The 104,823-nt window shown below is 43.7% G+C and overlaps 1 protein-coding gene across 3 annotated transcripts; it reads right to left on the bottom strand.

The window, feature by feature from the left end:
- Positions 1–8,325: 8,325 nt before the first annotated feature.
- WDTC1 (WD and tetratricopeptide repeats 1) lies at positions 8,326–68,458 on the bottom strand. Of its 3 annotated transcripts, none has more exons than XM_069479633.1 (16): positions 68,150–68,458; positions 50,365–50,512; positions 48,366–48,449; positions 29,548–29,594; positions 29,006–29,117; positions 25,082–25,269; positions 22,452–22,634; positions 21,491–21,585; positions 20,971–21,086; positions 19,824–19,899; positions 19,113–19,221; positions 18,163–18,336; positions 14,848–15,083; positions 13,113–13,287; positions 11,799–11,991; positions 8,326–10,602 (listed from the first exon to the last, which is right to left on the bottom strand). In XM_069479633.1, exons 2-16 carry the CDS (start codon positions 50,410–50,412, stop codon positions 10,405–10,407), a joined length of 2,034 nt encoding a protein of 677 aa, XP_069335734.1. In that variant the 5' UTR covers positions 50,413–50,512; positions 68,150–68,458; the 3' UTR covers positions 8,326–10,404. The 3 variants fall into 3 exon arrangements, with proteins under 3 accessions (XP_069335734.1, XP_069335735.1, XP_069335736.1); XM_069479634.1 differs by having other exon boundaries at positions 19,113–19,218; XM_069479635.1 differs by having other exon boundaries at positions 10,522–10,602; positions 11,799–11,933.
- Between the last annotated feature and the right edge of the window lie 36,365 nt (positions 68,459–104,823).

Below are 104,823 nucleotides of genomic sequence, written 5' to 3'. Positions count from 1 at the left end.
TGAACAAAGAACTCTGTAATTCAGTACGCTGAGGGCTCCTAAGAGGTGTGGTACAGTCGCTATTTATTGAGCAATTTTTAGGTGCCAAGCACTTGACTTGCATTGTTTTTAATCTCCATAAACTGATTAGACATGCAAGTTTAGGTATTTCCCTCCTTTTACAAGCGAGAAACTGAGGCTCAAGAGGTGAGCTGCGGGGCCACGATTCAAACACAGACAGGTCTTTATATGTCTCCCTTGCCGTTTTAATTCTGTGGCCTCTCACGGGGTAGTGGTAACATGAAGAACAGACTAAAATGTTGTGTGGCGTGCATGCGTAAGCAGGGAAGACTGGCCGGAAGATATTTGAGCTGTCTTGACGTTTGCCAGGTTGCACGGGGGTGCGGGTGGTCAGATCCCTTCATTGTACAAATGGGAAAACAGACTCAGAGAAGTTAATTGTTTGAGATCACACACAATCATACTTAATAGAGAGGCCAGACTCAAATCTTGGAGTCTTTTGGCTTTTTCAAGGATGCCAAGATAGACAAGGGAAAGGAAATCTGCCGGAGTGGGGGAGAGCCAAAAGTAAGGAAAAAAAAAGCAGCTTCTAAAAATCAGGCTTAAAAACAAAACAGAATAAAAATAAAACTCAGGCGAAAAGAAGGTATGGACAAATCCACTCAGGAAGGTGGGAGCTCCATCATTTTGGGAAGGTCTTCCATTGAATTACTGTCCCTCAAAGCTGATCTATGTTCCTCTGCAGGTACAAGAAAAGAAAAAAAAAAAATGCTGATCTATGGAAAGTCTGCTGTCCTGCTAAAAGCACCTAATATTTTAATGCATATTTTTGGTATATTTGTCTCTGCTATAGAACGCTAAGGCCCTTAACTGTAGCTAGTACAGTTCCTGGTGCACAGCAGATGCACACTAGATGTTTATTGATTTAGTGAGTGATTGAATGAATGGATGTTTTATAAAGACCTCACAGATACCACAGGTGAAAATAATTCTAACCCACTCAAAATTCTTTGGACACATTTGTACTTCTCCTGTGACTTTTGTGTAGTGTGTGATCCTTGAAGGGCAACAACCAGCATCCAGCACATGGTTTGGAATGCATTAGGTGTGTGGTACATAGCTGAGAATAAATTACTTCTTGATTCAATCACTGTAGTTAATCTAATCTCTTTTGGACAACAGGCTCCAAGGAAAGTCTGTGCCTGAGACATCCCTCTACCATGACAGTCTACCCATAATTCTAGCACAGGGATGGTAGCTGTCCTTTATAAATATTTATTGTATGTATGGAAGAATAAACAATCAATGTAAGTCTCTCAGGGCCTGCCACAAATTTGGTAGTACTAATACAAGTACCGCATTTAATCTGACAACCTTCAATGGCTTTCTGTTGTATTTAGTATAAAACACAAATGGCTTACAAGGCCCTGCATCATCTGGACCATGCCCCTTTCTTACTTGTTCACCCTACTACAGCCATCCTGGCCTTTTTTCCAGTTCCTCTCATGTGCTATGTCCTTTCATATTCCAGGGACTTGGCATACAGTGTTCCCTTCTGCCTGAAATATGCCCCATATTAAACTGGCTAACTTCTAGTCATCCCTCAAGTCTCAGATAAAGGTCATTTTCTCAGAGATCCTATCCCTGGCCTCCCAATCTAAATTAGAAAATCCCTGTTAATCTCCCTTGGAACATCATGTTCTTTTTCTTCATAGCACATTTGTACCTTTGTACAGTTTCCATTAGACTGGAAACTCCTTGAAGGCAGACTATATTTGTCTTGTTCACTTATGTAAACCCAATGCCAAGTATAGTGCCTCGCATTGACATTTGTTTAATCAATATTCATTAAATTGAATAAATGGTAAATACAGGCTTGGCATCACATGCTGGCTAAAGACAGTCTGAGGGCAGGAACCTAGCTTGTTACCTGCTACGTCTCAGTGTCCCAAACCTTTTTAAGTGGCTCAGTGCTCAGGAAGCTGGTGGGCACAGTGCTCAGGTGTAGGATCTGACCAGAGAGCCCTAGCTCCTTTCCTGTGGGCAGCATCATCCTAACTTTGGCCTAGGCAGCTGCAGAAACAAGAGCTTGAGAAGGGCCAGGTACCTGGAGGGGGAAGATAGTTCCTTCTCTGGGGCCTCTCCCCCAGGCTTGTCCCCCACCACAACCCCTGCTGTCATATCACCTTGGTTCTCTTGGCCAACATAAAAGCCTCCCTGGCCTGTGCCCTTTCCTCCTCTGCTACTGCTTCTCTTATCACCCACAGACAGATGGGAAATCTCCATCAAAGACCAACTCTTCCTTCCAGGCTCAGAGGATCACAGCAGGGTCCTGGAAGAACTCTTATGGTGAGCTTGGGACAGGATTGATAGGTTTCAGAGCTACCCCTCCCCCAACACACACTCTGACCTAAAATAGTCTTGATCATCTGGATCCACTTATGGGGCCGGCCAGGGGAGGGAAGGATGGCAGAGCTGGAACTTTCAAGCTGGGAAACCGTTGAGGGTAAGATGCTGCTTGTTTGAAGGGTGAGCTTGTGGCACTTCCTCTCTTAGGGGGAATTAGGGCACCCCCTCAACTGGCCTCAGGGCTCATGAACTTCTTCTCTCAGGCCATCTCACACCTGGCATCCAAGGCACCCCATGATTTGGTCCCAATCTTCCTTCCCAGCCTCATTTCTCCCAGTCTTCTTTGGGACTTGCTTGGAGTTAACCTCACTGGCCTGTTTGCCCTTCAGAGAACGAGTCCTGCACTTGCACTTCATACCTCATGTCTTTGCTCACAATGTTCCTTCATCAGGAATGCTCTTCCCCTCCTCTTTTAGGCTTTCAAGGTTTTAGGCAAATGCTACCTCTTTGCTCCCAGAGCACAAAGCCTGTGTTTCCACCTATTGAATATTTGTGTGTACTGTATTAGCATTAGGTGTTTACATGTCTGTTTCTCCCAAGAGACTTTGAACTCCTTGAGAAGGGGACTGACTGGATCTATTGGTCCCTGTATCCAGGGCACCTGGCAGATAGGATAGTGCTCAGGGAATGTCACTGGAGTCGTTTCTTGACCAGAGATGGTCTCCTTAAGGGATCTGGGGAAGAATCACTTTGATCAATAATCCAGGGAAACAGGATGAGCCAGGGGCTAGGCTGAAGGTTGGAGGAGCTGCTGGCCATGATGCAGTGTGTGTGGTATGTGGGAGGGTAGCGTCCTGCCTTTCACAGCCTTTCTGCTTAGCTCCATCATTACCCTCCTGTCCCCTGGAGGCAAGGCCTCTCTCCATTGTAACCCCAAACCTTTCCGTGGTGGGAAGGGGACCAAGGGGGCCAAAGAAATGCAAGAAACCAGTTGAGAACAGACTCTCTGGTCCTTTAGACACAAAACAACTTCCTTTTCCACTCCATTTTATAGATGGGCAAAGTTTCCCAAGGTTATAGAAAGCACAGCTAGGACCAGAACCTAAGTCTCCTACTTTAGAGTAGGAAGTAAAGTATGATGACAAAACGTGGGCTCAGGAGTCAGCCAGATATCCCAGTGTTTGAACCTTAGCTCTGTCAGTGGCTATCACACCTTAGGAAAGTAGCAGAATCTGTCAGGGCATCAGTTTCCTTATCTCTAAAATGGGAAACAATAATTCACATCTTGTAGGAGTTTTGAGGGGTTTGATAGGCTACATCTGAACAGTGCCTGGCCCAAATAAACATTTAATGTTGGCCGGGTGTGGTGGCTCACACCTGTAATCCTAGCACTCTGGGAGGCTGAGGCGGGAGGATCATTTGAGCTCAGGAGTTCAAGACCAGCCTGAGCAAGAGTGAGACTCCGTCTCTGCTAAAAATAGAAAGAAATTAGGCAAACAATTAAAAATAGAAAAAATTAGCTGGGCATGGTGGTGCATGCCTGTAGTCCCAGCTACCTGGGAGGCTGAGGCAGTAGGATCGCTTGAGCCCAGGAGTTTGAGGTTGCTGTGAGCTAGGCTGACGCCACGGCACTGTAGCCCAGGCAAGAGAGCCAGACTCTGTCTCAAAAAAGAAAAAAAAAAAAAAAAAAAAAAAAAAACCCCGCAAACAAACAAAAAAAATTTACTGTTATCTATTATAGTTAACACTATACATCACAATTGTAGGACTCTTAACCACTTAAAAAGCACTTTCATGTGCATAATTTCACACAACACAGCAAGGTAACCAGGTAGGCATGATCCCCATTTTACCCACGAGAGGAATGAACCCAGAGAGGTTCAGAAACTGCCTGGAGTCTAAGCACATCTTACAGTTGAGGTTCTGTACCCTGACTCCGGGCTGTCTCTGCTGGTGATCCCTTTTAGGGCCCGTTAAAGAGTGATGAAGGGAGAACAGCCTGAGAGTCTAAAAATCACTATAAAATAGGTATAAACTACGGCCTCATTAGGACCAGGACTAATTTTATATTAAAAAGAATTAGGTAGGAGCAGGAGGCAGAACCACCGAGTGGCACATGCCTCTCTCCTGCCCGCCAGATCCATTGGTATCCGCAGGCCCAACAAAGAGCTTGCCCAATGATGGCAGAATACGCTGGGGAGGACTCAAGTTTCACAGTGAAATCCAGTGTTCACGGACCAGGCACAATCCCCTACTTGCTATTCCCCAACTTCGAAATAACCTGCAGGCTCTAGGAGGGCAGGGACTATCTGTTGTGTGCATTTTCATTAAGCCAGTGCCCACCCCTGTGCCAGGTACACAGTAGGAATTCAAAAAGTATCATGACTCACTATAAGAAAGTGAGTTTTTAAGAACTGGACTAGGAATCAGGTAGCCAGTCCTGACTTTGCTTCTAATTCACTGGGGGTCCTTTGACAAGCCCATCCCTTTTCCTGCCTCTCTTTGAAACTCTTTGTTCCTATTTGTACAATGTGGAGATATGGCTAGATCAGTGATTCTCAGCTCTGGCTGCATATCAGAACGAATCTGAGATGCTTTAAAATAATGGGCGGCTGGACTGCCTCTCAGGTCAATTAAAACAGAATCTCTGAGATTTTAAAAGCATCCTGGGTGATTCTGATATGCAGCTAGGGCTGAGAAGATTTGAGCTGCTTGACTTCTCATCACCTTTTAAGTTCTGCAACCACATTTGGGCATGCTCCTAAGGACAAGGACAGGAGCAGGCCTCTGGAGCCACACCTGCCTACCACAAACACAACTTCACACATCTGCTTTACCATACGTTCACTGTGTAGGCCTATCTGAGCCCCAGGTTCTCTATCTGCAGGGCTGGTGAGAGCTTTGGTCACATACGTGGAAGCACTTTAAAAATGGAGCACCACTGATCTTTTTACTGTCTCTATAGTTTTTCCTTTTCCAGAAAGTCATATAGTTGGAATCATACAGTATGTAGCCCTTTTAGACTGGCTTCTTTCACTAAGCAATATACATTTAAGTTTCCTCCATATCTTTTTGTGCCTTGATAGCTCATTTCTTTTTATCATGAATAGTATTTCATTGTATGGCTGTATCACAGTTTATCCACTCACCTTTTGAAGGACATCTTGGTTGCTTTCAGTTTTTGGTAATGAATAAAGCTGCTGTAAACATTCAGTTTTTTGTGTGGACATACATTTTCAACTCCTTTAAGTAAATACCAAGGAGTGCAATTACTGCATCCTATGGTAAGAGTATGTTTAGCTTTGTAAGAAATTGCCAAACTGTCTTCCAAAGTGGCTGTACCATTTTGCATTCTCCCCAAGAATGAATGATAGAGTTCCTGTTGCTCCACATCCTCATCAGCATTTGGTGTGGTCAGTTTCCTTATTTTAGCCATCTAAATAGGTGTGTAATGGTATCTCATTGTTTTAATTTGAAATTCTCTAATGGTATAATGTTGAACATCTTTTCATATACTTGTTAGTCCCATAAATCATCTTTGGTGAGGTGCCTGTTCAGGTCTTTTGCCCATTTTTGGCTGTTTTCATATTGTTGAGTTTTAAGAGTTCTTGGTATATTTTAGACAAAAGTCCTTTATCTGATACGTTTTGCAAATATTTTCTCCCAGTCTTTGGCTTATTTCATTCTCTTCATAGTGTCTCACTGAGCAGACGTTTTTAATTTTAATGAAGTCCAACTTATTTTTCTTCTTTCTTGGATTGAGCTTTTGGTGTTGTATCTAAAAACTCCTTTCCAAACCCAGTGTAACCTCGATTTTCTCCTATTAGTTTCTATAGTTTCATGTTTTACATTTATTTAGGTCTCTTGGTCATTTTGTGTGAATGGTGTAAGGTCAGTGTTTAGATTCTTTTTTTTTTTTTTGCATGTGGATGTCCAGTTGGTCCAGCACTGTTTGTTGAAAAGACTATTCTTTCTCCATTGAATTGGCTTTGTTCCTTTGTCAAAGATCAGTTGACTATATTTGTGTGGGTCTATTTCTGGGTTCTCTATTTGTTCCATTGGTCTCTTTTCCCATTCATTTACCAATACCAGACTGATTATTGTAGCTTTATAAGTCTTGAAGTTGGTAGTGTTTATCCTCCAACTGTGTTCTTCAGTATTGTGTTGGTTATTCTGGGTCTTTTAGCTTTCCATATAAACTTTAGAATCAGTTTGCTAATACACACAAAACAACTTGCTGGGTTTATGACTAGGATTACATTGACTCTACAGATCAAGTTGGAAAGAACTGACATCTTAATAATATTGAGTTTTCCTATCCATGAACGTGGACTATCTCACCATTTATTTGATCTTCCTTGGTTTCTTTTTATCAGTTTTGTAGTTTTACTCAAATAGACCTTGTACGTTATTTTGTTAGATTTACTCCTAAGTACTTTTTCTGGGGCAGTGCTCAGAGCTGAATAGATGGAGCACAGGGTATTTTTAGAGCAATGAGACTGTTCAGTATGGCAGTGTAATGGTGGATACCTGACATTATGCATTTGTGAAAACCCATAGAACTGTGCAACACAGTGGGAACCCTAATGTAAACTCTGGACTTTAGTTAATCATAATGTATCAAAATTGGTTCATTAACTGAAATAAATATATCATACTAGTGCAAGATGTTAATAAGGAAAACTGAGCCAGAGAAAGAGGGGTATATGAGACTTGCTGCACTATCTGCTCAATTGTCTGTAAGCCTAAAACTGCTCTAAAAAATAAAGGCTATTTTTTTTTTTTTCAAAATGGAGTACCAACTCCAAATGAAAGCGAACTCCTGGCACAGTCTTCCAATGGCTCCTCCTTGCCTACCGGATCAAGCCTATGGTCTCTCAACACACACAGGAAGGCCTCTACAATTTGATTGCCCCTCCACTTCACCCTCTACAATCCAGCCAAAATGAATCACTCAGGGTCCATGAGGGAATCTGGGACTTTGCACTACCTTCCTTGGCCTGGAACATTATCTCTCCCTTGCCTGGTCTGGAAATGCCTTGAAGAAGCTTTTGCAGACTTCAATTTAGGAACAGAGAGGAATGATACCAGCCCATAACACCTGCTTTATAATACCACCTAGTGTGTTTCTGGCAGGACCTCTTTCAGTAGTGGAACTACTGTTCTCATAGCACTGAACCACAGTTACCAAACTGTGCATCAAGGCACCTTAGGGCACCATGGCAAATTCATAGGGGGCAAAGGAGGTAGGATACTTTAAATTTGAGATACTCAACATCCTTGGCTACTGAGAGAACTACAAGCTCAAGGTAGTTCACAGTTTCATTGTTAGACTGTGTGTGCTGCATTCTTTTTGATTATGTCATCTTTAAGAAGCCGGATTTTTAGTGGTCGCTGTGATAAAAAGCAAATGAAAAGTCACAGTGGAAAGGGAAATGAGGGTAGCAGCATCTACTTTGATTAGAAAGTTTAACAAATTGTACAGTGCCCAACAGTTCCCATTCATAACTGCAGTCAAGAATAAAATAAAAATATTATTTCTTCCAATTTAGGCATATTATTTTTTAAATGGTGACTAACTTGTTAGGACATAAATACTTGAGTGATTGGGCTTAACTACTTAATAAATTGAACTGTTAGGTACATCTTTTGGCTTAGGGGCTCCATGAAAAAAACGACTGAGACAACAATGGTGCTGTGAGCTGAGAAAGCTCAGGAACTCTGATCTAAGAGATCATCCAATCCAGGGCACAGCAAAAAACTGTAAATTGTGAAATCAATTTTGTGGGTTAAAACCAGTATTTCTTTCTCTAATAAAAGGTAAATAGTGCACACTGCATGTAGCAAGGGTAAGTATTATTGTGTAAAACTTTTGTTCATTTTATACATACAAGTAAGCATGTGAATCTTGGGTCACAATGTAAAATGTATGCATCTTATTTGGGTTCTGGTTTAAAAAGTTTGAAAAATTACCAAGACTCCAAGCCCCTTATTTTTAAAGAGGAGAAAACAGCCAGAGAGTAAAAGTTGATTATTGCAAATCACAGCCACCAGAGCTGGGCTCTGTAACTCAGCCCTACTGGGCTGGACGGCTTTTGCTCAAAGTGACCCCATAAGGCAGGCTTCATTCTGCTCGGCAGAAGTGTGGTTACTCAAAATCACAGAGCTACAGAGGTGAGGGACCAGGTACCCTCACTTTGGTCCAAGACCCATTTGTACCCCACAAATGCCACCAGCCACACCTAGAACAAAATGGTTTTAATCAATTGCGTCACCCTCACTCTCCTGGGAGCGGAGCAACAAAAAGGCTCGGCTCCTGCCCCCAGAGGACAGTAAGGCTTATGTGTCTCTCCACACTGCAGGGCCCAGGCTGGGCAGGCAGAGGGTGGGAGGCAGGAGGCAGGGAGGGAGAGTAGGAGGCAGGGAGGAAATGGCAGGTGGCTGGAACACAGGAAAGCAAAGGGGCCCCAGCTGGTCCTTGGGCCCCAGGGCCCAGCCCCAATACTCCTGCCCTCTCCTCCCTGGCTAGAGAAAGGTCATGGAGAAGAGACAGGGGAGCAAGTCCCAGCAGCAGGAGAAGCAGCAGCAGCTGTTTCCTTCACCAATAAATATACTTCATTACCAAGCTAGAAGAAGAGAGGGGTGGGAAGAGGGACTGGGGTGGGGAGATGGGGGAGAAGCTGCCACCTGTGTTGCTGGGATTAAAGCAATGAGATGGTGCCAGACCCCCCACCATTATCCTCACCCCCCTTGTCTTCTTAAAACTGTGAAAAAGCTTTTAACATGGCCCTCCTGTCTCCAGGGCTGTTCTGAAGCCTGACTGAGAGGAGGCACCTGGCAGAGACAGGGACTGAGGGAGGGAGGGAGAGGAGAAGGGAGGCTGCTTTTCCCCAGAGGCTGCAGCTGGAGGGCTGGAGCCAAGTAAGCACTGAGAAGAAGGGGGAGGAAGGATGAACCAACTACCTGGAGCAGCTCCTGAGCTAAGAGCCAGGCGGGGCAGAGGGAAGGGGAGGCTTGGTGAGTAGTGGGGTGACCGCTGCATCCAGTGTAAAGCTTGGAGCTGCTAAGGAGGGAGGGGGCTGAGTTTAGAGACTTTCCCATCTGAGTGGCTCAGGAGACCCACCCCCCCTCCCCTCAGAGCAGCAGGGGACAGAGAAAAGCCATCACTTCTTTGGTCTTTGTGGCGGCTCAGCATGTGGGGTGGGAAGGTGGGCAGAAAGGGCAGAGAAGGGCCCTTAGCAGGAAGCGCCACCTCAGCAGAGTAGGCCTGGCTGGGAGCTCTGGCAGAAAGGTCACAGTGAGGCTGAGGAGCGCCCAGGAGGAGAGTGGTCGTAGTGCGGAAGTGCTGGCAAGGGTGGGTGGGCTATGGTGCAGTGCCCCACCCTCTGCCAGGGCCCTCGGGAAAGGTAGAGCCCCCAGAGGTGCCCAGGGAGAGCAGGCACAGAGCCAGAGCCAGAGCCAGTGCCCAGGGGGCGAGGGTGCTCTACTATGGCCAGGGCAGGTGGCCTCGCCTTGCCCACCCCAGGGCTCCCATCCTTCCTTTTGCTTCCATTCTGACACTGTTGACTCCTTTTTCAGAACCTTCCCTGAAGACCACAGGGGAGCTAACTTTGCAGGCAAGGGAGCAAGAGTGGCAATAGGCCAAGGCTAGCCCTTACCAACTAGGAATCCCAGTCCCCTTCCTGCTGCCAGCTGAAGGGCAGGATAGTCCATGAAGACAGTTTTAGCCTTTGCCTCCCCACCTGAGGCAGAAGGGATACTGAAGCAGGCCAGAGACCTCCAGGGACATGGAAGCAGGAGGTGGGGGGCATACAGAGGGTGTCCCCTCCTGTTCTTTTGCTCAGGGCTGGGGACAATCAAGGGACAATCAGCCCAAGAGTCTGAAAGCCAGCAAGTTGTAGCAACTTCCACCCCCAATGCCAAACTAACAAACAAAACAGGGGAAATGAAAAGATGGGGGGTGGGGAAGACAACCCAAAACAGAACCCCCTGACCTCCTGCCCAGGGCAGAGGGTCCAGCTAGTAGCAGGGGCTGGAGACCAGGGCTAGGAGGGCCTAGCTGGGCCGGCACTGCACCTGGCCCTCGGAGCTGTCCTCATCGTCAGAGGCCCCGGCACCCCCACTGCTCAGGCCTGTGATCCGGTAGCCCATGTTGAGCAGCATCACCTCCAGCGGGTCTGCGTTCATGCGCCGCTGGTTGGCCTGCGAAGCGCCCTCCATGTCTTCCACTACTCGGCCTGTGAGGTCTTCACTCTGTGGTGGGGGAGGGGGCAATGCATGTGGGCTCAGGAAGGGACAGACACCAGGGTATATGCACTGGGGCAGGGGAGGGAAACACAGACTGAACTATCTCCATGAGGGGATGTACACACCAGGAGATGTATATGGGAGGAGGGGAACACACACCCTGGTATACATACTGGGGGGAATACACATATCAGGGGGTACAATGGGAAGGCTTACACCAGAATATATATGGGGGCATACACCACACTAGGATATACATGGGGGAAAGCACATACCAGGATACATTGGACACACATACCGGGATTGAGGGGGGAAGATAAAACTCCCCCACCTCACTCTGTTCCCTTGCCACTTCCACCAACCCTTCTAACTTTCTTTTTCCTTATCCCTCAACAGGGAATACTGCAGAACCCCCCGGAATCAGACACACCACTTGACTTTTGTTTTACCTGCTGGGAACGGGGAGGAGGTGGGGCAGAGGGACAGGGGAAGCATCAGGTAGGCTCGCCTGGCTACCCACACTGGGAGTGGAGGGGACCACACTGCCTAAGTGTCCCTGTGGGCTGGACACTTTACAGGCTTCACTTCTTTACTCTTCACAGCAACCTTTCAGGGTGGTGCTGTCATTCCCATTCCCCAAGTACAGATGACAAAACCTTGGGTCAGAGATGGTTAAGTCTCTTAGGCAGTGAGTGAAGGGACCAGATGCAAATTTAGCCTCAACAGATGCCAAAGCCTGCACAGTTCCCTTCTGATTGAGGACTGGCCTCTGCACAGCTTCAGGGGGTACACACCACAGTGGTATATGAGGGAAAGGGTACTTAGGGAGCCTTTGAGGCACCCTTCTTATGAGGTGGGTTGGAGTTGGTCTGGTTCCCTTTCTGCCCGCCTGCACTCCTGCCCTTGGTGTATGCATGTCTCATCTTCCTATATGTGTATCCCATCTTCATGGGCTGGCTCAAGGATATGTTCCTAGAAGGTAGGAGCCAACTCCTGTACCCAGAATTGCCACTGCATTTGGAGCTTCCAGAACCTGAGGGCTCACACCCTGACATAGCCTGGGGCCCTCAGGCAACAGCTTATTCATCCCAGCAGCTTCTAGCTTCTGTGTGGCTCATTTCTCTTCCCACTCCTTGCAGGTTCAGCCGGAGGCCTTGCATAGGGTCCCTGCCTGGCTTCGGCCATCTTGTCTGCACCCTCACCTCTGGTCGGGGGTTCCAGAGCCGAACAACAGGGTCGATGCCGCTGGTGGCCAGGAAGCAGTAGCTGGGATGTGGCTGCAGGCAGTTGACGATGGACTCGTCCCCTTGGAGCACGCGGACCAGGTTGGTGGTCTCCTTTTCCCAGATGAAGAAGGAGCCATCATCAGAGCCACTGACGATGTATTGAGCATTGCTGGCGGGGGGGCAAAGGGCAGGGAGGTCAGGTGGGGTACTGCCCTACAGCCTCAAGTAGAGGCTGTGTGGCCTAGGGCGAGGGAGCAGAGAAGTCTGGAGCCACTCAGCCCCCCATGCTCTGGGGTCTGCACTTGACTCAGGACTCCGTGCACATGGCAATCCTCTCCAGACTGCAGACCCTGTCACTATTCTCCTAAACCCAGGGTTAGCAACTGCCTGTGTCCCTCCAAGACAGTCTCCCACAAAGTACATTATCAACCTTCTTGGGGCCAGGATCAGATCTTACATCTTTTTTTTTTTTTTTTGAGACAACGTCTCACTCTGTTGCCAGGCCAGAGTGCTGTGGCGCCAGCCTAGCTCACAGCAACCTCAAACTCCTGGGCTCAAGCAATCCTCCTGCCTTGGCCTCCCAAGTAGCTGAGACTACAGGCATGCGTCACCATGCCCAGCTAATTTTTTCTATATACTTTTAGTTGTCCATATGATTTCTTTCTATTTTTAGTAGAGACGGGGTCTCGATCTTGCTCAGGCTGGTCTCGAACTCCCGAGCTCAATCCACCCACCTCAGCCTCCCAGAGTGCTAGGATTACAAGTGTGAGCCACCGCACCCGGCCTGAGATTCTTGATTTGTGTTCATGTGTCTTAGCTACCCAAAGAAAGTGCAAACATCTGCAAATGATATTTGAGACTCAAGCTTTGTCCTTCAGAACCCAGGGCACAGTTCTGAGCACATAATAGGTGAAAAGATTCCCAGCCTCTGAGGGCTCTTGCTTCATACTCCTAGAAGAGGGAGGCACCAAGCACCTAGATACAGAAACCAAGCCCAGGTACATGCAGAGGGGGAAGAAGTGGGGGATAAAGGAATAGTCCAGGCACTGTGCTGGATGCTTTCCTTGGATTATCTCATTAGTGCTTGCTATGGCCTCATGAGTGAGTATGGCTGGTTTCATTTCACAGATGAAGAAACTGAGGCTGACAGAGGTGAAGCCATCTGCCCAAGGGCACAGAGGCAGAGCTGGGATTTGAGACTTTTCTAAAAGAATTATGCCCCCAACACCCCCCGCCCCAACCTCCTGTTGCCAACTGGGCTGTGCCCTCCTCCTCTTCAGGGCCTCGGACCTGCCAAAGAAATTGGCTTCCTTGATATCCGTGGTGGTGTTGCAGTGGCCGCAGTAGCGGAACTGGTAGTCGTAGCTTCGCTCCCGTAGCACCATCTCATCCTCAGAGATGGAATCCTTGCGGCTCGTGCTGCGGAGGCGGACTGGGCCACTGCCACCAGCTCCTTTCTTCTCCTCTGGGGGCAAAGATCAAGGAAAGGTTAAGTGTCCTGTCCCTTTCTTCCCCACCGCCCCCAATCTCTTCCCTACTGATGGCCCTGTTTCAACCCAAAGTTTTGGCAATATAAGGCTACCTTCCTTCACCCCTACCCTGGAAAATTGGGAAACAGTTGTGAGAAAATGGTTGGATCCAGCCCCTGAAGATGTTCATGAGGAGACTGTTAATGCCAGCGGGGCCCTGGTTCAGGTTCCTGAACAAAGGCCTGGAAGCCTCAAGTATGCACAGACTCAAGCTCTGTTTTTGTGGCAGTGAGAGGCAGGAGAGGATGGCGTGAAGCACTAGCAAAAGAGAGCCCTGAACGGGTGACTTTTATAAATAGATTTATAGCTCTAAAGAAAGAAAGGACCAAGCCTTTACCCTCTGGAGACAAGTTATTATGGATCCCAACTGAGGCACTGATCAGTTAAATGACAGCTAAAATCACACCAGTTTTCTGAGTTCCTTAAAAGTGCCTCATTCCTGCCTGCTTTAGGGCCTTTGAGTGTGCTGGTCCCCATGTCAGCATCTCTGCACCTCCCACAGCTATACTATGTATCTAGTTAACTCTTCCTCCGCATCTTTCAGATCTTAAACGTCTCTTTCTGAAGAACCTCAGGCTGCCTCCAAGTCCCTGTACCCTATACACCTATATCATTCAGTCCCCAAGGCACTCATCATACTCTTTGTTTCTGCTTCACTGCTTGGTTCCTTCACTAGGCTGTAAACTCCATGAACACAGAAATCCTATCTGACTTGTTCAGAGTTTATTCCCAGGACCTAGCACAGTGCCTAGCACATGGCAGGTGTCTGATAATTATTCACTAAACAAATGAATTAATCACATGGTTAATAAATCGCAAAGGAAAGAGGTGAGGATCCGTGTCTGCCTCCAGTGAGCTCACCTTTCACGTTTATAGCCCTCACTGCAATGACCCAGTTCACTCTCCAACACTACCGAGGTGAGCTGGGCAGGGTTTTACGTGTTCTTTGTTCAGGCAAGGCAGTAGGTAGAGGCTCTGCTTTGTCCAAGGCCACACAGTTAGTACACAGTAGAGCTCAGAGTGGAACCCCAAGCCCCACACTCCATGCCCGAAGCATTTCTACTGCCCTGTGCTGTTGTCTCTGCTGCACTTGTACAAACAGAACAAAGGCAACAACTGGCTACTGCCTCTCTCTCAGGTGCCCAAGTGGAGCTGTTAAGTCTCCGTCTGTGAGCAGGTGAGACTGTCCAGCAGGAGCCCACATGGCCTGACTGGGCTCAGCTTACTCCTATTCTGAGCACCAAGCATAATACCAGGTGCTTTAAACATGCTATTGCTAATCGTCAACAGAAACTCTCAATGGGAGGAGCTAGCATGCCCCCTTTTCAGATGAGGAAACTGAGTCTCAGAGAGACCAGTGACTGCCCCAGGGTTGCATGGTTGCTGAATCATCTGAATCCAGGCCTCTCCAATCCCAGAACCATGACCTCTCCAGGACATCATGCAGCAGCTCAAACAGTAAGAGTGACAGCAACCCCTCCTCAGTGTCCACTCACCACCGTCATTTTTGGAGAAGAGGGCAGCTGTGATGTCACGGCCCAATGCATCACAAGCGCTGCTGTGGGCCTGCTCCGGGAACTTCCCTTTGAAGTCGTCCAGGCACTCCAGGGCCTCAGCCACATACTTGAGCTCAAAGAGGCAGCGGGCCAAGCGAAAGTGTGCCTTCAGGTGGCATGGGTTTAGGGAGATGGCCTTGAGGCAGTCCCTCAGGGCATCGTAGTGGTCACCATCCCTGGGAAGGCAGGGGAGTGTGGCTTGGAGGTGGGGCCACATGGCAAGCAAGGGGTCCCCACTCAGTCTCCTCTGCCTCCTGTGGCCACCCCAGCCCACCTTTGACAGATCTCATAGTGAGGGGACTTGGGGATGAAGACAATCCTGGCTCAGTCCAGGCTGCCCTCTCAGGAGACAGAGTATGTTAAGGAACAAATCAGGAACCCTAAGGTCTTGGGGGTGACAAAAAATGGTGTCAGGCTGCCCTCTGCCGGGCACAGCGTGCAACTGCACAGCCACTCACCCCAGGAACCCGCAGCTCTGCAGCAGAAGGCCTGGCATCTTGCCCACCTCAGGCTCCCCAAGCCCTCCTTCTCTCTTCCTCTATCCACCTCCTCAAATCCCCCCGGCTGGCCTTCAAAGCCATGTCCAAGGCAGGGGGCCCTCAAGGACAGTTCTGTGGTCTGGGGAAGCCAGAAGTGCCAGGCTGGGGATGCAGGGTCTGACCAGCAGGCAGTAAGCCCTCAGCCAGACCCCCCTCTGTGCTGGCTGACTGATCCACAGCAGCTGTGGCCTCTACCTCCTGGGGCTGGAGGATGGGGCCTGACAGTCTGGCACTGTCAGCTCTCTGGAAGCTGATGGCAAGGGGGGCTGTGCACGCGAGAGCTCCAAATTGTCCCCACTCACTTCTCCAACCTCCTAAAGCAAGGATGAAGGGAAGTGGAAGTGCTTTGGGGATAATGGGGGGAGTATGTGGGAAAAATCAAAGGAGAAGCCCCTCCTTCTCCCACCCTGTGCCAGAATATAGGAGACACGCTTCCCTAGCACCTGTAGGCCTGTCTCTCTGCTTCTTATCTAGAGAGCCAGATGGGTCCCAGGAGCCACTTCTCCTTCGGAAGCTTTTTTTCTTTTCCCTGCTGGGCTCAGGTGGGACTAGGACCCTAGCAGCACTCCCTGAAGATGAGGGCCCCTCCACCAAGGGCATAGTTCACAACACTCCTGTGTGGCCAAAGCAGGCCTGACATGGGAAAGTCCCTCCTGACCCTCCTCTCCTACAGCATTCAGGGAGCACCCAGCCCTTGGAGCAGCCATGCTCAGAAACCAGCAGTTCAGCTGGTGTGGGGGCAGGAAGGAGACAGAGCTGCTTTGATGGTGTGGCCTGCGTCAGAACGAGTGGCTGTGACAAAGGAGCAGGCGCTGTTTGGAAACCTAATTACTGCCTGCAAGGTGCCCCTCCGAGCTCCTGGGGAGAGCCAGACCAGAGACCAGCCAGGAGCCAGAGGGTGACAGCTCCCACTGCATTCAGGAGCAGATGGCAGCCCTGGGGAGACTGGCCTGGGACAGAATGTGACATTCTAGGGGTCACTGGCAGGCATGTGGGGATGAGGGGGAGAGAGCAGGCTGGCCCCAGGGCTCACCCCTCCTAGACTCACTGCCAGATCAATCTCCCTGAAAGAACAGCCCTCGGCACATCCCTCTCCTGCTCAGAACTCTCCAGTAGATGCCCATCATGCACTGAATTAAGGCCAGCGCCACCACTCTGCATTCCAAGCCCTCCCCAGGCCGGCCCCAGGCTACCTCACAGACTCATCTCCTGCCAGTCCCTTCCTGAACCCTCTGCTCCAGCCAAATGGATTTGCTGTTCTGCAAACAAGCTCTTCAGTCAGTCCCCCGCCCCCACGCCTTTGTTCACACCATTTCATCTCCCTGGAATGTCCTTCCCCCTCGGCCCCTCCTCTCCTTCATCTCCTGTCTAAGCCTGCCCACACTTAAAGCCCATTCAGATACGACGTCTTTCTGGTGCTGCCCTGATCCCCAGCTAAAGTGACCCAACTTTTCTTGATGCCCATAGCACTTTGCCTGACCATTCACAAGACTCACTGCTTCTTACCTCTTTAATGCTGAATTATGTCCATGACTTTACCCCCTGTCCTGAGGCTGTGTGCTCTGGAGCATGAGAACTCAGGCTGACAGAACTTTATGTCCCTAGTACCTAGCACATAGTAGGAGCTCAGAGAACATACTGAAGGCACACATTGATTGGGAAATCACCAACCTCTCTTAGCAAGAATGCAGGAGGGAAGCTGAGCTCTCAGCCTAGATCCTGGATGAAGACCACTGCGTTCTACCCAACTGTTGGGACAAAGAGGCGAAACACCTCAGGATGGCCCCCAAACAGTCATTGCCTGGGTGTTGCTGCCACCTGAGCCCTTGGCAAACTCCTAATGCCTCAGCTAAGGCCATGGGGGTAGATCCTCCCCAGCCCCCACCTACTATCCTGCTGACTTGGGTGGGTTTCTTAAGCTTCCCTCTCTGGCCTGCCTGGCTGCAGCCAGACGATGGCACACCAGCTGGCCTGTCTGTCTGGGCAGAGCCGACGGATGCCAGACGGAGCAGAAATGGCTGTGGGCCCAGCTCTATCCATCTCCCGTCCTGGCCCTGGCTGGGGGATGGGGGTCTGGCTGTCTGCTTGCCTGCTGGTGCTGCAGGCGGAAGGGCTGGGGGCCCTGATGGTCTCCAAAGATGAAGGATATGGACCTTCACTCCAGCCACCATGCCCCAGCATGACCCACAGCCAGCTTCAGATATCTGGGATCTTGTTTGTATTTTGTCCCGAAGGGTCTAACAGAATAGAAAGCAAGCCCCAGGGATAAGGAGCTGCAGACATTTTAGACAGATACCAATTGAATTCACCAAACCCCTCATTTCCACCTAGCAGGATTCCACTGCTCCTTCAAAGTCCAATTCAATGCCCGATTTTCCAACAGTTGGGATTAACCATTCTCTCAACTCCTACTTCCCCAGTGGCCACAGCACTTTATAACAAAGTACCATGTAGGAACTATTTGTGAACATGTGCCACTTAACTGTGGGCTTCCTCTGTGCTTGAGACTTCCTGATTAACGGGTCAGGTGCCTGCCCACCATTAGCCTGGAGGTGAGGAGGAAAGGCCTTGGCCAAGAAGCCCTAAGAGACAGCAGGATGTCACTGCCACCTTCCCTGGATGCCTCAGCAACTCGGCTCCATCAGGCCCACTGCCTTTTGGTCCAGTCGCCTCATCCCTCGTCCTGACCCAGGTCCCCTCTGCAGTGCCCACTCACCACTTGCGCTTCATGTAGGCCGCGGCTCGGTTTCCATAAAGCATGGCATTGTGAGGGGCCCTCTGCACGGCCTTGCTGTAAAGCTGAATGGCCTGGGTCCACTGCTGGCAAGCAAAAGCCTCATTGGCTTGCTGTTTCACACGCTCCAGGTATGGGGGCAGCTCTACTTGGGGACTGCAGGGGAAATAGAGCCAAGTCAGACCAGTAAAAGAAGGTCAGAGCAGCCCCTCAGGAAGTCTGTAGCCTAGCCTGAGGCCCACTCAGGTTTTCTGGCCCGTGGGATCTGCACTGCCATCTAGAAGAGGGGACCACTCCTACCCCTGCCTGGGCTATTACCTATTACTGTGATAGAGAATAGGAACAATTCCAAATACTCTGAGCCAGTGAAAAAGAAGAGGGGCAGAAATGAAGCTGCTTAGACAAGTTTAAGGCAATTCTTAAACTCCTGGGCATGACAGTAGCTGACACCACCTGCCTCCAAGCTGAGCTGAACCTTATGAACTCTTGCGTCCCTCCTATAGAGAATTCTGTTTCTCTCAAGGGCTAGAGAATTTGAGTACCTCTGTATCCAAAGCCCAGCACAGGGCCTGGCAGAGAAGAGGGGCAAGAATATGTTACAGGATTGGGGTTCATATAATGGGAAGGCCCATCTGTGTGGAACCCCTTTTTGGAGAGAGCTCAGTGCTAAGAGGCAGGTAGCTCCTGGGTCCCAGCTGCAGCTACCCAGGTACCAAGAGACCAAAGCTTCAGTGTGAGCATGACTGGTGTCCTACTAGGTAAGAGTGGCATTGGGACCACTAGCCACACTCCAAGAAGACTCTGTCCCCACCCTCTGTGATGCATGCCTGGGTACAGATCAGGAGGAAGATTTATAGGACATGTTCTTCCCTCCAGTCAGTCCATAAGATGTAATTGGGACTTGGAGGGCAGGACAAGTCAGCTGGTCTCACCTGATATGTCCCCTACTCTCCGGCAGCCGGAAGCCATTGCTATGAAGGTGCAGGCCATTGGATACACCATTGGACACACCATTGGTGGACATCTTGCCGTTCTGGACTTCTGGCAGGGGATGGGGAGAAAGTGACAAAAAAAAATCAGGAAGAGATCCTCATTTCTTCTTGGCAGCCCTCCAGCTTCCACCACAGGGGGTTCCTTTGTGGGACTATTCTCCCAGGTAAGATCCATCCCCAGAAAGCAAGTTCTCACAGACCAGCCGGCAATGGCATAAAGAAAAGCCTGCGCGCCCTCTGCTGGCTGGCAAGGGACACAGCTTCAACTTGGCGTTACCCTTACCCATAGGTAGGGATGGGAATGACGGGTGAGGAGGTGCCTACATCAACTGTAGGCCCCAGGAAGAAGTCAGTGAGAAGACTGAGCCAGGATGAGAAGGGGAAGGGAACTATTTCAGGTCCTCAAGAGCCAACCCATGGAAAGAACCTGTCTTTTCAGAGGGAAGTGAAAAGGGCTGTGCTGCAAAACTCAAAGAGCTCTGACCTGGTGTCTTCCTTCTTACTGTATAGATGGGGTTATTTCAGAGATCTGCTCTTTTTTGGGGAATCACAGCCATAGTCCAGAGTAACGGGCAGGCTTCTCAGCAGGGACAGTGTACACTCGAGCTCGCCCACACTGCCTCAGCAGAGATACCCTAAGGGAGAACTTACCCCCTGACGAGTGGCATTTTCTAGGCAAGAGGAAGGTGTACGGCCGCTGCTTGTAAGTCAAGTCAAACAAATAGACCTAGAGTTGAGGGGTCAAGAAAAGAGATGGAGGCTTTAAGGTAAGGATGTGGTTGGACTAGTAGCAAGGCCTTAGTGGCTTTTCAAGAACCAGGTTTTTGAACATAGTGAGTGTTGAGTATGGAACCATCGAGCTAGTCCAGGAGGTGTTTCCAGCAAATCTCAGTAGGAAAATCTTCCTAGCTCTGGCACTTGGGGGTGGCTATTTGATTTACCCAAAGCCCTGTTTGAACAAATGTCATTAATTAGAATCACATTACGTTGGAAAGGTCCTCAGACGTCACAAAGCCAAATGTCTCATTTTACATTTACCCTAGCACTACCCCTGTGTTTTCATGATTCTTGGGACAGGTACAGGAATGTCTGGCCTGCACTCCTCTATTCTCCATCCCATTTCTTTTGTATATATTCCCATCTTGCTTTGTAATGTCATCAACTGTTTTATTTGCCACATCTTCTGCCAGCCTGGGGATGGATGGTATTTCATATTTGTCTCTCTCATGTTTATGATGATAATGCTAGTTCCAGAGTAAGTGCTCAGTGTTTGTAGAATAAAGGAATTGCAAGACTTACTAAATATCCTAAGAGCACACAAACAGAAGGTTTAGCAACCTGCCATTATTAAAGAACACTTCCCAAAGCCGGCCCGGAACCACAGCCTGGCTACATGCTCTGAGCCCCAGGGATTTCCTTCTAGGAAAATAGCAGATGAGGAAACCAAGTCTCGGAAAAATGAAGAGATTTGCTCAAAGTCATAGTTCACAGCTAGTCAATGGTGGGCCAGCATTTGAAGACAGGTCTATCAATTCCAAAATATATATTCTTAACCAGAATACCATATTATCATATATCTACCTAGTTCATTAAAGAAAAAAAGAAAGAGAAAAGACTAGGCGGGGACATCTGAGAATTCCAACGATGCCATGTTTCCTTCACATTTAACTGTAACATCATTTAAAATGAGGCTGTTGCTTCTTGTCTGCCTCATGGCAGTGGATGTTAGGTATGCAGCTCTGGCTGCTGGATATGGGACAGTGGTGGGCAGAGCCACCTTATGCAGCAGTATACATACCTGTTCCCCTCCCATGTTGACTAGCAGCTCTGTGCCATTGGGGCTGAAGGTCACATAAGTGGCAACCAGAACTCTCAGACGGTTGTTGTAGTCGGGAAGCTTCACTGGCAGGTGACCTGCAGGGAATAGCCTAGTCATCCTAGAGTGAGGCTCCTAGTCCCCCTCGAAGGTGCAAGAGATTGTGAAATTTGCCATATTGAAAATGATAGCAATCAATTTCATCATAAAAGCAGCTTCAAATGTTGAGCCCTTACTATATGCATTGGACCAATGCTTTATATACTTTATCTCAGTTACTCATTATAACCCCATTTTACAGAAAAAAAACTATCAAGGTTAAGTATTACAATTTGCTGAAGGTCACACAATTGGCTAATGGCAGAGTCAGGATTAAAACCTAGGTCTGTCTGACTCTAAAACCCTTGCTCTTGACCACTATGCCATGCTGCCTCCCTGCAACGCCCCAATAAGAGTCAGCATCCAGCCAAGAGTTTGGAGCCAGAGCTGTGCTGAGCCTTACCTGCTACGTAATACTGGGCTGCACCATCTGGAAGGGGTTTCTGCCGGTCACAGAAGGTGTGCACGCCTGCTGAAGGGCTCTGCTTCATGCTCTTTCTGGTGGGAAGGAAAATCATATGGGTTAAAATCCTAGTACTACCCCTGGCTAGACCAGACCACACTCACTAGAGGAAAACCTAAGTTTGTATCCCTGAGAGATACAGGAGGTACCTTTCTTCCTTACCTAAGCAACCCCAAGGTCTACCAACTAGACAGCTGTAGATCCATACATTACAGTGCTTTACAAGTAGGTCCTGAAACTGTCTGGGTCCTCATGACCACCCTACCATCCCCATTTTACAGATGAGCATGCTAAGGCTCAAGGCCCACTCCAAGCCATGTAGTGTATGAGGGTCAGCAGTGGTTGCCCAGGCCCATGAATGAAAGCAAAGCAGGACAGATATTCCTTCACCTGTCCCAAGAGTCATAGAAGGCCCTGGCTGGAGGAGCTACTCAGGTCTGGGGTTGCTATGGAAGTTCTTGAGTATATTCTACTTTTATGGTTTAAAAAAATAAATAAAACAAAATTACATGTACAAAAAACTTACATGAACAAGATTATAACTCTGTACAAATAATAATAGTAAAAGAACTAGCAAGAAATATTATATATAGTGATTTCTTTCAGGTGATGGGATTACAAGTAATTTATTATAATTTTCATAGTTTCTAAAACAAGTGTGGATTAATTTTTTAAAGACTAGTCAAGTGCAGTGGTGAGAAGGGGGAAAAGAGTAGAATGAGGAGTTTGATATGTAACTAACTGTGAACCATCGAGATAACTCACTACACCTTCAGACCAACCAAAATGTTTTTAAGTCACAAAATTAAAGAAAACCCACCTCATAATGAAGAGGGCATGGCCATGAGAGAGGGTAGCAGGTTCCCAAGGACTTGCCCACAAGAGGCTAAACTCTTCCTACCTGTGGTTATGGATCATGCGAATGTCGTAGAGTCTCACGAAGGGCCCACTGGCCCCGACTGCCAGACAGTTGTTGTCCTGGGGGTTGACAGTGAGGCACTTGGCCTCTACCAGCTGGCCACAGTACTCTGTCAGGTCAATCAGCACCTCCGAGTGTTTGCTGTTCTCTCGAAGGTCATACTGGCTGTGAGAGAGGACAGAGTTAGAGGGTCAGAGTCCTTATGTGGACCGCAGGGGACAAGCCAAGTCCTTGTTATGCATTGGGAGGGGCTTTGGACCTGTTTGTAAATAATAAGAAGGTCAAAAACCACTCCCAATTCTTGAGTGCCCACTGTGTGCCAGGCAGCTGCAGCAGGCTCTCACACATTCTGTTTTATACTAATAGAACCCCAAAGGTAGATACTACTGTACATATTTTATATGTGTCAGTATTATTGCTACTATCATACTACTGATCACTAACACTTAGAACATGCTTTATGTCCAGTATTGTCCCTAAGTGGTTTACATGTATTATTTAATTAATCCTAACACTATCCCTAGGTATCATTAGAACACTGAAGTTCAATGAAGTTAAATAACCTGCCTGGGATGATACTGCTAGTAAGTACAGAGCTGGGATAGCTTCCTGACTGCATTTTAATGGCTCTGCTTTGCTTCTTCCTAATCTGGCCTCTTTAAGGAAACAAAGGCAGTATGGAGGTAATAGAAAAGAGAATCTGGAGATCATCCAAGAGCTACCTAAAATACCACAGGCCAAGGCAAGCCCAAAAGTCCCAACTATGCAGCAAAGGTAATGCCAAAAAGTCTACCCAGGAGCAGCAAACTCCCACCATTTCAGACTGGGAACTTTCTGCAGCCAATACCCAGGTACCAGAGAATGGATAGGGACATCATTCATGTGCTCATCCACCTCTTGCCTGGACATCTGTAATAATCTCTTTGCTGTTCACCCTGTCCTTCTAAGACGTGCTCACTAGATTGCTCTTCCTCAAACAAGCAGAATGTGTGTTTTATATCAGTCTCCTGCTCAAAAAATTGCAAAGATTCCTCAATACTTTTAGCATGAGTTTACTTTAAGTTTATTTTTACCAAATTCCTCAGCCTGATTTTCAAGACCTGATTTCACATCTCTCTCCAACCTTATTCCCCAGTTTTCTAAATGTGGGTCAATGATAACTACAGAATTCCTTACCCTGCACATGCATGTTTGTCCCTGCCTTCACAGACTCTGCTCAACCTGGGGAATCTACTCTGCTTTTCCTTGCCCATCCAAATCCTGTCTATTCTGGAAGGCCTAGCTTATGTTCACCTTCTTCTAGGACACCTTCCCTGACTCTGCCTATGCCTAAGTGCTTAGGATCCTACCCAATGCACTACACACTCAGCTTCTACCAGCTGGCTCTGGCACAGTCTGGTCAGCGAAGGTCAGCAAGTATTAATACAACACAGAGTTGGACCTGACACTGACCAAGTGCTTTCTGTCTTCTAAATACTATGCTAAGGTTTTACATATGCTATCTCAATTTTAATGCTCAGACCAATAAGGAAGATGCTATGACTATTACCATTTTACAGATGAGGAAACTGAGGTTAAGGAGTGAAGTGGCTAGCCCCAGACAAACACTGAGTAAGAGAGCTAGGATTTGACCCCAGGTCTGTCTGACTTCAGTGCCTTGCTCTTAACTACTGTGTTATAGTTTATACGTGACTTAGATACTTCTCCTTTGTAACAGGGAAGGGGGCACAAAGTCCGATAGGAACTCCAGAGACAGACTAAAGCACGTTGGGGAGATAAGGAAGAAGTTCCAAGGTCACATCTGAAGAAAGGAGTTGAAGAAAGACAATGATATTATTTTAGGATGAAGGGAAGTAGGGGCAAATGGGCAAATGTGTAACAATACAGGGCATTGGAAAAGGGGACAGACAGTTCACTTTACCATTTCTGGCTGGCTTCCCCCACTCCCAGGCATATGCTCAATGACCAACTATTCAGGAGAAATGTAACAAGTGCCTCTATGTGCCAGACACTGTGCTGTGCTCTAGGGACACAACCAAGAACAAGGCAGAGAGAGGCTCTAGGAGAGTTTACTATTTACTGAGGATACAGACAAAAAAGTAAACCCACAACTAAAAATAAAATAAAGGAAATACAGATGGTGATTAGAGTTATAGAGGATATAATTAGGGTCCTGAAACAAAGAATGTCTATTTACTTTAGATAGGATGGTCAGAGAAGCTCCTGAAGAGGTGACTCAAGCTGATCTCCTTGGGGTAAGAAAGAGTCAGACATGGAAAGAGCTGGGGACAGAGAATCCAGGTAGAGGAAACAGCAAGTATGAATTCCCAGGGGCAGCACAGCATTGGAGGGGGTGAGAGAAGGTCAGAGGGCCTAGAGGGAGGGCAGGGGAGGACAAAGAGGGAGGGAGGAGGGTGAAGGTGGGGTAAGCAAATGTTCCCAGCAGAGTCTATACACATACAACCTCCCTGGCAGACAAATGGGCTGGACCTCTGCATAAGGGAAGGAGCCAGGCCTGTGGAAGGAAGCACTGTGGGCAGAGGGGATGTGGGAGCCACCGTGCAGCGGGAGCAACAGAGGCACTGGCCCCACTCGATGCCCCAGACCCTTACCGGATAAGCCCATCCTCAGCAGCACTCCAGAACGTGTTGGGCCACATGGGCGCTGTGGCGATGCGTTTCACCCGGTTGGTGTGGTCTCCAAACATGTGGATAGTCTCCTTTACTGTTAGGTCGTGGACATGCACCTTGGAGTCAGCTGCGCCCGTGATCAAGATGCGGTCCCCAGCATGAGGCAGGAACTGCTCAGGGGAGAGTGAAGAAGGGATTGGCGGGTGGTAGGGGTAGAGTTGCCCAGGGAAGAGAGGCTAGCCTTGATGTCAGCACACCTTTCCCTCTCCACATCAGATAAGAAAGTGAGCTAATCCAAGACAATCCACTAAAAAACTCTGGACATTGCGTAGCAGCCTATAGGCCTAAAGGTCAAAATCAAGACACATGCCTTTATTTTGCCAGAGTAGTCCTGACCTATGCCAAGTAAGACTACCTGAGGGACCCTTTTCCTTTGATTCTTCCCCAAGTAAGAGCTGAGTGGATGATAATCATAGCTGTTACCACTTACTAAGCATTTACCATGTGCTAGACACCAGGGCAGCTACTTTATCTTATTGATACTTAAAATAACCCCATTGAAAATTGAGATTCTTTCAAAAGGAGCAAACCAAACCAAACCAAACAAAAAAACTGCGGTTCAGCACTAACATGCAGCAGACTGTGTTCAAATCCAAGTCTATCTGACTCCCACATGCCATACCGCCTCACAATGACTATTTAATAAACTAGGGACTAAGTAATAAATTAGTCCTAAAGTGAAAAGGACTTTCAATGTTTTAAGGGAGTGGGCATTTTAAGTTGGTTCAACTGTTTCTGAAGAACAACTTGGCAAAAGGCAACAAAGATAAAAACTATTTCTATCCTTTTTTTTTTCTTTGAGACAGGGTCTTGCTCTGTCACCCAGGCTAGAGTATAGTGTCATGATTATAGTTCACGCAACTTCAAACTCCTGGGCTCAAGCAATCCTCCTGCCTCAACATTCCAAGTAGCTGGGACTATAGGCATGTGCCATTACTCTCAGCTAATTTTTCTATTTTGTTGTAGAGACAGGTCTTGCTATGTTGCTCAGGCTGGTCTTGAACTCCTGGCCTCAAGTGATCCTCCTGCCTCAGCCTCCCAAAGTGCTAGGATCATAGGCATGCACTACCACAGCCAGCCTATTTCTATCTTTTGACTCAAAACTCCCACTTTTATGAAATAATCCAAAAAGAAAAAAGGACCTGGTCAGAAGTGCGCAAAGCAGCACACCTTATAATAGCAAATATTGGAAAGAGCTCAAATGTTAGACCTTGGGGAAGGGCTGAGGATCAAGAGGATACATCTCTATGTAGTTACTATAAAAAATGAGAACCCCACCATCCCAAGTCGAGAACAAAATACTCCAGATAACATTTGGTAAGAATAAAATAGCTGTAACCATAGCTTCAAATAATGAAAAAAGAAAGTATATAGTTCTAGCAACTAACTCTGAGGATGAAAAATATTTGGGGTTGGTGTTGTGTTCTTCTCTTCTTTCTTGAGTTCAAAAGATTGAAATCTCTCCTTTTTTTTAATTGAAAAGTTCCTCCCAACCCACAACAAGGTGGAGTGGTGGCGTTGGGGGAAGGGCATTATTCTGCATTTTCACAGCTAGAAGTCCCACTTGACTTTATGTGTTCATGCAAGAGCAACAATTTACTCTTCACATAGGCCTTCTCTAAGGGCTCATTAGGACAAGGGCTAGTGGAAATAGAATTTAATCATTTAGGGACCACCATTATTAGTCTTTAATCCCATCTGGAGACAGCATATGCTCCACAGCAGATATAAACAGGTGAGCCCTTGGTGATGGGCTTATGGCTGCAGCCACTCTTGTCACACACTGTAGTCGCCACCAGGGGGAGAGCATGGGTTGAATATATCTATATTGTTTTGAATACCCAAAGAGAAGAATCCGCTGTTTTTTGTTTTACCAGAAGAGGTGGCTCAGAGTCTGTGTATATGTGCCTTGCCCAAGGTCTTACCCATTAAGGAGTGTGAAGATCACTGTCAAATTCTGGTTTCAGGACTCAACGTCTTGTGTGCTATGATGCCAAACTGATGGCTTAGGTCCCCTTCCCCAGGTCTGACTGTACTGGATCTAACACTACAGTGGCAGAAAGCAGTTTCCGTGGGTCATATAAGAGGTGAATCATCATTGTTCTGTCTCTAAAATCATAGAAATTCATCTAGGATTGGTCCCTAGAACAAACAGGAGATGAGAATCACAGCTTGGGAAAGAGGAATAGTTTAGGGAAATAAAGTACATTTTGAGCTCTCATATCTACCTTCTTATTCAGGTACCTTGTAATTCTCTTGGTATTAATCAGGACAACATTTCTTGGATTAGCGAGGCTTTCCAAAGGACAACCTCACTGTCACGTACACTCATTTTAGAATCTCAGAGCTGGAAAGGTCCTTCCTTACAGGTCATTTCCTCCAATCTGAAACCTAGGAGATAAAGTACCTAGTGCGTGGACTACCTCAGGATAGGACATTTACTATATCTTCCGAGGACCTAATCTACCTTTCTCAAATAGCTCTAAGTATGAGACAATTCTTTCCTTAGGCCCATATTTGATTCTGTAGACTTATGGTTAGTAGTCCTAGGTCTGTTCTGAGACCAAAAGGAACATGTCTCAGCCAGGTACAGTGGCTCATTCCTGTAATCCCAGCACTTTGGAGGCCGAGGTGGGAAGATTGCTTGAGCTCAGGAGTTAGAGACTAGCCTGTACAACATAGCAAGATTCTGTCTCAAACATTTTTTTAATTAGTTGGCTACGGTGGTGTGCACCTGTAGTCCCAGTTATTTGGGAGGCTGAGGTGGGAGGATCGCTTGAGCCCAGGCATTTGTGCGAGCTATGATCATACCACTGCACTCTAGCCTGGGTGACAGAGCAAGATCCTATCTTTAAAAAGAAAGGAGGCCAGGCGTGGTGGCTCACGCCTATAATTCTAGCACTCTGGGAGGCCGAGGCGGGCGGATCCTTTGAACTCAGGAGTTTGAGACCAGCCTGAGCAAGAGTGAGACCCCCATCTCTACTAAAAATAGAAAGAAATTAGCTGAACAACTAAAAAAAATATATAGAGAAAAAATTAGCCGGGCATGGTGGCGCATGCCTATAGTCCCAGCTACTAGGGAGGCTGAAGCAGTAGGACTGCTTGAGCCCAGGAGTTTGAGGTTGCTGTGAGCTAGGCTGATGCCACGGCACTCTAGCCCAGGCAACAGAGTGAGACTCTGTCTCAAAAAAAAAAGAAAGAAAGAAAGAAAGAACGAACGAACACATCTCATGTTATTTCCACATAACAGGGTTTCAAAGGCCTGAAGATACTTGTAAGTCTCCCTCTCCTCAGCTTAACCCCCTTCCACCAACAAATCAAAAGGTTCATTTCCTATGAAAAGGTAGAACAGCTAAAAGCACCAGGCACAGGCTTTATTTTTAACAATTATCTCACTGAACTGTCATATCAACCTGTGGATCACTACTTCGTTTTTAAAAAATTAAATGATTTATTTATTTCTTTGTTCATGAATCTGGGAGATTTTCCTTAGCTGCTTCCTTTTTACAGATAAGTAAACAGGCTCAGAGAGGTCAGGCAATTTGCCTAGTTCACACAACTTCCAAGAGGTAAGTAAAGGAGTCAGACTTAGGTCTGCCTGCTCTCTAAGTTCATGTTCAGAACCATACCCACTCACATAAATACAAATTCATTTAGAATTGGTCTTTCGGCTCTAAGAGAGGAAGAAGAGCATGGAAAAGACATGGGGTTTTAGGAATCACCATCAGATGCTAGATTACAAGGGTGCCTGTGATCCCAGCAGTTACATGGGACATACAAAAGCCAACACGACCATGCCCATAGCCCATTCACCTCTTTCACTTGCTCTGGGCTTATCCTGCTCACCTTGACAGAGAAGATATTTGCAGTGTGTCCCGTGTGCATGGAGAGCAGCTTCTTGTGGTGCAGCGGGTCCCACACAATTGTGTGCTGGTCGTCAGAACCAGAGGCCAGCAAGCTGCAAGCAGAGCAACGGATTCTGACCTTTCCTCAAGTTCCCAGGTTCCCTTCCCTCATTCCATGTTTCCAGTTTATAAGGAGTTAGGCCACACAGAATTTGAAGAACAGTGGATGTCACATAATTTAAGGTTATCTTATAAACATTAGTTGATTCTCTTCTGTTTTGTTTGGAGGATTTCCCATTATTCCTTGAACACACTGGCTTATTAAAAAAAAAACAACAGGGTTTGGATGGTCATCCAACATTCTATATATCTGGGATTAATTGCTTAACTGTGTATTAATAATTACAGGCTGAACTTAAGAACAGCAGAGAGTAGTGGTCTTTTTTTTACTTGGGTCCACTCTTTTCCTTATATCCACTAAGGAAGGAACCTCCTCTCTCAGCCTCCTCACTCCCTTCTCCAGGTGCTGTGGCTCATACTTACTCTCCTTTCTCATTCCACTCCAGACAGTTGACACATCCTGAGTGACCCTGGGGGAGCAAATTGAAAGGGACAAGAAGAGAGCTGGTTAGAGGTTCTCCTGGGAAACTCAACACAGAGTAGTAGAACTGAAAAGGTAGGCCAGCCTTTCCATTTTCAGTATTTTCCAGGTACTTGTAGCCAGAATTGACTTATACTGATTAGCATCTTACAAGATATAAAGCCCTTTCATATTCATGATCTCACTTGATACTGGGCACCTCTAAACCATAAAGGGTAGGTTTCACTGATCCCATTTTGCAGAAAAGTAAACCGAAGTTCAGACAGTAGAAGCAGTAGAAGTGGGCTGGGTGCGGTGGCTCATGCCTATAAGCCCAGTACTTTGGGAGGCTGAGGCAGGAGGATCACTTGACCCCAAGAGTTTGAAGTTGCAGTGAGCTATGATCACACCCTGCATTCTAGCCTGGGTGACAGAGCAAGACCCTGTCTCCAAAAAAAGAAAAAAAAAAAGTAGTAGAAGTGAGATCTAAGCAAATTTCTGCTATTATCACTATAAGGGATATGGCAACAGTCCCTTCAAGGGACATCCCCTCCACCACAGAAAATTTGCCCAGAAAGCATCTGACCCAAGGGCAACCAATTAGTTAATTAACTAGAAGGCTAATCTTTCATTCATTCAGTTTATATTTATCAAGCACCTACTGCATTGCTAGGTATTGTTCAGATGCTGAGGGTACAGCAGTATACAAAACAAAGTCCCTGGGTCTTCTGGAGCTTGCTTCAAGTAGGTGGAGCCTGGGTTAGTAAGGTAAAGTGAGCCAAATTCTTGATTCTGGGGATTTGAATCTAGAAACATGAAGAGACTGAGGCAGTTAGTGGCAGAGCTGAAGTATAAAGCACGCATGGAGAGAAATAACAGCAAAGCTAGAGTTATGAGGACACAGGATCCATGAATAAGCAGAAGGTTTGAAGGAGCAGAAACAAGTCTTACATGATAGAAGGAGAGAATCAGTCACTACGCATTCCTACATACTGTTCTTTCTGTTCCTTCACCCTCTCTCACTCCTAACAGTGCCTTGATTTATATTTAATTATCTCCCTGCTCCAAATCAGACCATGTGTTTCAGGAAGCATAAGTCCACTGTCCTTGCCACAATGACAGGTTCAGGTTCAGGAACTTAGGCCTAAACCAAATAGGATGTGCCATGCACTTGGCCACAAGGATTGGCTCAGAAATGAGCCTGTAACCCCAATCAGATGCAAGGGGGAACAGTTGCTGGCAGATTCTGGAAAAGGAGTTTTCTCATTCTTAGGAGAGAGTCTATGGAAGAGAAGCCTTTCTTCCTCGGGAGCCTGGGTATACTGAAGTGCCACCTAGAATTGCTGTACTCATTTGCCATCATGAGGGAAGCCATCCTGAAATCAACACACAGAGGAGAACCCAGCTAAGGGAATCATAGAAAAATGGAGCCACAGTGACCAGAGTAACCAACTTGGACATCTACCCTACTCCTGCACTTCCAGTTAAGTGAGCCAATCATTTCATTATCAGTTAAGGCAATTTGAGTTGGGGTGTTTTTTGTGAGCCAAAGCATCCTAATCAATAAACTCCAACTAATTCTTCAGGTCTCAGGTGACAGGTACTTCCTTCAAGGTGCCTTCTCTCTCTTGTAGATTTGGGAGGGAGGCACGTCCTGCCTGCATGCCCCTACTGTCATGCTGCATCATGGCACTGTGTTGACTTGGTTGTTTGAAAGCAGGCTTTGTGGGTTATATTCATTGCATCCTAAAGGCCAGTTACAGCACCTGGCATATATCTGTTGCTTAAGTGAATAAATGCGTGGTGGCCCACGCCTGTAATCCTAGCACTCTGGGAGGCCGAGGCGTGAGGATCGCTCGAGGTCAGGAGTTCGAGACCAGCCTGAGCAAGAGCAAGACCCTGTCCTCTACTAAAAGTAGAAAGAAATTACCTGGACAACTAAAAATATATATAGAAAAAAATTAGTCGGGCATGGTGGCGCATGCTTGTAGTCCCAGCTACTCAGGAGGCTGAGGCAGAAGGATTGCTTAAGCCCAGGAGTTTGAGGTTGCTGTGAGCTAGGCTGGCGCCACAGCACTCTAGCCCAGGCAACAGAGTGAGACTCTGTCTCAAAAAAAAATAAATAAATAAAAATAAAAAAATTAAGTGAATAAATGAGTCCAGTAGGACCAGTGGGAAGAATTGAGAGATATGAACACATTTACTCTCCCAACTGTCTAGTCAGAAAATGCTTTAACTCTACCTTTTCCTTCCCTCTTTTTTATTTATTTTACTTTTATTTATTTATTTAAGAGACAGGGTTTTGCTCTGTCACCCAGGCTGGTGTGCAGTGGCACAATCACAGCTCACTGCAGCCTTGAACTCCTGGGCTCAAGTGATCCTCCTGCCTCAGCCTCCTAAGCAGCTGGAACTACAGGTGCATACCACCACACTGGCCTCCTTCCCTCTTTACCCCTTGTCCTGTACAGATTCTCATCTGGGGTGAAACTCATTTCTTCCCAGGTTCTCCACTTAAATACATTACTGACACACTCTGTGCAAACCTGCCTGATCACTTGCTAACCTAAGTTCTCTTGCCTTCCCATGGCACTTGGTTGAAACCTCACACATGTCGTTGGTCACTCTTTCTGGGTCAGAATCATTTTTGTCCTTAGTCCTCTCATTTTCCCACCAGGCTGTAAATGACTTGTGCCAGGGGGTCACACCTTCAGCTTCAAATCTTGCAGAATACCAAGGACCTTGAATGACTGCCACTTACTGAGGGCTTACAAAGAGCTAGGCTTAGAGTTAAGCTGAGCACTTGTGGTAGGCAGAATAATGGCCCCCTACAGATGTCTGTGTCCTAATCCTCTGAAACCTGTGAATATGTTATTTTAGGTGGCAAAAGGAACTTTGCAGATGTGATTAAGGTTAAGGACTTTGAAATGGGGAGATTATCCTAGATTATCCAGGTGGGCCCAATCTAATTACATGAATCCTTAAAATTGGAGAACCTTTCCCGGCTGCCAAGAACTGAAGAGATGGAGGTGTGAAAGGGACTGGACCTGCTGCTGCTGGCTTTGAAGATGGAGGAAGGGCGCCAGGAGCCAAGAAACGCAGCAGCCTCCAGAAGCTGGGAATAGCAACCAAATGGATTCTACTCTAAAGCCTCCAGAAGGAACGCGCACCTGACAACACCCTGATTTTAGCCTGGTGAGACCTTTACCAAACTTCTGATCTGCAGAACTGTAAGATAATAAATTTGTGTTGTGTGATAATTTGTTATGGCAGCAAAAGGAAACTAATATAGCACTTTTTGTCCATAAGGATCTTTAAGAGACAGGTATCATTACTCATTTCATGAATAAGAAAAACAATGCCCAGAGAGGTTAGGTAATCTGCCTAATGTGGCACACCTAATAGTGACAGGACGCAGGATTTTAACTCAAGAGCCCAGGCTCTCAAGTACTATCTGAGAAATGCATTCATGCTTTTGAATGTATTTGTCTTCAAATTAGGAACCCATCCAAAGTACAGAAGACAGGGTCCACAGTAGACAAATGATACTTATGATTCATTTTTACATGGTAAAAAATATTAATAGCTCAGAGGCAGGTAAGTTGGAGAAAGTATAGAAAGAAGGTTCAGGCAAGGTTCTAAAAAAAATACAAAGTAACCATGATAAAAATATTAATAAAGAGCTTAAAAAATTAGAACACACATTTGGGAACCTACTTTACAAGAAACAGAGTGTTTAAGAGGAGTTATTTTGGCTGTGATAAATAAGATTGGCTTGGTTTTAGGTAAACAATCTATAATGATCTTGAAGAATAGAATGAAACAAACTGAGTTTATGACATAAACAGTGGTTAAAAAAAAAGAAGAGGAGGAGAAAAAAACTTTTAAGGAATTGAGAGGTGCGGCTGTTTAGAGATGCAAACATTTCAACCTAGGGTGAGCCTTGCACACCAGGGAACTGGAGGAAACAGGAAGTATACAGGAAAAGAACCTGCCATAAAAGTACCAAATCTCACTTAAGTTCCAAATTACAATCTAACCCTCAGTTCCTACTTAACTTTATTAAATATTGATTATAATTACTATTCATTATAAGTCCTAGACTGTGCTAGGTAGCATGGTGTTCAGGAGAAGAGGAGGCAGGGAGAAGTATTTTATCACATTGCTAAGAATTGTAGGTACATAATGATGATAAAAGTCAATGGAGTTCTAATGGTTTTATTACTGCTTTAAAAGGCCTTATATAAACTATGCACTCCTTACAGGCTGTACTACTGTCCCCAACATGGTATGACATTGCCTAGGTAGAATACTAGATATTTATATACACGATCTCATTATCATTTCCATTTTACAGGTAAGCACCAAGTCTGGGAGATATTAAATAAATTACCCAAGGTCATACAAATTGTAAACACCAGAACCCCGATGAGAAATCAGGTCCATTTGACTACAAAGTATTTTTTTGGCTGTGCTGGACTACCTCAAATGCCATCCCACGTGTATTAAAAAGATAAGAGCAGGTGTGGTAGCTCGTGTCTATAATCCTAGCACTCTGGGAGGCTGAGGCAGGAGGATTGCTTGAGCCCAGGACGTTGAGGTTGCAGTGAGCTATGATAACACCACTGTACTTTAGGGAGCTATGATGGGCCCACTGTACTGGACTCAGGGAGACATGACTGAGTCAGACAGACATACTGCCTGTCCCCACGGAGCTGGTGAGGTTTTGTTTTCTCCCCCTCTTCTCCAAATCTATAACATTAGCTTTCCTCCATGTTGTTATGTCTCCTCATAAGAATCACTTCAAATGGCTATAGAATATTCATCCAAAGATTAAACCATATTTATTCACTTCTCCCTCAGTGTTATTACACTAAGGTGCTCTGATTTTGGTGCATTGATCTATTTTAAAAGTTCAATGGGAAAAGAACATTTACAGGTGACCAGGAAGCCCAGACTAGGCCCAATGCCATGGTGTTTTGCATTTGACTGAAATACATAAAATCTGTGTTGCAACCCATGCTGCACAGGAAGCTCTGATGAGCAGTGATCCTGTGGAAAAGTGTTTTAAAATGGGAAACTATCAATAAATACAATTTAGTACACAATAATCTACCAAAATGGGGGGTCCATGAGGGAAAAACAATAAGTGTCATTCCTGCTGGGGGAAAAAGATGGAACCTACTGCATTAAAGGAATAAGAAAAGCAAAGAACTAGGTACATCTATAAATCAGTATTTATCATGGTATAACCAAAAGGACCAGAGACCCCTCTGTCCAAATTTATATTTAATATTTTATAACAGGAAGCTGAGGATCTGAAGCTGGTTAGTGAGAGGCAGAATTGTAAAGTGAAAGAGCTGTCTGGGTTCAACTCTGGCTTGGCCTCGTCCTAGCTGCACAGGCAGTCAGCTAAGATTCCCAAAGCCACAGATTTTTCATAAGTAAATGGAGATGACAATAATATCAACTTGACAAGAAAGCACACTTTGGTAATGATGGCTTCTGTCCCTGGAACTAGTCCTCAGATACCCTCTCTCACCAACCTATGTGTATTCCTTCCAGAACTCCCTCTCAGAGACCCTTCCACAATAGCTGTGATGCTTACAAAGGGTACATACCTTGAACAAATGGATTCCTTCCTATTTACCTACTTTGTCAAAAGGGTTATTTCTATAGCTAGCTATTAAATTGCTACCCCAAGTCCTGACCAAATTATTCAGTACTCATTATGTATAAAGTACTGGGAGAAAAGAGAATAAAGAGCAGGATAAACATATACAGGTCTATGTTCATGGCAACATGAAACAAAGTTCTACCATAATAGTAAAAGGAGAGAGACACCAAACAAACCCAGAAGAAGACAGGAACATGAGGCTTTAGGAACAAGCTTAAAGGATCTTTGAGAACATTTTCTGACTTGGAGACAAGGTCTGTGATCCAGTTTGCATAGCTACATGTCAGTGCCCCCTCTTAACTTCTTAACTCCATCCAAGTGAGACTGATCATACGCACTTTTTTTTTTTTTTTTTTGAGACAGAGTCTTGCTCTGTTGCCGGGACTAGAGCGCTGTGGTGTCAGCCTAGCTTACAGCAACCTCAAACTCCAGCTCAAGTGGTCCTCCTGCCTCAGCCTCCCAAGTAGCTACAGGCACGTGCCACCATGCCCCACTATTTGTTTCTATTTTTAGTTGTCTGCCTAATTTCTTTCTATTTTTAGTAGAGACAGGGGTCTCACTCTTGCTCAGGCTGGCCTCAAACTCCTGACCTCAAGCGATCTTCCCACCTTGGCCTCCCAGAGTGCTAGGATTACAGGCGTGAGCCACCATGTCCAGCCCAGGGAAAGCCTCTCTGAGGAAGAGATACTTGAGGTGAAATTTGAATGCTGAAAAGGATTCAAATTTACATAAAAGGATTCAAAGTTACATAAAGATCTGACGGAAAAGCATTCCAGGCATAGGGAAGAACAAATACAAAGGTAGAACAGGCTTGATATGCTGAAAAAACAGAATGAAGGCCACTGTGGGTAGAGCATGGTGACGAAGGGGACTGAGAAAGATAAGCAAGATGGGCTAGAGAGATGAGCAGATTCTAAGGGTGTCTTAAAGGACATGGCAAGAAGCCTCATGAGGCCAGAAACTGTGTTGTTGATCTTATTCACTGCTATATTCTTTTCCTAGTGTCTAGAACATTCTTAGCATATAGTAGGCACACAATATTTGCTTGAACATATGAATGAATTAATGAGTAGCTTCTAGCTCTGCCCTCTGATTCTTCAAAGCATGAGTTTACTCCATCATCTAAAGTAGAGATGGGCAACCTTTCCTATAAAAGACCAGAAAGTAAACATTTTAGGCTTTGCAGATCATATGCTCTCTGTCACAGCTACTCAATTCTGCTGTTGAATAACTAAAGCAGACAGAGGCAATACATAAATGAATTGAGTGTGCTGTGTTCCAATAAAACTATTTATAAAAACAAGTGGCAGTCAGGTGTGGTGGCTCACACCTGTAATCCTAGCACTTTGGGAGGCTAAAGCAGGAGGATTGCTTGAAGCCGAGAGTTTGAGACCAGTCTGAGCAACACAGTGAGACCCCATCACTACAAAAAAATTTAAAAATGAGTCAGGTGTGGTGGCCTGTGCCTGTAGTCCTAGCTACTTGGGAGGCTGAGCCAGGAGGATCACTTGAGCCCAGGAGATGGAGGTTGCAGTAAGCTACGATGACACCACTGCACTCCAGCCCAGACAACAGAAGTAAAACACCATCTCAACAAAAACAAAAAAACAACAACCCACAAACCAAAACAAACAAAAAAACAGGTGGCAATATATTTGAACCTAAAACTCATGTAAATGCCAGGGACCCAGAACAGCCAAAACAATCTTGAAAAAGAACAAAGTTGGTAGCACTCTGGGAGGCCGAGGTGGGAGGATCGCTTGAGGTCAGGAGTTCGAGACCAGCCTGAGCAAGAGCGAGACCCTGTTTCTACTAAAAAATAGAAAGAAATTATCTGGCCAACTAAAAATATATACAGAAAAAATTAGCCTGGCATGGTGGCGCATGCCTGTAGTCCCAGCTACTAAGGAGGCTGAGGCAGGAGGATTGCTTGAGCCTAGGAGTTTGAGGTTGCTGTGAGCTAGGCTGATGCCACGGCACTCTGGCCGGGGCAACAGAGTGAGACTCTGTCTCAAACAAACAAACAAACAAACAAAAAAAACCTGACAAGTCTTTGTTAGAATCAGGTTATACTGTACCTATGGAATGGCTCTGGTACACCAATTCTATTCAAAAAGGAAATCTATTAATAGTTTGATATAACTTGTTTCCATGAATTTGTAATTTGAATTTATGCTCAAATTATACAAGAAACAAAATAGAAAAAGCAATCAGGCCAGATTGTGAAAGTGACATATAATATTTGCAACTTGTTTAAGAATAATATTAAGAAAACTAATAAGGTAAGAGAATAACCCACAAGACAAGAACTATTTACTAAGCCCTTTGTAAAGGCAGACATACATTTGAGGTGGAAAAAATATGAACTCTGGAGCCAGACAGGCCTGATATAAATCTTATCAATCTTATGTCTACCACTTATCTGACCTTAGAAACACTCAGTTTTACTCTTATGTGTAAAGTGAGATTCCTTTCCTCTCCCTTTCTCTCCTATGTGTCTTACACTGTGCCAAGAAATCCCACAAGTGAACGAACTAGGAGGGATCAAAGTGTGATCACAACTTCCAAGGTGAACTTGGAAGATCCCGGTTATATGACCAAAAATGAAAGCAAGTATCCCCCATCCAAAAAAAGTGAGAACCGCAGGGAATCCCAAAATATTTGGTGCCTGTCCAATTATGACAATAAAACTCACCAAGATGAGCTAGCACATGTAACTAAAAGAGGACATGGAATGCTCAGCAAGGATGTCCAAGGAAAATGGAAAAATGGTTTGGTCTTAAATACCAGAACAGCTTAAAATTAGTCCTAATTAACATTAAATTTAAATTCTCTAATCTCAACCTCCCTTCTGGCTCACTTACTTGGTTGCTGCCACTACAACAGTTCTTTGTACTTCTTTATGAACATTTTTAACTTCCTATTTTGAAACAATTTCAAACATATAAAAAAGTTGTAAGAATAGTACAAGAACACTCATATATATATATATATATATATATATGTTTCACTTAACTCTTAACATTGCTACATTTGCGTTCCATCCCTCTCCTCTTTTTCTTTACACCTACATACACGTGTACGCACATACACACACATGCCGAGTACTTTTTTCCCTGAACCATTTGAGAATAAGTTGCAGACTTCAGAACCCTTTATACCTAACTACTTCAGTGCATGTTTCTAAGAACACAGTCATTCTTTTATTTAACCAGAGCATGTTTATCAAAATCAGGAAATTTAACACTGATACAATACTATTATATAATATATAGTACATATTCAAATTTCACCAACTGTCCCAAAAATGTCCTTTTTATTTTCCTGATCCAGAATCCAATCCAGGAACACGTACTGCATTTAGCTGTCATTTTCTCTTTAGTCTCTTCTAATCTGGAACAATTCCACAGCTCTTCTTTGCTTTTTATGACATTGACATTTTTGAAGAATGTATCAACTGTTCTGAAGAAATGTCTCTCAGTTTGGATTTGTCTGATAATTTCCTCATGATTAGATCTAGGTAATGCATTTTGACAGAAACACTACCTCAGTGATTTTGTGTCTTTAGTGCAAAATATCAGGTGGCATATGATGTCTGTTTGTCTTAGTAAAGGTGACCAGGTTTTTCCACTATAATGTTACTATTTTTCCCTTTGTTATCTATGAGGAAGTACTTCACATTATACAAATAAAATAGACCTCAAACACATGGAATACATATTCAACTTCATTCATAAGAGAAATATAACTTAAAACTATAATGTTCACCTGTCAGAATGATAAAAAATTCAAAGGCATAACCACACAGTCTATTGGAGAGTTATGGAGAAATAGGCACTTTTATGCACTGCTAGTGGGAAGGCAAAATGGTGCAACTCCCATGGTGGGAAATTTGGCAATATCTGACAAAACCACATATACATTTATCCTCTGACCAGCATTCCCTCTTTTAGGTTTTTTACCCTGAAGACATATCTCCAGCAATACTAAAATAGATACATACAGGGTTATCTATTATGGTATTGCTGTAATTACAAACTATTAGAAATAACTCTAAGTGCCCATACATGGGAAATTCATTGACTAAATCTTGCTACATGTACATAATGGTGTACTACTACACAGCTGTACAAAATAAGGAAGGACTCTAAGAATTGATACAGGATGATTTCCAAGATATATTGGTAAGTGAAAAAAGTACAAGAGAGTATTTAGCTATCTAGCTAGCTACCTATATCATGCATCAAAGGTTCTTCATTCTCAAAAAGACCTCCAAATCCAGTCAACCAACCCTTCCACTCCCTCCTCGGATATGCCACCTTGTGTCTTTATTTCCTTCTCTATCCAGCTAATTTTTTTTTTTTTTTTTTTTGACAGAATCTCACTCTGTTGCCTGGGCTAGAGTGCCATAGTGTCAGCCTAGCTCACTGCAACCTCAAACTCCTGGGCTCAAGCGATCCTCCTGCCTCAGCCTCCCAAGTAGCTGGGACTACAGCCATGCGCCACCATGCCCGGCTAATTTTTTCTATATATATTTTTAGTTGTCCAGGTAATTTCTTTCTACTTTTAGTAGAGACAGGGTCTTGCTCTTGCTCAGGCTGGTCTCGAACTCCTGACCTCGAGTGATCCTCCAGCCTCAGCCTCCCGGAGTGCTAGGATTACAGGCGTGAGCCACCACACCCAGCCCCAGCTAAGAATTGATGCTTCATTACTAACAATCACTCTCTTGCAATATTCAACTGACAAAACCCCCACCCTGGATGATCTCCTTGCTTTCCTCTGTCTTCAACTTTCCCTTTCTCTACCAATTCTTTCCTCACCCCTCCAGCCTCATCTGTCATCCCTCTTCTACTTGTATTCTTTGACTAATTGTTTTCTTGAACTGAGTACTCTCTATATTCTCTTGCATCACTCACATGTTAGCCTAACATATTTACTGCTTTGTACATTACTTTTTTAATTTAAAATTGCCTTGGAAGCAGAGCTGTGTGGTCTCTCTGGCCCATTGTGTTGGACTCATCTGTGAAATTTCTAAGAATAGTGATAGACACATTGGGTTGGGGAGAGAATATTTGTTGAGCATTATGTTTGATATACGAGCGAAGGAAGGCTGGGCATAGTGGCTCATGTCTGTAATCTCAGTGCTTTGGGAGGCTGGGGCAGGAGGACTGCTTAAGCCCAGGAGTTTGAGACCAGTCTGAGCAACACAGTGAGACCCCATCTCTAAAAAAATAATAAAATAAAAAATAGCCAGGCATGGTGGTGTGTGCCTGTAGTCCCAGCTAGTCAGGGGGCTGAGGCAGGAGGACCGTTTGAGGCCAGGAGTTTGAGGTTGCAGTGAGCTATGATCATGCCACTGCATTCTAGCCTGGGCAACAGAGCAGGACTCTGTCTTGGAAGGGGAAGGGAAAGGGAGGGGAGGGAAGGGGAGAAAGGGAGAAGGGAAAAAGGGAAAAGGGAGAAAGGGAGGTAAGACAGGGAGGGAAGGAAAAGAAGGAGGGAAGAGAGGGAAGAAGGAAAGAATCCATAGTGACAAGATATGAGAGTGCCAAGAGCAATTTCCTAATATAAAAGACGGAGGAATGCAATGGGATCAATGTACTTCTTGATTCAGATCTTCCTTAGGAAGAAAGAACTAGGAACAAAATACTTAAAGACCTAAAGGTTGGTGGAAACTGGTCATAGCAAACCAGAAAACATCAACTTTTAGGAAAGAATTGTGAAAAAGAAAGACAATTAACTTAGAAAAGTAGATTTTTCAGAGTCTTGAGGGAACTGATAATATGAACACAGTAGAAAGAATATCTAAGAAATAAAGTAATCCAAGTTAACTTGGATGCTTTTTAAACAGCTCTGTGGGTACAAATTCTACAGTATACAGGAAGGGTAACAAATATCAGACTGGCTAAACTCTGAATTTTAAAGTGACATAAAATATAAACTATAAAGTCAAAAAGTAAAAATCAGGCCAGATTATTAAGCTGGAAACTAGAGAAATAGCATGGCTGAAGAGGAATAAGGTTAAGAAAGCTAACTCTAATACAGAAAATCAAAAAAGCCAACCCAAACCAACAGGTTTTTACTGAGCATCTACTATATGTTCAACACTAGGTCATAAGAGTTCTTTTTCAGTTTAGAAAAAACTAAAGAGTAGAAAATTAGGAAGTCCAGAAAAAATATTTTACCCACATCATAAAGAAGAAAACATCACAATTAATAACCACCAAAAGGCAGGAGCTTTTATTATTGATTTTTCCTCTCTTATCCCATCCTCATCCCCCATTAATCCCTTCTTCTTAATGCCAAAGATCAACTATTGTTAAGTAACACAAGGTCCATATGTGACAATGACAGGAAATAAAAAAAGGGGAGGAAATGACTGTAGAGTTTTAAACAGTGAGATGCCATCAAGTCAGCATTGCAGGACTGGCATCTTAGGAAACTTTTAAGAGCTTTCTATAAATGACAACAATAATAATAGCAGCTAATGGTTCAGTGTTATACACTGTGGACTTTCACAATACACGGGGCACTGTAGTAAGTACTTTACATAAATTAACTTATTTATTCCTCCCCAGAGGCCTAAGAGATATTATTTTACAGATGAGAAAATGGCCTTTAGAAGTTAAAGGACTTTTCCAAGTTCATATGGCTCATACTGGTGTTTTAATTACTATTTGGGAGTCACAAAGAGGTATCCCCTCCAACTCCAAATCAGGAAAGAGGGAAGTAAGATGGCCTTTTGAGAGTTAGATTGTAAAAATCAATACAGTTGAACTTTCCTTTCTCCTTGGCTGCCATGATAATATGTTCTTCCCACCTCTATGGCTATTCTTTCTATCTCCTGTGGATAGAGGAAGAAGAGAAATAGGTAATCTCTAAATGTTGAAATACCTTGGTTCTTGGTCCTAGGCCCTCTTCTTGTTCCTCCTTCTTTCTCCCTAGGTGCTATTATCCAGTCATCCCATTCCATGGCGCTACACACCAGTGGTTCTCAAATATTTTAGTCTCAGGACTCCTTTATGCTATTAAAAATTATTGAGAATCCCAAAGAGCTTTTGTTTATATGAGTTATATCTATAGATATTCATCATATTAGAAAATAAAACTGAAATATTCCATATTAATTCACTAAACATAATGATACATAACTATATTTTCCAAGATGAAAGAATTTTAGTGAGAAGAATGGATTTGTTCTACATTTCTGCAAACCTCTTTAATGCCTAGCTTGATAGAAGACCAGTGGGTTCTCATCTGTTTTTGTATTCAGCCCACTGTAATGTTATTTTTGGTTGGAATATATGAAAAAAATATAGCCTCACAAAGATAAATAGTTGGAACAAGGAGGAGCATTTTAATAGCCTGTTCAGATAATTGTGTATATCCTTCTTTGATACTACACCAAAACTGGACTAGTAATAGTTTTTTTTTTTTTTTTTTGAGACAGAGTCTTGCTCTGTTGCCCGGGCTAGAGTGCTGTGGCGTCAGCCTAGCTCACAGCAACCTCAAACTCCTGGACTCAAGCAATCCTCCTGCCTCAGCCTCCCGAGTAGCTGGGACTATAGGCATGCACCACCATGCCCAGCTAATTTTCTCTATATATTTTTAGTTGTCCAGTTAATTTGTTTCTATTTTTAGTAGAGATGGGGTCTCGCTCTTGCTCAGCCTGGTCTCAAACTCCTGACCTTGAGCAATCCTCCCGCCTCGGCTTACCAGAGTGCTAGGATTATAGGCGTGAGCCACCGCGCCCGGCCTCATATTTCTTTTTTTTTTTTTTTTTTTCTTTGCCAGGAAGAGTCAAATCCAAGTAATTTTGGATATGAGCTCCCACAAATATTAACATATTTCATCATTCTCTCTCTCTCTATCTATCTATATATATATATGTACATTTTTTTTTTTTTTTAAGAGACAGGGTCTCACTCTGTCACTCAGGCTAAAGTATAGTGGCACCATCACAGCTCACTACAGCCTTGAACTTCTGGGCTTAATCGATCCTCCTGCCTCAGCTTCCCAAGTAGCTGGGACTCCAGGCGCACGCCACTATGCCCAGCTAACTTTTTTAAAAATTTATTTGTAGAGATGAGGTCTTGTTGTGTTGCCCAATCTGGTCTTGAGCTCCTGGCCTCAAATAATCCTCCCATCTCAGTCTCCCAAAGTGCTGGGATTATAGGTGTGAGCTGCTGCACCTGGCCTTCATCATGTAATATTAACATCTGTTAATATTACTACAGATCTTATAAAAAAAATTTAAAGTACTGGGAAGCAGGCCGGGCGCGGTGGCTCACGCCTGTAATCCTAGCACTCTGGGAGGCCGAGGCGGGTGGATTGCTCAAGGTCAGGAGTTCGAGACCAGCCTGAGCGAGACCCCGTCTCTACTAAAAATAGAAAGACATTATATGGACAACTAAAAATCTATATAGAAAAAATTAGCCGGGCATAGTGGCGCATGCCTGTAGTCCCAGCTACTCGGGAGGCTGAGGCAGTAGGATCCCTTAAGCCCAGGAGTTTGAGGTTGCTGTGAGCTAGACTGACGCCACGGCACTCACTCTAGCCCGGGCAACAGAGTGAGACTCTGTCTCAACAAAAAAAAAAAAAAAAAAAAAAAAAAAAATAAAGTACTGGGAAGCTATCAACCTCATGGTGACAAATATCAGTTTTTATTCTTTTTTTTTCCGGCTTAAAAACTTAAATTTTATCCTTGGCAACAAATACTGTCAGTTGTTTTTCTTTAAGAGACAGCCCACTCCACTCATTTTCAAGAAAATGTCTGCCAAACCCAAGTTGGAATAACCATAGTTTTTGTCTGCTAATCATTAATTCAGATGGTGGTCCATGAAAAAAGTGGCTAGTTGAGCTTGTAGCTCAAACAACTGTATAACTACTTTTCCTCAAGACAATCATCATACTTCAGTATGCAGCAGCAATACTTCATGAGTACTTTCCAACCCATCCTTCAGAATACTAAAGAGATATAGACTTAAGGTTAGAATTTAATAAGATTAACAACTTTTATTGCTTAACATCCGGGGCATTTTACGTAAAACTGGCTTTTGTTGTTGTCACTGTAAGTGCATGGGGTGAATAAGTCAAAGACAGTTTGATGCTACTTGCCTTGATTCCTGCTAAGATGAAAATAGTTTTACTATTTTTTTTTTTGCAAATTTTTAAATAAATTAATTTTGGATTTTTTTTAAATAATGCCTTAGTATTACTATGAAAGTAGTTCTGACCTCACAAATTCCCCTGAAAAGGTTGTAATGCTACCCACGAGTCTGCAGACCATATTTTGAGAACTGTTTCTATAAATTATCTCTATGTCAATGACTCTCCAGACTCCTTGTCCATACCCGCTCTTGATCCCAAACTCCACTGGACTCTGTAACAATGACAGAAATGTTCTTCCTCCAATCAAAGTCCAAGCCCTCTGCTTGTACTCTGACTCCTATTTCCCCACCAGCCTTCCCCAGGACTTTCCTCCTTCACTTGTTCTGTCTGTCTCCTGTATTAACAATCTGTCCCTCTCTCATCAACACCCAAACTTGCTCCAATATGTCTTCCCATTCTTACAAATCCCTTCTTTGATCCCACAGATCTCTCCTCTGACTACTGTCCCATTTCTCTACTTCCTTTATGTTAAAAAGAAGTTTTCCAAAAGTTGTCTATACTTGCTGTTGCCACTTTCTCACCTCCCATTCATTCTTCAACCCCTTCAATCTAGCTTTTGTTATCACACTCCAATAAAACCACTCAGGTCAAGACCACTCTCATTATCCTGTCCTCATCTTCCTCAACCTCTCAGAAGCATTGCATACAACTGCCCATTCCTTCTTTCTTGAAATACTCTCATTACTTGGCCTCTACACTCCTCTCCTGGTTTTGTTTTTCTTTATACTTCACTGACTACTCTTTCTTGCTCTTTGTTATCTTGTTAGCTTGTGTTTAACCTCTGAAAGCTGGAGTGCCTCAAAGCTAAGTCCTGGACCCTATTCTCTAAGGCTTCATAGACATTTGAAGTCTCCAGATTTCTCCCTATAGTCCAGAGGTCTCCCCAAATTAGTACTGTCAACTGCCTACCTGGCATTACCACAAAACTATCCAACAGGGTTTCAAATTTAATGTATTCAACTCCTGATTCTCTCTCAAGCCTATTTTTTTCCTAGTCTTATTTCCATGTGCTCTAACTTCTCTAAGTCTCACAAGTGGTAGAGCTGTGATTTAAACCAGGATCTTTTTTTTTTTAACCTGTAAATCTGTGTGCATTCCTTCATACCATGACTGCTTCTATAGGTCCTGGCCAAGGTGGCCTTTAGGAAAGTGCAAATTCAAACAGTTCCCCTTAACATTATTTTGTACTTGAGTTTCAGACCATGGGAAATAATAAGAGGGAATCCAGTTTTGTGTTTAAAGAAGTTTCCAAACCGATTCTGGATGAAGTTATCAAACCAGGAAGAGATGGTAGAGACAATACTTAGGTTAGAAGAGGGCACAGCTGAAAGGAGAAGGCCAGGCAGCCAGCACTCACCATTTACCCAGCATCCACTAGAGGAGGATTTCTCAATCTTGGCATTATAGGTATTTGAGGCTGCATAATTCTTTGCTGTACATTCTTTGTTGTACTATGCAATGCAGGATGTTTAGCAGCATCCCTGGACTCTACCCACTATATACCAGTAGTAACCTTCTAGTTCTAACAACCAAAACTATCTTCAGACACTGTCAAATGTTCTCTTGGGGCTAAAATTCACTCTCCCCTAGCCCTTACTGCACTAGAGGGATGTACTTCAAGTTATGTCTCAAAGGAAAAAATATGCCCCAGCCCATATGGAAGAAACTAGAGAAAAGGATAAATAATGAAATATATCAAAAATTATGAGCCAGTGCCTGATACTGTAGTGCACACCTATAGTCCCAGCTAATTGGGAGGCTGATGTGGGAGGACTGCTTGACCCCAGGAGGATGTAGTGTGCTATGACTGCACCAATGATTAGTCATCACACTCTGTCTTGGGCAACATAGTTAGACTCCATCTCTCTCTCTCTCTCTCTTTTTTTTTTTTTTTTGAGATGATGGTCTCGCTCTGTCACTCAGGCTGGAGTACAGTGGCATGATCACAGCTCACTGAAGCCTCAAACTCCTGGGCTCAAGTGATCCCCCTGCCTCAGCCTCCCAAAGTGCTAGAATTATAGATGTGAACCACCATACCTGGCCTGAGACACCATCTCTGAAAAAAAAATTATGCTTTCAAAGAATTTTTAGAGATATGAATATGGGAAAATAATCATGATATAAAAGTATAAAAGCGTTTACCAAACTACCTAAATGATACTAGCCCAATTTTGGAAGAAAAAATTTACGTAAGCATGGAAAAAAACTGGAAGACTTAAGAATCATGACTGTTACTTATTGAACCAGTTTACTGTAAGCCAGGCACTGTATTAAGTGCTTCACACAAATCTACTCATTTAATCATCACAATGATTCTCATTGTTGCATATTACGTATCAGGAAACTAGCGGTAACTTGCACAAGGCTTGTATAGCTAGTAAGTGTAGAAAACAGGTCTAGAAACTAAATTTATCTAGCTCTAAAGCCCAGTCTATTAAGATTTGGCTTTATAGTACACAAAGTAGTATTCCAAATATTAACAATATTTATCTCTATGTGTTAGAATTAAAAGTGATTTTGTTTTCTTTCCTATATTTTTCTATCTACTCCATATTTTCTACCATGATATTACTTCTATAATCAGAAAAAAAAGTTAAGTGAAAGTTGTAATGACTACTTGCTAACATGGAGAAAAAGATCATATATGTTAACTTGAAAAAAGATACAAAATTCAATGTGAAGTATGATTACAACTATATAAAAATATGCAGAAAATAAAAGGAAGTAGATAAAATACTAACAGTAACTATGTTAGGGAGGTGGGATCAAGAAGTGATTTTTTCCCAATCTTTTCCATATTACTATTAATGTAGTTATATTCATAATGGATAAAAGTTTATAATTAAAAGAAAGCAGTAACAATAATCTGTAATCTTACCATTGCAAGTTAACACTACTAATATTCAATAAATTTATTTCTTTATTTTTTTTTAGAGACAGGGTCTCATTCTGTCACCCAGGCTGGAGCACAGTGGTGTGATCATAGCTCACTGTAAACTCAAACTCTCGGGCTCAGGCCATCCTCCCTTCTTAGCCTCCTAAGTAGCTAGGACTACAGGCACACACCACCACACCAGGCTAATTATTTTATTTTGTAGAGATGGGGTCTTGCTATGTTGCCCAGGTTGGACTCGAACTCTTGGCTTCAAGCAATCCTCCTGCCTCAGCCTTTCAGAGTGTTGGGATTACAGGTGTGAGCCACCATGGCTGGCCCAATAAATTTCTTTCTAGTCCTTTTCTTAGATCAACATGATCACTTATAAATACTAACCTGAAGGAACCAAAGAGAATTCTTACTCAACATTCAGATAACACTAAGTTAAGACAGCTAAAAACTGGATTCAAAACATCTTGTGGCAGGAAAGAGAATGGAACTAACATTATGAAGTGTCTCTATGCCAGACACAATTAAAAAGCTGAACTCCCGAACCAAAGGCCTGGTTCCTCCACAGACTGGACAGGGCAACCTTGGACAAGGGGCTTGGCCTTTCTAAATCTGTTGTTTTTAAATACCTGTTCCCAATATACATCCCCACAGCATTGCTTTCATGCTAAAATGTGAAAGTATATGGTGTGTGTGTGTGTATGTGTGTGCATGTATATATTATGTGCATGTGTATATGAAAATACTTTGTAAATTCTAAATTCCTATACACAAGTAAGAATCATTACTGCCCAAGCCAATAGTAAAAATAGTGTATGGAATTCAACAAACTTTCTCTAAGCACAAAGCAAATAATATATCCAAAAAATCATTCCTAAGTCACCATGTCAATCACTGACTTTGTCTCAGATTTAGCAGCCTATTAGGTAACCTTCAGGTATGACCTGCAGAGAAACACTTGTTTATGCCTTGAATAATGCCAAGAGGATTCTCTGCAGGCAGAGAATGGAGAGCAGGCCATCTGCATCTAGGGTGCACATTGGATCTCTTACCTGGAGCTCTGCTTCCAGGCCCAGCCGCCGGATAAAGGGGTCAGTGACATGGTAGCGCCGCTCAAAGCTCAGGGCACCCCGCTCCTGGGGGACAGAAACATATTCATGAATTCATTGATTCAATTCAATATGTTTTACTATGTGCCTATTATATACCCAGCCCTGTGCTGGGCACCATAGGAGGTAGAAAGGGCAACAAGGAATTGGCCTGCAGGAGTTTGCATTATTCTTGGGCAGGGATTGAAGAATAATAGAAGAGAATATACAATTAAACACTAAGTTGTACTATCGGATTTTTAAAAAGAAAAAAGGAAAAAAATTTTAAAAAGGAAAGAAGAAAAACTAGAAACAACAAATGGAGTATTTCTATATTTAGGTTGGAGAGGGTGGGCATGATCTTTAGGATACATATTGTACCCAAAGGAACAAAATAACCTGATTCTGTGCCCCTAGGAAATGGTCCAGGTCCTTGAGGGCCACCCATCTAATGAAATCACAAAAACATCCACAAATGGACAAAGTTAAAAGGATTCAGGGATGCATGGAAAAAATATACAAAACATACAGGCTAATGTACACCATAGCTCAGGTAGAGGCACACATTTCATCCTTCTGATTGGTAACTGTGGCTTATGTTCATGTCATTTAATTTAAAAAAATTTTTAGATTAGGCTGGGTGTAGTGGCTCATGCCTATAATCCCAGCACTTTGGGAGGCCAACGCAGGAAGATCACTTGAGCCCAGGAGTTCAAGGTTGCAGTGAGCTGTGATGACGCCACTGCACTCTAGCCTGGGTAACAGGGCCAGAGACCCTGTCTCAAAAAATTTTTTTTTAGCATTTAACCTTTTTTTTTTTTTTTTTTTTTTTTTGAGACAGAGTCTCACTCTGTTGCCCAGGCTAGAGTGAGTGCCATGGCTTCAGCCTAGCTCACAGCAACCTCAAACTCCTGGGCTCAAGCGATCCTCCTGCCTCAGCCTCCCGAGTAGCTGGGACTACAGGCATGCGCCACCATGCCCGGCTAATTTTTTGTATATATATATTTTAGTTGTCCATATAATTTCTTTCTATTTTTAGTAGAGACGGGGTCTCACTCTTGCTCAGGCTGGTCTCGAACTCCTGACCTCGAGCGATCCACCCGCCTCGGCCTCCCAGAGTGCTAGGATTACAGGCGTGAGCCACCGCGCCCGGCCAGCATTTAACCTTTTAAAGAACTTTCTCATGCTCATTCAAATTTCATTCTCAAGATCAGCCTGTAGGCAGACAGACATCATCATTATTTAACAACAGAAAACCGAGGCACAGGGAGGTAAAATGACTAAAGTCTTACAGGTAGTTAATCATGGCAGTGGTGAGATTAAGCTCCTGGCTCCAGTTTGGGATTACTTGAGCCAGAGCACATCACGTCTTGGTTGAATCTATTCCATTATCCTTCTGTGGCTCCTTTATTGAGGGTTTCCCTGACAAAGCCTGGGGTTACTACACTAACTGAACTTGACTTCCCAGTCATCCATTCATCTCACAGGTATTATAGAATGTCTTCTATATTCAAACTGCAGAGGACACAGGAGAGCCTCGAAAAAGAGAAAAAAGAATCTAAACTGGACTGAGATTAAGACTCTCCCAGGCTCTGTTATATATACAATTTAGCAGCTGGAGCAACATGAAGAAGCTATATTTACTCTTGTGTGCTGTGCCCTACCACATGGATGTGCGTGCATGTGCACAACACATAATGGCTTCCAATCTTTTACAAGCCTACATTAATCTCAGCATCCCAGGTATAAATGCTTAGACAGAAGAGTCTCCACAAGTTTCCTGTTCTTGGATAAAACAAGATAAGGAGGCCAGAAACCTTGATTTCAGTCCTGGGTCTGCCAATAACTAGCTATGTGACTTTAGGTGAGTCACCAACTCTAGACCTCAGTTTTTTCATCTGTAAAATGAATCTGTGGGGAAGAAAGGATCTCATGCTCTGGTTCAGAGGTCTGGGCTGCTTACCTTGATCTGCCTACGGATGAGGTCTCTAGTTATGTTGACTTTTGCCATCTTCTCTTAATGAGTTCAACAGAAGGAAGCTATAGAAGGATCTTCAGGACCCTTGAGCATTCCAGCCACGCCCAGGTCCACAAGACACACATTTAATTACCTGAGGGGAAAAAAATCATCAAATCTTGGGGGATGGAATAAGGTGGCTTCAGAGCTCTAATTCCATACCTAAAACAGCCCACCCAGGTACCCAGTGAACTGGCTATTGCCTGTGATTTATGGCATGTTGGGCTGGCTCTGCTCCATAGTGTTGAAGAACCTCTGGAATGGGTGAAGGGGGTGGGGAGGACAGTGACTCACAGCCACAGGAAGCATTAGAACAAACACTGAAGGAGTTATGTATACTTCACTAGAAAATAGTGGGGTTGGATATAAGTATGAAGGAAGATGGCAGCATATCCTGAAAGTTAGAACAAGGCACACAGGTAGAAAGACATCAAGTTTCACTTGTTCAATATGGATCTGTGGCAGCCTGTCTGAACTTTCAATTATGCTTCAAATCTCTGACCCTCAGCTTAGCTCTCCCTGAAGCCAAATCAGTATCACAGATAGAACCCTTGACCCTCTAACAGATTCATAGAATCAAAGAATGAAAAGGAAGTGTTATGATGATTGTGCCAAGATCCAACTTAATAAAGAAATCCCTCTTCAACATTCTCCTAGGTAGGCATTTAGTCTCACCAACTCTTAAAGCAAACTATTCCTGCGTTATATAACTCTGAAGGTTAGAAAGACCAATTAATCCTACTTCTGAGAATTTACCACAAAAAATTCAAAATATAAGAAATAGGCCGGGCGCGGTGGCTCACGCCTGTAATCCTAGCACTCTGGGAGGCCGAGGTGGGCGGATCGTTTGAGCTCAGGAGTTCGAGACCAGCCTGAGCAAGAGCGAGACCCCATCTCTACTAAAAATAGAAAGAAATTATATGGACAGCTAAACATATATATAGAAAAAATTAGCTGGGCATGGTGGTGCATGCCTGTAGTCCCAGCTACTCGGGAGGCTGAGACAGGAGGATCGCTTGAGCCCAGGAGTTTGAGGTTGCTGTGAGCTAGGCTGACGCCACGGCACTCACTCTAGCCTGGGCAACAGAGTGAGACTCTGTCTCAAAAAAAAAAAAAAAAGAAATAAAGTTCCGTACTCAAGTATATTCATCAGATTTTTAACAGCAAAAAAATTAAAACCACTAAGTTTCAATAATAGAGAAATGGCCAAATAATGTATAGCCATATATTATTGTGCAGATTAGAAATGCTAATTATGAAGGAAAAATGCTCATATCATATTATAATATTTATATAATAACATGCTGCTCTTTCATTAAACACTATTATCACAGCTATGTTTAAAAAAGGAAATACAGTGGGGAGGGAAGGAAACCAAGGGATGGATATCTTGTCATTTTTTTTCTTTGAATAAATGTCACTTTTTGAGGCAAAAAAAAAAAAAAAAGAAAGGAAATACAGGCTGGGCGCGGTGGCTAATGCCTATAATCCTAGCATTCTGGGAAGCCGAGGCTCCCGTGTCGGATTGCTTGAGCTCTGGAGTTCGAGACCAGTCTGAGCAACAGTGAGACCCTGTCTCTGCCAAAAAGAAAAAAAAATTTTTTTAAATTTAAAAAAATAAAAAGGAAATATAAAAAAATAATATTAAGTAGTATCTTTGGATAATACTATGATTTTTTCCTTCTACTTTTTGATATTTTCAAAAATTTTCTATAAAAGCACATTAACTTTATAACCAGATTTTTAAAAACACTAAATTTTTAAAGACAGTCTGTCCTCTGTTATTTCCACCTTTTGGCTCTGGTTCTACTTCTGGAGCCACACAGGAGAAGTCTAGTCTTTCTTCCCAGTGATGGCCCTTTGTGCTGCGGAGATGGCTCTCAGGATTCACCAGGCCTCCCTGCCAACCTCCCAGCTCTCAGGATATCCTGAGGCCATTTCTAGATCTCCCCACTAGCTGGACTCCTGAAGATTCCTAGCACACCCTCCAGAAATCATACCTTCTCCACCTTATCTGAGAGCAGACTTCTTTCTTTCCTTTGGCATTTAACCACAATAGGAAATGCTACATCTAAACATTATGTTATTGCAGATATTTTTTTCCCCTTTAGTGTAAGGGACACAGTAGGACAATTTAAAAACTTGCTGCTAGATTAAACGTTCCCATTCAGCCTGAGTTCTTTGGGGCTAATGTTTCCATGATCAATTTTGGGGATCATAAACACTTCAAAGGGCAAGAACCTTCCCTTACAACATGGAAGCCATTCAGCATTGCATAGTGACATTACCAGGCAGATATGGCAGTTGTGGGTACTATTTGGGGTCACAAACCCTGTGGGCACCAAGAACACCATGAATATCAGCTGAAAACTATAGTTTCATGATGACTTTTCCAGGGGCCTTTGGCCATCAAATAAAAAATGTGAATTTGAACAAATTAATATAATCCAAACACTGGCCTGTGAGTGTGTCTATAGCTCTGGGTTGTTAAAGCCAAAACAACAATGATAATTTCCTCACAATCACCAAGAATACAAGATAAGGCTTATAATGGAAATAACACCAAAGCCTGAGTATATCTGGTTTAAGTAAGAACGGTTGTGTGACCTTGCTCAAGTTTCTTAATCTCTCCAAGTAGGCACTCATTCCTGTGACTCACAGGCACAGGAAGCACTGGAACAAACGCTGAAGAGCCTATGTATGCTTCACCAGAAAAAGGCTCATTCCTTACGTCCTAAAACCCTTTTCTTCAGAGGGCTGCTATTGAGGTCACATGAAATAATGGAAGTAAAAAGTTTTTTCTTTTAAGAATATACATGTTTTTATCTGCTAAGAAATACTTTGGTTTTTTTTTTTTTTTTTTTTTTTTTTGTTGAGACAGAGTCTCACTTTGTTGCCCAGGCTAGAGTGAGTGCCGTGGCGTCAGCTTAGCTCACAGCAACCTCAGACTCCTCGGCTTAAGCGATCCTACTGCCTCAGCCTCCCGAGTAGCTGGGACTACAGGCATGCGCCACTATGCCCGGCTAATTTTTTCTATATAGATTTTTAGTTGTCCATATAATGTCTTTCTATTTTTAGTAGAGACGGGGTCTCGCTCAGGCTGGTCTCGAACTCCTGACCTTGAGCAATCCACCCGCCTCGGCCTCCCAGAGTGCTAGGATTACAGGCGTGAGCCACCGCGCCCGGCCAGAAATACTTTGTTAACGAATATGCACTTAATATGTGCCAGGCACTGTGATAAGTGCTTTATATTCATTCATTCAACAAATGAACATAGGAAGCTTCTACTATATGCCAGGTACTGTTCCAGGCCCAGGAGATACAACAGTGAGCAAAATGGCAAGGTCCTCACTCTCATGGTACTTACGTTTTAGCACGAAGGAACAGACAATAAATAATGATATACAAAAAAATATCTGATAGTGAAAAGTGCTATGATGACAACAAAACAAGTTGATGTGAGAGTGACTGGCACGCTACTTTTAGACTTGAGGGCAAAGAAGATGTAGTGGATATTTGTGGAGTTTTCTGGCTGTTCAGCATTTGAACTCCTTCTTATACTTTGGGAATTCCCCATTTGAATCTGGTGGGAAGCAGAGCCCCTTCCCATTATGAAGTAAGAATGATGGTGACTGAGTTCTCTTTCTAACGCTCCCTTGCAGCTAGAACATCCCCATACAGCCCAGCTTATGCCAACCGGACTTATTACCCCAGAACTTGAATCAGGATCCAGTGTCACAGAGTCAGAGGACCACAAAGATTCCATGTTGGGGTGTAGTAAGGGATAATGGCCATTAAGTCCAGTGTAGCTGGTGGTAGCCATGTAAGTGGTGGTGGCTGCAGTGTCCTCACTGGACTGGTTCTGTGAATGATTTTGATTGTGGGTCCTGCCTGCCCCTTAATTTCCCTTTTTTGAGCCCATTCTTCAAGCCTGGATCTGTGGCCTTCCCTGATGTTTTGTGAGTTTCCCTAATATCCTTTCCATAATCAGCCAGAGTTGGTTTCTGTTGCATACAACTACAAATCCTGCCTGATACAGAGAGGCTGAGAAGATGACATTTAAGCTGAAACACGAATGACAAGAAGAACTGGAGAGAAACACTTCTGGGGAGAGAGTGCTAAGGCTGTAAAGGAAGAGTGCTTCAAAAAACTTGCCTGGTAGATACTATTACTATTACCATCTTACAGATAAGATAATAGACTTATGGACATGAAACAATTTTCACAATGTTACACAGTTAATAAGCGGGAGCTGGAGCAGGAACTCAAACCCAGGGCTGTATGATTTCACAGTCCATGTTCTTAACCACTATGGTATGTAATTTCCTAGAACAACTATCATTATGAGAGTCCACCAAAAGACACAACTAAATTGCCACTACTCATTCATTAATTTTCTCAAAATGCTGAATATTTACCAAGCACCGAGCACTGTGCTAGACACGGGAAAATACTGAGATGAAAGATAGTACCCATATTAAGACAGCTCAAAATCAAAGGCAAGGGGCTTCAGCTAAGATTAATGTGTGACTTGAAAATATTAAAAGAAACAAGAGAGGGGAAAAAAAGAGAAACCAGACAAGCAGGAAACCACAACTCAGGTAAATGGTAAAATGGAAATTGGTATTTAAAATAATATCAGACTTTCACAGGCTTTCGGTAGAGTAAAAATAATAATAATAATATCAGACTGGCAGGCAGAGGTTTAAAAAACTAAAATGTCAGATTGGGCATGGTGGTCTTAATGCCTGCAATCCCAGCACTCTGGGAGCCCAAGGCAGGAGGATTGCTTGAGGCTAGGAGTTCAAGACCAGCCTGGGCAACATAGTAAGAACCGCCCCCATCTCTACAAAAAAAATTTTTTTTAACCAAAATGTCAAATTAAATACAACTAATGCCTAGTTAGCATTTTGATGAACACTTCTGCTCCCATCCTCAGGAGAAATGATGGCACAGTGGCAGATAGCTCATCCTGGAGCATGACCTCTCAAGGAAACAGGGACTCAGTGCCTTTCCAAAAATTTTTACAAATGTAACTGGAAACACTTCTAAACATAGATTATTTAGAAGGTTCATATCAGGAGGGAAATACCCTTAAATCTACCAAGGGGCACAACTAGTTTCATCTAAAAGTGTCTCAAACACAAATAATGAGATCAATAAATCCATAGTCAAGATGAGGAAACTTAATCATGGTAAAATTTTAAAAGCAGCCAGGTGCAGTAGCTCATGCCCATAATCCCAGCACTTTGGGAGGCAGAAGTGGGAGGACTGCTTGAGGCCAGGAGTTCAAGACCAGCCTGGGCCATAATGAGACCCCATCTCTACAGAAAAATAAATAAATAAAATAAAATACAATTAGCTGGGCATGGTCGTGCACCCTGTAGTCCCAGCTACTTGGGAGGCTGAGGCAGGAGGACTGCTTGAACCTAGGAATTTGAGGTTCCAGTGAGCTATGAAGACGTCACTGCACTCTAGCCTGGGCAACAGAGCAAGACCCTGTCTCCAAAACAAACAAAAAACAAAAAAACGAATTTTTAAAGCATTATTTTAAGCAGGACTCTGAAATAGTCAAGAACCTAGATATGGAATAATATGAATGGGAGATTTGGAATTGACAAAAGGAAGTTACATATATGATTAAACACTAGAATACATCAAGGGGACTTCTATCTCTGGTGCAGTATGCAAATTGCATAATGTTCAGTTTTGGCTGAGAGGCAAAAAGGCTGAAATTAGTAACTTCAAGAATTCATAAAATAAAATTTTCAATGCCTATTATGCCAGGCACTGTGGTAGACTTTGAAAATACAGCAGAAAACAAGCCAAACACAGATTCTTCTCTTCAAGGGCTCACAATGTAGTTGTCCTTAACTGAATATCAGTGGCACCAAGGCCATTGTAACCATAGAGAGACTGAAAAAAGGAAATTTAACTGACCAAAAGGAATAGCTAGGACAGTAAATTAAGAAGGAATACATGGAATAATAAATCTTATTTATACTCATTTATTCATGTGCCTCAGAAGAAAGCACAGAAATGACAGAAAGGGAAACAAACTAAACACATGAGAGTAGAGCAAGAAAGACAACTTGGAAATCACTAACGGAAAATGGGAACCATAACAGATCACAAGTAACTTTTAATGTGTATTCCTCATTCTAAAGAGAGCGCAGTTAACAATATACCCTGATTTTCACACTTAATGCTCTAATAATGTTGAGGGCTAACATGTTTGCAAAATATGAAAGTTCAACAAAAAGTTTCTCTAGAGGACAAAGGTTTAAATGTGGCTTCTACTGTAATTTAGGATATTGCAGGCTGGCTCTAGTAGATACTCAACAAAAAGGAAGAAGGAAGCTGATTTCTGGGAGGTAGAATTATGAAAAATATAAAAATACCTAAGGCACAGAGGAAAACATATGACATAATGTTACAAAGAAAATATGAACTGCTAGGCAGATGTTACACCTCCCAAAACGTATTCTATTCCTGGAGCTCTAAAATGCCTAGCATGTCAACACTTAACCCCATCACTTCCATAAACTTTTTTCTTTCCTTCTTTTGTAGACAGGGTCTTGCTCTGACGCCCAGGCTAGAGTGCAGTGTCATCATCATAACTCACTGCAACCTCCAACTCCTGGGCTCAAGTGATCCTCCTGCCTCAGCCTCCCAAGTAGCTGGGACTACAGGCGTGTGCCACCATGCCCAGCTAATTTTTCTATATTTTTGTAGAGACAGGTCTCACTCTGTTGCTCAGGCTAGTCTCCAACTCCTAGCCTCAAGTGATCCTCCCACCTCGGCCTCCCAAAGTGCTAGGATTATAGGTGTGAGCCATCCACAAACTTTTACTTTAGGCTACTGGGAAAGTTTTTTTCTATGAGCATATCTGTACTATTGCAAAGAAAGCTAACAAGAAAATAAAATTCAATTGACAGCTTCATTTGGAGGAATTAATCTACTCATAATGCAAAGGGTACCAGTAATACAACAGCTTCAGGTTAGTAAGCCTTAGAACAAAGTACATCTGTGAAGATTACTCATCTGGAACCAAAGATTGGATGGTAATATCCAAACAAGAGGAACCACCCTTTTCACATATGCCATAGTCCTTGCCTGGCTCTGGATAATGGAGCAGAAAGAGAGGTAGACTTAAAATGCTTAGGCGCCTGGGCCTGAATCGCAGCCCCCTCCCCTCTTAGTATGCCAATTAGTACCTGCTTAGGTAAGTTATTTAACTTTTCTGAGTTTCGGTTTCCTTATTTGTAAAATGGGGATGCTAATTCCTACACTTCAGTGGGCTCTTGTGAAGAAATAAATGATAAAAAAATATATATGAAAGAACATTAACAGTACATGGATCATAGTAGGTGCTCAACAGATATTAGCCAAATTTGAATTCTACTAAAACCTGGTAATTCCTGTTATATATGCTATGCTCAATAGCATGGGTTACAACATTTCTCCCTTGTTTCCCTACCAGAGATGAAGCTGACATTGGAGATTCCATTGTAGGATGGATGAGGCAAAGAGCATATAGCAAGTCTTTATCACCTCTACTAGGTTTGAAATGCAAGAGCAGAAAGGAAAACACAACTTTGCTAAAAACAAAGGAACTCCAAACAAAAATCTGTGCAAAAATGTTTACAGCAGCATTATTCATAGTAGCCAAAAGGTGCAAGCAAACATCCATCAGCTGATGAACAGATAAACCAAATGTGGTATATCCATATAATGGAATGTTATTTGGCCATAAAAAGGAATGAAATAGAGACATGCTACAACATAGATGAAATATGGTAATGCTATGCTAAGTGAAAGAAGCTTACATATTGTATAATTCCATTTATATGAAATGTCTAGAATAGAAATAGAAAGTAGATTAATGGTTGCTTTGCGCTGAAGGGGATAGGGAAATAGAGGAGTGATAGTTAAAGGATATGGGTTTCTTTTTTTTAATTGAAGTGAAATTCACATATCAAAATTTATCATTTTGAAGTATACAATTCAGTGGTATTTAGTACATTCATCATGCTGTGCAACCATCACCTCTAGCTAGTCCCCAAAAATTTCCATCACCCCAAAAGAAAACCCCATACCCGTTAAGTAGTCAGTCTCCATCCTCTCCCCACACCCCAGCACCAGGCAACCACCAACTGGCTTTCTGTCTCTATGGAATTCTATCATATGTGGCCTTTGGGTCTGGTTTCTTTCACTTAGCATTATGCTTTTGAGGTTCATCCATGTTGTAGTATCAGTACCTCATTTCTTTTTATGACTGAGTACTACTTCATTGTATTGATATACCACATTGTATTCATCCACTCATCTGTTGGCTGTTGTGAACACTGCTGCTATGAACATTCGTGTCCAAAAATCTGTTTGAGCCAGGCGCGGTGGCTCACGCCTGTAATCCTAGCACTCTGGGAGGCTGAGGTGGGTGGATCGTTTGAGCTCAGGAGTTCGAGACCAGCCTGAGCAAGAGCAAGACCCCGTCTCTACTTAAAATAGAAAGAAATTATATGGACAACTAAAAATATATACAGAAAAAATTAGCTGGGCATGGTGGTGCATGCCTGTAGTCCCAGCTACTTGGGAGGCTGAGGCAGGAGGATTGCTTGAGCCCAGGAGTTTGAGGTTGCTATGAGCTAGGCTGATGCCACGGCACTCTGGCCCAGGCAACAGAGTGAGACTCTGTCTCAAAAAAAAAAAAAAAAAAAGAATTTGTTTGAATACCTGTTTTCAGTTCTTTTGGTTATATATCTAGGAGTGGAATTGCTCTGTCATGTGGCGATTCTATGTTTAACTTTTTGAGGAATCATCAACTTGTTTTCCACAAGTGGCTACCCCATTTACATTCTCACTAGAAATGTGTGAGGGTTCCAATTTACCTACATCCTTGCCAGTACTTGTTATCTTCTGTTCCTAGTTTTTAGTTTGTATTTTTAAAGTATTGCCATCCCACTGGGTATGAAATGGTATCTCATTGTGGTTGGGGTTCCTTTTTGAGGTAAAAAAATGTTCTGAAAATGACTGTGGAGACTGTTGCACATACTTGTGAGTATACTAAAAACCAATGACTTGTACAGTTTAAATGGGTGAATTATGTGGTATGGAAATTATATCCCAATAAAGCTGTTATTTGTTTAAAACCCATAAAAATGAAAGAATATAGGCAGCAACATGGACAAGTCTTACAGATTTTGAATGACAGAAGCCAGACACAAAAAAGTATGTACTATATGATTCTATTTATATGAAATTCTAGAATAGGCAAAACTACTGTGGAAAAAAAATCAGAACAGTGTTGCCTGGAGGCTCGGAGACCAAAAAGGACACCTGAGAACTTTCTAGAGTGACAGAAAGGTCCAAATATTGACGAGAGTATGTGTTACATAGGTATATCCATTTGTCAAAACTATATAATCAAGATTAATGCATTTTAATATTTGTAAACTTTACCTAAAAAAAAGTTGAATGGGGTGGTAGGAAGTAGGGGAGGTATAGATGAAATAAGAATGGTAGCACATTGATAGTTGTTAAAATAGTATGATGGGTGCATGGGGGTTCATTGTTCTGTCCCATTCTGTTTACTTTGCACGTATTTGGAATTTTTTGTAATACAATCCTTTTAAAAATCTTTCTTTCCTATAGTACAGTCATCTAAAACATGGATGACTGATTAATGAAATGGAAAATCATATAAAGTTAATATATTAGGTCCAGACATATATATGGCCATCTCAGTCTCGAGGGGAAAAAAGTCAAACCAAAAAAGTGTAATGCTATGCTATAGTTAGAAGGATATGCACCAAAGATGTTAGCCAGTAGTCATTTCTGTGGTAGGAAGAAAGATGATCTTGGTTATTTTCCAAATATTCTACAGGAAACATTTGCTGTTTTTATAATAAGGTAGAAATAGCAGTTAGGAACCAGCTTTGGACTGAAGAAAACTTGAGTTTGAATCTGGCTCTAAGAAAAGCCTCACTTCAGAAAGTTAAACATAGTTACCATATGACCCAGCAATTCCATTCCTAGGTATATACCCAAGAGAATTAACAATATATGTCCACACAAAAACTTGTACACAAATATTCCTAATAGCCCAAAAGTGGAAACAACCCAGATGTCCATCAACTGATGAATGAATAAATACAATGCAGTATATCCATATAATGGAGTATCATTCAGCCATACAAAGGAATGAAGTATAATTCATACTACAACTGATGAAACTTGAAAACATTATGCTAAGTGAAAGAAGCCAGTCACAAAAGACCACCATATGTATTATTCCATTTATGTGAAATGTCAGGAATAGGAAAACCTATAAAGACAGAAAGTAGATTAGCGGTTGCCTAGGGCTGAGGAGGAGAGGAGGGGAATTTCAGGGTGGGTCATGATAGCTCAAAGGTATGTGTTTCTTTTTTAGGTGACAAAAATGTTTTCAATTAGATAGCAGTGACAGCTGCACAACTTTGTGACCATATTAAAAGTGATGTGGACCGGGTGTGGTGGCTCCCGCCTATAATTCTAGCACTTTGTGAGATGGGAGGATCACCTGAGGCCAGGAATTCAAGGCCAGTTTGGGAAACATGGCAAGATCCTCTCTCTACCAAAAATAGAAAAATTAGCCTGGTGTGGTGGCATTCGCCTGTAATTCCAGCTACTTGGGAGACTAAGGCAGGAGGATCACTTGAGCCCAGGAGTTTGAGATTACAGTGAGCTATGATTGTGCCACTGTACTTCCAGCCTGGGTGATGGAGTGAGACCCTGTCTGTAAAATAATAAATAAATAAAACTGATGAATTATATACTTTAAAAGAGTAGATTTTTATGGTATATGAATTATATATCAATCATAAAGAAGAAAGAAAAGCCCTGAAACCCTTTTCTGCACCTAAAATCACAACTTATGAAAAGAAAATTTGGTTGTATTTCCTTTGTCCCCTACCTTGAGCTGTGGTTATTTATGTGGCTTTTTTTCCTTAAAAGACTAAAAGTATGCTGAAGGCCAGCTCTTCATCCAATTCATCTATTGACCCCCTTTGCCACCCAGGAATGATGTAAGCTTAGCAGGCACCAACAAATATTTGCTTTTAGCAAATAATAGCATGACTACCTTGTATACATACAATGTTTGATAGCTGTCAAAGTGCTTCTGCTCATGATTTTAATTTGAATTTCATGACAGTCCTGTGAGGAAGCTAGAAAGCTATTATTATCCCCATTTAACAAGGAAGAACTGAAGCACAACACTATGTAGTGCTGAGGAAGACGCACTTGACTGGGATCTAGGGTGTTGTGCTTCAGGCCAGCCTCTGCTTTTAATTGGCATTTCACACTCTCAGTCTATTTCGTCATCTGTAAAATGAGAGGTAGACTCTGAGATGAGCTACAAAACCCCTTCCAATGACACTATCCTATGATTCTAAGGAGATACTACTAGTTAGCAGCAGACCAGAGATGGAATAGAAACGATCTATTCCCTTTCCACTGGATGTACTACTTCCCATAGCAGGGAGGTGCCTGCCCCCAACCAGGGTGACAACTGACCCCCTTTCAACATTCTTTTTTTTTTTTTTTTTTTGAGACAGAGTCTCACTCTGTTGCCCAGGCTAGAGTGAGTGCTGTGGCGTCAGCCTAGCTCACAGCAACCTCAAACTCCTGAGCTCAAGCGATCCTCCTGTCTCAGCCTCTCAAGTAGCTGGAACTACAGGCATGTGCCACCATGCCCGGCTAATTTTTTCTATATATATTTTTAGCTGTCCATATAATTTCTTTCTATTTTTAGTAGAGGTGGGGTCTCGCTCTTGCTCAGGCTGGTCTCGAACTCCTGAGCTCAAACGATCTGCCCACCTCGGCCTCCCAGAGTGCTAGGATTACAGGCGTGAGCCACCGCGCCCGGCCTCAACATTCTGAATTATGCAAAAAGATGTATGCAAGTTTGCTTTTGCTCTATTTGTAGTGGTTTTCTTATTGGAGCAATCCTATAGAAAAGAAGAAAAATGCCAGGCATGGTGGCTCACGCCTATAATCCCAGCACTTTGGGAGGCCAAGGCGGGAGGATAGCTTAAGCCCAGGAGTTTGAGACCAGCCTCAGCAACACAGTGAGACTGTCTCTTAAACCAGAAAAAGAAAAGAAAAGAAAAATTAGCCATGTGTGGTGGGAGCCTGAGGCAGGAGGATCGCCAGAGCTCAGGAGTTCAAGGCCACTTCACTCCAGAGCCTGGGCAACAGAGGAAAACCTTGTCTCTAAAAAATAAATAAATAAATAAATAAAAAAGAAAGGAAAAAAGAAGAAATATGCAACAAAGCGATGACTGAGCTGTACTTTCAGTGCATAAAAGTCACTGGAAGTAGCATAATAAAATGAAGAGTTGAACTGTGGAATATTACAGAACTACGGTTCAAATCCCAGCTCTGCCACCTATTTTCTGTGAGACTTGACATTTCTCAACTTCAGTTTCCTAATCTGATAATACCTACCTTTACAGGCTGATGAGGAATGGAAGAGCACACATGTAAAATGCCTGACACCAAGCTTGGTAAGTAATATTTTTTGAATATTCTGAACATTTTACAAGTGTTGTCTTACAGACTCCTCATAACAACCCTATGAGACAGGAACATTATTATCCTCATTTTACATATGCAGGATCTCAGGCACAGAAAAGTTAATTTGCCAAAGTCACACAGTTATTAAATAGAGAGTCAGCCTAAACAGTCTGACTCTAGGGCCCAGGCCATTGGTCACTAAAAAATAATTACTATTACTGGCCAGGCATGGTGGCTCACGTCTATAATCCTAGCACTTTGGGAGGTCCAGGTGGGAGGATCGCTTGAGGCTAGGAGTTCAAGACCAGCCTGGACAATAGTGAGACCTTGTCTCTTAGCCAGGCATAGTGGTGTGCTGCACCTGTAGTCACAGCTACTTGGGAGGCTGAGGCAGGAGGATCACTTGAGCCCAGGAATTGGAGGCTGTAGTGAGCTATCATGATGCCATCGCGCTCTAGCCCAGGCAACAGAACAAGACCCTGTCTCAAAAAAAATTGCTATCTTGAATCAGATCATGTCTCTAAGCAGTCTTGCCTAAAAGAAATTGTCTTTTACCATTCTTTAGGGTTAAACTAAAGAATCAAAATTGCCCTGACTCTGCTGGTCTGAAATACAGATTTAAAGAGTGCCATTTCAGGGTCATAGACTAAGCTGGCACAGTTTCTGGAATGGTTTCTGGGAAAGGTGTGGCCGGTAGGACAGGCCCATCAGCAAAGTATCTTTGGAAAAGTTCTTTGCCATCTTTGTGGCTCCGGGCTCAAATGATCCCACATGAGACTGCTTGAAGCTTTCTCTATAGAAGCCTATCCTAAAAAATACTTCACTTTCTGGGAGGTTCTGGATGAAAACTCACCTTAACGTCTCCTCTGCCCCAATGGGATCTATATTACCATTTGAGTTTTGTGGAAATTTTTCCTGGATGTCTCAGAACTTTGTTTTTCAGCGATCATAGCTAATTATCCTGCCTTCTCCTGGGCCCACAATTATCTTAAGGTAGTGGAAGAGAACAAAAAAAGAAAGGGGAGCATATTTTGATAATGCTGTCTTCTCTCACTACTTAACAGCATCTGTAGTCATAGATTTTGCCTTTAACTTGCATCTTCACAAATCCTGCCACAATTCAAATTACCTCTCATAGAGAAGCCTTTGAAGTTTCACCCTCTTACTCTACTCCTAGCAGAAAGATCAAGGAAAACTAAACCAATCAATTCGGAAATGCTTCCTTTCTAACTGAGTTGCAGCTGTTTTACATCCAGATGTGTGACTCAAAAAAGGAAACCAGGTAGGCCATCAGCACTCAAGCCTCCACTGATGAAGCTCCCTGACCAGGAATGCCTGGCTCACATTCTGAGAAAGGCTCCCTAAAATGTTTAGAGATAAGAAGTTTTATGCTTTATAAAAATAGAATCTGGGAGTTATGAATAAGGACAAAATTTTACAAAGGTCTTGATCCTAACACTGCCCTCAAGAGCTCCGGGATAGCTCCCTGGGCAAAGTCTGATCCTGCTCCCCACCCCAACACCCTAAGAAAATAGGGTTAATACCTCCCCAGATGGCTACAGGGAGGATTAAGGGTCATTATTCTTGGCATCCAGCTCTGTCACAGCTCTAGCAGTTGTGACCTTGTATCCTAAAAGAAGATAATAAATATAAAAATGCAAACAGTGATCCCTGAATCTGGCTCTATAAGGGGTGGCTGAGAATTCTCTTTGCACAGGACCTCTGACACTGTCTTCCATACTCTGACCTGTTGACTGCATTTTCCCCTTATTCAGGCTTCAAGTTTTTAAGGTATTAGTCACTAATGCCACAAAGTCCTTTGAGGAGTCAGCAGCTATTACCAATAGCACAAAGATGGGCCCCAGAATTCTCAGGGTTCAGTCAGTTTGGAATTTACACTGAGGAAGTCATCAAAGTGGTACCCCTTTACACCCAAGCCCGGCTGTTGAGGGCAATCATTGGGGTCTAGTGTAAAGCATATATTACATCATTTAGTCCTCATAAACCCACTATAAGATAGATACCATCATAAGCCTCATTTTACAGATGAGCAATTTGTATGTAGCTCAGAGAGGACACGTGATTTACCCTACGGTCACACAGCTAAGAAGTGGCAGACATGGGTTCAAACATCAGTCCTATCACTACTAGCTGTGTAACCTCCAGCATATTTCTTAACTTTCTAGAGTCTCAGTTTCCTCATTTGTAAAGTGAGAAAAATGGTAATAACTTCTTTATAGGGGATTTCTCAGGATTAAATGAAATACTGTAGAAAAAGTGTTTAACAAGTGGTAATACATATTGAGTATTCAATACATGGCAGCTTTTTACAGATCAAAAGACCGGGAGTTTAATATCATTTTTACAGAATCAGAGTTTAAGATACTAAAAGATCACTTAGTTCAAGTACCTACATAAGTCTGAACCCCTCTGTCATATCTTTAATATGAAGTGACAAAGCCTCTCCTTAAATACCTCCAATGATGGGTAACTCACTCCCTCACAGGCAGCCCATTTTGTTTTTAGAAAGCAAAATTCTCTCCTATCAAGCCAAAGTCTACCCTCTTGGAATGTCTGTCATTTAATCCTAGGGCTGTCTTTTAGAATCACACAGAGAAAGTCCAGTTCCCTTTCCTCATGACAATTCTTCAAGTATTTGAAGGAAGGTATCATGTTCCCCCAAGACTCTTAGCCTTCGTCTTTTCAGCTCTTCCTCATGTGTCACAGTCCCAGAGGCAACTTAATATCACAGAGCAGACAGACCTGGGTTTGAATTCCAATCCTTCCTCTTACTAGCTGTGTGACCTTACGCAAATTACTTAGCCTACCTGAATCTGTTTCTTCATATGTATAATAGAGAATATGATTCCTGCTCACAGGACAGTCATGTAGATTAAACTGGATAAAATAAGACAACTACCTAGGACTGAGCCCAAGATCTACCAGGCCCTCAATAAATGTCAGTCACTTTTTAGGATACACTCCAACCAGTAAATATCTCTCAAATTAAATTAACCAGAATTAAACATAACACCAAGGGACTGGTTTCTAACAGCAACTGTCAGGGCTTAGGTTTTTAAAGAGGTGTTAGCTAATAAGAAAGCACAACCCAGTTGCAAAAAAAAAAAAAAAAAAAGAAAGCACAACCCAAGGGTTCTGTGGGTCCAGCAATGTGCAATGGCAGCCCAAAGATGCAATGGAGGGTGTGGAAAAGTGAGGATGAAAGAAGAAAAGAAACAGGACAGATCATTAAACCAATGACCCAAAGACAAGTATCACCATTTTACTTGTTGTCTACGACTCCCTCTCTGAAACTCAGAACCATACATGTGGGCCACATCCCCTAACTTAAAAGGAGAGAAGAAAAATAAAAATAATTAAAGAACAAGTCACAGTCTGGATCTTCCTCAGCGGTTGGACCCTCAAGATCCACAGATGTTTGGCAGTAGGCTTCAAGATTTCCAGTTGTGTACTTTCGGATTCTGAAGTGCAGATGTGTGAAAATGCCCTACAAATGATGCACGTGTCAATACTGAACTCCTTCCAGCTAGAAAAATTGCCAATTGTGTGACAGCTCTAAAACTCAAAACTGGTAAATAGACATTAACACCATCATCATAATCATTACACATATTCTCTTTCCCTCAGTGACCTCCAGGGAAGGAGTCCTAGGCAGAAATACAGACTCTTACCCAATTATTCTGCAGAGTTGATCCAAAAGCACTGCTTCTACAAACCGAGATAAGACTTTAACGTAAGTGCCCCCAAACAGGTCAAAAAAGGAAAGGATAACAGGACCCCAAACTTAAAGCAGCATGATCAATTATGACATAAAAGGTTGTTTTGGCAATGAAATATAACAACCTACAGTGAAAAACCTCAGTAGTCTCAGACTCGGCCTAAAGGAGCCTCACTACTTACTCCCTGGTCTGTTATAGAGGATCTGGTTATTTACTCAACAGCAAAGATTCAATTCAATCCGTCTAAATATATAAGAATTACAAGAAAGAATAAGTCAGAACTCAAGACAGAAATAGTTGCTTCACCACAGTGAGCAGAGACTGGCCACTCAAGGACTCTAAGACACAGAAAAGTGTAGTGTAGGCCACCGGGCATACCTGTCCTGTAGGTGGGAATTTCATAATGTCTTTGAGTCCCAATGTGTGCTCAGAATAGTTTTCCTCTCAAAACTATTTCAGGCTTTGTTAAAAAGGGAACACTTAATTGTCACTTTACCCTGATCATCGAACCCATCCTTGAAAAGAATAAGGAAGCTATCTATACCCATCCTGCCAGGCTCCTAAACTTGAGAGGAAAACTTTAAAGTTGGTCTACCACTACCTCAGGAGGTTAAAGACAGTCAAAGAACAGAACTTTGGAGGAAACAGTCAAATCAGGCTGTTAATCTTAGGCCCTGATACCTCTTCTCTAGAAACCATGGGAGTATACACCTGCAGAGGAGAAAGAGCCAGAGGGCACCAAGCAAATTCAACCCGGCTAGCAAGGAGGCGTCCCACTGCAGCTTTCAGTAACAAGAATTGGATCCTACTGGTTCGCAGTCTATCTCCTCACTTCCTATTTATCCTTCGAAGTGGGTACTGAATAGCCCATTCCCAAGTAGAGGCCCTATGTACAGGGCACTACAGTCGCCTGGTGGAAACACCTTGGCAGAGTTCGTTTTGGTGCCAGGATGGGCCACTAAGGGAATCTGCGGTGGACGAGAGAGAGAGAGAGAGAGAGAGAGAGAGAGAACACGAGAACACACACACTAAGAGGGCAGGGCAACGTTGCACGTTGCCCTCCCGGCACTTACACCTGCCCCTTCTTCCTGAGATCGGCGCCAGATCAGATGTCAAACAAAAACTCCACAAAAAAGTCCCAAGATGGAACGACTTCCACCTCTCCCTCGGTAAAGCCTCCGGGGATTCCCACAGCCTTCCCCCCACGTCCTGACCAGCCCTCCACCCCCACCCCGCCCCCGGCCCACTCTGCCCTCCGCCCCAGCAAGGCCTGACCCCTCTCGGCACACCCCGGAGCCCCGAGGCGGGCGGACTCAGGCCCCAGGCCGGCAGGGCTGGAGCCGGCCCAGAGCTGGCGGCCCGTGTGCCGGGGCTGCGGGAGCCGGTCCCTGCCTCGGCGCCAGCAGAGGGCAGGGGGCGGCGGCGTCTCGTACCTGTCAGGTCTCTTCCCCGGACCCGCAGAGGCGCAACTTCAGGAGCCCATGTCCGTCCGGAGGGGGCCGGCCCCTCTCCCGGGAGTGGGGGCGCGGATCCCGGGGAGAGGGCTAGGGGGCCCGAGCAGCTCTAGCCTCTTCCCATGCTCTCCGCCCAGCGCCTGGCCGGGGCCGGACAGCGCCTCCGCCCGCCCCTGCGCACCGCCTCACACCCGCGCTCACACACACTCACACTCCCTCGCGCGCTCTCACACACGCACTCCCCTCCCTCCTCCTCCTCTGTTTATCTCCTCCAGCTGTCTGGGGACCCAAGAGAAGCCCAGCACCGCGCCTGCGCCACGCAGTCTCCGCCCCCGCCCCACGCCTCACAGCCCGCGGCTACGCTACGGAGACAGCGCCCGGGCGTTTCCAGAATGGCAAGGCGGGCCCCCGCGCCCCCCCTTGCCCCCCCGGACCCGGTCAACGTCTGCTGCCGGCGGCACCCACTAACCTGCCAGTGGGGGAGCTCTGCACTGCCGCGGCCAATCCGCTTCGCCGCTCGCGGGACCGGCAGCCAGTGGGCGGGCGGGAAAGCCAAGCTGGGCCCTGGGGCATCCTGGGAGTCGTAGTTTTTCGCCATGAAGGAGCTCCGGCCCAGCGGGCTTACCCCTCCCGGTTGCCATTAGTTACCCGGACGCACCTCCCACCCCACCACCGCGCTTCCTCACACAGCGGCTGGGACATACGCCCACTCACTCGCCCATTGCCCGCAAGAATCCCATATAGTCCCCTAACAGCTCCTCAAGACCTCCTCTGAGCCCCTGAATTGGGTGATACCTCAGGCTAGGGCCCGAGGGCCCCCCAGAACGGAGCCTCAGCCTGCTCCTTCCTGCTCTCTGGGCTGCTGAAGAAGCACATTCTTTACTCTTGTCTCCTGGCCCTGAAGGAAACGGATAATAGAGAATCGGTCCTACACTGAGTGGCCTGGAAGGGAGTCAGCCACACACACACACTCTGGGAACCCTCAGGCAGATGGGAGAGACAAGGTCCCTCTGAAACTGGTGGAAACACTGGTGTTCCCACCTCTGAGGAAGAGAGGCAGTTTCAGCCTTGCGTAGTTCCAAGTGATAGAGGAGACACCTCTAAGGAAGTTCATCACCTAAGAAGAGAAGGGAAACTTGTCACTCTCTCATAGGGTGCCATTTGTCAGGTAATAATTCGTTTTTATTCACACTGAATTGGGTACAGTTCCTTAGATAGGTACTATTGCTGTCTGTGTTTTGCAGAAGAGAAAAGAAACTGAAGCACAAAGAGGTTAAGAGCAACTTGCTCAGGGCTACATAGCTGATAAGGAAGCAAACTGGGATTCAAACCCAGATCTGCCTGACTCTAGAGTCTCAGTCTTTGAACACTGCCTGTCCCTCATGTGAGAACCAGGCAGCACCCACCCTCAGGAAAGACTGAATATACATATTTAGCATTTACAGTGTTTGTCTCGCATTTATCACCCCATGAGTTGCTTGCTTTTTCTGATTCTGCTCACATCATGAGTATGGATTAGTCTATGATCTCCCCAAAGTGATTTCTCTCCATTTAGTAAAGAACCTACCCTACCCATTTTCTCCTAAAAACGTTGTGGGTCATTCCTCTTGACCTCTCCCCCACAGCTGTTCCATTGAATATTTAAAAAAATCATAGAACATTGGGACTAGAAGAAAGCTTTGAGATCTTCTATCCATAGCTCCCCAGGTTCACGCTGCAACCTTGGTTTGGGGCATTGGGTCAATTAAACTGAATAATAGCTAACATTTATTGAACAATTACCATGGGAAATAAGTGCTTACAAGTGGATTAAGCAACACTCCTAAAATCACATAGCTAGGAAGTAATAGAGTTGGGATTAAAATCCATACTATATGAATCCAGAACCCCCATTCTAAACCCTTGTTCTGTGCCGGCAAGGTCACAGGGGATCTCAGAAATATTAATACCAACAGAGAAGGGTGGGTGTTGTTTCTGTGACTCCTAGCCCAGTCCACAGCACATAGCAAACACTCAGTAAATATTTGTTGTCAGAATGAACTTTTGTTGGTAGAGAGTGGAATGACAGGAAAAAAACAATAATAGCAATAATAGCTGAGGTGCTATTTATTATTTTCTACCAGGTACTCACTTGTGCTCATGCTTGCATTCTCTCCCTCTCCCTCACTCTCGCTCTCTCTCTCCATATAGGACTGCCTATATATAAATGTCTATATACATATGTATATAAATACACATATACATACACTTCACACACACTAACTCACTTGATCCTCCCAACCACAATATCTGTTAGGTATTATTCTTACACCCATTTCATATAGAATAAATGGAGACTCACAAGAAGGTTAAGTTCAGAATCAGACATGCCTCCCAACCATAGATGTTTTCAGATTAGGAGTGAATTTTCTAACCAATAGAGCTGGGCTACTTTGAGAGGTGGTAAGCTCTCTGTCTCTGGTGGTATTCAAGTACAGGCTATATAATCATGTGTCAAAGATACTCTAGAAGCAATTATTGTATTAGGTAGATTTTTTTTTTTTTTTTTTGAGACAGAGTCTCACTCTGTTGCCTGGGCTAGAGTGCCGTGGCATCAGCCTAGCTCACAGCAACCTCAAACTCCTGGGCTCAAGTGATCCTTCTGCCTCAGCCTCCCAAGTAGTTGGGACTACAGGCATGCACCACCATGCACCCGGCTAATTTTTTGTATATATTTTAGTTGTCCAGCTAATTTCTTACTATTTTTAGTAGAGACGGAGTCTCGCTCTTGCTCAGGCTGGTTTCGAACTCCTGAGCTCAAATGATCCGCCCGCCTCAGCCTCCCAGAGTGCTAGGATTATAGGTGTGAGTCACCACACCCGGCCCCATTTGTCTTACTGATCTTCTGTTCCTACTCTAAACCCAACTTAGTGAGGCTAAGAAACAATTATCCAATCTTCTCCCCAAACTTGAGTCTGAATCTTAGAGTCAAGTGGGCCCTAATCGGCTTCCTTTCTGCGCACCCTCAGTTCTCTGCTCAGCCCTTCCAAGGAAAGCAAGTTCTCCATCTCATAGGCAACAAGTGTTTTCTTCTTTGAACTACTCTGATCATTAAGCAGTTCTTAATAATGAAGTTGTTACTTCCACTTATTTATCCCAATTCTGTTCTCTGTGGCAACAGATTTTGTGTATTAAATAAGGTGATATTTGTGTAAACCATAAAAAGGTCTGAGCCAATTTGGTGGGGATTAGCAGGAATGGTAGTCATAATGATCCCCTTGGAGCTTAAAAAAGCTTCAGATAATGAAGCTCTCATGTTCCCACTAAATCTTCTTTCCTAAACTAAATGTCTCCATTTCCTTTCAATCCAGCCAACAAAGGCAAACATTGCCACTAGTAGGGACAATCAAGAGAATATATCAAGGAATCCTGTGGCATTTCCAAAAGATGAATTCCAAAGATGTCTATGCAATGATGGCCCCTCTAGAATAGTTAGCAGGTAGGTTGAGACTGTTATCAGTTGCAAATAACATATACTCAGACTAGCAATGGTTTAAACACAGGAGGTCAAATTTTCTCATGCAAAAAGAAGTCCTGGTCAGGAGGGGTGGTTTATAACCTGTAATCCCAGCACTCTGGGAGGCCGAGGCTGGAGGAATGCTTGAGTTCAGGAGTTCGAGACTAGTCAGAACAGGAGTGAGATTCCGACTCTACCAAAAAGAAAAAAACCCCAGCTGGGTGTTGCAGCACATGCCTGTAGTCCCAGCTACCCAGGAGGCTGAGACAGGAGGATTGCTTAAGCCCGGGAGTTAGAGGTTGCAGTGAGCTGTGATGACACCACTGCACTCTGGGTGGCAGAGTGAGACTCTGTCTCAACAGCAACAAAAAAACAAGGAAACTGAGCACCTCTCTTCACAACCCACTACCCCTTAAAAAAAAAAAAAAAGTTGTTCTGAGGTAGGTGATGGTTGTAAATTATGAAATGCAAATTGTAAAACACCAGTGAATCAATGAACTGACACTACCAGAATTCAAGACTTACTATAAAGCTACAATAATCAAGACAGTATGGTATTGTTGAAAGAATAGCCAAATAGATCAATGGAACAGAATAGAGAATTCAGAAATAGACCACATAAATATAGTCAACTGCTTTTGGACAAAGGAGCAAAGACAATTCAATGTAGAAAGGGTAGGCTTTTTTCTTTTTTTATTTAAAAAAAAATTTTTTTACCTACAGCCCTGGTGCGGGTAGTCATTTTAAGAAATGGTGCTGCAACAACTGGATACCCATATACAAAAAACGAGTCTAGGCTGGGCGCAGTGGCTCATGCCCATAATCCTGGCACTCTGGGAGGCCGAGGCGGGAGGATTGCTTGAGGTCAGGAGTTTGAGACCAGCCTGAGCAAGAGCGAGACCCCATCTCTACTAAAAAATAGAAAGAAATTAGCTGGACAACTAAAAATATATAGAAAAAATTAGCCGGGCATGGTGGCACGTGCCTGTAGTTCCAGCTACTTGGGCGGCTGAGGCAGGAGGATTGCTTAACCCCAGGAGTTTGAGGTTGCTGTGAGCTAGGCTGATGCCACAGCACTCTAGCCCGGGCAATAGGGCGAGACTCTGTCCTTCCCCCCGCCCAAAAAACAAAAAAGAATCTAGTGCTATGGTCTGAAAGTTTGTGTTATTATGAAATCATAATTAATATCATGAAATTAATATCATGAAATCATAACCCCCAAGGTGATGGTATTAGGAGGTGAGGTCTTTGTGGGTGATTAGGTCATGAGGGTGGAACCCTCATGAATGGGATTAGTGCCGTTATGAAAGAGATCCAAGAGAACTCATTTGCCGCCTCCTTCCCACGAGGACACAGCAAAAAGATGGCTGTCTATATATCAGAAAGTAGGCCTTCACCAGTCTCCAAATCTGCCAGTGCCTTGATCTTGGACTTTCCAGCCTCCAGAACTGCAAGAAATAAATTTCTATTGTTTATAAGCTACCCAGTCTATGTTTGTTATAGCAGCTCAAACAGACTAAGACAGCTGGACATTGACCTTACACCTTTCACAAAAACTATCAAAATGGATCACAGACCTAACTGCTAAATGCAAAACTATAAAACTTCTACAAGATAACACAGGAGGCCGGGCGCGGTGGCTCATGCCTGTAATCCTAGCACTCTGGGAGGCCGAGGTGCGTGGATCATTTGAGCTCAGGAGTTTGAGACCAGCCTGAGCAAGAGCAAGACCCCGTCTCTACTAAAAATAGAAAGAAATTAGCTAGACAACTAAAAAATATATATAGAAAAAAAAAATGAGCCAGGCATGGTGGCACATGCCTGTAGTCCCAGCTACAAGGGAGGCTGAGGCAGGAGGATGGCTTCAGCCCAGGACTTTGAGGTTGCAGGGAGCCGTGATGAGGCCACTGCTCTCCAGCCTGAGTGACAGAGTTAGACCCTGTCTCAAAAAATTTTTTTCAAAAATTAAAAACTCCTCTGTAAAATATGTAAAGAGATTGAAAAAGACAAGCCACAGACTAAGAAAATATATTTGCAAAACACATATCAAGTAAAAGACGTGTATCCAAAATATACAAAAAAACTCTTAACATTCAACAGTAAGAAAACAAACAACCCAATTAAAAAAATGAGCAAAAGATCTGAACAGACACCTCATCAAAGAAGATATACAAGTGGCAAATAATCATATGAAAAGATGCTCAACATCATGTGTCATTAGGGAAGTACAACTAAAATGAGATATCACTACACAATTATTAGAATGGCTAAAATCCAAAAAAACTAACAATACCAAATGCTGGTAAAGATGTGGGGCAACAAGAACTCTCATTCATCACTGGTGGGAATGCAAAATGGTACAGCCACTTTGGGAAATGGTTTGGCAGTTTCTTACAAAGCTAAACATACTCTTACCATATGATCCTTTAATCACACTCCTGGGTGTTTATCCCAATGGATTAAAAACTATGTCCATACTCTGGTTTCTCTTCAGATCTTATAAATCTTTCGCCTTTTAAAAACTATGTCCACCCAAGAACCTGCACATGACTGTTTATCTAGCTTTATTCATAATTGCCCAAAAGGGGAAGTAACCAAGACGTTCTTCAAAAGGTGAATGAATAAACAAACTGTGGTACATCCATACAATAGAATTGTATTCATTTATTTATTTTTTTAGAGACAGGATCTTGCTCTGTCACCCAGGCTAGAGTGCAATGGCATGATCACATCTCACTATATCAAGTGATCCTCCCACCTCAGCTTTCTGAGTAGCTGGGACTATAGGTATGCACCACCATGCCTGGCTTTTCTTTTTTTTAGATGGGGTCTTGCTATGATGCCCAGGCTGGTCTCAAACTCCTAGCTTCAATGATCCTCCCACCTTGGCCTCCCAAAATGCTGAGATTACAGGTGGGAGCCAGTGCACCTGGCCCATACAATGGAATATTGTTCAGTGATAGAAATGAGCTATCAAGCCACAAAAAGAAACTTAAATGCATATTGCTTCATACTGTATGATTCCAGCTATATGACTTTCTGGAAAAAGCAAAACTATAGAGACAGTAAAAAGATCAGTGGTTGTCAGCTGTTAGGGGTAGGGGGAGAGAAAGGAAGAGATAAAAGGAGGATTTTGAGGGTATTGAAACTATACTATATGATACTATAATGGTGGGTATATGACATTAGGCATTTTTCCAAACTCATATTGCTGTATAACAAACAGTGAACCCTAAAGTAAACTATGGATTTTAGTTAATAATAATGTATCAATATTGGTTCAATTGTAATAAATATACCACACTAGTGTAAGATATTACCAACAGGAGAAACTGTGAGGGAGGGGGTGGAATGGGAGTATATGGGAACTCTCTGTACTATCTGCTCAATTTCCTACAAACCTAAAACTATGTTAAAAAATAAATTCTATTAATTCAAAAAATAATGAAATGATGTTTGGCAAAAGATTTTTTTTAATGGCATTTCAATGCTGACACAGATGAGGAAGTATAGGCAACCTTACATACTGCTAAAATAAAAAGACAAATCACAAACAGGAAGAAGATATTTGCAACACACATAAATTAGCAACATATAAATACAGAATATATTATACTATGTAAAGAATTATTATAAATCAATAAGAAAAAGACAATAAAAAACAGGCAAGATGCTTGAACAGGCACATTACTGACAGAGAAAATTCACATGGTCATTAAATATAAGAAAAGCTACTCAACCTCAAGTCATCAGGGAAATGCAAATTACAACTACAATGAGATCTCACTACTCACCTACCCAAATGGTTAAAATTAAAAACATTGACACTACCAAGTTTTGCTGAGGATCTGAAGCAACTGGAACTCTTATTCACTACTGGTAGAAATGTAAAACAGTACAACCACTTTGCTAAACCATTTGACAGTATCAAATAAAGCTCAATGTATATCCTCCATCTAGGTAGATTGTGAACATATGTTCATATGTATATGAAGATATGCACAAGAATATTTGTAACAGCCAATAAAACCTTAACAACCCAAATCAAAAACAAACCAATAGTCATCAATAGCAGAATGGATAAATACATTGCAGTGTTATTTGCACAGGGGCATACTTTATGGCAACAAGAAGGAGTAAATTACCACAAGCAACAACCTAGAGGACTCGAACAAACATAACATTGCACAAAGAAGTCAGGCATACTCCACAATACCATTTAAAATTTACCCAGATTAACCTACCTAGCCCATTTAACAGCTGTATAGTACACCACCGAATACAGACAGCATAATGTTGTTTAATCATTCCTATATTGATAAACATTTAGGGTACTTCAGTGTCTTTTGCTATTTTAAATAATATTGTGAAGGGATTGAGTTCATGAAACTTTCCAAACCAGACAATTTCTTGTGAGACATATTAAGCATTTATATATCAGATAAATAAAAAGATAAATTTCTTGTTCCTAGGAGATAGCATAGGACATCACGTAATATTTGATTTCAGAATTTCAGCTGATGGTCAACAGCACAAGCAAGGCCTAGCAGTAGGGCAGAGTTTGGCAGACAGGCTCTAATGAGGAGACTATCTTGGGTATGGTCAAATTTCCCAGGATAAGTTTGGTTAGGAAAAGTGAAGCCTAATGGAAAGAATTGGAAGCCCATATGAAGAGTTGATATTATATCCCCACAGGCACTGGGGAGTCTTTGCAAATGCTTGATCATCCCTGGTCATCTAGTGGTTAGGAGTAAAAAGAAAAAAGAAAAAAAGAAAATGCTTGACCAAGGGAAATGCATTCAGTCATCAGAGATTCACTAAATACCCACACTGCACTAACTGCGTAGATACCAGGCTTACAAAGGCAAGAGGGCCGAGTGTGGTGGCTCACTGCCTGTAATCCTAGCACTCTGGGAGGCTGAGGTGGGAGAATCGCTTGAGGTCAGGAGTTTGAGACCAGCCTGAGCAACAGCGAGACCTCGTCTCTAGTAAAAATACAAAGAAATTATATGGACAACTAAAATTATATATAGAAAAAATTAGCTGGGCATGGTGGCACATGCCTGTAGTCCCAGCTACTCGGGAGGCTGAGGCAGAAGGATTGCTTGAGCCCGGGAGTTTGAGGTTGCAGTGAGCTAGGCTGATGCCACGGCACTCTAGCCCAGGCAACAGAGTGAAACTCTGTCTCAAAACAGAAACAAAAACAAAAACAAAAAACAAAGACAAGAGAGAGGCACTATTATAGAACCATAAAATAGTGAGAAATATACATACACTATGGTAAAAGCAATACATTTGGTAAGTTTTATAGAGGTTTATGTAGAGTTTGTCCACAGGAAGGAGCAACAGACTCTGTCTTGCGGGGAGAAAGGGAGGGGTTCAAGATCAGCCTGGAGTTTGACCATCGGAAAAGTTAAGGCGTGACATGAAATCAGAGACTCAGAATTGACAGACATTCAAGAATTGACTACCTCTTAGATGAGGAACAGGGTGTCTTCAGGAGAGAGGAGGGAAGGATGTTTACTTTTTCTTCTATACCTTTTAGTACTTTTGAATTTTGCACGTGCATTAGTAACTTGCCCAAAGTTCTACAGCAAGGTCTTTGTAACTCTGATCCATGTCCTTAGTCATTATGCTAGGCTACCCCCTAAATAATTCCATGCCTTTTCCACTTAGAAAAGAAAAGAGAGGCAGTAGCTCTGATGATGAAGGCGACAGAGTTCAAACAAAATTCTTAGTTTGAACTGTGGGTCACTGAAAGCAGGCAGTGTCTGTGAAAGTTGAACATATGAATTGGTCATTTTTTTCATACTCAACTAAGAGTCCAGAAGCTAGGGGAAAAAGCACTCAAGGCTCACAACATTGCTCCAAGAATGTAATTCTCTGTAAGCATGGCTGCTGAAACTGCCTGCTGTAACCTGAAACCAGTTATATATAATAGTTTCTGAAACATCTACTGCTACTCTTGGTTTCACCCGCCCCTATCACTCACCAATCAAAACTTGACAGCTCCCCAGAACCTTACTTGTGCCAATGAACTTTCTCAACGAGCAACATATAACACTTCCCTTTTGTATAAAACCTCCAACCTTCTCTTTCTTCTTCAGACATACTGTAGACCACATATATGCCCCAAATTGCAATTCTTTCTTCCTAAATAATATGTTAAATTTAGAGATTCATCTCTACATTTTTATTTTGACTTCAACATGCTAATGACCAAAACAGGGACCGTGTGAGAATCTATTGGTTTGAAGAGAAAGATGATGAATTTGTTTTGGAAGCATGAATTAGAAATTTGGCAGAAACATTTAAAAAAGATATCTGGTAGACCAATCCTCCAAGACCCCTTCAGGGAGTCTGCAAATTCAAAACAATATCCATAATGGTGCTAAAAACATTTGCCATTTCCACTGTGGTTATCTCATGAGGGCACAGTGGAGTTTTCCAGAGGCTACAAGTGGTGGGATAATAAGATCAATTTGATGGCTAGCGATATGTGTGCTTTTGTATTCCTGTAATTCAAAAGTTTCTCATATGTCAAATATCAATAAATATAACACAAAAAAACCAAAGGGTTTTTTTGGGGGAGTCTCAATAATTTTCAAGTCAGTAAAGGGGTCCTGGAAACAAAAAGTTTGAGATGCTCTGCTGGTCAATCGCTTTCAAACTCTTTATCAAGGTCTTACAAGGGGAAATCCATTTTACATTCTGACCCAGTATCCACATATATGCAGATGTGTAACTGAATCAGAGTCTCACAAAACAGTATTCTGGCTCACACTAGTTGGGATGCACCAGGTGTTTTCTATTTCATTAAAAAAATCAAATTGCTGCTAATGGCTCACTAAACTGATTTCATGACCCACTAATGGATGATGACCTACAACTTGAAAAATACTGCTCTAGGGTCTAGATGATTGGAAATATGGAAGGAAGCTGGAGCATTAGCAGGAGCCACTACCAACAGAACATGGGGTACACTTAATATTTGTTAAGGAAGCAAATGAAGGGAATGTATTGTTCCTTGAGCTGCTGGTTCTCCAATCACGTGATATTTGCAAAAAGCCAAGAGGTATTATGAGGATCAAATAAGAAAAATGAGCCAGATGTGGTGGCACGTACTGGTAGTCCCAGCTACTCAGGAGGCTGAGGCAGAAGGATCACTTGGGCCCAGGAGTTTGAGGCCAGCCTAGGCAACATAGTGAGACCCGGTCTTTCAAATTTTTTTTTTAAACGTAAGTAAAGTGTCTTTGGGTAGTGTAAAATACTATAGAGATAGGAAGGATTGTGTTAGAAGAAGCTGATGGAAAAGTATAAAGATCACTGGCCTTAGAATCAGAAAATTAAGGTTTAAATCATAGCTCCACCATTTACTAACTCCGTAACTTAGGTATTACTACTGCTAATAGTAATTAATATTTATTGAGTACTTATTGCATGCCTGGTATGATGCTAAGTTTTAGTAAATGTTTACCTCATTTAATGTTTACCTCACTTTATTTTGTGAGTATTCTTATAGATTGTCCTCATTTTACATGTATAGAAACTGAGGCTCAGAGAGCTAAGATAATTTACAAGATTACTTCATATAGCAGACTTTTAATTTTTGTTAGCATGTTTACCTATCCAGCATCTAATGCTTTTTCTTCTTTGAAGAACACCTGGATTTTCCTTAGGGAACCACCTCTCCCACACATTCAGTCCATCTTCGGGGGAGTCTGGGTCCACCTCTGGGATTCGGGGCTGCATATGTATTATAACTTGGCTGGCCATGAAGCATAGTCCTTCCTACTGGCCACAATGACTGATTGAGGTATGGGTGTGTGACTCAAGTTAAGGTCAATCAGAGCTAATGTGGGAACTTTTCCTACAACAATGGCAAGGAGGTGTCTCTCTTCCTCTGGACTCGTTGCTATGATGAGGCTGTAACCTTGGAGCTACAGTGGCCACCATGCCAACACTGGGTGAGAGGTCACCTGAGGATAGATCAACAAAGAGCAGAGCTGAGATGTCGCAGGGGTGGGAGAGAAGGAGAGATAGAGAACTACTGACACACTTTGAACCTGAAGTGACACACTACGAATGACACTAGTGATGTAGTGAATGATACACTAGATCCAGCCCGAAGACAGATAACCATGAACTTTTCAGTTACAAGAGCCAATACATTCCCTTTTCTGCTTAAGGCAGTTAATTTAACTTAGCTATTTAACAAATGCTTATGTAGCACTTACTAAGTACCAGGAATGAATGTAAGAACTTTACAGATACTAATTTAGTCTTCATGACAACCCTGTGAAGGGAGGTAATTATTTTCATTTTTTAAATTTTTTTTTATTTTTTAAGAGTTTTTTATTTTTATTTTTATTTTTTGAGACAGAGTCTCACTCTGTTGCCCAGGCTACAGTGCCATGGCATCAGCCTAGCTCACAGCAACCTCAAACTCCTGGGCTTAAGCAATCCTTCTGCCTTAGCCTCCCGAGTAGCTGGGACTACAGGCATGTGCCACCAGGCCCGGCAAATTTTTATATATATATATTTTTAGCTGTCCAGATCATTTCTTTATATTTTTAGTAGAGACGGGGTCTTGCTCTTGCTCAGGCTGGTCTTGAGCTCCTGACCTCGAGCGATCCTCCCACCTCGGCCTCCCAGAGTGCTAGGATTACAGGTGTAAGTCACCGCGCCCGGCCTAAGAGTTTTTTTTTAAGTGATTTATTTTTTTAAGTACTCTGTTGCCCAGGCTGGAGTGCAGTGGCGTAATTATAGTTCACTGCAGCCTTGAACTCATGGGCTCAATTGGTCCACCTGCCTCAGCCTCCCGAGTTGCTGGGATTGTAGGCGCGCCCCGACACTTGGCTAATTTTTATAATTTTTTGTAGAGACAGGGTCTCACTGTAGTACCCAGGCAGGTCTTAAACTCCTGGCCTCAAGCAATCCTCCCATCTTAGTCTCCCGAAGTGTTGGGATTACAGGCATGAGCCACTGCTTATTTTCATTTTAACAAACTATAGAAATGATCCCTGAAAGTATGGGATTGTTTTGTTTTGTTTTGTTTTGAGACAGTCTCACTCTGTTGTCCAGGCTAGAGTGTGGTGGCATCAGCCTAGCTCACTGCAACCTCAAACTCCTGGGCTTAAGTAATCCTCCTGCCTCAGCCTCCCAAGTAGCTGGGACTATAGACGTGTGCCACCATGCCGGCTAATTTTTTCTACTTTTAGTAGAGACAGGGTCTCGCTCTTGCTCAGGCTGTCTCAAACTCCTGAGTTCAAGAGATCCTCCCACCTCAGCCTCCCAGAGTGCTAGGATTACAGGCGTGAGCCACTGCACCTGGCCCTATTTTCATTTTAAAGATGAGAAAAACTGAGGCACTAGGAAGCCAAATAACTCTTCTGGCTCTTTCTTAGGATGTTTGCCTTTGGAACCCAGCCAGTATTTGATCTGGCTCCAGATCCCACACATTTAATCAATCCTTTGCCAGTATTTTTCCAACCCTCCTCATTTACCTTCCTTCTTTATCATCATTACTATAATCACAGACCTTCTATACTATTGTTTTTTTGTTGTTGTTTTGGGTTGTTTTTCTTTTTTCTTTTTTTTTTTTTTCGAGACAGAGTATCACTCTGTTGCCCGGGCTAGAGTGCAGTGGCATCAGCCTAGCTCACAGCAACCTCAAACTCCTGGGCTCAAGCGATCCTTCTGCCTTACCCTCCTGAGTAGCTGGGACTACAGGCATGCACCACCATGCCTGGCTAATTTTTTCTATATATTTTTAGTTGTCCAGCTAATTTCTTTCTATTTTTAGTAGAGATGGGGTCTCACTCTTGCTCAGGCTGGTCTTGAACTCCTGACCTTGAACGATCCTCCAGCCTCAGGCCTCCCAGAGTGCTAGGATTACAGGCATGAGCCACCACACTCGGCCATATTGTTCATTTAATAATTCCCCTTAAGTACACTTTAAATCAATTCACTTCTTTTATTTGTCCCAAGCTATAATATCAGTGAAATCATGAGTTTGATGTCCTAGACATGGTTTTCTATTTTAAAAAAGAGGTTAACTGTTAATGTGTTAAATGTTTATCTGTGTGGTGCCTAAAATCACTGTGAGTATCCCTGCCCCCTGCCTCTACTTTGCTTCACTGATGCTTAGTTTCTTCATCTGTAAAATGGGGCTAATAAGATGTCCCCCACAGACTTGTCTGAAACAAATGAAGAAATAACTGAGGCCTTGCCTTGTCACTCATAAAGCACTAAACAGAAGGGAGGCACTATAGCTGTTAAGATGATAAACTCCTAGGCTGGGCACAGTGGCTCACTCCTGTAAGCCTAGCACTTTGGGAGGCTGAGGCAGGAAGATCTTTGAGCCCAGGAATTGGAGGCTGCACTCTAGCCTGGGTGACATAACTAGACTCTGTCTCAAAAAAAAAAAAAAAGGGAAAAGAAGAAAAAAAAAAAAAAGAAATGGAGTCTATATGAAACACAAAGGGAAGAAGAGAAAAAGAGAGAGAAAGAAAGATAGAGAGAGAGAGAGAGATGGAGTCTGTTTCCCTTCCCCTTGAAATGGAATGGGGCTTTTTGACTGCCTCAACCATTACAACATAGTAGACAGGATGCTGAGTAACTTCTGAAGTTGGATCATAGAAGATGATATTGCTTCTGCCTGACTCTCTTTCTTGGGAACTTTGCCCTTGGGATTTAGCCACCATGCCGAGGAAGCCCCAACTGACCCATGTGTCAAGGAGCTGAGGCCCATAGCCCACAGCCTGTGTCAACCACCAGATAAGCAAGTGTTCTCTAGCAGAATAGGGTTGTGGGGGGAGAAAAGAAAAGAAAAGTAAGTGGGCAAGCCTTTAGATGTTTCCAGGTTTCAGCCTTTAGGTCTTCCAGCTGAGGTCCCAGACACTGGTGCAGAGATGAGCCGTCCTGTGGTGCTTATCTAAATTCCTGACCCAGAGAGCTCGTGATTGTAATAAGTGGTTGTTTGATGGCAATAAGATTTGGAGGAATTTGGCATGCACCCTTAGTATCTAGAATACCTCCTCTCTTTGCCTGGCTAACTCCTACTCATCCTTCCACTCTCAGCTGAAATGCCTCTTCTTCAGGGAAGGCCTTCCCTGAACAAGAATAGGTTAGTTCCCTGGTCATAATCTCTCACAGCATCCTGTACTCTCCTTTTGTAACACTTTCCACACCTGTCGTGATTTTTTTCCCTACCTGCTTGGCCATACTAGGAGCCCTGTGAAGGCCAGGACCATGTCTGGCTGCAGAATCTCCAGCAGCTAGCCTTGTGGACCCCTGGGCGCAGGGTGCTCTCAGTAAGTCCTTACTGAGTGCATGGATGAATGCCTTTCCCCACAGTGCCTGGCACGAACACTGGACATGCAGCAAGAGTTGGACCCTCCCTGGAGGGTTTGGGAATTATTTTTGACAATGTTCCTGTGTAGGCTACTCCACTGCAGCCAGGGTAGTCTTGAATTACTATGTAAATCCTTCATTGTTTCCATAAAAAGATATCCAAGATACGATGTTCAGTAACAAAAAGTAAGTTTCAAGAAAGTTTAGGCTCCCACTTTCACCTGGAATGAAGCAAGTGGCAAAGAACATCATTCCAACCTTAACACTGAGGAAAAGGCAGATAATTTATGAAGTCATAATTTTTCTTGAGCTCATCAAAAAGTTAAGGTTGCAAGGCAACCAAGTGAATTGAATTCCAGAGAGGGACAAGCCACCAAAGATGGGATGGGACACACAAATTGTGTCACCTTTGTCGGAGTGTGAGGGAAAATGGTGGCTGCCCTCCAAGTGGGTAAGAAGAAAACAGCTAAAATTTTAATAAAAATTTAAAGACCAAGTGTGGGCTAGCATGTCGTTTGGTATAGATTGGGGTCCAGACAGGAGGGGACTCTGCACTCACTCCAAGCTCTTCTCCACGGGCTTCCAGTGGGTGCTCAGAAGAAAGGCTGGAGGCAGGGCAGGAGACGAGAGAGAGCCCCCTCAGTGGCGCAGGTGTGCAGGAGATGGTGGCTGCTGTTGACGGGTGAGCATAAAGCCCTGCAAGCTTTTCTTCTCAACAAAGCAAAGGTGTCTGGAGTAGGGGAAGCAAACCCTTTCATGCCATGTCTCAGGAAAGATTTATTGTTTCTGGGGAGGAGTAGAAGCAAAACCCATCTGCCTTGGGTGGTGTGTGCGTAGGAAACACTCTCGCTCCATGACACAGGTAAAGACCCACCGCACCGGGGAAAGAGCAGAAGCAAACCCCTCTACCTTTCCAGGAGGGGCAGGAAACTGTCTTGGGCCCACGATCCTGCAGCAATACCAAGCTGAGGTCTGCTAACACAGCAGACAACCAAAAATCCAAGAAGGAAGGGCAGGAATATTGAGAAAGCTCCAGCTGGAATCCTGGATGCATAAAGCCTGCCTAAGACTGAGGCTGGATCAGGACAACAGAGAAACTCACTCCACTCCTGGAGGAGCACAGTAGCAAGTCACGAGCAACAGCTGTGCACCACAGGGGGTGACGCAGGAGAAGGAGCTCTGCTGTGGTGCAGATGTACAGAGGTGGCTGAAAGCTGAGGAGGAAACAAAAGCTGGGAAAAATCTGTTGTCAGCAGATGCAGACCTACACTGAGAAAAGGTAAAGGAGGTTCTTCACACAGGAGGAGTATGATACCAGAGGGAACTTGCACAAAGAAATGAAAATGGTAAAAATATAAGATAAATACAAAAAAAAATTTTTTTTGAAATAGGATCTCACTCTGTCACCCAGGCTAGAGTTGCAATGGCATGATCATAGCTCACTGCAGCCTCAAACTCCTGCCTGGGCTCAAGTGATCCTCTTGCCTCAGCCTCCCAAAGTACTAGGATTACAGGTGTGAGCCATCTTGCACGGCCACCACTGAAACTTTTAAAGGCGGTATAACAAAAAGTCAGTAATGGGGATACAGTGGAATTATAAAAAGAAAAACTCAATACAGAAAAATGGAAAATAGGAACAAGTAAGAAATGGGATAAATAAAAAACACGTGATAAGACAGTACCTTTAAATCATGTCAAAAACTACATTTTAAATTATCTAAATATCCTAATTGAGAGGTAGAAATTATCAGATTGTATTAAGAAAGCAAGACCAGAAGCATGAGTGCCTGGCTTCCAGCTGGCCTTCTGCTTTCAAAAAAGGAAAAAAAAGAAAAGAAACGAAAAGGCCCAATGATACTCTGTCTATAATAATAAATATAAAGACATAGGTAAATTAAAAGTTAAAAAAGTTAATGGATAGAAAACATACTAGGCATGGCAACTCATGCCTGTAATCCCAGCACTTCGGGAAGCTGAGGCAGTAGGATTGCTTGGGCCCAGGAGTTCAAGACCAGTCTGAGCAAGAATGAGACCCCGCCTCTACTAAAAATAGAAAGAAATTAGTTGGACAACTAAAAATATATAGAAAAAATTAGCCGGGCATGGTGGTGCATGCCTGTAGTCCCAGCTACTCAGGAGGCTGGGGCAGGAGGATCGCTTGAGCCCAGGAGTTTGAGATTGCAGTGAGCTAGGCTGACACCACAGCACTCTAGCCCAGGCAACAGAACACAACTCTGTCTCAAAAATAAAATAAAATAAAAATAAAATGTAATAGCAATCAAATCTACCAACATATAAAATGATAATACATTGTAATCAAACAGGGTTTACCCTAGGAATATAAAGTTCTCCTGACACTTGAAAATGAATTAATGTAACTCACCATATCAACAGATTAAGAAAAACCATACAATCATCTTAATATATGCAGCAAAAGCATTTGACAAAATTCCATATACATTCATGATAATAATTTTAAAAAGCCAATTCTCAGCAAACTAGGAATAGAAGGAATTTACTTAACCTGACATCTACATCTATAAAAGGCATTTACAAAAAAACCTGTGGCTAATATCCTACTTAATAGTGAAACACTGAATGCTTTTCCTCTATGATTGAGAACAAGATTAAAATGTCTGTTCTTGGCCAGGCATGGTGGCTCGTACCTGTAATCCTAGCACTTCGGGTGCCTGAGGTAGGGGGACTGCTTGAGCCCAAGGAGTTTAAGTGCAGCCTGGGCAGCATAGCAAGATCCCTCCACCTCTACAAAAAAATTAGCCAGGCATGATGGTACACATCTGCAGTCCCAGCTACTTGGGAGGCTGAGGCAGGAGGATTGCCTGAGACCAGGAGTTCAAGGCTGCAGTGACCTATGATCCTGCCACTGTACTCTAGCCTGAATGACAGAGTGAAATCCTGTCTCAAAAGAAAAGAAAAAAAAAAAGAAAAGAAAATCTGCTCTTACTACTCCTATTCAATCTTGTACTGAAGGTACTAACCAGTGTAATAAAGCAAAAAAAAAAAAAAAAAAAAAAAGAAGAAGAAGAAATACAAGGCATGAAGGCATGTAGATTGGAAAGGAAAAAATACAACTGTCTTTATTTGTAGCTGACATGATTGTCTACTAGAAAAACACAATAATAAATAATTAAAAGAAACAAATTATAAAAGCAGCTAGAACTATTAAACAAGTTTAACAAGATTGCAGGGTACAAATTCAATATATAAAAAATCAATTGCATTTCTATATACTAGTGATAAAAAGAAAATTGAAATTTTTGAAATGTACTAGTTGCAAAAAGCATAAACAAATAAAAATTACTTAGGGATAAATCTAACAAAATATGTGAAATATTTTTATATTGAATATTACAACACTGATTTCTCAGGAGAGAAATCAAAGAAGATCTCAATGAATGGAGAGATATACCATGTTCATGGATCAAAAAACTTAAAATTAAGAGGTCAATTCTCCCCAAAATGATCAATATACTCAATGCAGTTTCAACCAAAATCCCAACAGGGTTTTTTATAGACTTTGGTAAGCAGATTCTAAAATTTATATTGAAAGGCAAAGGAACCAGACCAACCAAAACATTATTGAAGAATAAGAGAGATGGAGGATCACATTACCTGATTTTTAAGACTTACTATAAAGCTGTGGTAATAAAGACGGTGTGACATAGGTGAAAGGAGAGAGATCATAAAACAATAGAACAGAACAGAGTCCAGAGATAGATCCATATACAGATGGTCAATTGATTTTCAAGAAAGATACAAAGGCAATTCTAGGGAAAAAAAGATAGTCTTTTTAACACATGATGCTGTAACATTTGAATATCCATTTCCCCTAAAATAAACCCTGATCCATACCTCACAATATACAAGAATTAACTCAAAATGGATCATAAACTTAAATGTAATATCTAAAAATAGAAAGTTCTAGGGAAAATAGAAGAGAAAAGCTTTGTGACCTTGTGTTTAAGCAAAGATTTCTTAGCTATGATAACAAAAGCATGATCCATAGTAAAAATATTGGCCAGGTGCAGTGGCTTACGCCTGTAATCTTAGCACTCTAGGAGGCCGAGGCAGATGGATCGTTTGAGCTCAGGAGTTCAAGACCAGCCTGAGCAAGAGCGAGACCCCATCCCTATTAAAAATAGAAAGAAATTATATGGACAACTAAAAATATATATAGAAAAAATTAGCCGGGCATGGTGGTGCATGCCTGTAGTCCCAGCTACTTGGGAGGCTGAGGCAGGAGGATCACTTGAGCCCAGGAGTTTGAGGTTGCTGTGAGCTAGGCTGATGCCATGGCACTCTAGCCCGGGCAACAGAGTGAGACTCTGTCTCAAAAAAACAAAAAACAAAAAATTCAAGTTGGTATTGCTATTTGCCAGACATTGTGCTGGGTGCTGGGGGTATGGAAGTAAATGGGACTGACACAGGTTGTACCTCCACGTGGGTGGCTAAGACAAAGATTTAAAAAGGAAAGGCAGTGTAGCATGAATAGTGCCAGGCCAAGGGAAGTATGAAGGATGATGGAGTCCCAGAAGAGCCTTCCTAACCTAGTATTGAAGATCAGAAAAAAAAAGCCTGCCCAGGAATGAGATTTAAACTCAAGCCTCTCAGAAAGATCTGCAATATAAATACATTGTTTTAGTTGACTCACACATAACAATTTTGTCTTGCCACAAGACTACAAATCCTCGCTACTTAAAGCATGCTCTGGGACCAACAGCATTGGCATTACCAAGGAACTTATTAGAAATGCAGGTTTTAAAAGCTGGCAATGTGGATTTTTAAAGAAAAAAAAGAAGAAATGCAGGTTCATTCCACCCCAGACCTACTAAATCAAAAGCCACATTTTAACTAGACGTGTATGCATATTAAAGTATAAAACACACTGTTGTGGCCAGGTGTGGTAGCTCACACCTGTAATCTCAGCACTTTGGGAGGCCAAAGTGGAAGGATGGCTTGAGGCCAGGAGTTCAGGACCCACCCTGAGCAACATAGTGAGACCATGTCTCTACAGAAAATAAAGACACACTGTTCTAAGCTACCTTGATAGCAGGGGCTGTGGTTTTTGTACTTAGTACCCTAGGCCCATTAGAACTTCGGTCCCTAACACCCCAGGCTGAAGACTGGTACCAGTCTGTGGTCTGTTAGGGACTGGGCAGCAGAACTCTACTGCTCCCCCATCCATCCGTGGAAAATTGTCTTCCATGAAACTTAGGAAGGGGAGGGAGGGGATATGGTGGGCCGTACAGCAGGAGGTGAGCAGTGGGGCCAGACAAGTGAAGCTTCATCTGTTTTTACAGCCGCTCCCCATCACTGGCATCACCGCATAAGCTCCGCCTTCCCCCTCCCCCTGTCCATGGAAAAATTGTCTTCCATGAAACGGTCCCTGGTGCCAAAAAGTTTGGGGACTGCTGCATTAGAATGCTAACTCCAGGAAGGGAGGATTTTTATCCATCTTATTCTCTTTTGTATCCCCCAGTGCTTGTATATGGTTAGGAACTCAGGCTTAGAGCTGGAAAACCTTATGCACTTAATCCCCCACCCTCTGATGCTTTCATAGAGGAGCCATAGGATACTAAAGCTGAAAGCACCTTAAATACTATTCATCCCTGTTAATAGAACTGTATGTGATAATGAAAATGTTCTATATTTGTGCAGTCCAACATGTCAGCTACCATCTACAATTGTCTAATTTTTTTTTTTTTTTTTAGAGACAGGGTCTCACTCTTCCTTAGGCTGGTCTTCAACTCCTCACCTCAAGCTATCCTCCCGCCTCAGCCTCCCAAGGTGTTAGGATTACAGGCGTGAGCCACTGTGCCCGGCCTTGACAATTGTCTATTGAGCTCTTGAAATGTGGTTATGTGACTGAGAAGTGAATTTTTAATTTAATTAGTTTTAATTAATTCAGATACCCACATGACCCACATGCAGTGGGTCATGCCTATAATCCCAGCACTTTGGGAGGCCGAGGCAGGAGCATCACTTGAGGCTACAAGCTAATGGCTAACATATCACATCACATCTAGACTAATCCTCCATTCTCTGTACTGGAAGACTGAGGTCCAGAAAGACGACAGTGATTTGAGTAAGATGACACCACGAGTGAGTGGGAATCTATAGATGTGATTTGATGAGCATTAAGGGTTAAGTGCACCAAACTTAGAAATAGACAGAACTAGGTCTCTGGTATTGGCTCAATCACAAAACTGGGCAACTTGGATATTTTCTCCGGACTTCATATCTCTTCTGTAAAAGGCAGAGTTTACATTTCTTTGCTCTAAAATCTAATTCTTCGGGTTGAGATTCTAATTGGGTCATTTGTGTGCTCGCCTCTCACAGTGCCACCTAGTGGTTCACTATGAACCCTGCACCTCCCCTCCACCAGGGAGGATAGAAACCCTTGTAACAGTTGATCATCCCTTAACTGAGTGATGTGGCCATCAAATCCCACTCTGATCCATCTACTTTGCTCACATAAGACATGGGCAGCAGTTCAGTGCGGACACTGCTAGGAGATGTCACTTCCAGGGCTCTTCCTGACCACCTCTCATCCACTGCATCCACAGAACCAGGGCTTTGTGACCATGGAGCCATATCTTAATTTTCCTTTCAGAAGTCTCCTATTCTTGTGTGTCTGGTCTGCAGCATGACAGCCACCTCCTCTGCCAGGCCCCAGTTTGATTCTTTTTTCTCTATCTCTGGACACAGTTCAACTGATGACCAAGAGAAGAGCCAGCAGGTGGCTAATTTTTTAACTACAAAAAATTTAAAAATTAGACAGGTGCAATGTCACATGCCTGTAGTCCCAGCTACTCGAGAGGCTGAGGCAGGAGGATCGCTTGAGCTCAGGAATTTGTGGTTACAGTGAGCAACTATAGTGAGCTACAATTGTACCACCGCACTCCAGCCTGGGAGAAAGAGCAAGACTCTATCTTGGAAAAAACTAAACAAAATAAAACAAACAGAAAAAACTAAGCATAGAAAAGGTACAGTAAAAATACAGTAGTATAATCTTATGGGACCATCATCATATATGTGGTCTGCCATTGAGAAAAACATCATTATGCAGTGCCTGACTGTAATATATGTACTTATTGCATAATAAGTTATCAGCAAATGGTAGTTGGTTATAATCACAGTAATAACATATACCTTCTATTTGCTCGGCACCAGTCTCTGAACTGCAGAAAATGCAGAAGAGCAGGAGGAGATGTGATCCCAGGTGGCTTCCACACCAGTTGTAGAAAGCAGATCGTTGGTGACAGGATACGGTGAAGTGCAAACGGCAGGTCACAGCTTGTGAGTGTTGCAGAAGCACAGTGCCAGGAAAGAGAATAATCATCCTCACATCTATGTAACACTTCAGTGTTGACACTGTCCTTTAACGTCTATAATTTTACTTATAACAACTGGGAAGTGGATATTATTGTTATCATCTCCATTTTACAGAGGGAACTGAGGCTGTCAGAGAAAAAGTGACATGCCTGAGGTTGCATCACTAGGAAGTGGCAGAGGTGGGACTTGAGCCAGGGGCATGCTGACTCAGAGGCTGCCTTCTTTTTACTCCCCAGGTTTTCTAGATGACTCTGGACTTGAGATGGGTCTTGAAAGGTGAGAGGCATCAGAGAAGCTGAGGAGGCTATTTGAGCAGTGACATCCATCAGGGAATGGAAAATGGGGGCAAATTGGATCAGGTGACCACCAGAGCCCTCCAAGTGGGGGGAATGCCCTGATTCTGTACACTGAGGATTTCTAACTTGGCCTGGTGGGTGGAAGAGGTCAGGGAGGACTTTCTGGAGAAAGTGGCATCCAAGCTGAGCTCTGAATGATGAGCAGAACTTGGCCAGAGTTCCCAGGCAAAAGAACTATCATGAGCACATTTGGGGAACTGGAAGTAGTTCAACCAGGCAGGAGTAGAGTATGGTTAAAAGCGAGGCTGTGGGCCAGGTGCAGTGGGTCATGCTTGTAATCCCAGCACTTTGTGAGGCCGAGGCAGGAGCATCACTTGAGGCCAGAAGTTTGAGACCAGTCTGAGAAACATAGCGGGACCCTGTCTCTACAAAAAATAGAAAAATCAGCTGGATGCGATGGTGCACGCTTGTAGTCCCAGCTACTCAGGAGGCTGAGGCAGGAGGCTCACTTGAGGCCAGAAGTTTGAGGTTGCAGTGAGCTATGATGACACCACTGCACTCTACCAGGAGCAGAGTGACAGAACAAGACTATCTCATAAATACATACATACATACATACATACTTTATCTCAGGCTACTGAGGACTCAATGGAACCTTTATCTAAGCAATCTGAGATTTAGATCAATCACTCTGATTGGAATGTGGAGACTGAATGGCAGGGGCCAAACTGGAGTCAGGGAGGCTGGCAGGAGGCTGATGCAGTAACCCAGGCATGAGAGGAAGGTCGCCTGGTGGAGAGGGCATAGCAGGGATTGCGAGGCATGTGCAGATTTGGGAGATGATTAAGAGGCAGAATGGACTGGAGTTGGTGATTAACTGAATGCTGGGAGTAGTGGGGGGCAGAGGGCCGAGGGAAGAGTTGAGGATGGAGCAGCTTCCTCAATCCCTGGGCTGGGGAAGATGAGGGAGACATGGTCCCTGAAGGGAGAACAAAGGAGTGAGGCTTTGAAGGGCAAGGGGGATTTAGCAGCTCATGGAAGGAGAGGTGTCAAATACTCCTCGTGAAAGAAAGCTGAATTTCCCCTTTTTATTCATTCAGCACATATCTGTTAGGGGCATACGGTGTGTCAGGCACTATTCCAGGCAGTGGGAATACAACAGTGAACAAAACAGACCAAGTGGTCCTGGTCCTCATGGAGTTTACATTCTAGTGGGTGGAGACAGGCAATAAACAAAGAAATAAGTCTATAAACATGTCAACATGTGGTAGGTGCTATGAAGACAGATGGGACAGAGTAAGAAGCTAGTGGGTGGTGGAGGCTGCCATTAGATAAGGTGATCAGAGCAGCCTTCTCTGATTTTCAGGCAGAGACCTGAATGAAGTGGGGGTGTGACTCCCCCAGTGTGGGTCACACCCTTGTGAGCAGAAAGAAGGGCAAGGCTTAGAGGTAAGAGATTCTCCTCATGCAGTGGCCATGCTAGCCATGGCCGGGGTAAGAAATGGGGGCTGGATACCCTGAAAGGAATTTGGATTTTGCCATAAACTCATTTCCTCCTCCCTGAAAGATGAAATTTCCCAAGATCATTTTTGAGCCCACCCAGTCTTCTAGAGACTGGAGCTGGTTTTGCCCTCTCCTAGCTCTGCTGCTTACTAGCTGCAACTTTCTCCAAGCCTCAATTTTGTCATTTATAAAATGGGTATATTAATACAGGGTTGCTGTGAGGACCAAATGAAGTTAAGCCTACAGTGCCCAGCACAGCACAGATCGTTCAATGTTAGCGTTTTGTTTTTCCACGGAGGGATAAAAGGTATAGGATGGAGAAAAGTGGTTTGATCAGGCTGTGAGAATCTAATTCTAGCCTTGAACTCTCATTGCTATGTTGTCGGCAGGAAAAGAGCATGCCGATACATCTCTTCCCCATCACCTCCTTTCTCTCTCTTTCCTTTCCCCCCCCCCCCACCCGCCCCGGCTTCTGACCTGGTCATGTATGTGGTTCCAAGCAGACCCATTGAAGAGAGAATGATAATGGATAATTTTCCTAGTGCATGATATTCTGGTTCACTCTTGAAGCCCCCTCTTCTCTTCTCAAGCCCCCTTCCCCCACTGATGGACTGGATTTATTTCACTGGTGGAGGAGGGAGTGAGCAGAGGGGTGTGGTGGAAGAAGTGACTCAACCTCGGAACTTGTTGAATTCCACATAAGCTCCGCCCTGCAACTCCCTGCCCAGGGTCTCTGGGCTGGGTGGGTTGAAAGGTGGCGCTGCCCTTACCAGGTGTGGCATATTGAGATTCTAAATGCTGAGCCTCTAAAGACAACCGAACCAGGCTGGGGTGGAAGTGGGAGGGTGGACAATAGAGGTGATCTCTATGCTAATGACTTAGATTCCTGCCAGAGCTAGGCCTCTGAAGGCAAAGAAGGAAGAACCCTTGGAAGAAAGAGGCGTTCGGTGGGGGAGGGGAGGATTGGAGGGAGTCTTGAGAAGCCGACTGCGTGACCATGGCTGAGTCACTTTATAATCAGGCCACACCCTTGCTTAACAGCCTTCAATGGCTCCCCACTGCCACAGGATAAAGTTCCAAAGACTTAACCCAGACCCAACCTAGAATTTCAGTTAGGCTTGCTTCCCTTGCTTCCTGCCATGCAGACCTCACCAGAGGTCTCTACTTGGAATAAGCAAGAACTCCTTTATCTCCTTTCTTTTTTTTAATGCCTTGTGAACTAAAAGAAAATCTTAAGCCCTCCTCAGCTGACTGAATGGACCCCCTCTTGGCTAATGAGACACTCTAAAACTGAGTTACCAGCCATAAGAAGAGAGGTCAGATATGTCATCCCACGCCCCCCTCGTTCTTGGAGAATGTCGTTTGTAACGGGCCTCAGGCTATGCAAGACAAACCTACAGGTCCTCAATTCACACAACAAATATGTCCTGTAGCTTGTCTCTAATTAAGACTTACTTAAAACATTCCAAGCCCCTCCCCCCCCACTTTGAGATGTCCCATCTTTTCAAGCCAAACCAATATATGCCTTCCATGTACTGATTTATGACTTTACCTGTAATTCCTGTCTCCCTGAAATGTGTAAAACCAAACTGTAACCCAACCACTGTGAGTCCACTTGCTCAAGGCGTCTTGGGCATGGCTCTGGGTCATGGTCCTCAAATTTGGCTCAGAATAAACCTCTTTGAATTATTTTGCAGTTTGGCTTCTTTTCCATTGATTGACAACAGTCTTAAGAATTACTAGCCAGGTATTTTGCAGCATGTCCCTCAATTTGAGTTTGCCTGACATTTTCCTCCCGACTTGCCTGGGCTATGGGTTTGGTGGAGAATCCCAGAGGTGAAGTGCCCTTCTCATCACATCGTATTAGGTGCCCATGCAACCCACATGACATTACTGGCGATGCTCGCCAGGTTTCCCCACTGTGAAGTTACTTCACCCACTCCCACAGCTTACTCTTTCTCCCCTTCTCCCCAACCCTGCTCCTCCCCTTTCCATACTCTGTTCTTCTGAAGCCAAGTCACTAAGTCCAGCCCACACTCCAGAGGCAGATGGTGGGCTTAAGTGCCTCCTCCTGGGGACAGGGGAGGGGGGCGCGTATCTACAGAAATTACACATTTATACATTTCAGGGAGACAGGAATCACAGGTAGAGTCATAAATCAATACATGGAAGATGTATGTTGGTTTGGCCTGAAAAGGTGAGACCTCTCAAAAAGTGTGTGTGTTGGGGGGGGGGGCTTTACAGGTTATAGGTGGGTTTAAAGACTCTTTGACTTGTAATTGGTTAAAGAAATGAAGCTTTGTCTAAAGGTTTGGAATGTTTTAAGTTAAGATAAGGAAGCCTATGGGCCGGGCGGGGTGGCTCACGCCTGTAATCCTAGCACTCTGGGAGGCCGAGGCGGGTGGATCGCTCGAGGTCAGGAGTTCGAGACCAGCCTGAGCAAGAGCGAGACCCCCCCCCCCCCCCGTCTCTACTAAAAATAGAAAGACATTATATGGACAACTAAAAATCTATATAGAAAAAAAAATTAGCCGGGCATAGTGGCGCATGCCTGTAGTCCCAGCTACTCGGGAGGCTGAGGCAGTAGGATCGCTTAAGCCGAGGAGTCTGAGGTTGCTGTGAGCTAAGCTGATGCCACGGCACTCACCCTAGCCTGGGCAACAAAGTGAGACTCTGTCTCAACAAAAAAAAAAAAAAAAAAAAGATAAGGAAGCCTATGAATCAGAGATAAGCCACTGGCCTTATACCCAGACTCAAGTAATTTGTTATGCAAATGGTGGACCTGCAGGTTTGTCTTGGATAGCCTTAGGCCTGTTAATGAGTTACAAAGGATATTCTCCAAGAAGGGAGGGGGGCCGTGATGAGGGTGTCTGATCGCCCTTCTCATGGCCGGTAACTCAGTTTTAGGGTAACCCCTTGGCCAAGAGGGGGTCCATTCAGTCAGCGGTGGTGGGGGAGCCTTAAGATTTTATTTTACTTAACAGGGAGCTCTTTCAGGTTGTCTCCTGTATACTTTTGACAAGCCCCCATCCTTTTGTTTGTTTGTTTGTTTGTTTGTTTTAAGAGAGAGCCTCCTCCTGTCGCCTGGGCTAGAGTGCCGTGGTCTCATCATAGATCACAGCAACCTCAAACTCCCGGGCTCAAGCAATTCTCCTGCCTCAGCCTCCCGAGTAGCTGGGACTACAGGTGCAGGCCACTACATCCGGCTAATTTTTCTATTTTTTTTAGAGACAGTCTAGCTCTTGCTCAGGCTGGTCTTGAACTCCTGACCTCAAGTGATCCTCCAGCCTCAACCTCCCAGAATGCTAGGATTATAGGCGTGAGCCACCGTGCTGGCCTCCTTTTATTTTTTGAATACTTCACTTTCTGGCACTGCAAGATTCTCTGGGCTTATCATTTCTTTTCCCTGCCCAAGCCCTAGAATCAGCCATTTCTCCAAAGGTTCCTGGTTTGTTTTGTTGGAGAATGATATTCAGAAGCCAAAATCTGAGTTCCGGGTCATTCATCACTCATTGCTACTGGGGAATAGACCTACATTTTTTTGTTGTTGTTGTTGTTTTGTTTTGGTTTTTTTTTTTCTTTTGAGACAAGGGTCTCTGTCTGTTGCCCAGACTAGAGTGCAGTGATGTCATCATAGTGTTACAGCGGGTGGTCCCGAGGATAAACCCAGCGGCACACGGAGAGTTGGAGAATCAAAGTTTATTCGCCAGCGGGCTCAGAGGGGTCTCACCACCAAATTCTGAGCCCTGTCTACCCAATTTTTCCCACTTTTACTAAGTTGGGGTGGTCTGAGGGGTGGGGTCTCAGGTGGCTAAGGTAATAGGTTAGTTAAAGTGTCAGGTAATAGGTTAGTATTATGTTAATGCGCCAGGTAATAGATTAGTGGATGGGCCAGGTAATAGGTTTTTATTATCCCGATGCGGGTCTTCCGTGAGGGGTGGGGGTCTCAGGTGGCTGATGAGCCAAATAATAGATGGGGGTTTTCCTTATCAATAGCTCAGAGCAACCTCAAACTCCTGGGGTCAAGAAATTTCCCTTGCCTCAGCCTTCCAAGTAGCTAGGACTACGGATGAGTGCCACCATGCCCGGCTAATTTTTGTATTTTTTGCAGAGACAGGGTCTCATTGCTGAGGCTGGTCTCAAACCCTTGGGCCCAAGCCATCCTCCTGCCTTGGCCTCCCAAAGTGCTAGGATTACAGACATGAGTCACTGCACCCAGCTTAGACCTATGTTTTGAAATTTTGAAATATGTCACACATACATCAAGCACATAAGCACAGTTTAAAGAATAATTATAAACTAAACACAATCAAATCTGTTTTTAGCATTTAATTATGTTCATTCTTTTGTATCTTCCTCCTGAAACCTTCCCCTGACCTGGAAAGCCAGAACTGGATGCCCCTTATGTGAGCACGCATAGCACCTAGTACTTATTCCTGTCCTGATTATATGTTAATCCATCTCTGTGGCAAGCAAGTCAGAAGATGCAGAAAAGTTTAAAGAAGAAAACAAGTCAGCATTATTCCACCATCCTGGGAAAAACGTTCTAACTACCTGAGTAGTCTGAGGATGTAATGGGTTCCTTCTAAATTTGTGCTTATTTCAAGTGCCACGTGGGGCTAATGAATACATGAAATGTAGCTGATCTGAATAGAGATGGTTTAATACAAAAAGAATGAAATATCTCACTAACGTTTTTTTTTTTGTTTGTTTGTTTTTGAGACAGAGTCTCACTCTGTTGCCCAGGCTAGGGTGCCGTGGTGTCAGCCTAGCTCACAGCAACCTCAGTCAGACTCCTGGGCTCAAGCAATCCTACTATCTCAGCCTCCCGAGTAGGTGGGACTACAGACATGTGCCATCATGCCCAGCTAATTTTTTATATATATTTTTAGTTGTCCAGCTAATTTCTTTCTGTTTTTAGTAGAGATGGGGTCTCGCTCTTGCTCAGGCTGGTCTCAAACTCCTGAACTCAAATGATCCGCCTCGGCCTCCCGGAGTGCTAGGATTACACGCATGACCGCGCCCAGCCTCTCACTAACATTTTTATATTGATTACGTGTTGAAAAGATAATATTTTGGAAATGTTAAGTAAAATATTTTACTAAAATTAATTTCTCCTGTTTCTTTTTATGTTTTTGGTAGTTACTAGAAAAATTTTAATAGTATATGTAGTTTGCATTAGATTTCTTCTCTTTTTTTTTTTTTGAGACAGAATCTTGCTCTGTTGTTCCAGCTAGAGTGCAGTGGTGGCATCACAGCTCCCTGCAACCTCAAACTCCTGGGCTCAAGAATCCTCCCCTGGGCCGGTGGTGGTGGCTCATGCCTGTAATCCTAGCACTCTGGGAGGCTGAGGCGGAGGATTGCTTGAGCTCAGGAGTTCAAGACCACCAGCAAGACCCCGTTTGTGCTAAAAATAGAAAACATTAGCAGGGTGTGGTGGCATGCCCCTATAGTCCCAGCTACTCAGGAGGCTGAGGCAGAAGGATTGCTTGAGCCCAGGAGTTTGAGGTTGCTGTGAGCTAGGCTGACACCATGGCACTCTAGCCTGGGCAACAGAGTGAGACTCTGTCTCAAAAAAAAAAAAAAAAAAAAAAGAATCCTCCCCTGCAAGAGTCTTGCTCTTGCTCAGGCTGGTCTCCTGAGCTCAAGCAATCATCCTACCTGGGCCTTCCAGAGTGCTAGGATTACAGGCATGAGCCACTGTGCTCAGCCTATGACATAGGTTCTATTACTACCAGCATGTTATGGATAAACGCAGGGAGGTACGGTGAAGTAAAGTAACTTTCCCTGGGTCACATGGCTAGATAGTGGTAGAGAGCTTTCAATCCAGGCAGTCTGGATCTAAGTCGGTCCTATTAACCATTATGCTCTAATGCCTTGAATTCTTTATCATGGAACTTATGTTCTAGTAAGTTCCATGCTAATAAAATATATAGTATGTCAGACAGTGAAAGAATGGTAGAGAAAAGTGAAACAGAGAAGCTAAGAGGGCCTGTCGGGTAGGGGTATTGTACTTTAAAATAAACTGGGCAGGGAATGCCTTGCTGAGAGAGAACATTTGAGGAAAGACCCGAAGGAAGTGAAGGAGGAAACCGTGCAGATCTCTGAGGGTAGCATCCCAAGCAGAGGAAACAGCAAGGTCAAATGCTCTGATAGGAGTAGACTAGAGTGTTTAAGGAATAAATGGCAAAGAAGCTAGTGTGCCTAAAGCAGAGAGAGCAAAGGGGAACAGAGTTGGAGATGAGGTCAGAGAGAGATTGGGTGGGGGCTTGTTGGCATAATAAGCACCTTTGAGGGGTCTGAGCAGGGGATGACAGCTCTGATTTAGGCTTTAAAGGGAGCCCTCTGGCTGCTTTATTGAGACAATAATCTAGACCAAAAAAAAAAAAAAAAAAAGGCACTGGCTTGGACTAGAGCAGTAGCAATGGGGGTGTTAAGAAGTTTTAGATTCTGGAAATATCTTGAAGATTGAACTGACACTATATGTGGAGGATTGACATGAAAGCAAAGAGTCTAAGATGACTCAAGTTTTTGGCCTGAATAAGTGGGAAGATGGAGTGGCTGTTTCTTGCATGGGGAAAACAGCAGGACAAGTGTGTTTGGGGAGGGCATGGGAAGGTCTGGAGCTCAGTTTTGGACTTGCCGAGCTTGAGATGTCTATTGGACAACCAGGTAGAGATGTTGAGTGATCAGTTGGATGTAGGAGTCTGGAGTTTAGAGCTGAGAACTGGGCTAGAGATATAAACCTATGAGTTGTCCTCATATAGATGGTGGTTGAAATCATGAGAAAAGATGAGGTCACTAGAGAAATGAATGCAGATGGACCAGTAGAAAGATGAGAACCAAGCTGGGGCCCCCACCATTTCGAGGTTGTGGCTGAAGTGGAGAAGGAAGATGATTCAGCAAGGGAAGAGGGAGAAGGAACAGCCAGTGAGGTGCCAGGAAAGCCAAGTGGTTGCAGGTTTCCTAGGCTAGTTGAAGAAAGTGTTTTCAGGAGGATCACAAGTGAGCATATGTGTTGAAGTCTGCTGATAGGTAAAGAAAGATGAAGAACAAGAAATGTCCACTTGATTGAACAACATGGAAGTCATTGGCAACATTGACAAGAGCAGTTTAGGTAAGCATGTGGGGGTGAAAAGCCAACTGGATCTGGTTCAAGAGAATGGGAAGAGAGGAACAAGGCAACCAGTGTAGACAACTCTCTGGTGTTTTCAGCAGGGCTGGAGGGGGAAGTGGGGTGAAGAGACGTCTGTTAAAGTGCCAAATAACACATTACACTCATGACAGAGATGCCAGGGAGTGGGAGGAAGGGAGGGGAATGTCACTGATGGCTCAAAAGACTTTCAAATTTGATAAACCAGCACAGATAGCTATAAAACACATAGAAAGCAAATATATATATATATTGAAAGCAAATATAACAAACTGTAACAGCTGATAATTCTGAAAGTTGAAATTTTGGGTGTTTGTTATATTATCTTTATACTTTAAAAATTTTCTTATAAATAATTAGGAAAAAAAGGTTTGTGGGTCAGATTGTATGAAGGCCTTTGAGTGCTGTGCTGGGATGGGGTATGTGTATAAACAGGAGATGGCCACGGCTCAGACAGCTCTTCCTGAAAGCTGTGTGGAGGGTGGAATGGAGGCGGTGGTAATTAAAAGTTTAATAGTCCAGGCCACAGTTTTCCAAAGTGTGGATGGAGTGTGGACCATTTGTATCACAATCTTCCTGGGGGCTACGAGGGAGGCTGATGTGGGAGGATTGGTTGAGGCCAGGAGTTTGAGGCTGCTGTGAGCTGTGATTGCACCTGTGAATAGCTACTGCACTCCAGCCTGGGCAGCATAGCGAGACTCCACCTCTAAAATAAAATAAAAGAATCTTCCTGGGGCACTTAATAAAAATGCAAATTCTAGACCTGTCTCCTCATGTCTGCTAGATCCTAACCTTTTCAGCAGGGCTAAGAAATCTGTATTTGAAAACAAGCACACATACACACACATACACACACACACACACACACACACACATGCATGTGACTCTGAGAGAGTGGAGTGGGCTCAAGCTTGGGGGAAGATGGTGAGTTGAGTTTGTACCTATAGAGAGAGAGGCGCCTCTGGGACATCCAGTCAGCAAGTGGACATTAGGGTATCCAGACTGCTCATGGGTGTTTATCAGATTCATTATTGATTTTCCTCCTGCAGGAAGCCCAGGGAGTTGCACATAGTAGGAACTCACTAAGTGTTTATTGATTGAATTATGAATTTAGCTTAAAAGCAACTCACTAAAATTCTAACTCCTTACCATCTTCCAAACTCTCTTCCAGTTGCCCAGGGTGTGCATGTTTTTGTTATGGTGGCTATCAGCCTGAGGATGTGGGAAAAGCTTGAACTTCAGAGTCAGGCAGACCCAGATCCAAACTTGGGTCCACTTCTTCCCAGTTCTATGACCTCAGACAAGAGATTTTCCTCTTGGAGCCTTGGTTTGCTCATGTGCAAATAATGCATCCTGTGACTCATTCATTTACTCAACAAATATTTATTGAGTGCGTATATGCACTGGGCATTGTTCTAGGTGGTGGGGAAGCAGTGACGGAGGAGACGGACGGGGCCCCTGCCCTGTGTTCCTGGAGCTCACATCCTAGAGGTAGAAAACTGCAATAAAGAAAAAAGGCACTATAGCACTCTGGGAGGCCGAGGCAGGAAGATCGCTTGAGGTCAGGAGTTTGAGAACAGCCTAAAAGCAAGAGTGAGAGCCATCTCTACCAAAATAGAAAAAATTAGCTGGGCATGGTGGTGTGTGCCTGTAGTCCCAGCTACTCAGGAGGCTGAGGCAGAAGGATTGCTTGAGCCCAGGAGTTTGAGGTTGCTGTGAGCTAGGCTGACACCATGGCACTCTAGCCTGGGCAACAGAGTGAGACTCTGTCTCAAAAAAAAAAAAAAAAAAAAGAATAAAGGCATTAAATAGACAAATTATACTGTACACAGAAAAAAGCAGCAGGGTAAGGAGCTGGGAAGGGTGGTAGTGGTGGTGATCGGGCAGGGCAAGCATCACTATTAAATAGGGTTACCACGTAGTAGGCTACATCAGGAAGGGAGATTCGGGAAAAGGCTTGAAGGAGGTAAGGGAGTGAGCTGAGTGGACATGTGGGGAAGAGTGTTCTAAGCAGAAGGAATAGCGTGCTAGGGCCCTGCAGCAGAAGTGTGCCTGGCAGTGTTGGAGACAAGGAAGCAGTGTGGTAGCAGTGGAGTGAGTGAAGCGGAGATCGGAAGAAGGTCTTGCCAGCCTGTAACATTATGACAAAAGAATGAAGGAAATCAACTCAGTTACTGAGTGCTGAGTATGTGCCAGGAACTGTGCTTGACATACAGTGACCTTTTCATCCTTGCAATAACCTTACAAGGCAGGTAGTGTGACCCCACCCATCTTTCATATACATAAAAAAAGTGAGGGACAGAAACAAAATGTGACTTACCCGTGATGCACAGCTAATAAGTGGCTGAGCGGGTCCTTTCCTAGTGCCATGCATTATGTGCCATGTATCTATTGATGTCATAGCCATAACAATTCCATAGAATTCCCAGCACTTTTAGTGAAAGGATTCAATGAGGAGATCGGGAAGCAGATATGGCTTAAGTAGAGGGAGATGCCATGCAGGGCCCGGGCATCCTCAGGCTGTCCTGAATCCTCAGGGGAAAGGTCTGCAGAGACATGGCCTCTCTGAATTAAGAGCAGTGTGAGCCTGGAATGCTTAAAAAATGAGGACTTGCTCAAACAATGTTACAAATATTGCAGTATATTTTAACTAATTACCTTTAGCAAGGTAATGGTTTTAACACACACAATACACAGTAATATGATTTATTTCAAAGTGTTAAAATTCATAGCATGCTACAGGTGATATGGTCTGATGCTGAGACCCATGTCACAGATGTGAGGGTCTTCTTCCCAGACTGTCAATTGTCTCTGTGACTGAATGTGTAATTTATGTGGTCCTAACATCGAAAGTCTACACTTGAGGCCCTCAGTACATGTTAATAAAGATAGTGATGGTGAATATGTGTGGTGCTTGCTGGACGCTGCTCTAAGTGCTTCATGCACAGTGGTTAATAACTTCACGAGAGCCCGTGGGGTTGGCACTATTGTTGCCCCCCATTATGGAGGAAGAAACTGCAGAACAGGGACTGACTTACCCAGGGTCTTATAATTCATGAGTGGCGGTCCTGGGATTTGAACGTAGACAACGTGGCTATCATGGAAGGCAGCCCCTGTATTTAACTGTTATTCTTCACTGCCTCCCCAGGGCTGGGCCTTGGGCACAGACTCTGCCAGGTGGTTTCTACCAAGGACTCTTTCCTGGTATTGTCATGTTGTAACCTTTTTCAGGCCATGGAAGATCTCAGGCTGGCATTTCCTGGCCTTCCTGGGATCTGCTGGCACCTAGAGACTGGGCTGGCACCCAGAGACTGAGGACTGGAGTGGGGGAGAGTCAGAGGGTGGGGAGGATCAGAGCACACCAGTGAATGCTGGCTTCAAGAATGGAAAGGAATATAGGTCTTGGGGTTCTGTCCTGGGGGCACCTGTGGAAAGTCCCTTCGCCAGCCCCACCCTTCCCCTCTTTTCTTCTTTTTACACTGAACCTGTGGTGTTTTGAAAGAGTGCTGGACTCAGGTGTTACAAACCTGACTTAAGTCCTGGATCTGCTTCCTAATAGCTGTGTAACCTTGGACAAATGGCTTTATATCTCAGAGCCTTGGTCTTTTCACGTGTAAATGGGAATGAGACTGGCAGCTACTATTTATTGAGCCTTCTGTGCAGCAGGACTTCGATCGTTGGTAAACCTGGGCACTTGGCTGTGAACTATAGAGAGCTGAACAGTTGGGAGGCATTATTGCCATTATTCTGATCCTTGCTCTAAATGCTGTTCTTCTTTTTGGTTATTTCCATTATAGCCGATGTTCTCCTTTCATCTGTTTCTAGATAACACAAGGCCCCTGACCTTCTCTGAAGGCTCTTGTAGGCTTTTTTGTCATCTTCCAGGTGGCTGGACCTGTGCCTGGAGAATGTGAGGTACAGAGAACTCAGTTTAATGTTGCCACCCTCGGTTAGGAGAATATCATTCTATTATTTATTTATATTTATTTATTTACTTTTAGAGACAGGGTCTTGCTATGTTGCCCAGGCTGGACTGCAATGGCTATTTCACAGGCACGATCATAGCACACTTAGCCCCAAACTCCTAGGCTCAAGTGATCCTCCTGCCTCAGCCTGCTGAGTAGCTGGGACTACAGGTCACCACCACGCCTGGCTATTATTATTTTAATATACTTTTTTGTGGAAGGATAGCATACCTAGAGAAAAGTACACACATCATGTTATCTCAAAATAACTATAATACATCGGTGTAACCCTTGTAACTACCACCCAGTAAAGAAATAGATATCATCAGTACCCTAGAAGCCCTCATTGTTCCCACCTTATGCCCCCTCCTTCCTTCTGTCACCTCCTTCCTCCTCATGGCTTATCTCTGTGTTGTCAGAGCTCAGTACAAAGCCTTGTTAGGAGATCCAGTAAATATTTGTTAAACTGAGCCAAGCCTCTGTGAAATTACTTGTGATCTTGAGCCAGTCACTTTGACTTTCTTGGTCTTTTTTTTTTTTTTTTTTTTTTTTTGAGACAGAGTCTCACTCTGTTGTCCGGGCTAGAGTGAGTGCCGTGGCTTCAGTCTAGCTCACAGCAACCTCAAACTCCTGGGCTTAAGCGATCCTACTGCCTCAGCCTCCCGAGTACCTGGGACTACAGGCATGCGCCACCATGCCCGGCTAATTTTTTGTATATATATATATTTTAGTTGTCCATATAATTTCTTTCTATTTTTAGTAGAGATGGGGTCTCACTCTTGCTCAGGCTGGTCTCGAACTCTTGACCTCGAGCGATCCACCCGCCTCGGCCTCCCAGAGTGCTAGGATTACAGGCGTGAGCCACCGCGCCCGGCCTGACTTTCTTGGTCTTTTTTTTTTTTTTTTTTTTTTATTTTTTATTTTTATTTATTTTTTTTTTTATTTTACAGAATCAAAGAGTCTAACAGTATATCTTGTTAGATACAGTATGTCCTCATAATGTATACATTATTTCTTGTACAATGATATGAAATAATATGGGAAATATTCATGATAAATTATTAAGTGAACAGTGCAAGTTAAAAACAATAGTTTCATATTTTTTTCCCCACCCCCCCTTTCCCGAGTCAGCACCTTCAAATGTTACCACTCCCCAAACGGTGCGCAATGCACCTTTCTTGGTCTTAATTTGCTCTTCTGCAAAACAGGGACAGCACTTCAGTAATTTCAATACCTCTCAACCCTGGCTGTGAATGAGAGCCTTTGAAAAAGTATCCATCCCTGAAGCAACTGAATCTAAATCTCTGAAGGTGGGTCCCAGGAAATGGCATTTGTAAAAAGCTTTCCAGCGTACAGCCACGATCTCTTTAACCTTACCGATTCCATCCAACACCATAGGTTCAAATCTCAGTTCTACTACTGTTGTGGGTTGAATCGTGTCCCCCCTAAAAGGCACTGAAGTCCTAATTCCCAGTGCCTGTGAATATGAACTTATTTGGATAGGGTCTTTGAAGATGATCAGGTTGAGA

The sequence above is a fragment of the Eulemur rufifrons genome, chromosome 8 (assembly GCF_041146395.1).
Source record: "Eulemur rufifrons isolate Redbay chromosome 8, OSU_ERuf_1, whole genome shotgun sequence".
NCBI lineage: Eukaryota > Metazoa > Chordata > Mammalia > Primates > Lemuridae > Eulemur > Eulemur rufifrons.
The sequence above is the reverse complement of the archived record's forward strand: the minus strand, read 5'-3'. Positions and strand labels throughout refer to the sequence as shown.

Coding starts and splice junctions, on each gene's coding strand:
- WDTC1 (XM_069479633.1), bottom strand. CDS start 50,412: ATGGCAAAAGTCAACATAACTAGAGACCTCATCCGTAGGCAGATCAAG. Junction 15,084..18,162: donor GCCTACATGAAGCGCAAGTG/GTGAGTGGGCAC, acceptor CTGCCTTCCCAG/GGATGGTGACCACTACGATG. Junction 13,288..14,847: donor CTTCTCCAAAAATGACGGTG/GTGAGTGGACAC, acceptor CTTTGCCCCCAG/AGGAGAAGAAAGGAGCTGGT.